The following is a 101,787-nucleotide window of genomic DNA, read 5'->3' as shown; positions in this document are numbered from 1 at the left end:
TCTAAAAATAAAAATCCATGAGTTTAGATAAAGCCAAACAGTGGGACATTTAGTTAAAATGTGGAAACATGGGAAAAGGCAGACAGATGAGCCCTCCCCCGCACTGCAGAAACCTTGACGGTTGGAGAGCAGAGAGGAGAAGTTTTAGAAGGGAGCCAGGACGAACAAGGATAACGGAGTGTGTAGATAACAGTCACTGAGTGGAGACAAAAGGGAGAATTGGACATGTGGAAAATTTAAAGGGGCGCTCCTACATGATAATGTCAGAACAGAAGGATAATATACTAATCTTACCTAAGTCATTATTTAGAGTAGGTAAGGTTGTTACCTGGGCATAGCCAGGTATCAAAAGGGGGATAGGTAAATTGTGGTCTAGGATAGGATGGGGCCTATTGGATAAGAAACTAATATTTTAAAAATGTAGTTAACAAATGGGCATAGAAGTTAAAGATAGAATCAGATAAAACATGAGAAACTGTTTGTTAACCAAGCCTGTATGTCCAGCATTTTATGCACTATCGAACAATAAACAGTGTTCGAGAGGAGAACTGGAATTAACAGAATTCCGGGGGCCATCTCTCGAATGAAGAAAATCCTCCCTGTCCTGTCACCCCTGTTTTTGTTCATAGAAGTGAAGATGTGTCTGGCTCTTGCTAAGTGATGTGTTCTCGGGGAAAGGGTGGGGCTTCACATGGAAGCTGTTTGTCTGAGCTGTCTTATCGTGGGTGACATCCCAAATAACACAGCTCTGGACGAATCAGTACCCGAAGCCTCAGCTGGTTTGACCACCCTGGATCACGGGTTGACAGAAAACACTGGGGTGGATACTTCTCTGATTAATTGGGTTTGATAATATGTTTAGAAAATGGGGAAAATATTATGATCACTGTATTGTGGGCTACATTCACCTGTGTGACTGTTTTAGTTTTATGGGGCTGTTGTCTAACTCCCTGTCTGAGGCCTTATTTCCAGGACTCTGGAGAAATCGATGGAAATAGATGGTGATGTACCAGCGGATTCCAGGGTCTGACCCGTGGAATGCTGAATGTATGTCTACAGAACAAGTGGACGAAAATGATAAATGAAATTATATTAAATTGGGAGGGTGTCCGTATGGGGATTACAGGATAACCGACTTGGGACAGTTCTGGGATTGGAAGAGAGGGTATCCTTATAGCATAGGGGATCCCACAAAGGTGGATAGGTTTTCCATGATATGGGAAAACCTGGGAGCACTGTTGAACTTTGTAAAGGTGATGAAATCTTGCTAACCATCAAAACTATTAAGCTCTCTGATGCAGGCACTTACACCCTCGGACTACAAAGGACCGGGACAGACACGATGGGTGTGTTTTCTATTAAGGTGCTGCCAAAACCAGAGGTCCCAGATGAACCAGGGCCAGACACACTCCTCTACCACCCCTGGACCGAACCTGCCACCACTGTATTAAAAAATCCCATTCAGGTAATAATTGTTAGACTATTCAGCTATTGATCAATTAGGCACTGAGACTGGTGTTATTGGTAGGGACAATTTGTGGCTTTCTTATGAGGTACAGTTAAGACCCTGAAAAGAAAGGACTACATGAGTTACATGAAACATTGGTCATGATGGACCTGTTCTGGCTACACACCCATTTGCTATAGGAGAAGGAGAGGGGTGGTTGTGTATTCTGAGAGGTTTATACCTGGTTGAGGCCAATTCAACTCTCTGTTCCTCTTTGAGCCTTGTGTTTCCTACAGTACCTCCTCATCGGGCCCCTTGGGGTGTTGAGGCATATGGGGGCAATTACAGTTGCATCACGGGTACAGGTAATGGCATTGATTATGGGAGATTGCCTGAAGCTGATTGCAGTAGTAACATAACCATTAATTCCACTTGGCCAGTTACAGGCCTAAACCAAACTAGTGGTCTGGCTGATGTGTGGTGGATCTGTGGACCCAAAAGAGTGCTGAGACCCATTCTTAGAGGAGACTGGCAAGGTACGTGTGCTCTGACCAGTTTGATAATTCCACTGACCATTGTTGATGTTACTGCTGAACAGTTGTTGGGTTCTGTATCCAGGGGACCTGAAAACATTCCATCCCATGGGAGACATAGAAGTAGTGCTCCATGGACAGAGGATGTAGTTGACATACACACTAACCTGTTGGGAGTGCCGGTGGGGGTTCCTCATGAGCTTCAGGCCTTGGGCAGGAATGATGGATTATAGGTCCAGCCATAGTGGATGCAAGACAGACTGCATGGATTCATTACATCTACTATGATCAACAGCGTTTTGTTAATTACCCCCGTGATGCACTCACTGGTATGTCTGAACAGTTTGAGGCCACATCTAGGGTTGCCAGACAGAATAGACTTGCTTTGGATATGCTTCTTGCCAGTCAGGGGGGCGTATGCAAGATGTTCGGTGAACAATGTTGCACGTATATTCCTAATAACACCAGTCCAGATGGTAGTATATCTAAGGCCCTTAGTGGGCTTGATGCACTATCTGCTGAGATGAGGACCATGGCGGGGGTGGAGGAGTCTGGCCTGTTCTCTTGAGTGGGAGCCTGGTTTTGGTAAGTAAACTAGAATGGTGGTTACTGGATTTCTGACCCTAATTTTTGTTATTGACGTGTTGTGCTGCTTGCATCATACCGTGTTTTAAGAAGTCTGTTACAGATGTGGTGAAGGCTTCAGGCATGATGATGCCTTTGCTTGATGCTCCAGTTGGAGATGCTGATACTGAAGCATGCTTTCAGGGGAGGATGAGACTGACTGAGGATGACCCATGGTATGCTGTGGGCGAGGTAGTAGAATAAATCTTACACCACCACAGTTCCTTGTTATACATCTTTATGATGGGTTTTCTTTCCAGTATGTTTGTTCTCCCTGTTGTGAAGGTTTTGAGTCCCTGGGTGGCATGAAGCCCAACTGGTGCAGGATAGGAGTAGCTGAGAGGACCAGATGGTTTATAATAATGCTTTGCTTTGCTTTACTCTGTTTTCCATGACCAAAGTTTTATATCTTACATGTCAATAAACAATAAAGTGTTATCCTGTTTTTGCTAAGTGACACCCTTGTGGGTGTCAAAAGGGGGACTTAAATTTCACAAAAAAAAATGTTAATGTTCTGTTTTTGAATGAGCTGTTCTCTTTTGACATGAAGGTATTTTAAACTCTGTGACTGTTATATGATTCATTGCTGAGTTTTTGTTCACACCCTGGGGGTGTGACTTGAAACATTGTTAAAAGTGTCAGGGCCAGGGGACTTTCTCATGCTGGAAAAATACAGAAGGGAGGGCACATTCAGAGCGTGGGGTTGCGAGAACAAGCGTTTTTTGTTGTTGTTAGATAACAGGAGCCAGGTGCGTGATAACGGTATGGAGCATGAGAGCCTGGCTGCAACTTCTCTTATGACATTCCAGAATCGCATTGCAGTAGATATGCTACTGGCGGAGAAAGGTGGAGCTTGTACTATGTTTGGTGAACAGTGTTGCACTTTCATCCCTAATAACGCAGCCTCCGATGGTAGCTTGACCATGGCCCTAGAAGGTTTGAGGACGCTTAATGGTAAAATGAAATCTCATTCTGGGATGGATACCTCGATGTGGGACTCCTGGATGAGTGCGTTTGGTAAATATAAAACCCTGGTGTCCTCCATTTTGGTATCCATTTCGGTGTTCGCTGCCATTTTAGTTCTCTGTGGATGCTGTTGCATTCCATGCATCCGTTCCCTTGCCACTAGGGTTATCTCTAAAGCCATTGACCCTTCCTCCCCTTCCCAGATGTTTCCTCTGCTGGATAAAGACCTACTTGAATTCGAGGATGAGGAGGAGAGTGCCTATTAGATTTACATTATATCTGCTGTTGCCTTATGGGGATGTATGTATGTGTTATGCAAGTGGATCATTCCGCCTGACTTGCCTAGTTTAAGTCACATCTCTTTGGAGATGTGAAGAGAGGGAATCACAACTTTTTCCTGCGGGAAAAAAGTTGGCTTATGTAGACAAGCATTTACTTTTATTTTGAGCTGTTGTTCTCCGCTCTGTAAAATGAGGGTTGTAAGTTCCTAGGTGGCTGGTAGCCAACTTAGTACATAGTGGGATTGAATGGAGAACATGATGTAATACATATCTATTTCTGTTTAAAACTGTGCCTTATTTCATAGTCCCCTTGGGAGAAGTTTCTCTTTGTGTCTGGATCCAGTTAGGTTGTGTCACGTCTCTGGTGAGACGTGAAGAGAGGGTTTTGTAGAGAAATGCTAATTCTTATGTAGGTGACCAAACTATTGTTAAGGGGGGGCTACAACTCAGAGTTGAGCCTGTGGGGTCCCCTACAGGATAGCTCCCGCATTACACTAATGGCCAAAACCAGCGCACACACATGATCTCCGTTGTCTCTGAACGTTGAATGCCCGAAGAGGATTCTACGATGACGGACAGACAACTGAGCCAATGGCGGAAGACTACAGACTACACCCCAGCTGAACCAATCCAAAGATCCGATCTTCCAGAATCAACCTACTTTCTTTTCTATATAATAGTGGTGTACTGATTGTAACGGCCTCTTCTTCGTCTGCGCTTCCGTACGAACCAGCGGGAGAGCCGTAATTACGCTGTTCTAGATATCTTCACTCTGAATAAACTGTAGCTTGTCATACAATTTACCACCTTGTCTGAATCGATCCTTGACCGACTCGTCCGTCTACATATCCAATTACTAACACGGCCTACCCCCGGACGACGCTGGCGCACTATGGGACTCCCAATCACGGCCGGTTGTGATACAGCCTGGAATCGAACCAGGGTGTCTGTAACGCCTCAAGCACTGAGACCGCTGCGCCACTCAGGAGCCCATTGCTAAGCTTAGTACAATAATACAATTTGATATTAGGCCATCCAAAATGAAACAAACATAACATTTCATTTTGAGCAAGCATGGCACATACCTTTTATTTAAATAATTTTGTCCTAACATTTCACAAGATAAAATAGATATAATAGTACATTTGACTTTGATGATCACATTTTGATTAATAGAAACTGATGAAAAAGAAAATGTCTACTTCCAGCATCAAGGAGCAGCTGGTGAACCTATACAATTGTTATAATTTAAAAAAGACAGACCCACAAACACATAGCTTAATGTTCTGTCATATATTAACATTTCAATGGTTCAATTACATAAGCAGAAATCAAATTCTAATGTTGTTTTCCCCTTCAACTCTCCATCAGAAGTACCTGGAACTAACCTGATGATCATCAAAACAATGAAAGATAATGTACAGTGTGTAATGTTATTAATACAAGGCTACAATAGATCTAGATTGATTCACAATGAGTCTTAAAAATGTTCTATGGATCATGGACAGACCGCTGTGTGTGTGTGTACGTAGACTGGTTCTGAGCCTCTGCACCATACAGTCACGAGACCAGAGAGGGTCAGGGCTAGGTCTGATGCAGTCGAAAATTAAGGTTGTTCTAAATGGCACCGTATTTCCCCCCAGGATTAGAGGGATAGGAGACCCATAGGCCTCTGGTCTAAAGTAGTACACTAATATATATATATATATATATATATATGGAATAGGGTGCCATTTGGCCAGTTGACTGGCAGTAACTAGGTAGGTTGACCCGTAAGAAAAAATTAAAACAAGATCATTTGGTTCTCATTTAACCCATATGATATTGACAGATGGGAGAAAAAAACATGAACCCCCCCCCCAAAAAATGGTGTCTGTGTTTATTAATAGTGAGAGACGCCAAGCTCCAATTGCCAGAGACTGAGGCAGCTCAGGGGACTGTCCCAAATGGCACCCTATTCCCTACATAGTGCACACTCCTGTCAACCAGAGCCCTATTCCCTACATAGTGCACACTCCTGTCAACCAGAGCCCTATTCCCTACATAGTGCACACTCCTGTTGACCAGAGCCCTATTCCCTACATAGTGCACACTCCTGTCGACCAGAGCCCTATTCCCTACATAGTGCACTCCTGTCAACCAGAGCCCTATTCCCTACATAGTGCACACTCCTGTCAACCAGAGCCCTATTCCCTACATAGTGCACATTCCTGTTGACCAGAGCCCTATGGGAATCCTATGGCACCCAGTCAAAATGAATTCTCCGTTATAAGGAAGAGAGTGCCTTTTAGGAAGCAGCCTTGTTTTAGAAAAACAAGTCGTAGCTCAGTGAGGAGGAAGGGACATCGATTCTCGTTAGCGTTAACAAACCCCATGCATATCTGCATATTCATAATGACAAAGAAAACAGCAACATGTTTTCTCACCATGGAATTGATAAGTTAGTTTAAATAAGAGGCTAAATTTGGCCTGTTCTGCCCTGGCTAACAATACATCACAATAACAAAGATACCATTACATGGAACGGCATCTAACAAACAGGTTGAAAGGTGGTATAAACGCAGAGCCTTGGTAATAACCACAGGTCTACTTCAACAAGGAGTGGTCTAAACCATAAGGTTCCATCTCAGAGAGAAGCCGTAGTCGTGACAACAACATAAAGCAACCCAAGGCACGCAGGTACTCCCTTTAGTTTACAGAGCGGTGCAAGGCAGAACAGACAAGAGACTAAAAAATACAAAACTATGAATGTTTTCTTTTCTAACAAATCCTTGGTCAGCAAAAGAGCATAGTACTGTATGGAGGAGGGGTCAGAGAGGGAGGGGTCAGAGAGAGAGGGGATAGTACTGTATGGAGGAGGGGTCAGAGAGAGAGGGGATAGTACTGTATGGAGGAGGGGTCAGAGAGGGAGGGGATAGTACTGTATGGAGGAGGGGTCAGAGAGGGAGGGGATAGTACTGTATGGAGGAGGGGTCAGAGAGAGAGAGGGGATAGTACTGTATGGAGGAGGGGTCAGAGAGAGAGGGGATAGTACTGTATGGAGGAGGGGTCAGAGAGGGAGGGGATAGTACTGTATGGAGGAGGGGTCAGAGAGGGAGGGGATAGTACTGTATGGAGGAGGGGTCAGAGAGAGAGAGGGGATAGTACTGTATGGAGGAGGGGTCAGAGAGGGAGGGGATAGTACTGTATGGAGGAGGGGTCAGAGAGGGAAGGGGTCAGAGAGAGAGGGGATAGTACTGTATGGAGGAGGGGTCAGAGAGAGAGGGGATAGTACTGTATGGAGGAGGGGTCAGAGAGGGAGGGGATAGTACTGTATGGAGGAGGGGTCAGAGAGGGAGGGGATAGTACTGTATGGAGGAGGGGTCAGAGAGAGAGAGGGGATAGTACTGTATGGAGGAGGGGTCAGAGAGGGAGGGGATAGTACTGTATGGAGGAGGGGTCAGAGAGGGAGGGGATAGTACTGTATGGAGGAGGGGTCAGAGAGAGAGGGGATAGTACTGTATGGAGGAGGGGTCAGAGAGAGAGGGGATAGTACTGTATGGAGGAGGGGTCAGAGAGAGAGGGGTCAGAGAGGGAGGTGATAGTACTGTATGGAGGAGGGGTCAGAGAGAGAGGGGATAGTACTGTATGGAGGAGGGGTCAGAGAGGGAGGGGTCAGAGAGGGAGGGGATAGTACTGTATGGAGGAGGGGTCAGAGAGAGAGGGGATAGTACTGTATGGAGGAGGGGTCAGAGAGAGAGGGGTCAGAGAGGGAGGGGATAGTACTGTATGGAGGAGGGGTCAGAGAGAGAGGGGATAGTACTGTATGGAGGAGGGGTCAGAGAGGGAGGGGATAGTACTGTATGGAGGAGGGGTCAGAGAGAGAGAGGGGATAGTACTGTATGGAGGAGGGGTCAGAGAGAGGGAGGGGATAGTACTGTATGGAGGAGGGGTCAGAGAGAGAGAGGATAGTACTGTATGGAGGAGGGGTCAGAGAGAGAGAGGGGATAGTACTGTATGGAGGAGGGGTCAGAGAGAGAGAGGGGATAGTACTGTATGGAGGAGGGGTCAGAGAGGGAGGGGATAGTACTGTATGGAGGAGGGGTCAGAGAGGGAGGGGATAGTACTGTATGGAGGAGGGGTCAGAGAGAGAGGGGATAGTACTGTATGGAGGAGGGGTCAGAGAGGGAGGGGATAGTACTGTATGGAGGAGGGGTCAGAGAGGGAGGGGATAGTACTGTATGGAGGAGGGGTCAGAGAGGGAGGGGATAGTACTGTATGGAGGAGGGGTCAGAGAGAGGGAGGGGATAGTACTGTATGGAGGAGGGGTCAGAGAGAGAGGGGATAGTACTGTATGGAGGAGGGGTCAGAGAGAGAGGGGATAGTACTGTATGGAGGAGGGGTCAGAGAGAGAGGGGATAGTACTGTATGGAGGAGGGGTCAGAGGGAGGGGATAGTACTGTATGGAGGAGGGGTCAGAGAGAGAGGGGATAGTACTGTATGGAGGAGGGGTCAGAGAGGGAGGGGATAGTACTGTATGGAGGAGGGGTCAGAGAGGGAGGGGATAGTACTGTATGGAGGAGGGGTCAGAGAGAGGGAGGGGATAGTACTGTATGGAGGAGGGGTCAGAGAGGGAGGGGATAGTACTGTATGGAGGAGGGGTCAGAGAGAGAGAGGGGATAGTACTGTATGGAGGAGGGGTCAGAGAGGGAGGGGATAGTACTGTATGGAGGAGGGGTCAGAGAGGGAGGGGATAGTACTGTATGGAGGAGGGGTCAGAGAGGGAGGGGATAGTACTGTATGGAGGAGGGGTCAGAGAGGGAGGGGTCAGAGAGAGAGGGGATAGTACTGTATGGAGGAGGGGTCAGAGGGGGAGGGGATAGTACTGTATGGAGGAGGAGGGGTCAGAGAGAGGGAGGGGATAGTACTGTATGGAGGAGGGGTCAGAGAGGGAGGGGATAGTACTGTATGGAGGAGGGGTCAGAGGGGGGGGGATAGTACTGTATGGAGGAGGAGGGGTCAGAGAGAGGGAGGGGATAGTACTGTATGGAGGAGGGGTCAGAGAGGGAGGGGATAGTACTGTATGGAGGAGGGGTCAGAGAGGGAGGGGATAGTACTGTATGGAGGAGGAGGGGTCAGAGAGAGGGAGGGGATAGTACTGTATGGAGGAGGGGTCAGAGAGGGAGGGGATAGTACTGTATGGAGGAGGGGTCAGAGAGGGAGGGGATAGTACTGTATGGAGGAGGGGTCAGAGAGGGAGGGGATAGTACTGTATGGAGGAGGGGTCAGAGAGGGAGGGGATAGTACTGTATGGAGGAGGAGGGGTCAGAGAGAGGGAGGGGATAGTACTGTATGGAGGAGGGGTCAGAGAGGGAGGGGTCAGAGAGAGAGGGGATAGTACTGTATGGAGGAGGGGTCAGAGAGGGAGGGGATAGTACTGTATGGTGGAGGAGGAGACAGAGAAGGAGGGGATAGTACTGTATGGTGGAGGAGGAGACAGAGAAGGAGGGGATAGTACTGTATGGTGGAGGAGGAGACAGAGAGATAGCATAGTACTGTATGGTGGAGGAGGAGACAGAGAGATAGCATAGTACTGTATGGTGGAGGAGGAGACAGAGAGATAGCATAGTACTGTATGGTGGAGGAGGAGACAGAGAGATAGCATAGTACTGTATGGTGGAGGAGGAGACAGAGATAGCATAGTACTGTATGGTGGAGGAGGAGACAGAGAGATAGCATAGTACTGTATGGTGGAGGAGGAGACAGAGATAGCATAGTACTGTATGGTGGAGGAGGAGACAGAGAGATAGCATAGTACTGTATGGTGGAGGAGGAGACAGAGATAGCATAGTACTGTATGGTGGAGGAGGAGACAGAGATAGCATAGTACTGTATGGTGGAGGAGGAGACAGAGATAGCATAGTACTGTATGGTGGAGGAGGAGACAGAGATAGCATAGTACTGTATGGTGGAGGAGGAGACAGAGATAGCATAGTACTGTATGGTGGAGGAGGAGACAGAGAGATAGCATAGTGCTGTATGGTGGAGGAGACAGAGAAGGAGGGGATAGTACTGTATGGTGGAGGAGGAGACAGAGAGATAGCATAGTACTGTATGGCGGAGGAGGAGACAGAGAGGGAGGGGATAGTACTGTATGGTGGAGGAGGAGACAGAGAGGGAGACACAGCTTAGGTCATGTTCCAGCGGGCATGGTGGTGGTAGTAAAATATCCAGCCAATCAGAGAGACAGTCCTGTCAGGAAGTGCAACCAATCAGTGTCTCAGTGCAGGAAGCGGATGCTCATCTTCTGTTCAACATCTACCTTCTCCAGAACCTGAGGAGGAAAGGAACAGCATCAGTCGCTATCCTCAACAACATGGTATTAGTTGGTTCTAGATCCTGTCTACTGCTGGCAGCAGCCTTTCACCAAGTCAAACTCTGGGTATATGCAAATGTAACGGTGATTCTAATGTATTACCATCGACATTACCAGACGTTACATTGGCCTGTCAACGTTACATTGGCCTGTCAACATTACATTGGCCTGTCAACATTACATTGGCCTGTCAACATTACATTGGCCTGTCAACATTACATTGGCCTGTCAACATTACATTGGCCTGTCAACATTACATTGGCCTGTCAACATTACATTGGCCTGTCAACATTACATTGGCCTGTCAACATTACATTGGCCTGTCAACATTACATTACCAGACGTAACGTCTGGCCTGTCAACATTACATTACAGTTGACAGTGAATGTTAAAGCAGAAACCAAGCCATGAGGTTGAAGTAATTGTCCGTAGAGCTCTGAGACAGGATTGTGTCGAGGCACAGATCTGGGGAAGGGTACCAAAACATTTCTGCAGCATTGAAGGTCTCCAAGAACACAGTGGCCTCCATTATTCTTAAATGGAAGAAGTTTGGAACCACCAAGACTCTTCCTAGAGCTGGCCACCTGGTCAAACTGAGCAATCAGGGGAGAAGGGCCTTTGTCAGGGAGGTGACCAAGAACCCAATGGTCACTCTGTGACAGAGCTCCAGAGTTCCTCTGTGGAGATGGGAGGACCTTCCAGAAGGACAACCATCTCTGCAGCTCTCCACCAATCAAGCCTTTATGGTAGATTGGCCAGACGTGCCTTTTACTGAGAAGTGGCCTCCATAACAGCCTGCTTGGAGTTTGCCAAAAACCACTCTCAGAAACAAGATTCTCTGGTCTGATGAAACCAAGATTGAACTCTTTGGCCTGAATGCCAAGCGTCACATCTGGAGAAAACCTGGCACCATCCCTACGGTGAAGCATGGTGGTGGCAGTGTCAAGCTGTTGGGATGTTTTTCAGCTGCAGGGACTGGGAGATTAGTCAGGATCGAGGGGAAGATGAACAGAGCAAAGTACAGAGAGATCCTTGATGAATACCAAGGATCCAGAGCACTCAGGACCTCAGACTGGGAAGAAGGTTCATCTTTCAACAGGACAACGACCCTAAGCACACAGCCAAAATGCAGTAGTGGCTTCGGGTCAATTCTCTGAATGTCCTTAAGTGGCCCAGCCAGAGCCCAGACTTGAAACCCAATCAAACATTTCCTGAGAGACCTGAAAATAGCTGTGCAGCGACACTCCCCATCCAACCTGACAGAGCTTGAGAGGATCTGCAGAGAAGAACGTGGAGACACTCCCCAAATACAGGTGTGTCAAGCAGGGAGCATCATACCCAAGAAGACTCAAGGCTGTAATCGCTGCCAAAGGTGCTTCAACAAAGTTCTGGGTAAATGGTCTGAATGTTTATGGAAATGTCATATTTCCATTTTTACCCCCCCAAAAACAACAACTTGTTTTTGCTTTGTAATTATGGGGTATTGTGTGTAGATTGATGAGGGGAAAAAACAATTTTAATCAATTTTAGGAATAAGGCTGTGGAAAAAGTCAAGGGTACTGAATACACACACTGAACAAATATCAATGGACTTGGCTCACACACTGCTACAAAGACAGTCCTGTAGAACTGACAACAGAATGTAGGTTAGTATTAGGTAATGATCCCCGGCCCAAACATAAATATGTTGTAAGTTTCCAACCTTGATGAACTCATTAAAGGAAATCGAGTTGTCTCCGTTCTGGTCGGCCTCCTGGATGGTCCTATCAGCGATGCTGCCCAGCTGCTCGTCAGAAATGTTCACACCAACCATCATCCTGAGAACCTGGAATAAACATGTTCACACCAACCATCATCCTGAGAACCTGGAATAAACATGTTCACACCAACCATCATCCTGAGAACCTGGAATAAACATGTTCACACCAACCATCATCCTAAGAACCTGGAATAAATCCCGTTCACACCAACCATCATCCTAAGAACCTGGAATAAATCCCGTTCACACCAACCATCATCCTAAGAACCTGGAATAAATCCCGTTCACACCAACCATCATCCTAAGAACCTGGAATAAATCCCGTTCACACCAACCATCATCCTAAGAACCTGGAATAAATCCCATTCACACCATCATCCTAAGAACCTGGAATAAATCCCGTTCACACCAACCATCATCCTAAGAACCTGGAATAAATCCCGTTCACACCAACCATCATCCTAAGAACCTGGAATAAACGTGTTCACACCAACTTTCCCTAGGGTATAAAGTTGACAGTTTTCTCCAAGTCTTAACAGCAGAGTTGTATAGTACAAGAGGACATCCTAAATGTACTATACATAAAATGACAAATAATGAGTATAAGTGAGAGAAAAAAAAAATATATATATCCACTTCAATGTGCTGGTAACATGAAGGGTGCAGAAACTGATTCAGGCTGGAAGTTCCTGTGTCGATAAGCTCTACAAAAGGCCCGTTCATGGCGTCACGAACAATGTTAGGCAGCAATGTTGTTTGCAAAACAAGAGATCGGTTTTCAGTGAGTCATTGAACCCGGAGGTTACAGTGATTGTAGGTCATAATCCCAGACCAGTCACACAGAGAAGAGCAGGGGTGTATTTATTTAGTTCAAAAGTTTATTGGACAAATTCAGGTAGGTCACGTCTTGGTTTCTTCTGTTTGGTTCAGAGTAAAAACACCCCAGGTGTCATAGGGCACTGCACAGCCAATGACATGGAATAAACAGGAGCTAGAATGGGGACAATGTAGTATGACGAAAACAACATTTAGTTAGTTAGATGGGGGGGGGGGGGGGACAGGAGGAGAGGGAGGGGGGGGAAAGAAGAGACAGGAGGAGAGGGAGGGGGGGAAAGAAGAGACAGGAGGAGAGTGAGGGGGGGAGGAGAGTGAGGGGGGGAGAGGAGAGTGAGGGGGGGAGGAGAGACAGGAGGAGAGTGAGGGGGGGAGGAGAGACAGGAGGAGAGTGAGGGGGGGAGGAGAGACAGGAGGAGAGTGAGGGGGGGAGGAGAGACAGGAGGAGAGTGAGGGGGGGAGTGAGGGGGGAGGAGAGACAGGAGGGGAGTGAGGGGGGAGGAGAGTGAGGGGGGAGGAGAGACAGGAGGAGAGTGAGGGGGGGGAGGAGAGACAGGAGGAGAGTGAGGGGGGGAGGAGAGACAGGAGGAGAGTGAGGGGGGAGGAGAGACAGGAGGGGAGTGAGGGGGGGAGGAGAGACAGGAGGAGAGTGAGGGGGGGAGGAGAGGGGGGGGGAGAAGAAGAGGAGAGACAGAAGGAGAGGGAGGGGGAGAAGAAGAGGAGAGACAGGAGGAGAGGGAGGGGAGGGAGGAAGAGGAGAGACAGGAGGAGAGGGAGGGGAGGGAGGAAGAGGAGAGACAGGAGGAGAGGGAGGGGAGGGAGGAAGAGGAGAGACAGGAGGAGAGGGAGGGGAGGGAGGAAGAGGAGAGACAGGAGGAGAGGGAGGGGAGGGAGGAAGAGGAGAGACAGGAGGAGAGGGAGGGGGAGAAGAGACAGGAGGGGAGGAGAGACAGGAGGAGAGTGAGGGGGGGAGGAGAGACAGGAGGAGAGTGAGGGGGGAGGAGAGACAGGAGGAGAGTGAGGGGGGGAGGAGAGACAGGAGGAGAGTGAGGGGGGGAGGAGAGACAGGAGGAGAGTGAGGGGGGGAGGAGAGACAGGAGGGGAGTGAGGGGGGGAGGAGAGACAGGAGGAGAGTGAGGGGGGGGAGGAGAGACAGGAGGAGAGGGGGGGGGAGAAGAAGAGGAGAGACAGAAGGAGAGGGAGGGGGAGAAGAAGAGGAGAGACAGGAGGAGAGGGAGGGGAGGGAGGAAGAGGAGAGACAGGAGGAGAGGGAGGGGAGGGAGGAAGAGGAGAGGGAGGGGAGGGAGGAAGAGGAGAGACAGGAGGAGAGGGAGGGGGAGAAGAAGAGGAGAGACAGGAGGAGAGGGAGGGGGAGAAGAAGAGGAGAGACAGGAGGAGAGGGAGCTAGAATGGGAACAATGTAGTATGACGAAAACAACATTTAGTTAGGGTTGGAAATGTACACCATTGTTTACTGTCCAGGGCAAATTCCCTCTCCTTCTCAATGCCAAAAACACTTTGAAATTCCCGTAAGTATATGCTGAGCAGCAGGGCTCGTGACAAATAAATATTTTCCTCCTTGTCCATCTTGGTATTAACTTAAATAGGCTCAAATTACGTCATGACACGAGGAACAAACCAAAGGACAATTCTCTCTCTGCCTAAGATCTTGTTATTCAGCTCTAGGGTCATTTCCTTCATCAGGGGGAAGAGATACCTGGTCCCCCTTGATGCAAACTCTTAACATCAAACTACTCCACAACATTCAAGCCCTGATTGTTGAATGAGAATATGGTGTTGAGGTCTGGTATCAAGAGATTACGCCCCCCCCCCCCCAAAAAAAAAAACAAAGATTTCTAGTGGGGGAACCACAAGAGTGTGTAATTTCAACCCTGACTCTATTCTCACCTGTAGCAGCTCATCACGGGAGATCTTATCATCTCTGTCTAGGTCGTACAGCTGGAAAGCAACTGGAAGGGGGGGGGGGGGGAGAGACAGGAGAAAAGGGGTTGAGGTCAAATAATCGTTTTCAAAATACATTTATATCCATCAGATTGGGAAAGAAGAAGAGTCAGTTGGTATATAGTATTCTACAGTACAGTTAACCAACAGCCTGTTGGTATATAGTATTCTACAGTACAGTTAACCAACAGCCTGTTGGTATATAGTATTCTACAGTACAGTTAACCAACAGCCTGTTGGTATATAGTATTCTACAGTACAGTTAACCAACAGCCTGTTGGTATATAGTATTCTACAGTACAGTTAACCAACAGCCTGTTGGTATATAGTATTCTACAGTACAGTTAACCAACAGCCTGTTGGTATATAGTATTCTACAGTACAGTTAACCAACAGCCTGTTGGTATATAGTATTCTACAGTACAGTTAACCAACAGCCTGTTGGTATATAGTATTCTACAGTACAGTTAACCAACAGCCTGTTGGTATATAGTATTCTACAGTACAGTTAACCAACAGCCTGTTGGTATATAGTATTCTACAGTACAGTTAACCAACAGCCTGTTGGTATATAGTATTCTACAGTACAGTTAACCAACAGCCTGTTGGTATATAGTATTCTACAGTACAGTTAACCAACAGCCTGTTGGTATATAGTATTCTACAGTACAGTTAACCAACAGCCTGTTGGTATATAGTATTCTACAGTACAGTTAACCAACAGCCTGTTGGTATATAGTATTCTACAGTACAGTTAACCTCCCAAGTCATGACCAATCATGTGAATGACTTGTTTATATGTCTCAGTTGTTGAATCTTGTGTTCATATAAATATTTACAAATTACAAGTTTGCTGAAAATAAACGCAGCTGACAGTGAGAGGACGTTTCTTTTTTTGCTGAGTTTAGTCCTCTATAGGACATTGTCAACTGATCTGGCCTGGGTCGCAGTTCTGTTTGTGCTGTCTTGCCAATAAATGATGAGTGACAAGGAGTCAAGACAGCAGAAACAGATCTGGGACTCGGGCTAGGACCCCACCCACTGATTAGACTTACAGAGCAGCTTATTGGTCCTGCTGTTGAGAGGTTCAGAGGCAGTGGGGTCCTTGTTCTTCTCGTTGTCTTCTATAGGACGGAAGTGAGCCAGGGTTCTCATGAAGCCCCTGAAGTTCACCTGGTCCTCCCTGAGAAAACACAGCCGGGACAACAACAATTACATCACCCCGACCAGAAGAGCCTTCATAGAGACATAGGATATTTCTCTTTTTAAGCTGTATAATTTGCTGAATAGACACACAGCAAAAAAACAGGTCATTCACATGATTGGTCATGACTTGGGAGGTCAGAACACCTTAGACCAACGCGACCTTCTAATATCAGGCTATTCATTGTGGTACACATGACTAGGGCTGTGGCGGTCATTCCCCCCCCCCCACCCAGCTGGTAACTGTCATGCAAATAACTGCCGGGCTCAGTTATTTGGTTAGAGTGTAGAGGCGGCAGGGTAGCCTAGCGGTTAGAGTGTAGAGGCGGCAGGGTAGCCTAGCGGTTAGAGTGTAGAGGCGGCAGGGTAGCCTAGCGGTTAGAGTGTAGAGGCGGCAGGGTAGCCTAGCGGTTAGAGTGTAGAGGCGGCAGGGTAGCCTAGCGGTTAGAGTGTAGAGGCGGCAGGGTAGCCTAGCGGTTAGAGTGTAGAGGCGGCAGGGTAGCCTAGCGGTTAGAGTGTAGAGGCGGCAGGGTAGCCTAGCGGTTAGAGTGTAGGGGCGGCTGGGTAGCCTAATGGTTAGAGCGTTGGACTAGTAACCGGGAGGTTAAAAGTTCAAACCCCCGAGCTGGTACTCAGGGCAGACGCTAGTTCATTTAGCAGACGCTAGTTCATTTAGCAGATAGCAGACGCTAGTTCATTTAGCAGACGCTAGTTCATTTAGCAGACGCTAGTTCATTTAGCAGACGCTAGTTCATTTAGCAGATAGCAGACGCTAGTTCATTTAGCAGACGCTAGTTCATTTAGCAGACGCTAGTTCATTTAGCAGACGCTAGTTCATTTAGCAGACGCTAGTTCATTTAGCAGACGCTAGTTCATTTAGCAGACGCTAGTTCATTTAGCAGACGCTAGTTCATTTAGCAGACGCTAGTTCATTTAGCAGACGCTAGTTCATTTAGCAGACGCTAGTTCATTTAGCAGACGCTAGTTCATTTAGCAGACGCTAGTTCATTTAGCAGACGCTAGTTCATTTAGCAGACGCTAGTTCATTTAGCAGACGCTAGTTCATTTAGCAGACGCTAGTTCATTTAGCAGACGCTAGTTCATTTAGCAGACGCTAGTTCATTTAGCAGACGCTAGGTTCATAGCAGACGCTAGTTCATTTAGCAGACGCTAGTTCATTTAGCAGACGCTAGTTCATTTAGCAGACGCTAGTTCATTTAGCAGACGCTAGTTCATTTAGCAGACGCTAGTTCATTTAGCAGACACGATCTGCTTGGACTTACCGTGGCATTATTTTATTATATGAACAATACAAAATGAACATGGCTGAATAAAAATAGATTTCCGAGGGGAGTGTGCAAACGCATCAATTCCATGTTGAGTAATTAACAAAGTCAGAATTTGAAACTGGTCCTCCTATAGGGTTAAATTACAGTTGATTATGCAACACTAGTTATGATAGAAACCTTAGGATATACACTGACCAGGTGAATCCAGGTGAACGCTACGATCCCTTATTGATGTCACGTGTTAAATCCACTTCAATTCAGTGTAGAATGAAGGGAAGGAGACAGGTTCAATAATATTGTTTAAGCCTTGAGACAATTGAGACATGGATTGTGTATGTGTGCCATATAGAGTTTAAATGGACAAGACAAAAGATGCCTAAGTGCCTTTGAACAGGGAATAGAGCCCCGAGTACCAGGCCATTAGGACCTGATGGAGGGGCAATAGAGCCCTGAGTACCAGGCCATTAGGACCTGATGGAGGGACAATAGAGCCCTGAGTACCAGGCCATTAGGACCTGATGGAGGGACAATAGAACCCGGAGTACCAGGCCATTAGGACCTGATGGCGGGACAAGAGCCCTGAGTACCAGGCCATTAGAACCTGATGGAGGGACAATAGAGCCCTGAGAACCAGTCCATAGGACCTGATGGAGGGACAATAGAGCCCTGAGTACCAGGCCATTAGGACCTGATGGAGGGACAATAGAGCCCTGAGTACCAGGCCAATAGCGACTGGTCATTAGCAAGCTTGGTAGGCTACTAATGACCATCAGCAGCATCAGAGCGCCGTTTTAGAGAAGCCTAGTTACTGTGACTCAAATGGTCACATGGAATTTAACTGCGGTCATGACATTGTTATAAGCTAAAATTAAGTCGTCTACACACTGTTTGTTTTGGGATTGTAATGATATAGGTCTATCCAAGTCATGTTGTCGAATAAAAACACAAAACTTTAATGTGAATTTCAAAGACCAGCACAACCGGTCATACACACGTAACTTAAGAAAATTCATTACAATATAAATACAATGTTAAGGTAGACTCAAACAAAGGAATGTTTACTGTATGTTTATCGTACATTACTAAATGGGTTTGTTCGTGTGGCGAGTGACTCGAGTCAAAGCTATGTGCATCTTTAAAGAAATCAGGGAAGGACACATACTACTCACCCCTCGGGAAAGAAGGCATTGATGATTCTGTCTCCCAGAGGGTTGATGGCCAACTCTGGGATCCGTTGGAAATCCTCCCGACTACACAAACAGGAGAGGAGAGGAAGAATTTACTCAATGACAACAAAGGGAACTATGGACTATTTTCCAAGGCTGCGTTTACACATGCAGCCCATTTCTGATCTTTTCACATCTGATCTTTTTCAGTGCTGATCGGATTGGTCGAAAGATCAATTAGTGAAACATGTCAGAATTGGGCTGCCTGTTTAAACGCAGCCTATGAGTTTGACTCCACTTCCAATCACACACCATGGATCAGAGACCAGCAGATGAGTGGAGAGATACTGACATCGCTCTGGGTAATGTCTTGTTGAAATGATATCACACATCACTCTGGGTAATGTCTTGTTGAAATGATATCACACATCACTCTGGGTAATGTCTAGTTGAAATGATAACACACAGCACTCTGGGTAATGTCTAGTTGAAATGATATCACACAGCACTCTGGGTAATGTCTTGTTGAAATGATATCACACATCACTCTGGGTAATGTCTTGTTGAAATGATATCACACAGCACTCTGGGTAATGTCTAGTTGAAATGATATCACACAGCACTCTGGGTAATGTCTAGTTGAAATGATATCACATTTCACTTAGGTCAATTGGAGGTGTACCTGTGGATGTATTTCAAGGCCTACATTCAAACCCAGTGCCTCTTTGTTTGACATCATGTGGAAATTAAAAGAAATCAGCCAAGACCTCAGAATTTTTTTGTTATAGACCTCCACAAGTCTGGTTCATCCTTGGGAGCATTTTCCAAACGCCTGAAGGTACCACATTCATCTACAAACAATAGCACGCAAGTATAAACACCATGGGACCACACAGCCGTCATACCGCTCAGGAAGTAGCGGTCTCCTAGAGATGAACGTACCTTGGTGTGAAAAGTGCAAAGGATCTTGTGAAGATGCTGGAGGAAACAGGTACAAAAGTATCTATATCCACAGTAAAATGAGTCCTATTTCAACATAACCTGAAAGGCCGCTCAGCAAGGAAGAAGCCACTGCTCCAAAACCGCCATAAAAAAAGCCAGACGACGGTTTGCAACTGCACATGGGGAGAAAGATCGTACTTTTTGGAGAAATGTCCTCTGGTCTGATGAAACAAAAATAGAACTGTTTAGCCATAATGACCATCATTATGTTAGGAGGGAAAAGGGGAAGGCTTGCAAGCCGAAGAACACCATCCCAACCGTGAAGCACGGGGGTGGCAGCATCATGTTGTGGGGGTGCTTTGCTGCAGGAGGGACTGGCACACTAAACAAAATAGATGGCTTCATGAGGCAGGAAAAGTATGTGGATATATTGAAGCAACATCTCAAGACATCAGTCAGGAAGTTAAATGGGTCTTCCAAATGGACAATGACCCCAAGCATACATCCAAAGTTGTGGCAAAATGGCTTAAGGACAACAAAGTAAAGGTATATTGGAGTGGCCATCACAAAACCCTGACCTCAATCCTATTGAAAATTTGTGGGCAGAACTGCATGCTAGCCCCACTGTATACCCCAATACAGACTGCATGCTAGCTCCACTGTATACCCCAATACAGACTGGATGCTAGCCCCACTGTATACCCCAATACCGACTGCATGCTACCTCCACTGTATACCACAATACAGACTGCATGCTAGCGCCACTGTATACCCCAATACAGACTGCATGCTAGCGCCACTGTATACCCCAATACAGACTGGATGCTAGCCCCACTGTATACCCCAATACAGACTGCATGCTAGCACCACTGTATACCCCAGTACAGACTGCATGCTAGCTCCACTGTATACCCCAATACAGACTGCATGCTAGCTCCACTGTATACCCCAATACAGACTGGATGCTAGCTCCACTGTATACCCCAATACCGACTGCATGCTAGCTCCACTGTATACCCCAATACAGACTGGATGCTAGCTCCACTGTATACCCCAATACAGACTACATGCTAGCTCCACTGTACACCCCAATACAGACTGGATGCTAGCCCCACTGTATACCCCAATACCGACTGCATGCTAGCTCCACTGTAAACCCCAATACAGACTGGATGCTAGCCCCACTGTACACCCCAATACCGACTGCATGCTAGCCCCACTGTATACCCCAATACCGACTGCATGCTAGCTCCACTGTATACCCCAATACCGACTGCATGCTAGCTCCACTGTATACCCCAATACAGACTGGATGCTAGCCCCACTGTATACCCCAATACAGACTGCATGCTAGCTCCACTGTATACCCCAATACAGACTGCATGCTAGCTCCACTGTATACCTGACGTGGCTGTAGTGTTGTGGCAACTGATGAATGATTAAGACAAGTCACCTTGAATTCACCAGACCAGCTTTAAAAATCCGGCCCAGCGCCACTGTTTATCCCAATACAGACTGCATGCTAGCTCCACTGTATATCCCAATACAGACTGCATGCTAGCTCCACTGTATATCCCAATACAGACTGGACGCTTCATTGAGAGGACACAGAAAACCCACACTTGTTGTGTGTAAACAGACAAAGTGGTGCAGTTACATTTCAGTATTATACCTGGATAATGACCCCCCACTCGGCTTAATAGTCAGTAGTAACATTTCATAGACAGACTGGATAAATGGGGTCAATGTGTGGCTGGAATCCCGGAGGTTTCTTTCTGCATAGTGGGTGAAAACTATGGAGCCTAGGCCACTCAGAGAGAGAACAGAGCTAGAGTTGAACTGTGATGGGATTTAAAAATGACCAAATGTTTTCCCTCTGAAGGTCAGCGAGCAATTGAGATCTCAGAGGTCAATCACACCATCTTCCACATCTGTTTGCAATGTCGTGTTAATTTGCTGTCACTCACACATAGATGTGGAAATAAAGAACTACATAGTGAGGTCCGTGGCACGCAAGTGCTGCAGTTCATATCGAAGTTCGAGGTCAAAACAATCTGGTTCTTCTAGACACAGCTTATACCCAGTGACACACACACCAGTATGGGCAGTAGGGTACTGCAGGCAACGCCCGAGCCAAGAGTGATGCATCTTGGGAAGCCTCTTGAACCAAAGGAGTAGTGTGTTCACAGACCAGAGTTAAAAAATGTATATTTTACCTTTATTTAACTAGGCAAGTCAGTTAAGAACAAATATTTATTTTCAATGACGGCCTAGGAACAGTGGGTTAAATGCATGTTCAGGGGCAGAATGACAGATTTGTACCTTGTCAGCTCGGGGATTTGGTTACTAGTCCAACTCTCTAACCACTAGGCTACCCTGCCGCCCCAGGTCGAGGCGATAAACTTCAAAATCACATCAGCTCAGAACATTCTGTACTTACACGGCCACTTTGAAGTAAGGGAAATGGTCACGTGCCTCTAAGCGATATTCACTGGCATGGAGGCATACTGTGTTCCTACACAACATTGCCAAGTTGGCTCTGATGGTCACAGAGAAGTAATATGGGGACGAAGGGCAATCATGAACACAGTCAAGTAAATGTCTTACAGCGGTCTCACATCCTCAATACTCTCTTCGTTTGTGGTCGACTACATTCCATAACCAATAGAACGTAAAGAACAGTAGCTATCGGCATAAATCAACTATTTTCCATTGGACAAACACCATTAGCTCTAATTTAAATGAATTGTAAATCATTTACAATGCCTCCTAGGGCTGGGAATTCCCAGGAACCTCACCGTAGGATATTATCACCATACCTAGGTGCTGTTTCGAAGTGAACTACACATGTAGAGTGATTCTCCATGTAGAATGATTCTCCATGTAGAGTGATTCTCCTTGAATAGGGTGATTCTCCTTGAATAGGGTGATTCTCCATGAATAGGGTGATTCTCCATGAATAGTGTGATTCTCCATGAATAGTGTGATTCTCCATGTAGAGTGATTCTCCATGTAGAGTGATTCTCCATGTAGAGTGATTCTCCTTGAATAGGGTGATTCTCCATGAATAGGGTGATTCTCCATGAATAGTGTGATTCTTCATGAATAGTGTGATTCTCCTTGAATAGGGTGATTCTCCATGAATAGTGTGATTCTCCATGAATAGTGTGATTCTCCATGTAGAGTGATTCTCCATGAATAGGGTGATTCTCCATGAATAGGGTGATTCTCCATGAATAGGGTGATTCTCCATGAATAGGGTGATTCTCCATGAATAGGGTGATTCTCCATGAATAGGGTGATTCTCCATGAATAGGGTGATTCTCCATGAATAGGGGGATTCTCCATGAATAGGGTGATTCTCCATGTAGAGTGTGATTCTTCATGTAGAGTGATTCGATTCTCCATGAATAGTGTGATTCTTCATGTAGAGTGATTCGATTCTCCATGAATAGTGTGATTCTATATGTGTAGAGTGATTCTCCATGTAGTATGATTCTCCATGAATAGTGTGATTCTCCATGAATAGTGTGATTCTCCATGAATAGTGTGATTCTCCATGAATAGTGTGATTCTCCATGAATAGTGTGATTCTATATGAGTAGAGTGATTCTTCATGTAGAGTGATTCATTTCTCCATGAACAGTGTGATTCTACATGAATAGTGATTCTATATGAATTTTCGATTCGATAGTGTTATTTGATGTTCCAAACATATTCCTCACTATATCTGCTGTAGAGACAAGAGTGTAAGAAAACTAAAATAACGGAATAAGTGCTGAAAAAAGGCCCCCCTATTTAAAATGACTGAGAACAAGCTATAGGATTACAAATAGCTGAGTTTTGGCTAACACTACCTACAGTTGCAAAATATATATATATATATTTTTTTTAAATGATACGAGTCAAATATCGATGTCATATCGTCCAAAAATAATAATGCAACTATGGATTCCCCCCCCCCCCCACAGAGAGTCAAAGGACATCACAGATTCACCTTGTCCTGCTTTCTGTGTAGGCCTATCGAGTCGTGGCTATGACTTCAGTGTTTGGCTGGAAGTCTGAGGGTGTGTTCGTAAATTCAATCTGCAGTGCAAGAGAGCGTTCAGAGTGCGCTCTGGGCCTTGGTCAATTCGGAGCTTTTCGCTCCCCCGAGCGTTCAGAGTGCACACTGGACGCTCTGGTCCAGAATTAGGGTTGATCCGATCGTTCTGACCTCACAACGGCAGTCAAGCACCCAAGCTAACGTTGGCTAGCTTGTCAGCTACTTCCAGACACAAATGACAGAACATCTCACTCTGACCATTTTACTCTCCCTAGCAGAGCTGGTTAGGCAGTTTTCATGTTATCCAGAGCGTTGGTGACTGTAACTCTGCTGCTGGCAACAATTTAATTATGTTTTTTGGCCAACGTTTACTGACACCGGCCATATTCAACGGGTGTTGAGTGTTCGTACATTCATCAGTTATTCTGCCCTCTGGCACACTCAGACGAGAGTGCTCTGAAAATCAGAGTAGACAGACAAAGTGAATTTACGAAAGCATCCCGAGTGTTTCATCAAGCTTGTTGTTGTGTGTGTGTGTCCCAGTTGCATTGCGTGGATGGGGCTGCTGTCTGTACCTGAGTGTGCCGTTCTCTCCTTTGTCCAAGCTGGTGAAGCGACTGTAGAGCCGGGTGATCTGGCTGTGGGAAACTGCAAAGAAACACACCATGTTAGTGACAGGGATTGTTGGGATCATGCTTTTAAAGGCCTCAGGTCTTAATGTACGAACAACACTTCTACACAGGACTACGATGATGTAAAGGAGATTGATAGCTTGTCAGTAGTTTGTTTCATTGTTGTGACCCACTGGACTAACACACGTGTAATGATTTAGTAGAGCTTTCTCTGGTTACAATAATGGCTCTGCTCAAGTCACAGATCAGCAGAGAAACCCAAAACTCACCGTCACCAGGCATAACATAGCACAACACCAGTATACATAACACTACATGATCAAAAGTATGTGGACACCGGCTCATCGAACATCTCATTCCAAAATCATGGGCATTAATATGGAGTTGGGCTCCCCCGTTGCTGCTATAACAGCCTCCACTCTTCTGGGAAGGCTTTCCACTAGATGTTGGAACATTGCTGCGGGGGACTTGCTTCCATTCAACCACGGGCATTAGTGAGGACGGGCACTGAAACAGGAAAGGGCATTCCTCAGACTGTTGCCAAAATATTGGCTGCACAGAACCGTCTACAGTGTCATTGTACGCTGTAGCGTTACGATTTCCCTTCACTGGAACTAAGTGGCCAAGTCTGAACCATGAAAAATAGCCCCAGACCATTATTCCTCATCCACCAAACTTTATAGTTAGTAGTATGAATTGGGGCAAACCCAGATTAGTCCATCGGTGAAGCATGATTCATCACTCCAAAGAACGCTTTTCCACTGCTCCAGAGTCCAATGGCAGCGAGTTTTACACCACTCCAGGTGACGCTTGGCATTGCGCATGGTGATCTGAGGCTTGTGTGCGGCTGCTCGGCCATGGAAACCCATTTCATGAAGCTCCCGACAAACAGTTATTGTGCTGAAGTTGCTTCCAGAGGCAGTTTGGAACTTCTTATTGAGCGTTGCAACCGAGGACTGACATTTTTTTGTATGACCTACATGCTTTAGCACTCGGCAGTCCAGTTCTGTGAGATTGTGTTACCTACCACTTCGGTGTTGCTCCTTGACGTTTCCACTTCACAATAACAGCACTTACAGCTGACCGGGGGGCAGCTCTAGCAGGGCAGAAATTTGACAAACTGACATGATGAGAAGGTGTCACCCTATGACGGGAGCTCTTCAGTAAGGCCATTCTACTGCCAATGTTTGTCTATGGAGATTGTATGGCTGCGTGCTCGATTTAATACACCTGTCAGCAACGGGTGTGGCTGAAATAGCCGAATCCACTATTTTGAAAGGGTGCCAACATACTTTTGTATATATAGCTTAGCTAGTTATGTGAAATAACAACGTGCTATGATATTGTGCTATGATATTACAAGATAGTGAGAGCTTGTCATTAACGGCTAGTTGGCCCCACACCCGCTTTGGTAAAAGTGGAGAACTCAACTCACAGCCTGTCTCCTTTTTGATTTCTTCAATCTCCTCTTCTCTCAGTAATGTCGATGCTCTGGATCCCATTGTAAAGTCCTTCCTTCACAACAAAAGCGAAAAAAAAATAATAATAATAAAATTTAAAAAATGCCTAGTTACGCTAACAAGTTGTTTGACGCAGGTTTCGAAGAGATTTGTTAGCTAACGTTTGCTGATTCGTGCTAAATAGCGGAAGAGAGAGACAGAGAAAAAAAACTGGATATACACGAAGCAAGCTAGCAAATTTCGCAACGTTTCGATAGTCTACGTTGAATCCAATTGTCTACCGTTAATAATTTCCTTGTAATCGTTAATTTTATTATTATTCCGAGTTAGCCTGTGAAACAGCTGACCGGAGAGCTGTCAGTTTGCTCTGTTCAGCACTGTGGCGAGGTCAGTGGGGAGGAGTCACGCCTGATGCGCCAAATTCATGACGTAGCCACGCAGAGTGAGTCGAATGGAAATGAAATGATTCATTTTCCTACATAATTATAATAACATTTTTTTTCCACTGATTACAATTGCACTAGAATTGTTTATTTAAAAAATATATGTTTCGTTTGTTTGTTCCAGTATTTTCTCATTAATACCTGCGTTCTGTTTTGCTGTAATGTAAGAACGTAAATTGTTGATCTGTATTTTGAATAAAAAAATCTAATAGAAAGAGACGATGAGCATTTCAACGCTGCGATTGGGTTGGTCTTCATTTAAGGTTAGAGTTACGCATAAGATTAGCAGTGTGGTTAAACTCATGGTTTAGGGTTCAAATCTGAATTTAAGAAGATAAATTGTAGGAATAGGCGGGGTTTAGGCAATAATTATGACTTTGTGGCTGTGGGAACTAGTGACAACCCGTGATTTTACTACACACTCCAGTAGAGTAGGTGGCGGCACTTGTTAGCGGACAGACACAATATTATAGAAGAGCCTTTCGCAGAGCACCTCGACACGACACCGTTGTACTGGTCATTCGTAACGGGTTGCCGTTACGTTACCTAATTGGCATGTTACGATGGCATCCAGATGACCAATATCAAAATAACCTTTATTTAACTAAACAAGTCAGTTAATAACAAATTCTTATTTACAATGATGGCCTAGTGGGTTAACTGCCTTGTTCACATTTTACCTTGTCAGCTAGGGGATTCGATCTCGCAACCTTTCAGGTCCAATTCCAACGCTCTAACCACTAGGCTACCTGTGGTTGCCAGCATAAACTAGATTTTTGGGAAGGGCTCATCAGCACCACTTCTTCTATGGTAATGTACATTCCGTTACCTGCTGGGCAGGATCGAAACAGGATTCCTAAAAAAAAAAAAACATAACGAAGATATATCAATGGAGGCTGCTGAGGGGAGGACGGACGGCTCATAATAATGATAAATAAACACACCATGAATACTTCATGAAGACACTGTAGTTATTGTGCCGGCTATGCATTGAACGGTGTGACTTGGGCCAGCAGCAAATCACCCAGCATCCCACTGCTGCCTTGGCTCTGAAGCTAATGTCACCGATGTGAAATGGCTAGTTAGTTAGCGGTGGTGCGCGCTAACCGCGGTTCAATCGGTGACGTCACTTGCTCGTGAGACCTCGAAGTAGTTGTTCCCTGCGTGATATGAAGAATCATCAACTCAAATTGCTCCTTTTGTAATGACCACCCAGAAACAGTTGTGCATCTTTTTTGGCATTGTATGCATGTAAGAAAAGTGTGGCAAGACATCAGTAGGTTTATAATTGAACACATTTATGAAGATTTTACACTATTGTGGAGAGATGTACTGTTTGGATTCTTTACATACAATAGAAATAAGCGGAATCATTTTTATGTAATTCATTTCATTATTCTTTTGGCCAAATTTCATATACACAAATGTAAATTTACAAACAGAAAACCACATTTTCGTACCCTACAAAAAGAAATTGAACTGTATTTTAAGACGGTTAAATGCTCTACTAACAAAAAAGCTGTTAGAATTGTAAGTATATGCATGTCCCTTAAGGTCCTTGTGTAATTGTAATGTGATATTGTACCCCCTAGCCCCGCCCCAGCCCCGCCCCTAGTCCCGCCCCCAGCCCCGCCCCTAGCTCGATTGTCTATTGTTTGTAATCTATGTATGCTTGTGTTCCCTCCTGTGCTTTATGTATTGATTTGTTATTAATAAAATAATAAAAGTTGTTCCCTGCTCAAATCATTTTGATGCACTGAGAGGTAGGCACGCAGAAAAGTTAGATTATTTTAATTAAGCACAAAGTCATACACACAGTGTTCTGTTCATGAATAATGATGTATAGTTAGAGGTTACTCATAAGTGGATGATATCAACATTCTGAATTCAACATGTGGTTAATAGCTAGCTAAGTTATTAGCAGGCTACTGTATGTGTGAACGATGGCTAGCTCCTCGAATGATCCCAGTCCCTCCTATTGTGCATCTGTTGTAGAAAGAGGCGACGATTCGCAGAACATAATGTTGCTCTACAAATGATTTATTTCCTTTTGGATGCGATGCAGGATGCAGAGAGTGGAGTTCTGCTTGACTAAAACTACCCGATCGCCAAAGTCCACGTCTATAGTCTCAATCAACCAACACAATGCAGAGCTACAGCGGTGCAGTATAGCACCGGTTACACTGGGTTGCTTCTGAAGCTAAGCAGGGTTGGTCCTGGTCAGTCCCTGGATGGGAGACCAGATGCTGCTGGAAGTGGTGTTGGAGGGTCAGTAGGAGGCACTCTTTCCTCTGGTCTAAAAAGAAGATCCCAATTCCCCAGGTCAGTGATTGGAGACACTGCCCTGTGTAGGGTGCAGTCTTTCGGAAGGGATGTTAAACGGGTGTCCTGACTCTGAGGTCATTAAAGATCCCATGGCACTTATTGTCAGTAGGGGTGTTAACCCCGGTGTCCTGACTCTCTGAGGTCATTAAAGATCCCATGGCACTTATTGTCAGTAGGGGTGTTAACCCCGGTGTCCTGACTCTCTGAGGTAATTAAAGATCCCATGGCACTTATTGTCAGTAGGGGTGTTAACCCCGGTGTCCTGACTCTCTTGAGGTCATTAAAGATCCCATGGCACTTATTGTCAGTAGGGGTGTTAACCCCGGTGTCCTGGCTAAATTCCTAAGCTGTCCCTCATACGGTCACCTAATCATCCCCAGTTTACAATTGGCTCATTCCTCTTCTAAGTAACTATTCCCCAGGTTGTTGCTGAAAATGACTACTTACCTGGTTTAAAAAAAACATTACTATTAAGAATGTCATGGCAACCATTAAACAATACTGAATTATGAGCAAACCAGTCTCCACTTCAAAATGGGTGTGTGTAATTGGTTGTACAGCCTGTACATTGAAGGCAATACAAAGACATGTCTGAACAGAGGTTTTATTTACACAATTGCTGCAGTCCGCTCCTCAATTCCTTCCACCGCCTCCTAGACGACCATTCAGAAACTTCACCTTTTAAAAAGAGCATTGTGTCCGTTGTACCTATCCTCAGCAAAACCAGCTACAGCAGCTGTATCGTTTAACTCAAACAATCCTAATATGATAACAATTATCTGACTCGGCAATATCTTAATTAAACCTTGACTAGATATAAAAGGCACCGACGGCGAGAGCAATGACTAGTCCACAGCTGTTTTAGACTGTCCAGGTTATATTTCAAAATCCGTGTGACAACATCAACATAACCCAATCTCCTGTTTTTAAAGGATCAGGCTATCCTTGCAGATCTATCTTGCAGATCATGTGTGATGCTGTAGGATTCAACCTCCAGGTCAGTCTCAGGGGTGAAGTCCCTTCTAGGATCTGCTTCCCCTTCTACAAGTCATAAACTTAACCATTGGTGGGGGGGGGGAAGCAGAACTGACATTAAGATCAGAAACTAGGTGAACTTCACCCTACTGCAGCAGAGCTACCAGCAGAGCAGAGCAATCAGCAGAGCTACCAGCAGAGCAGAGCTGACAACCAGCAGAGCAGAGCAACCAGCAGAGCAGAGCAGACAACCAGCAGAGCAGAGCAGACAACCAGCAGAGCAGAGCAACCAGCAGAGCAGAGCAACCAGCAGAGCAGAGCTGACAACCAGCAGAGCTACCAGCAGAGCAGAGCAGACAACCAGCAGAGCAGAGCAGACAACCAGCAGAGCAGAGCAGACAACCAGCAGAGCAGAGCAGACAAGCAGCAGAGCAGAGCAACCAGCAGAGCAGAGCAACCAGCAGAGCTACCAGCAGAGCAGAGCTGACAACCAAGTGGGCAAAGTGGCTCCTGATCTCCTCTCATTAGTGTTCATAGAAATCAGAGCAGTAAAAAAAAAATGTGAAAAACATTCTTCTCATCAAAAACAAAACAAACTCTCACAGGGAAATAGTGAAATTCATTATAAAAACACATCTTTAAAAAAAGGTCTCATTAAAACCGGAGGGGAAAAAACAAGTTTGAAATTAGAAATTAGAAGAGAGTAGTGATTAAAAAATAAAAAAGAGTCAAACTTCAGTGAAAAGACGAGACTTGTCTTCTCAGACCCTACTATCCGCAGACACCGCAACCTGTCTCTTCAACTAGACACACTTTCTCTATTGTCATCAGGATACTGAGGAGGGAGACAAAAAAAAGAACATTATTAGACCATGGAAGCAGCTCACTGGAAATGAAATAAACCTTGAACAAAATCATTTTTATTTTGTTTTTGTTGTTGGTCATATCGTGCATTAGTGAAACTTGTCTTCATTGAAAAGCTTGAATTGACATGGATAGTGTAACGCAAGGTTGGGGTCACTTCCAATTATCTTCAATGCGGAAAATGTGGAATTTTCTGAATAGAAATTGAATTGATCTAAACCTTTGTGGGGAAGTATAAAAAGAGGGAGGTATGAGATGGATACAGTACCAATCTGTTCGATATCCTGACCCACACAGGTTGAACAACGTGTACAGGTCCCGCAGATAATACTCATGCTGCAACACAAGAACACACGCCACAACTACCACATACTGTACTCTGATCTAACTTAAAATAACAACAATGACAACTGGCACAGAGCTGTGGAGACCTGGGGGCTGGCTCAAAGCTGGGGAGGCCTGGATCAGAGCTGGGGAGACCTGGGTCAAAGCTGGGAAGACCTGGGTCAGTGCTGGGGAGACCTGGGTCAGAGCTGGGGAGGCCTGGGTCAGAGCTGGGGAGGCCTGGGGGCTGGGTCAAAGCTGGGGAGGCCTGGGTCAGAGCTGGGGAGAGCTGGGGAGACCTGGATCAGAGCTGGGGAGGCCTGGGTCAGAGCTGGGGAGGCCTGGGTCAGAGCTGGGAAGACCTGGGGGCTGGGTCAGAGCTGGGGAGACCTTGGGGCTGGGTCAGAGCTGGGAAGACCTTGGGGCCGGGTCAGAGCTGGGAAGGCCTGGATCAGAGCTGGGGAGGCCTGGGTCAGCGCTGGGAAGTCCTTGGGGCTGGGTCAGAGCTGGGGAGACCTTGGGGCTGGGTCAGAGCTGGGGAGACCTTGGGGCTGGGTCAGAGCTGGGGAGGGCTGGGTCAGAGCTGGGGAGACCTTGGGGCTGGGTCAGAGCTGGGGAGGGCTGGGGGCTGGATCAGAGCTGGGGAGGGCTGGGTCAGCGCTGGGAAGTCCTTGGGGCTGGGTCAGCGCTGGGGAGACCTGGGGGCTGGGTCAGAGCTGGGGAGACCTGGGTCAGAGCTGGGGAGGCCTGGGGGCTGGGTCAGAGCTGGGGAGGGCTGGGTCAGAGCTGGGGAGACCTGGGGGCTGGGTCAGAGCTGGGGAGTCCTGGGGGCTGGGTCAGAGCTGGGAAGGCCTGGGGGCTGGGTCAGAGCTGGGGAGACCTTGGGGCTGGGTCAGAGCTGGGAAGGCCTGGGTCAGAGCTGGGGAGGGCTGGGTCAGAGCTGGGGGGCCTGGGTCAGAGCTGGGGAGTCCTGGGGGCTGGGTCAGAGCTGTGAAGGCCTGGGGGCTGGGTCAGAGCTGGGGAGACCTTGGGGCTGGGTCAGAGCTGGGAAGGCCTGGGTCAGAGCTGGGGAGGGCTGGGTCAGAGCTGGGGAGGGCTGGGTCAGAGCTGGGGAGACCTGGGGGCTGGGTCAGAGCTGGGAAGACCTTGGGGATGGGTCTGAGCTGGGGAGACCTTGGGGCTGGGTCAGAGCTGGGGAGGCCTGGGTCAGAGCTGGGGAGACCTGGGGGCTGGGGAGACCTGGGGGCTGGGTCAGAGCTGGGAAGGCCTGGGGGCTGGGTCAGAGCTGGGGAGACCTTGGGGCTGGGTCAGAGCTGCGAAGGCCTGGGTCAGAGCTGGGGAGGGCTGGGTCAGAGCTGGGGGGCCTGGGTCAGAGCTGGGGAGTCCTGGGGGCTGGGTCAGAGCTGGGGAGACCCTGGGGCTGGGTCAGAGCTGGGGAGACCTTGGGGCTGGGTCAGAGCTGGGAAGGCCTGGGTCAGAGCTGGGGAGGGCTGGGTCAGAGCTGGGGAGGGCTGGGTCAGAGCTGGGGAGACCTGGGGGCTGGGTCAGAGCTGGGAAGACCTTGGGGATGGGTCAGAGCTGGGGAGACCTTGGGGCTGGGTCAGAGCTGGGGAGGCCTGGGTCAGAGCTGGGGAGACCTGGGGGCTGGGTCAGAGCTGGGAAGACCTTGGGGCTGGGTCAGAGCTGGGGAGACCTTGGGGCTGGGTCAGAGCTGGGGAGGGCTGGGTCAGAGCTGGGTCAGAGCTGGGGAGGGCTGGGTCAGAGCTGGGGAGACCTTGGGGCTGGGTCAGAGCTGGGGAGGGCTGGGTCAGAGCTGGGGAGACCTGGGGGCTGGGTCAGAGCTGGGGAGACCTTGGGGCTGGGTCAGAGCTGGGGAGGCCTGGGTCAGCGCTGGGAAGTCCTTGGGGCTGGGTCAGAGCTGGGGAGACCTGGGGGCTGGGTCAGAGCTGGGGAGACCTGGGTCAGAGCTGGGGAGGCCTGGGTCAGAGCTGGGTCAGAGCTGGGGAGACCTGGGGGCTGGGTCAGAGCTGGGGAGACCTTGGGGCTGGGTCAGAGCAGGGGAGACCTTGGGGCTGGGCCAGAGCTGGGGAGACCTTGGGGCTGGGCCAGAGCTGGGGAGGCCTGGGTCAGAGCTGGGGAGGCCTGGGTCAGAGCTGGGGAGGCCTGGGTCAGAGCTGGGGAGGCCTGGGTCAGAGCTGGGGAGGCCTGGGTCAGAGCTGGGAAGACCTTGGGGCTGGGTCAGAGCGGCTGGGTCAGAGCTGGGGAGACCTGGGGGCTGGGTCAGAGCTGGGAAGACCTGGGGGCTGGGTCAGAGCTGGGGAGACCTTGGGGCTGGGTCAGAGCTGGGGAGGGCTGGGTCAGAGCTGGGGAGACCTTGGGGCTGGGTCAGAGCTGGGGAGGGCTGGGTCAGAGCTGGGGAGGGCTGGGTCAGAGCTGGGGAGACCTGGGGGCTGGGTCAGAGCTGGGAAGACCTTGGGGCTGGGTCAGAGCTGGGGAGGCCTGGGTCAGAGCTGGGGAGACCTGGGGGCTGGGGAGACCTGGGGGCTGGGTCAGAGCTGGGAAGACCTTGGGGCTGGGTCAGAGCTGGGGAGACCTTGGGGCTGGGTCAGAGCTGGGGAGACCTTGGGGCTGGGTCAGAGCTGGGGAGGGCTGGGTCAGAGCTGGGGAGACCTTGGGGCTGGGTCAGAGCTGGGGAGGGCTGGGGGCTGGATCAGAGCTGGGGAGGGCTGGGTCAGCGCTGGGAAGTCCTTGGGGCTGGGTCAGCGCTGGGGAGACCTGGGGGCTGGGTCAGAGCTGGGGAGACCTGGGTCAGAGCTGGGGAGGCCTGGGGGCTGGGTCAGAGCTGGGGAGGGCTGGGTCAGAGCTGGGGAGACCTGGGGGCTGGGTCAGAGCTGGGGAGTCCTGGGGGCTGGGTCAGAGCTGGGAAGGCCTGGGGGCTGGGTCAGAGCTGGGAAGGCCTGGGGGCTGGGTCAGAGCTGGGGAGACCTTGGGGCTGGGTCAGAGCTGGGAAGGCCTGGGTCAGAGCTGGGGAGGGCTGGGTCAGAGCTGGGGGGCCTGGGTCAGAGCTGGGGAGTCCTGGGGGCTGGGTCAGAGCTGTGAAGGCCTGGGGGCTGGGTCAGAGCTGGGGAGACCTTGGGGCTGGGTCAGAGCTGGGAAGGCCTGGGTCAGAGCTGGGGAGGGCTGGGTCAGAGCTGGGGAGGGCTGGGTCAGAGCTGGGGAGACCTGGGGGCTGGGTCAGAGCTGGGAAGACCTTGGGGATGGGTCAGAGCTGGGGAGACCTTGGGGCTGGGTCAGAGCTGGGGAGGCCTGGGTCAGAGCTGGGGAGACCTGGGGGCTGGGGAGACCTGGGGGCTGGGTCAGAGCTGGGAAGGCCTGGGGGCTGGGTCAGAGCTGGGGAGACCTTGGGGCTGGGTCAGAGCTGCGAAGGCCTGGGTCAGAGCTGGGGAGGGCTGGGTCAGAGCTGGGGGGCCTGGGTCAGAGCTGGGGAGTCCTGGGGGCTGGGTCAGAGCTGTGAAGGCCTGGGGGCTGGGTCAGAGCTGGGGAGACCCTGGGGCTGGGTCAGAGCTGGGGAGACCTTGGGGCTGGGTCAGAGCTGGGAAGGCCTGGGTCAGAGCTGGGGAGGGCTGGGTCAGAGCTGGGGAGGGCTGGGTCAGAGCTGGGGAGACCTGGGGGCTGGGTCAGAGCTGGGAAGACCTTGGGGATGGGTCAGAGCTGGGGAGACCTTGGGGCTGGGTCAGAGCTGGGGAGGCCTGGGTCAGAGCTGGGGAGACCTGGGGGCTGGGGAGACCTGGGGGCTGGGTCAGAGCTGGGAAGACCTTGGGGCTGGGTCAGAGCTGGGGAGACCTTGGGGCTGGGTCAGAGCTGGGGAGGGCTGGGTCAGAGCTGGGTCAGAGCTGGGGAGGGCTGGGTCAGAGCTGGGGAGACCTTGGGGCTGGGTCAGAGCTGGGGAGGGCTGGGTCAGAGCTGGGGAGACCTGGGGGCTGGGTCAGAGCTGGGGAGACCTTGGGGCTGGGTCAGAGCTGGGGAGGCCTGGGTCAGCGCTGGGAAGTCCTTGGGGCTGGGTCAGAGCTGGGGAGACCTGGGGGCTGGGTCAGAGCTGGGGAGACCTGGGTCAGAGCTGGGGAGGCCTGGGTCAGAGCTGGGTCAGAGCTGGGGAGACCTGGGGGCTGGGTCAGAGCTGGGGAGACCTTGGGGCTGGGTCAGAGCAGGGGAGACCTTGGGGCTGGGCCAGAGCTGGGGAGACCTTGGGGCTGGGCCAGAGCTGGGGAGGCCTGGGTCAGAGCTGGGGAGGCCTGGGTCAGAGCTGGGGAGGCCTGGGTCAGAGCTGGGGAGGCCTGGGTCAGAGCTGGGGAGGCCTGGGTCAGAGCTGGGGAGGCCTGGGTCAGAGCTGGGAAGACCTTGGGGCTGGGTCAGAGCGGCTGGGTCAGAGCTGGGGAGACCTGGGGGCTGGGTCAGAGCTGGGAAGACCTGGGGGCTGGGTCAGAGCTGGGGAGACCTTGGGGCTGGGTCAGAGCTGGGGAGGGCTGGGTCAGAGCTGGGGAGACCTTGGGGCTGGGTCAGAGCTGGGGAGGGCTGGGTCAGAGCTGGGGAGGGCTGGGTCAGAGCTGGGGAGACCTGGGGGCTGGGTCAGAGCTGGGAAGACCTTGGGGGCTGGGTCAGAGCTGGGAAGACCTTGGGGCTGGGTCAGAGCTGGGGAGGCCTGGGGGCTGGATCAGAGCTGGGGAGGCCTGGGTCAGCGCTGGGAAGTCCTTGGGGCTGGGTCAGAGCTGGGGAGACCTGGGGGCTGGGTCAGAGCTGGGGAGACCTGGGGAGGCCTGGGTCAGAGCTGGGTCAGAGCTGGGGAGACCTGGGGGCTGGGTCAGAGCTGGGGAGACCTGGGAGCTGGATCAGAGCTAGGGAGACCTTGGGGCTGGGTCAGAGCAGGGGAGACCTTGGGGCTGGGCCAGAGCTGGGGATGCCTGGGTCAGAGCTGGGGAGGCCTGGGTCAGAGCTGGGGAGGCCTGGGTCAGAGCTGGGGAGGCCTGGGTCAGAGCTGGGGAGGCCTGGGTGAGAGCTGGGGAGGCCTGGGTCAGAGCTGGGGAGACCTGGGGGCTGGGTCAAAGCTGGGGAGGCCTGGGTCAGAGCTGGGGAGACCTGGGGGCTGGGTTAGAGCTGGGGAGACCTTGGGGCTGGGTCAGAGCTGGGGAGACCTGGGGGCTGGGGAGACCTGGGGGCTGGGTCAGAGCTGGGGAGACCTGGGTCTGAGCTGGGGAGGCCTGGGTCAGAGCTGGGGAGGACTGGGTCAGAGCTGGGGAGACCTTGGGGCTGGGTCAGAGCTGGGGAGACCTTGGGGCTGGGTCAGAGCTGGGGAGACCTTGGGCTGGGTCAGAGCTGGGGAGACCTGGGGGCTGGGTCAGACCTTGGGGCTGGATCAGAGCTGGGGGCTGGGTCAGAGCTGGGGTGACCTGGGGGCTGGGTCAGAGCTGGGGAGGCCTGGGTCAGAGCTGGGGAAGCCTGGGTCAGAGCTGGGTCAGAGCTGGGTCAGAGCTGGGGAGGCCTGGGTCAGAGCTGGGTCAGAGCTGGGGTACCCTGGGCCGGGCTATACGTACCTCAGGGAAAAACCAGCTAAAGCAATGTTTCTTGTAGTGACTGACAGCATCCTTGTAGCACTGTTGCTGCAATCGATCCATCTTCACACTCAGAATCTTCGGATTCTCGCGGTTATCGCCCGTCACACACTGCACCACCTTTTGCATCTTCTGTTTCAGCTGCTCAATCCCCTAGTGGACACACAGGACACAGACAATCAGAACAGTTCTCCAAGGTCCCCACTTCTATTAAATAACAAAAGCATCTTATGATAAAGCCTGGGTCATGTTCATTAGGCACGAAACGGAAAACGATCCAAAATAGAGCGAAATGGGGAGGTACCATGCGACTTCATTGAGAAACACTTTGGTTTCCATTACAGTGTGCCCAAATGCATACAACCCAGGTTCGTCAGGAAATAATAACGAAAAAGTGTAAAGTAAACACTATTTCCTGTCCATTACGCCTCTCAGAGATGGAACGCAACACCCTGCTACAACTCAACTCCCCGTGGAGTGAAACAGGTATGGGACTGTAGGTGTGAGTAAGGATGACAAAGGCAGAGAGAGTGGTACCGTTTACAAGGAATTTATTCCGTCACGCGGTAATATGGGGAAAAGGGGCTGGACGGAACCAAAGCAAAGGAAGTAAATGTCCAAGCCCCCCCTCCTATCTTACCTGCTTACCCACTACTTACCTAACCTAACCTCACCTATCTAACCTGCCTACCCACTACTTACCTAACCTACCTTACCTGCCTACCCACTACTTCCCTAACCTACCCTCACCTATCTAACCTGCCTACCCACAACTTATCTAACCTACCCTCACCTATCTAACCTGCCTACCCACAACTTATCTAACCTACCCTCACCTATCTAACCTGCCTACCCACTACTTACCTAACCTACCTACCCACTACTTACCTAACCTACCCTCACCTATCTAACCTGCCTACCCACTACTTACCTAACCTACCTTACCTGCCTACCCACTACTTACCTAACCTACCCTCACCTATCTAACCTGCCTACCCACTACTTACCTAACTAGCACCACCTGGTGCACTAACCAAAATACAGGGGGTGGTCCTCCCAGGTCTTACCTAGTGTCCCTAGACAGTAAATACTACAGGTTATTTATGCCCGCAGGCCTCTTGCCTAAGCACTCCCAAGGTGCCTTCCCCTTTCCCCCTTGGAACAAAAACAGAATAACACAACAATTTCAATTATCAAAACAGTCCTTTGGACATAAACAAACCTCCACACGACCAGCTACAAAAACACTTCACAAAAAAAACTCTGAGAAACAACCAAGGAGTCTGGAATTAAAGACAGATGTTTCTGACAAGAGGGTAGAGGTCAGCTCCAATCATCAATGGGGCCGACCAATCAGCTGATTGGGGGAATTTCACACACACAAAACCACAACACAGAAACTGGGGAACGTAACAATTACCTTGAGGTGTGAGCGGAGCTTGTTGAGATACAAAGCCACAGCCGATGAGTATGTCCTATTGAGGATGGCCATAGGGACGTCAGGGCTGGGGATTAGACCTGGCTCCAATACAGGCTGCAGGGTCATGGGGGGGGCAGGCCGGGCGTTGGCATTACCTTGAAAAGCCTTTACCTTCATATTGGCCAGAGTCTAGGGAAAGATTACACAAACATAGATATAGTTGGTTCAACACCGAGACCCCCAGTTGGTTCAACACCGAGACCCCCAGTTGGTTCAACACCGAGACCCCCAAGTGGTTCAACACCGAGACCCCCAGTTGGTTCAACACCGAGACCCCCAGATGGTTCAACACCGAGACCCCCAGTTGGTTCAACACCGAGACACCCAGTTGGTTCAACACCGAGACCCCCAGTTGGTTCAACACCGAGACACCCAGATGGTTCAACACCGAGACCCCCAGTTGGTTCAACACCGAGACCCCCAGTTGGTTCAACACCGAGACACCCAGATGGTTCAATACCGAGACCCCCAGTTGGTTCAACACCGAGACCCCCAGATGGTTCAATACCGAGACCCCCAGTTGGTTCAACACCGAGACCCCCAAGTGGTTCAACACCGAGACCCCCAGTTGGTTCAACACCGAGACCCCCAGATGGTTCAACACCAAGACCCCCAGTTGGTTCAACACCGAGACACCCAGTTGGTTCAACACCGAGACACCCAGATGGTTCAACACCGAGACACCCAGATGGTTCAACACAGAGACCCCCAGTTGGTTCAACACAGAGACCCCCAGTTGGTTCAACACCGAGCCACCCAGATGGTTCAACAGCGATACACCCAGTTGGTTCAACACCGAGACCCCCAGTTGGTTCAACACCGAGACACCCAGTTGGTTCAACACCGAGACCCCCAGTTGGTTCAACACCGAGACCCCCAGTTGGTTCAACACCGAGACCCCCAGTTGGTTCAACACCGAGCCACCCAGATGGTTCAACAGCGAGACACCCAGTTGGTTCAACACCGAGACCCCCAGTTGGTTCAACACCGAGACCCCCAGTTGGTTCAACACCGAGACACCCAGTTGGTTCAACACCGAGCCACCCAGATGGTTCAACAGCGAGACACCCAGTTGGTTTAACACCGAGACACCCAGTTGGTTCAACACCGAGACCCCCAGTTGGTTCAACACCGAGACCCCCAGTTGGTTCAACACCGAGACCCCCCGTTGGTTCAACACCGAGACCAGTGGCTACCAGACATTCAGGGTCTGTTTTGAGCCCCACATTTTTAGCACAAAAAAAGGGGAGGGGGGGGGGGGGGGGCTTGTCTGTTTTGCATGTTATGTTGGCATTAATACGAGTCACATATCAGTTTGCAAACAATGTAAAAAGATCACAGAGTTAATAAAGCCACTACAAACATGGTCTCTGTTTTGCTTTCTTGAGTAAGGCAGTTCCAAAATGCAGGTGTTTCAGCCTAGCTCAGTGCTTTCTGTGGTAGTGGGGCGAGCCAGCAGAAAATACGTAGCGTTGCGCCGTGATTGGCTCAGTGTTCTGTCACTCATGGAGACACATCACTGCAAAATCTACAGGGAGAGCTCGAAAATTCAAGCCCCTTTGGGTGCTGCCATAGAGTTACATTAGAAGTGCCCATCCGATAAGGCTCAGTGTCATTGGCCACAGATGACTTGACGTCAAATCACGTTATATCTACTGTAGCTTTGATTGGACTGATCAGGTCAACATCTAACTTTCAAAATCTTAGCTAACAGTCATCATCATGAATCATGGGGTGGCAGGGTAGCCTAGTGGTTAGAGTGTAGAGGTGGCAGGGTAGCCTAGTGGTTAGAGTGTAGAGGCGGCAGGGTAGCCTAGTGGTTAGAGTGTAGAGGCGGCAGGGTAGCCTAGTGGTTAGAGTGTAGAGGTGGCAGGGTAGCCTAGTGGTTAGAGTGTAGAGGCGGCAGGGTAGCCTAGTGGTTAGAGCGTTGGACTAGTAACCGGAAGGTTGCAAGTTCAAACCCCCGAGCTGACAAGGTAAAAATCTGTCGTTCTGCCCCTGAACAGGCAGTTAACCCACTGTTCCTAGACCAGTTAACCCACTGTTCCTAGGGCCGTCATTGAAAATAAGAATTTGTTCTTAACTAACTTGTCTCGTTAAATAAAGGAGAAATAAAAAGTCGACAATCTACTGGCTAATCCTTGTCATATGAGAAAGTATATGTAACAGTATAACTTTAGACTGTCCCCTCGCCCATACCCGGGCGCGAACCAGGGACCCTCTGCACACATCAACAACAGTCACCCCTCGAAGCATCATTACCCATCGCTCCACAAAAGCCGCGGCCCTTGCAGAGCAAAGGGGGAACAACTACTTCAAGGTCTCAGAGCGAGTGACGTCACCGATTGTAATGCTATTTAGCACGCACCACTAACTAAACTAGCGGTTTCACATTTACGTATAGATAAAACGTATCGGTGCTCATCGGCAATTTGACAAACATTACACAACAAGTCGGGAAATCGCAAATTCGACAACGAGTGGTTTGGGAATGAATCAGTGGCTAACTGCAAGCTTTACATCAGTGGTGGGCCGTCAGGGCCAGCAAGGCCTTCTCTGCTGGCCTAAACATCATCAGAATATAATTTAACCACGGCACGCCACTGCTTTACATACACCTTAGCCAAATACATTTAAATTCAGTTTCACAATTCCTGACATTTATTCCTAGTAAAAATTAATTGCCTGTCTTAGGTCAGTTAGGATCACCACTTTATTTTAAGAATGTGAAATATCAGAATAATAGTAGAGAGAGTGATTTATTTCAGCTTTTATTTCTTTCATCACATTCCCAGTGGGTCAGAAGTTTACATACACTCAATTAGTATTTGGTAGCATTGCCTTTAAATTGTTGAACTTGGGTCAAACGTTTGGGGTAGCCTTCCACAAGCTTCCCACAATAAGTTGGGTGAATTTTGGCTCATTCCTCCTGACAGAGCTGGTGTAACTGAGTCAGGTTTGTAGGCCTCCTTGCTCGCACACGCTTTCAGTTCTGCCCACAAATTTTCAATAGTATTGAGGCCACTCCAATACCTTGCCTTTGTTGTCCTTAAGCCATTTTGCCACAACTTTGGAAGTATGCTTGGGGTCATTGTCCATTTGGAAGACCCATTTGCGACCAAGCTTTAACTTCCTGACTGATGTTTTGAGATGTTGCTTCAATATATCCACATCATTTTCCTTCCTCATGGTGCCATCTATTTTGTGAAGTGCACCAGTCCCTCCTGCAGCAAAGCACCCACACAACATGATGCTGCCACCCCTGTGCTTCACGGTTGGGATGGTGTTCTTCGGCTTGCAAGCCTCCCCATTTTTCCTCCAAACATAACGATGGTCATTATGGCCAAACAGTTCTATTTTTGTTTCATCAGACCAGAGGACATTTCTCCAAAAAGTACAATCTTTGTCCCCATGTGCAGTTGCAAACCGTAGTCTGGCTTTTTAATGGCAGTTTTGGAGCAGTGGCTTCTTCCTTGCTGAGCGGCCTTTCAGGTTATGTCGATATAGGACTCGTTTTACTGTGGATATAGATACTTGTACCTGTTTCCTCCAGCACCTTCACAAAGTCCTTTGCTGTTGTTCTGGGATTGATTTGCACTTTTCAGACCAAATTACATTAATCTCTAGGAGACCGAACACGTCTCCTTCCTGAGCGGTATGACGGCTGCGTGGTCCCATGGTGTTTATACTTGCATACTATTGTGTTAATAGAATTATATGATTAGAATATTACCCTCTGAGACCATAACTCTGAAACCATATGATAGTATGAAATTGATTAGCATCATTAGACTATTTTAATGCCGTGTGTGATTTAGTCAGTAGAATTATATCTGAGAGTTCGTAGTCAGAATGAATGTTTTGGTGACAATATATCTAGTGTCTTGATAACGGACTGTCTGAGCAAGATTCGGGGCCGACGTTGGCTGGGGCACTGAGAACTTCCCAGAGTCTCGGCAGAGAGCTTCCCAGGGTCTCGGCTGGGTAGCAGGACAGTGTGGGCGTATGATAACTAATGTTTTGTGTGTAAGTACAGTGCCTTGCGAAAGTATTCGGCCCCCTTGAACTTTGCGACCTTTTTCCACATTTCAGGCTTCAAACAAAGATATATAACTGTATTCTTTTTTGTTGTGAAGAATCAACAACAAGTGGGACACAATCATGAAGTGGAACAACATTTATTGGATATTTCAAACTTTTTTAACAAATCAAAAACTGAAAAATTGGGCATGCAAAATTATTCAGCCCCTTTACTTTCAGTGCAGCAAACTCTCTCCAGAAGTTCAGTGAGGATCTCTGAATGATCCAATGTTGACCTAAATGACTAATGATGATAAATACAATCCACCTGTGTGTAATCAAGTCTCCGTATAAATGCACCTGCACTGTGATAGTCTCAGAGGTCCGTTAAAAGCGCAGAGAGCATCATGAAGAACAAGGAACACACCAGGCAGGTCCGAGATACTGTTGTGAAGAAGTTTAAAGCCGGATTTGGATACAAAAAGATTTCCCAAGCTTTAAACATCCCAAGGAGCACTGTGCAAGCGATAATATTGAAATGGAAGGAGTATCAGACCACTGCAAATCTACCAAGACCTGGCCGTCCCTCTAAACTTTCAGCTCATACAAGCAGAAGACTGATCAGAGATGCAGCCAAGAGGCCCATGATCACTCTGGATGAACTGCAGAGATCTATAGCTGAGGTGGGAGACTCTGTCCATAGGACAACAATCAGTCGTATATTGCACAAATCTGGCCTTTATGGAAGAGTGGCAAGAAGAAAGCCATTTCTTAAAGATATCCATAAAAAGTGTCGTTTAAAGTTTGCCACAAGCCACCTGGGAGACACACCAAACATGTGGAAGAAGGTGCTCTGGTCAGATGAAACCAAAATTGAACTTTTTGGCAACAATGCAAAACGTTATGTTTGGCGTAAAAGCAACACAGCTCATCACCCTGAACACAACATCCCCACTGTCAAACATGGTGGTGGCAGCATCATGGTTTGGGCCTGCTTTTCTTCAGCAGGGACAGGGAAGATGGTTCAAATTGATGGGAAGATGGATGGAGCCAAATACAGGACCATTCTGGAAGAACACCTGATGGAGTCTGCAAAAGACCTGAGACTGGGATGGAGATTTGTCTTCCAACAAGACAATGATCCAAAACATAAAGCAAAATCTACAATGGAATGGTTCAAAAATAAACATATCTAGGTGTTAGAATGGCCAAGTCAAAGTCCAGACCTGAATCCAATCAAGAATCTGTGGAAAGAACTGAAAACTGCTGTTCACAAATGCTCTCCATCCAACCTCACTGAGCTCGAGCTGTTTTGCAAGGAGGAATGGGAAAAAATGTCAGTCTCTCGATGTGCAAAACTGATAGAGACATACCCCAAGCGACTTACAGCTTTAATCGCAGCAAAAGGTGGCGCTACAAAGTATTAACTTAAGGGGGCTGAATAATTTTGCACGCCCAATTTTTCAGTTTTTGATTTGTTAAAAAAGTTTGAAATATCCAATAAATGTCGTTCCACTTCATGATTGTGTCCCACTTGTTGTTGATTCTTCACAAAAAAATACAGTTTTATATCTTTATGTTTGAAGCCTGAAATGTGGCAAAAGGTCACAAAGTTCAAGGGGGCCAAATACTTTCGCAAGGCACTGTATGTGTGTCACTATAAAATTAGGTCTTTGTACTGTGCACGCCAGAACGTTCCCGTGAATAAACATGTGACTATTGTGGATTGGGCCTCTGTCAGTTTTCATTCGACCAGGATCTTACAAATTCTGGTGTGCAGACAGAGTAATATAATTACATTGGGTTATGTACCTAGAGAACATAATTCTCTGATCATATTGTAGGAACGTGTCTCCTTCCTGAGCAGTATGACGGCTGTGTGGTCCCATGGTGTTTATACTTGCATACTATTGTTTGTACAGATGAACGTGGTACCTTCAGGCGTTTGGAACTTGCTCCCAAGGATGAACCAGACTTGTGGAGGTCTACAAATTTTTTTTCCGGGGGTCTTGGCTGATTTCTTTTGATTTTCCCATGATGTCAAGCAAAGAGGCACTGAGTTTGAAGGTTGGCCTTGAAATACATCCACACTGGTTATACATCCACAGGTACACACTAAGTCAACTTGGTGTATGTAAACTTCTGATACAGTGAATAAGTTAAATAATCTGTCTGTAAACGATTGTTGGAAAAATTACTTGTGTCACGCACAAAGTAGATGTCCTAACCGACTTGCCAAAACTATAGTTTGTTAACAATTTGTGGAGTGGTTGAAAAACAAGTTAATGACTTCAACCTAAGTGTATGTAAACTTCCGACTTTAACTGTGTATATATATATATATATTTTATCAATTCCTTTCTTAAATTTATGTGTATTTTGAGTATATGTTGTGAAACTGTTAGATGTTACTTGTTAGATATTACTGCACTGTCAGAGCTAGAAACACAAGCATTTAGTTAGATATTACTGGTTAGATATTACTGCACTGTCAGAGCTAGAAACACAAGCATTTAGTTAGATATTACTTGTTAGATATTACTGCACTGTCAGAGCTAGAAACACAAGCATTTAGTTAGATATTACTTGTTAGATATTACTGCACTGTCAGAGCTAGAAACACAAGCATTTAGTTAGATATTACTTGTTAGATATTACTGCACTGTCAGAGCTAGAAACACAAGCATTTAGTTAGATATTACTGGTTAGATATTACTGCACTGTCAGAGCTAGAAACACAAGCATTTAGTTAGATATTACTGGTTAGATATTACTGCACTGTCAGAGCTAGAAACACAAGCGATTAGTTAGATATTACTGGTTAGATATTACTGCCCTGTCAGAGCTAGAAGCACAAGCATTTAGTTAGATATTACTGGTTAGATATTACTGCCCTGTCAGAGCTAGAAGCACAAGCATTTAGTTAGATATTACTGCACTGTCGGAGCTAGAAACACAAGCATTTAGTTAGATATTACTGCACTGTGGAGCTAGAAACACAAGCATTTAGTTAGATATTACTGCACTGTCGGAGCTAGAAACACAAGCGATTAGTTAGATATTACTGGTTAGATATTACTGGTTAGATATTACTGGTTAGATATTACTGGTTAGATATTACTGCCCTGTCAGAGCTAGAAACACAAGCATTTAGTTAGATATTACTGGTTAGATATTACTGCACTGTCAGAGCTAGAAACACAAGCATTTAGTTAGATATTACTGGTTAGATATTACTGCACTGTCAGAGCTAGAAACACAAGCGATTAGTTAGATATTACTGGTTAGATATTACTGCCCTGTCAGAGCTAGAAGCACAAGCATTTAGTTAGATATTACTGGTTAGATATTACTGCCCTGTCAGAGCTAGAAGCACAAGCATTTAGTTAGATATTACTGCACTGTTGGAGCTAGAAACACAAGCATTTAGTTAGATATTACTGCACTGTTGGAGCTAGAAACACAAGCATTTAGTTAGATATTACTGCACTGTCGGAGCTAGAAACACAAGCGATTAGTTAGATATTACTGGTTAGATATTACTGGTTAGATATTACTGGTTAGATATTACTGGTTAGATATTACTGCCCTGTCAGAGCTAGAAACACAAGCATTTAGTTAGATATTACTGCACTGTCGGAGCTAGAAACACAAGCATTTCGCTACACCCACAATAACATCTGACCAATACATTTTATTTGAAAACGAGTTAAACAAATATTTTTGATTCTTCAAATAGCCACCCTTTACCTTTGACAGCTTTGCACACTCTTGGTATTCTCACAACCAGCGTCAGCTGGAATGCTTTTTCAACAGTCTTGAAGGAGTTCCCACATATGCTGAGCACTTGTTGGCTGCTTTTCCTTCACTCTGCGGTCCAACTCATCCCAAACCATCTCAATTGGGTTGAGGTCGGATGATTGTGGAGAACAGGTCATCTGATGCAGCACTCCATCACGCTCATTCTCTGTAAAATAGCCCTCACCCAGCCTGGAGGTGTGTTTTGGGTCATTGTCCTGTTGCAAAAGCCATGATAGTCTCACTAAGCTCAAACCAGATGGCGTATTGCTGCAGAAGGCTGTGCTAGCCATGCTGATTTTAGTGTGCTTTGAATTCTAAATATAACAGACAGTGTCACCATCACACCACCTCCTCCATGCTTCACGGTGGGAACCACACGTGGAGCTCATCCGTTCACCCACACAGCGTCCCACAAAGACAAAGCGGTTGGGACCAAAAATCGCAAATTTTGACTACAGATCAAAAGGACAAATTTACACCGGTCTAATGTCCATTGTTCGTGTTTCTTGGCTGAAGCAAGTCTCTTCTTCTTATTGGTGTCCTTTAGTAGTGGTTTCTTTGCAGTAGTTCGACCACGAAGGCCTGATTCACACAGTCTCCTCTGAGCAGCTGATGTATCAGTTACTTGAACTCTGAAGCATTTATGTGGGCTGCAATCTGAGGCTGGTAACTCTAATGAACTCATCCTCTGCAGCAGAGTTAACTCTGGGTCTTCCTTTCCTGTGGCGGTCCTCATGAGAGCCAGTTTCATCATAGCGCTAGATGCTTTTTGTGACTGCACCTGAAGAAACTTTCAAAGTTAAAATGTTCCGCATTGACTGACCTTCATGTCTTAAAGTAATGATGGACTGTCGTTTCTCTTTGCTAATTTGAGCTGTTCTTGCCATAATATGGACTTGGTCTTTTACCAAATAGAGGTATCTTCTGTATACCACCCCTACCTGGTCACAACTGTATCAAAAAGCATTAAGAAAAAATATTATCCTATTTAACTTTTCTTTTAGATTTAAAGCTAGACAATAGATTTGAAGTTAACAGAATATATTGTGATTCCTTATCGCTAGCCATTTCAATGGGAATTAGGTACTTTTTCTCCTCTCTAAATCCCTCACCTTGTTTCCAAATTGCATGACGTGTCTGGTCTGGCTCTGGACGACCTTGAACTGTCTCATTAGGGTCTCCTTGCTCAGGTCCTCCTGGACAACAAAATCAGGGAGAGGAAGACATTAAATCACATCAGAGTCTTCCATCCAGTTAAATCAAATCAAATGTATTTATATAGCCCTTCTTACATCAGCTGATATCTCAAAGCGCTGTACAGAAACCCAGCCTAAAACCCCAAACAGCAAGCAATGCAGGTGTAGAAGCACGGTGGCTAGGAAAAACTCCCTAGAATGGCCAAAACCTAGGAAGAAACCTAGAGAGGAACCAGGCTCTGAGGGGTGGCCAGTCCTCTTCTGGCTGTGCCGGGTGGAGATGATAACAGAACATATTTTTCAAATGTTCATAAATGACCAGCATGGTCAAATAATAGTAATCACAGTGAACAGTGAACAGTTAACAGTGAACAGTTAACAGTGAACAGTTAACAGTGAACAGTGAACAGTTAACAGTTAACAGTGAACAGTTAACACTGTACCAGACTTACCACATCAGAGTTTTCCATCCAATTAACACTGTACCAGTCCCCCAGGTAGGTCTTCCTCTTCTCGTCATAGTAACAGGCATAGGAGTTGGTTGCTGTGGTGGCATACACTGAAGGAGAGACAGACCGATTTATTAAGACACTGGAAGAGGGAGAGCTTCCAGGACACTGGTTATACACCATCACAAAATATGGTAGAGGCCATGGCTGCGAATACAGAGTTCTCCCTCCGGAAACCTCTCTCAAAGCTAAGGAGCCGGATCACGTTCTGATCAGGAGTAATTTAACGTGGCTACTGCTCACACCCCCCCCCCCCCCCTGGCTTTAGGTTTCTCTCTACTCACCCTCTTACGCACCATGATGATGATGAAGTCTCTCTCTGCCTCATAATTCTGAACAGCTGAAATAAAAACCCTGCAATGATTTGAACGAACAATCCCCCAAAATATTTACTGAAGGCCATACTACCTTCTCTGTCTGTCTGATATTACAGTTGCACAAGCAGGACTGGAGTACAAACAATACACGGTTTGTGCAATGATTTAGGCTAAATCTTTAAAGTTGCTGCCATATCAGAGCCACTAGCCACATATCAGAGCCACTAGTCAGAGTTCCAGAAAAAGAGCCCAACTTTTTAGACAGTTCGAGCTCAACTACTGCTTTAGACTGTCTCCTATTGGTGATGAAATTCTACATAGTTATTCTGCTGCTTTAGACTGTCTCCTATTGGTGATGATAATCTACATAGTTATTCTGCTTTAGACTGTCTCCTATTGGTGACGATAATCTACATAGTTATTCTGCTGCTTTAGACTTTCTCCTATTGGTGATGATAATCTACATAGTTATTCTGCTTTAGACTGTCTCCTATTGGTGACGATAATCTACATAGTTATTCTGCTTTAGACTGTCTCCTATTGGTGATGATAATCTACATAGTTATTCTGCTTTAGACTGTCTCCTATTGGTGATGATAATCTACATAGTTATTCTGCTTTAGACTGTCTCCTATTGGTGATGATAATCTACATAGTTATTCTGTTGCTTTAGACTGTCTCCTATTGGTGATGATAATCTACATAGTTATTCTGCTTTAGACTGTCTCCTATTGGTCATGATAATCTACATAGTTATTCTGCTATATCATAGCAAGAGTTGCTGAAAAAATAACTAGCCAATGTTTGCAATAATGATACAGTCACTATTTTGACTGCCTGTATGTCTTGCTTCTGTTCGGTATGCTTGCCTAAATATACTGTTGTTACAACAGACTACAAAGTTTGTAAAAACACGTTGATCAGGTATTTTGTGTACAACATGATCTCTGCATGTAGCCTAAACAAACAAAAACACTTTAAATCACGCTTGAGGTATGGAATGCATAGTTTGAATAGCCACGACAAGTATGTTATAAGTTATAAATTAAACATCCATAGCGTTCTTGAGTGTTTTCACGCAACGTCGAGCTCGTCATGATTTATTGCTGTACTGTAGACAAAGGAAGACTTTGGCCTGTTGGTAACAATACAACGTTAAAAGAAATATCACCTTTATTTAACCAGGTAGGCTAGTTGAGAACACCTTTATTTAACCAGGTAGGCTAGTTGAGAACAAGTTCTCATTTACAACTGCGACTACGTCTGTCTCCTCCTCACAGCTAGGAGAGCGTAAAAATAGCACCGATACGTCTGTCTGCTCCTCACAGCTAGGAGAGCGTAAAAATAGCACCTTTATAGTTTAAGTCTATTTTGAGTCATAAAAGTTCATTGAAATAACTTAGAAACTGGTGTGTTTGGGGGGTGGAGTCAAAGAGCCGTTAAAGAGCGGTCAACCTCGTCCCCCGTCACGAGGGACGGTCAACCTCGTCCCAGTCACGAGGGACGGTCAACCTCGTCCCAGTCACGAGGGACGGTCAACCTCGTCCCAGTCACGAGGGACGGTCAACCATGTCCAAGTCAACCTCGTCCCAGTCAACAGGACGGTCAACCTCCTCCCAGTCAACAGGACGGTCAACCTCGTCCCCCGTCACGAGGGACGGTCAACCTCGTCCCAGTCACGAGGGACGGTCAACCTCGTCCCAGTCACGAGGGACGGTCAACCTCGTCCCCCGTCACGAGGGACGGTCAACCTCGTCCCAGTCACGAGGGACGGTCAACCTCGTCCCAGTCACGAGGGACGGTCAACCTCGTCCCCCGTCACGGTCAACCTCGTCCCCCGTCACGAGGGACGGTCAACCTCGTCCCAGTCACGAGGGACGGTCAACCTCGTCCCAGTCACGAGGGACGGTCAACCTCGTCCCAGTCACGAGGGACGGTCAACCTCGTCCCCCGTCACGAGGGACGGTCAACCTTGTCCCCCGTCACGAGGGACGGTCAACCTTGTCCAAGTCAACCTCGTCCCAGTCAACAGGACGGTCAACCTCGTCCCAGTCACGAGGGACGGTCAACCTCGTCCCCCGTCACGAGGGACGGTCAACCTCGTCCCCCGTCACGAGGGACGGTCAACCTCGTCCCCCGTCACGAGGGACGGTCAACCTTGTCCAAGTCAACCTCGTCCCAGTCAACAGGACGGTCAACCTCCTCCCAGTCAACAGGACGGTCAACCTCGTCCCCCGTCACGAGGGACGGTCAACGTCGTCCCAGTCACGAGGGACGGTCAACCTCGACCCAGTCAACAGGACGGTCAACCTCGTCCCAGTCACGAGGGACGGTCAATCTCGTCCCCCGTCACGAGGGACGCTCAACCTCGTTCCAGTCAACCTCGTCCCAGTCAACAGGATGGTCAACCTCGTCCCCCGTCACGAGGGACGGTCAACCTCGTCCCCCGTCACGAGGGACGGTCAACCTCGTCCCCCGTCACGAGGGACGGTCAACCTCGTCCCCCGTCACGAGGGACGGTCAACCTCGTCCCCCGTCACGAGGGACGGTCAACCTCGTCCCCCGTCACGAGGGACGGTCAACCTCGTCCCCCGTCACGAGGGACGGTCAACCTCGTCCCCCGTCACGAGGGACGGTCAACCTCGTCCCAGTCACGAGGGACGGTCAACCTCGTCCCAGTCACGAGGGACGGTCAACCTCGTCCCAGTCACGAGGGACGGTCAACCTCGTCCCAGTCACGAGGGACGGTCAACCTCGTCCCAGTCACGAGGGACGGTCAACCTCGTCCCAGTCACGAGGGACGGTCAACCTCGTCCCAGTCACGAGGGACGGTCAACCTCGTCCCAGTCACGAGGGACGGTCAAGTGCATCTTTAAAGATTAAAACAATTTGTGATAGTGTTTTGGGTTCGTTCCTGGAAAGTGATAGAGTCACAGGGGAGGTTCAAGCCCAGCGTAACTCACCATTGATGTCATCAGGCAGCTTGGTCATCATTGATCCTGAATCACAGGCATCAATATAGAACACCATCTGTGTAGGAAGATTAAGAACAAGATGAGTCAGTCGACACTATCTTCTCCTGTACTTTCAATGGAAGTAACGCTATGACAATGTTCGCCAAAATATGTAAATCAACTGGAGAACCGGGAAATATCAATAAACAAGAATCCGATTTTAAAATCAAAAATCAGAAGAAAAAAAATGTTTTAAAAACAGGTAAAATTACACCTAAACATGCTGACTAGACCGGGTACACGAGTGCGTATGTTGATTTTGTCTACCCACACCAGATGCGATCAGGACACGCAAGTTGAAATATCAAAACGAACTCTGAACCAACTATATTAATTTGGGGACAGGTCGAAACGCATGAAAGAGTCAACTCAATTCAGCTAGCTAACTTGCTGTTGCTGGCAAATTTTTCCTGGGATATAAACTTTGGGTTGTTATTTTACCTGAAATGAACAAGGTCCTCTACTTGACAATTCATCCACAGATAAAAAGGTAAACAGAGTTTGTTTCAAGTAATCTCTCCTCCGTCAGGCTTCTTCTTCTTCGTTGGACTTTATATGGCGGTTGGCAATCAACTTTAAGGTGCGTTACCACCACCAACTGGACTGGAGTGTGAACCTCAGTTCATCTTTCAATCACCCACGTGAGTACATGCTCCTAACAACCAATGAGATGGAAGAGGCGGGACTTGCAGTGCGTCAAGCATCACAAATAGAATCAAGTTCTATATTAGCTCTTGGCTACGCAGACACTCGTTGACGTGCGCAAGCAGGTTGGATGAAATGATTGGATAACATGCATGTGTACATTTATTGTATAACGCGAGCAGTGTGGCTAGATATATATGATGTACTGATTTATCTGTTGTTTTATGGGTAATGTAAGTAGTGTCTTAATGTGTTTGGGCCCCAGGAAGAGTAGCTGCTGCCTTGGCAGGAACTAATAGGGATCCATAATAAACCCCAGGAAGAGTAGCTGCTGCCTTGGCAGGAACTAATAGGGATCCATAATAAACCCCAGGAAGAGTAGCTGCTGCCTTGGCAGGAACTAATGGGGATCCATAATAAACCCCAGGAAGAGTAGCTGCTGCCTTAGCAGGAACTAATGGGGATCCATAATAAACCCCAGGAAGAGTAGCTGCTGCCTTGGCAGGAACTAATGGGGATCCATAATAAACCCCAGGAAGAGGAGCTGCTGCCTTGACAGGAACTAATGGGGATCCATAATAAACCCCAGGAAGAGTAGCTGCTGCCTTGGCAGGAACTAATGGGGATCCATAATAAACCCCAGGAAGAGTAGCTGCTGCCTTGGCAGGAACTAATGGGGATCCATAATAAACCCCAGGAAGAGTAGCTGCTGCCTTGGCAGGAACTAATGGGGATCCATAATAAACCCCAGGAAGAGTAGCTGCTGCCTTGGCAGGAACTAATGGAGATCCATAATAAACCCCAGGAAGAGTAGCTGCTGCCTTGGCAGGAACTAATGGAGATCCATAATAAACCCCAGGAAGAGTAGCTGCTGCCTTGGCAGGAACTAATGGGGATCCATAATAAACCCCAGGAAGAGTAGCTGCTGCCTTGGCAGGAACTAATGGAGATCCATAATAAACCCCAGGAAGAGTAGCTGCTGCCTTGGCAGGAACTAATGGAGATCCATAATAAACCCCAGGAAGAGTAGCTGCTGCCTTGGCAGGAACTAATGGAGATCCATAATAAACCCCAGGAAGAGGAGCTGCTGCCTTGGCAGGAACTAATGGGGATCCATAATAAACCCCAGGAAGAGTAGCTGCTGCCTTGGCAGGAACTAATGGAGATCCATAATAAACCCCAGGAAGAGGAGCTGCTGCCTTGGCAGTAACTTTGTGTACTATCAATCAAAATACCTTATGTCTAAGATAAACATTAAATGTCATTTTGGCATATTGTTCCACGAGATTTCATCAACTGCAGCCTGTCACGTGATGATATGTCCTCCACGGCCACAAACAATAACAAGTTAAACTTCCGCACCTTTTTGTATGTCTTGTTCTTATGCATGTAGATAATAACGTCCAGGAGATCGTCAGCATAGAGCTGTAGAAAGAAGAAACACATAACATCAAAGCTACATTTGTGTGTTTTTTTTTACCCCCCCCCAGTACAATAACATTTATTTTAGCTTAAACCCCCCCCCCCCCCCAAAAAAAAAGAGGCACCAGAAACGCATGAGGTCCAAGCCACAAAAGTCAGTGACAAGATCCATTCTGTTTTTTTGCCTTTACCTCCCTTATCTCACCTAATTTCCTCACATTGTATATAGACGTATTTTTCTACTGTATTATTGACTGTAGGTTTTGTTTACTCCATGTGTAACACTGTCTGTGTCGAACTGCTTTGCTTTATCTTGGCCAGGTCACAATTGTAAATGAGAACTTGTTCTCAACTAGCCAACCTGGTGAAATAATGGTGATATATATATATTTTTTTAAATTATTCAGTCACTCACTCTTTCCCACAAAAAAAACTTACTGCTGAGTGAGAGAACATGACTTTCATTCATCTAGTCTTAAATATGAGATCTTTATGTTAAACTTTTCTGAATGATTGTTTAAAAAATAACTATATATGTCAGCGGTCTATTTCCCAGGGCAGAAATAGATCATTCATCCACATGCAAAGGGACAAGTGTCCCAAACAACACCCTATAAAGCACACTATTTTTTTGACCAGGGCCCTGTGAATAGGGAGGCATTTGTGACAGACCCGATAGCGTTGAGACAAACAGGAAGTGTCACCTCATCATTGGGGAAGGCCAGCAGACCAGGCGCTCCTCGAGCAGAGATGTACACAAACACGTGGTCGTTGGGACCGCTGTCAACAGGAAGAGAAAAATAAAGCCTTCTTTGAACAAAATGTGAACTGAAAGATGACAAAAAAATATATAATTTTTTTTAGAGAACACGAGTAAAGTACAGAAACATTCCCTGAAAAAAAAAATAACAAAAAATAATAAAAAAATTATGAAGATTCTGTCCAGAAAATGTATAACAATACCTTGTTCTAACAAATTATTTTCATATCATTTTAGAATTCTACCTTAATGTTCTGGAATAATTTCTCCCTTGTGTAGACCTTTCTATAATATATTCCAACCCATCCTCCATGCACTCACTCAAATTCCTTTTCTCCATCATTTCTCAATCCTCCCTCTCTTTACTTGCCTCTTCAGTACCTTTCCAGAACCCTGCTTTGTACTGGCAGAGTCACCCTTCAGCACCGCCAGGAAGTTGTCAGGGGTCACAGCCTGCAGGACACAAAACACATTATTAATTAGACAAACACAACACGACATTGTGAACATCACACTATACTGCATGTAAACAGAAGATATATATCTTATCTGTTCCATTTGTATAAACCATTGATTGACACACACACACAGGCATTTGAAACGTTCCATTTTCCTTCCACTCACGTTTCTAGTGTAGTCTTTGGGGACTCCCTTGTAGACGTTTGTTCCATTGGGTCGGTTGATCACCACACCTGGGGTGAGGTTTCTGAAAAACAAAGAGGGTAAATAACCTGAATCAGATACATTCCAGGAGGGAAACACAAGATCTGACAGATCTGTTTTATGACCGTTAAAAAAAACATACAGGACACCACAGGGTTGAATTAAAATACTACGTACTATACACTGACTGTATGAGTTTCTGTGGCTAGGTGCAGACCTAACATAATTGCAAAGTGTGCGTTCTCCGTAAAGCATTTTTGAAATCTGACACAGCGGTTGCATTAAGGAGAAGTTTATCTGTATTTCCATGAAAACATTCGTATAGTTTATCAATGTTTATGATTAGTATTTCTGTCATTTGATGTGGCTCTCTGCACTTTCACCGGATGTTTGTTTGAGACAATGCATTTCTGACTGTAATGCGTCAATGTAAATTTGGATTTTTGGATAGAAATATGAACTTTACCGTACAAAACATACATGTATTGTGTAACATGAAGTCCTATGAGTGTCATCTGATGAAGATCATCAAAGGCTAGTGATTAATTTCATCTATATTTCTGCTTTTTGTGAATCCTCTCTTTGGCTGGAAAAATGTTATTCTGTGAATAGGCACTCACCTAACATAATCGTTTGGTTTGTTTTCGTCCTAAAGCCTTTTTGAAATCGGTCACTGTGGCTGGATTTACAACAAGTGTATCTTTAAAATGGTGTAAAATACATGTATTTTGGAATTTTAATTATGCGTTTTGAATTTGGCGCCCTGCAGTTTCACTGGCTGTTGTCGCGGTGGGATGCTAGCGTCCCACGTACCCTAGAGAGGTTAAGGTCACAATCTATAAGTCAGAAATAGCATTCAAATGAATCACTCACCTTTGATCTTCATCTGGTGACACTCCCAGGTCTCCATGTTAGACAATAAATGTTTGTTTTGTTCGATAATGTCCCTCTTTTTTTTTAAAACCTCCTTTTTGTCCGCGGGTTTTGCCCAGTAATCCACAAAAAACAGAAATATAGATAAAATACACAAGGCGCGGGCATTAATACCAGGATGAAAGGTTTTAAAAAAGTACAATAAAAAGTTAGTAGAAACATGCCAAACGATGTTTAAAATCAATCCTCCGGTTGTTTTTGCCATAAATAATCAATTATATTTCAAATGGACAAAAGCTTCATCAATAGGAAAGGAGAAACAAGAAAGGCGCGTTCACGATCAGGGCGCATGGCTGATGAATGGAAATTTCCACTGGCCAGATTGAAAGTGCTGTATCTCCCTCATTTTTCAGAGTAAAAGCCTGAAACAATGTGTGACAAGAGATGAAAAGAATCTGCCCACTCCATCAAGCAATGGGGACAACAACACAGGACATTCATGGGACCTCATGGAACCATGGACAGCACCTGCAGAAACTGGACAACGGGTGGAAGCAGAGGAGATACCTATCATAGACTTCTCCCAGCTGATGCTTGACATACCCCCTACGCCACCTCCAGTGGTAGAAACAACAACAATGATCCTCGTTAACATATGAGACAGACTTCATATGGAGAATCATCACAGGTAAATTTACTATTGCACTATACTCTTTTTGTTAGACTATAACAATATTAGAAAATTGGCTTAGAAGATTGGATTATTTTGCCTAAAGTACTTATTGGATCACTATCTGAATATGCTTGGTTGAATTTGGTGACCCCGAGACTGAGTCTACGAAAAACAGAGGTCTAAACACCTCTTGAATACAGACGAAGTGGCGGTCACTCAGTGAGACATCAGGTACAGATGTGATTGGCCCTCTATTTCTGAAACTATCTGCCACCATTGTCGCAACCCCTATTACCAGCCTGTTCAACCTCTCTTTCATATCGTCTGAGATCCCCAAGGATTGGAAAGCTGCCGCAGTCATCCCCCTCTTCAAAGGGGGAGACACCCTGGACCCAAACTGTTACAGACCTATATCCATCCTGCCGTGCCTATCTAAGGTCTTCGAAAGCCAAGTCAACAAAACAGGTCACTGACCATCTCGAATCCCACCATACCTTCTCCGCTGTGCAATCTGGTTTCCGAGCCGGTCATGGGTGCACCTCAGCCACACTCAAGGTACTAAACGATATCATAACCGCCATCGATAAAAGACAGTACTGTGCAGCCGTCTTCATCGACCTTGCCAAGGCTTTCGACTCTGTCAATCACCATATTCTTATCGGCAGACTCAGGAGCCTCGGTTTTTCGGATGACTGCCTTCCCTGGTTCACCAATTACTTTGCAGACAGAGTTCAGTGTGTCAAATCGGAGGGCATGCTGTCCGGTCCTCTGGCAGTCTCTATGGGGGTGCCACAGGGTTCAATTCTCGGGCCGACTCTTTTCTCTGTGTATATCAATGATGTTGCTCTTGCTACGGGCGATTCCCTGATCCACCTCTACGCAGACGACACCATTCTATATACTTTCGGCCCGTCTTTGGACACTGTGCTATCTAACCTCCAAACAAGCTTCAATGCCATACAGCACTCCTTCCGTGGCCTCCAACTGCTCTTAAAAGCTAGTAAAACCAAATGCATGCTTTTCAACCGGTCGCTGCCTGCACCCGCATGCCCGACTAGCATCACCACCCTGGATGGTTCCGACCTAGAATATGTGGACGTCTATAAGTACCTAGGTGTCTGGCTAGACTGCAAACTCTCCTTCCAGACTCATATCAAACATCTCCAATCGAAAATCAAATCAAGAGTCGGCTTTCTATTCCGCAACAAAGCCTCCTTCACTCACGCCGCCAAGCTTACCCTAGTAAAACTGACTATCCTACCGATCCTCGACTTCGGCGATGTCATCTGCAAAATGGCTTCCAACACTCTACTCAGCAAACTGGATGCAGTCTATCACAGTGCCATCCGTTTTGTCACTAAAGCACCTTATACCACCCACCACTGCGACTTGTATGCTCTAGTCGGCTGGCCCTCGCTACATATTCGTCGCCAGACCCACTGGCTCCAGGTCATCTACAAGTCCATGCTAGGTAAAGCTCCGCCTTATCTCAGCTCACTGGTCACGATGGCAACACCCATCCGTAGCACACGCTCCAGCAGGTGTATCTCACTGATCATCCCTAAAGCCAACACCTCATTTGGCTGCCTTTCGTTCCAGTACTCTGCTGCCTGTGACTGGAACGAATTGCAAAAATCGCTGAAGTTGGAGACTTTTATCTCCCTCACCAACTTCAAACATCAGCTATCTGAGCAGCTAACCGATCGCTGCAGCTGCACATAGTCTATTGGTAAATAGCCCACCCTTTTCACCTACCTCATCCCCATACTGTTTTTATTTATTTACTTTACTGCTCTTATGCACACCAATATCTCTACCTGTACATGACCATCTGATCATTTATCACTCCAGTGTTAATCTGAAAAATTGTAATTATTTGCCTACCTCCTCATGCCTTTTGCACACATTGTATATAGACTCCCCCTTTGTTTTCTACTGTGTTATTGACTTGTTAATTGTTTACTCCATGTGTAACTCTTTGTTGTCTGCTCACACTGCTATGCTTTATCTTGGCCAGGTCGCAGTTGCAAATGAGAACTTGTTCTCAACTAGCCTACCTGGTTAAATAAAATTTGTCAATACAAGGAAACAGCAAAATACCAGTTACAATATATTGAGTCCATACACAGAGTTGGAAGTGTATTAAGATATTAGAATTCGGAATCTAGCGTCGTAGCTGTGAGAATACCGATTACAGGGAAGTGACCAAGGGGCTGAGCATTTAAGGTAATTGAACTATTTTTGCTATTTAGTCAATATCGTTAGAAGTGTTAACGCATTTAAAGTTTTGCAATATTATCTGGCATAGCTTAAAGCATTAAGGATTGATTGAGCATTATTGTTGTATTGAGAAACTGTAGAACCATTGAATTGTAATGATGTGTATAAGACAAAAAAACAGAGTGACTTAATTAATAAAAGCTTGAAACTTTGACAACTAGGCCAGATTAACGATCTGGAGAGCAAACGCCTTTGACACTCTCACTGAACAGAAAGTGACCCTGGTTATAGGTTAAAGTGATTGCACTAAAGAATATTTCATTGTGTGGACAATAATATATTTTTCAGAGAGTCAAAACATATACCAATACTAGTTTCCGAGTGACTACTAGCTGACGAGCAAAATAACTACTAAGAGTTGTTATTAGGTATTGATATATACACAGGTAAAGATAACTTGAGGGTAAGGAAATATAGGAGGAATCCATAACGCTTAAGAATATTTAGATAGGAGTATATCTATCCAAGGCCTCATACTAGACCGGACAATAAGGGAGTGACAACGTGAAAGAAGGAACAAACCCAACTCACGCAAAGGGCCATTACGAACAAATAGAAGGGTTGGTAGGGCCGCACGGCAAGGCCCTTGTTACACCGCAGTAACTAAAATCCTAAAGTACTCTGCCTAGCCAGAGGACGGGGTAGAGGCTTTTGCTGCAGGTATTGGGCAAAAGTCAGCACCGTGACTAATGCCTAAAGACTGGCCACATGTAGAAGAAGCCATAGAGATGGTGAACTGGGTCCTAAGTCTTTGTATGGTGGATAGGCTTTCAATGGATAAACAGCCTTTCAAAATAATAGCACTTCCTGGTTGGATTTTCCTCGTGTTTTCACCTGCCATAACAGTTCTGTTATACTCACAGACATTATTGTAACAGTTTTGGAAACTTTAGAGTGTTTTCTATCCAAATCTACTAATTATATGCATATCCTATATTCTGGGACTGAGTAGCAGATAGTTTAATTTGGGCATGCTTTTCATCCAAAATTCCGAATGCTGCCCCCTACCCTAGTGAAGTTAAGCAAAGCACTTAACCACAAAACTAGCGTCGGGGTAGTGTACTGTGGCTGATCCGCGCGTGTGGGCTCTGATGGGGTTCACCTTGGGGTCATGATAGGGGCTGAACCAAATGATTGATGTATTATAATAATTGATTATGCTTATGTTGTATTAATAGAAGGGGAAGGGTTATAAGACCCTAGGGTCCTGGACCACAGATTAGCAATATATATATTCATTATAAGGTTTAATACCTTTTCACAGTCCATTTCTAGTCTTTGTCCCTTATAAAGAAACGGTCTGAGAGATGTGTGAGTTATTTGCAGTCAAAACAGGGTGTCTGTGAGAAAGCGCCTCAAGGCTAAAAGAGATTCATAGACACAGAACCCTGCAGGGGTGTGAAAGAGATAAGAAACTAGTCAGACATAACACGATGATGCAACTTGGGGACATTTACTGCTGAGAACTATTTTCTCTCCTGCAAGTTTGTATAACTGCATAAGGTCTCATGAGTAGAAGGTGTTAAGGTAGGCAGTGACATCACTAGGGGTTGACTACAAGCGTATTAAAGCAACTTGGACCCTTTCCTATTATGGCAGAACTTACTCGGAAACTCGGAAACATGCGCGCTATGTTCCCATTGTCAACTACTAGTCTGCAATTGCATTAATAAAAGTTTGATTGATTTTACATAAAGATATTGTCTAATTGCTGATTTCACCAATAAGCCAATGATTGACAAGGAACATACCCCAACAACTCTATGGCAATACACAATAGTACTGTAAAACATGGGTAATTACAAATGCCAGTGGTGATTAGGTTATTAGGTGACAGCTTGGAAAAATCTATAGTCTCCTTATCAAAAACATACAATATCACTTCCTCTATCCTCCAATAACAGGAACCACACTGTCATTTAGTCCAAGAGTTGTTCAATCGAAACCCACCGATACTGAAAACCAGCTTTAACCGAAGCAGCATTTAAATCATTCAGAGTACTTGACAGAGTTAACCAAAGGTTGACCAACATTATGACTTACCAACGACTGATGTTGCTACTAAAACTATTAAACAATTAGAGACATAATGACACAATCATATTTTTCTTAGATCTTAAGCCTCTAACACGGCTTGTGAGTCTCGTGTCTCCCATCTAGGGCCCATAACTCACAGGCCTGGCAAGTCTCGTTTCTCCCATCTATGGCCCATAACTCACAGGCCTTGCAAGTCTCGTGTCTCCCATCTAGGGCCCATAAATCACAGGCCTGGCAAGTCTCGTGTCTCCCATCTAGGGCCCATAACTCACAGGCCTGGCAAGTCTCGTTTCTCCCATCTAGGGCCCATAACTCACAGGCCTTGCAAGTCTCGTGTCTCCCATCTAGGGCCCATAACGCACAGACCTTGCAAGTCTCGTTTCTCCCATCTAGGGCCCATAACTCACAGGCCTGGCGAGAGGAGAGGAGCTAAATGACATCCTTGTGACTTCCACAGCAGCGTCTCACGAGTTCCAAACGGTTTACCCGTGGGCCTGGCCGTCTGCACAACACAGCACGGCGAGGACAGGGTTAGGCCTGTGCATCCACAGATAGGATGATGTACATGCTCTGCCTTAGTCTCAAGAACGTAACTATTGCAGAACAAACTCCTACTAACCATCTAGTGCTGGTGACAGAGGACTGTATGGCTATGGTGATTATAAACTATTAACATGTGTAAATATTTTAATGAACATAACAAGCTTCAACAACCGAGACATAAACTGAACAAGTTCCACAGACATGTGACTAACATAAATTGAATAATGAGTCCCTGAACAAAGGTGGTGGGGGGTCAAAATCAAAAGTAACAGTCAGTATCTGGTGTGGCCACCAGCTGCATTAAGTACTGCATAGCATCTCCTCCTCATGGACTGCACCAGATTTGCCAGTTCTTGCTGTGAGATGTTACCCCACTCTTCCACCAAGGCACCTGCAAGTTCCTGGACATTTCTGGGGGGAATGGCCCTAGCCCTCACCCTCTGATCCAACAGGTCCCAGATGTGCTCAATGGGATTGAGATCTGGGCTCTTCGTGGCCATGGCAGAACACTGACATTCCTGTCTTGCAGGAAATCATGCACAGAACGAGAAGTATGGCTGGTGGCATTGTCATGCTGGAGGGTCATGTCATAATGAGCCTGCAGGAAGGGTACCACATGAGGGAGAAGGATGTCTTCCCTGTAACGCACAGCGTTGAGATTGCCTGCAATGACAACAAGCTCAGTCCGATGATGCTGTGACACACCGCCCCAGACCATGACGGACCCTCCACCTCCAAATCGATCCCGCTCCAGAGTACAGGCCTCGGTGAAACGCTCATTCCTTTGACAATAAACATGAATCCGACCATCACCCCTGGAGACAAAACCGCAACTTGTCAGTGAAGAGCACTTTTTGCCAGTCCTGTCTGGTCCAGCGATGGTGGGTTTGTACCCATAGGCAACGTTGTTACCGGTGATGTCTGGTGAGGACCTGCCTTACAACAGGCCTACAAGCCCTCAGTCCAGCCTCTCTCAGCCTATTGAGGACAGTCTGAGCACTGATGGAGGGATTGTGCGTTCCTGGTGTAACTCGGGCAGTTATTGTTGCCATCTTGTACCTGTCCCGCAGGTGTGATGTTCGGATGTACCGATCCTGTGCAGGTGTTGTTAAACGTGTTCTGCTACTGCGAGGACGATCAGCTGTCCGTCCTGTCTCCCTGTAGCCCTGTCTTAGGCGTCTCACAGTACAGACATTGCAATTTATTGCCCTGGCCGCATCTGTAGTCATCATGCCTCCTTGCAACATGCCTAAGGCACGTTCACGCAGATGAGCAGAGACACTGGGCATCTTTCTTTTGGTGTTTTTCACAGTCAGTAGAAAGGCCTCTTTAGTGTCCTAAGTTTTCTTAACTGTGACCTTAATTGCCTACCGTCTGTAAGCTGTTAGTGTCTTAACGACCGTTCCACAGGTGCATGTTCATTAATTGTTTATGGTTCATTGAACAAAGCATGGGAAACAGTGTTTAAACCCTTTACAATGAAGATCTGTGAAGTTATTTGGATTTTAACCAATTGTCTTTGAAATACAGAGTTTATATGTAGGGCTGGGCGATATGGTAAAGATAACATATCACAATATTTTTCACATTTGACTGTATTTTATGTTGTCTTATAATAACATTTCTAAATGTGCTTTATGAGTAGTGAGACCCTGGGCAACACACACACTATAAGTGATGTCAATGGGTCTTTCTATATTCTGATTGTTTTATACTGTTCAATTCAAATTCAACCAAAAATAATTTTCTGCATTTCCTGCACTAGAGAATTTCCACACTGCCATGTAGGGCTGCACGATATTGGTAAAAACTCTAGGCCTTATCTTTAACCAAATGTTGCATTTGTGATTTGATTTGAGATCAAACCAACTTGGGTGAACTGTTGTAATCAGGAAAATATCATATTAATTCTATATTTAGAATATAAATAATAGTGAGCAATTTGAATACGGTTAACTAGGAATTAGCAGCTAAGACAATTTGGCTAAAACTTGCAGACTGAACACAAGTGTCTTGTGGCCAAACAGATACGCTCCTTGAGTGACAGGGGGTGGGCCTAGATCTGTGGTAAGCGTCATGGCAACTGTGCAGGGGGTGGGCCTAGATCTGTGGTAAGCGTCATGGCAACTGTGCAGGGAGTGGGCCTAGATCTGTGGTAAGCGTCATGGCAACTGTGCAGGGGGTGGGCCTAGATCTGTGGTAAGCGTCATGGCAACTGTGCAGGGGGTGGGCCTAGATCTGTGGTAAGCGTCATGGCAACTGTGCAGGGGGTGGGCCTAGATCTGTGGTAAGCGTCATGGCAACTGTGCAGGGGGTGGGCCTAGATCTGTGGTAAGCGTCATGGCAACTGTGCAGGGGGTGGGCCTAGATCTGTGGTAAGCATCATGGCAACTGTGCAGGGGGTGGGCCTAGATCTGTGGTAAGCGTCATGGCAACTGTGCAGGGGGTGGGCCTAGATCTGTGGTAAGCGTCATGGCAACTGTGCAGGGGGTGGGCCTAGATCTGTGGTAAGCGTCATGGCAAGTGTGTGTAAACATTTTTTTTTAAATGGACGTTACACACGGCATATCACATTTAACAAACCAAACATTAAAATACCATTATAGAAGGTAAAAGCCCAAACCAGTCAATGCATCAGTACCGGTATATAGTAAAATACCGTATACCGCCTAGCCCTAAATTAATGTGATGACAGTCATCCTTTATATCGTTATATATAGGCTTAGATAGTTGATTAAATTATTGTTGATGTCGCCCAACCTTAGGACACAGTTCAGATGGAGAACAGAAATGTCAAGGAAGTGAATACTCACTGCTCATTGGTCGCCAGATCATCATACATCATCACAACAATCTGCTCGTCAGGGATGCCATTCTTGTGGACGATCTGGTACGCATGGCAAGCATCGGCCTAGGAAGAAAAATAAGGTACTGTAAGTCAACAAATGAACTCCATCACATTCTGATAAATGAAAATCAATAAGTGCATCGAGGACTTCGTCCCCACAGTGACTGTACGTACATACCCCAACCAAAAGCCATGGATTACAGGCAACATTCGCACTGAGCTAAAGGGTAGAGCTGCTGCTTTCAAGGTGCGGGACTCTAACCCGGAAGCTTATAAGAAATCCTGCTCTGCCCTCCAACGAACCATCAAACAAGCAAAGCGTCAATACAGGACTAAGACTGAATCTTACTACACCAGCTCTGATGCTCGTCGGATGTGGCAGGGCTTGAAAACCATTACAGACTACAAATGGAAGCACAGCCAAGAGCTGCCCAGTGACACGAGCCTACCAGACAAGCTAAATCCCTCCTATGCTCGTGCCGAGACAAGCAACACTGAGGCATGCATGAGAGCATCAGCTGTTCCCGGACGACTGTGTGATAACGCCCTCCGTAGCCGACATGAGTAAGACCTTTAAACAGGTCAACATTCACAAGGCCGCATATAGAATAACTATCTTCAAAGTAATGACTCGGGACGTCAGGTTTGAAATGAAAGCTTCTTTTAGTAATAATACTTGTTCACGTTACATTTAACAACTTTAGATTCTACAAAACAATAAAAGAAAGTTGCTAGCGAGAGTTAAAATAATCACTTGTATATCACTGGTTCTCTCTACTTCCTGTCGCATGGCATTCTGGAACTTGCAGTCAAAAGAGTAATCCAATGCTAACTAATACAAACAAAAATATGTATGTAGTTCTCTCAATCTCCAACACATGAATTCTAATACAATTACATATGTAAATAACTGTAAAGAAAATATCTGTAGATACAGCTCAATGAATTAACTGTAAACATCAACTCTGTAACCCATTAAAGTTACAACACCGCAGGGCCAGACGGATTACCAGGACGTGTGCTCCGGGCATGTGCTGACCAACTGGCAGGTGTCTTTACTGACATTTTCAACATGTCCCTAATTGAGTCTGTAATACCAACATGTTTCAAGCAGACCACCATAGTCCCTGTGCCCAAGAACAGTAAGGCAACCTGCCTAAATGACTACAGACCCGTAGAACTCACATCCATTGCCGTGGAGTGCTTTGAAAGGCTGGTAATGGCTCACATCAGCACCATTATCCCAGACACCCTAGACCCACTCCAATTTGCATACCGCCCAAACAGATCCACAGATTATGGAATCTCTACTGCACTCCACACTCCCCTTCCCCACCTGGACAAAAGGAACACCTATGTCAGAATGCTGTTCATTGACTACAGCTCAGCGTTCAACACCATAGCTCATCAATAAGCTAAAGACCCTGGGACTAAACACCTCCCTCTGCAACTGGATCCTGGACTTCCTGAAGGGCCGCCCCCAGGTGTTGAGGGTAGGTAGCAACATATCCGCCACGCTGATCCTCAACACTGGAGCCCCTCAGGGGTGTGTGCTCAGTCCCCTCCTGTACTCCCTGTTCACTCATGACTGCATGGCCAGGCCAGGATACCTGGTCGTCTGGTGCCAGGACAACAACCTGCCCTCAACATGATCAAGACAAAGGAGATGATTGTGGACTACAGGAAAAGGAGGACCGAGCACGCCCCCATTCTCATCGATGGGGCTGTAGTGGAGCAGGTTGAGAACTTCAAGTTCCTTGGTGTCCACAACAAACTAGAATGGTCCAAACACACCAAGACAGCCGTGAAGAGGGCACGACAAAACCTATTCCCCCTCAGGAGACTGAAAAGGTTTAGCATGGGTCCTCAGAACCTCAAAAGGTTCTACAGCTGCAACGTCGAGAGCAATGGTTGCATCACTGCCTGGTACGGCAACTGCTCGGCCTCCGACCGCAAGGCACTACAGAGGGTAGTGCGCACGACCTAGTACATCACTGGGGCTAAGCTGCCTGCCATCTAGGACCTCTATACCAGGTGATGTCAGACGAAGGCCCTAAAAATTGTCAAAGACCCCAGCCACCCCAGTCATAGACTGTTCTCTCTGCTACCTCATGGCAAGAGGTACCGGAGTGCCAAGTCTAGGTCAAAAGGCTTCTCAACAGTTTTACCCCCAAGCCATAAGACTCCTGAACAGGTAATCAAATGGCTACCCGGACTATTTGCATTGTGTGCCTCCCCAACCCCCCCAACTCCTCTTTTTACTCTGCTGCTACTCTCTGTTTATCATCTACGCATAGTCAATTTAACTATACCTACATGTACATATTACCTCAATTAGCCAGACTAACCGGTGTCCCCGCACATTAACTCTATACCCACTCCTGTGTTGTCTGTTCACACTGCTATGCTTTATCTTGGCCAGGTCGCAGTTGCAAATGAGAACTTGTTCTCAACTAGCCTACCTGGTTAAATAAAGGTGTTCTCAACTAGCCTACCTGGTTAAATAAAGGTGTTCTCAACTAGCCTACCTGGTTAAATAAAGGTGTTCTCAACTAGCCTACCTGGTTAAATAAAGGTGTTCTCAACTAGCCTACCTGGTTAAATAAAGGTGAAAAAAAAAATATATATATATATATATATATATATATACATACAAATATACCACCTGTATATAGCCTCGCTACTGTTATTTTCATTTCTTTACCTAATAACAATTTTTTTACTTAAAAATTGCAATGTTGGTTAAGGGGCTTGTACAGTAAGCATTTTCACTGTAAGGTCTACAGTGGTTGTATTTCAGTGCACGTGACAAATCAAATTTGATTTGAAATCAACTGAGGAGAGGTGGTGGTGGGGGGGTGGGGGGGCGTTATTGAGTATATTATGTACCTTTTTCTTTCAAGCAACGCTAGAGACAATCCTGTAGTTACATAACAGAGGTCAATGGCAGGTCTGTATTCATAGTCTCAAATAGTAAATATTCAGTCTACTGATGGTGGAAATGTGGTAACAGATTGTACATGTTCTAACTTGAACTTAACACTTGCCTGGTGTCTGTAGTTGTGCCAGCCTTTGGAGCCAGCGACAATCACCACCCAGTTCTTCCCGTTTCCAGAATTCTGTGTGGGGAAAGCATTAGCCACCAGTCCTATACTGAGGCCCAGAAGAGTCAACGTCAACATGATCCTCTCCCAGTGTCCGTCTGTGTTCCTGGAAAAGGATAAATTACATAAAAAAAAAAAGGTGTTATCACTGTGATCACATTCACTGCATATGGACAGGATGTCACGTTGGTTAGCGTGTTCCACTTTCCCCTGATTTCAGGCACCTACACGTTGCTCAAAGTCCTCACCTCTGCTTCAAAAAACACTTAAGTGTCTTCCTACCGGTCGCAGCCACTCAAAAAAATTGCAACTGACCAGCGCAAAACGTGGACACAAGGCCGAGGAGTATGTTTCACATCTCCATGTTACTAACTAAATGTTTAGTTTTAGTCTCCACTGTCCTTACACAGTCAACGATGATACTCACACACATTATTTTGTAAAATACTAGTTAGCTACAGAGCAGTGGATGTTGGAGTGTTCCCCTGGCTATCTGTAAATGATGTCTGAGTGTTGGAATGTTGCCCCTGGCTATCTGTAAATGATGTCTGAGTGTTGGGAGTGTTCCCCTGGCTATCTGTAAATGATGTCTGAGTGTTGGAGTGTTCCCCTGGCTATCTGTAAATGATGTCTGAGTGTTGGAATGTTCCCCTGGCTATCTGTAAATGATGTCTGAGTGTTGGAGTGTACCCCTGGCTATCTGTAAATGATGTCTGAGTGTTGGGAGTGTTCCCCTGGCTATCTGTAAATGATGTCTGAGTGTTGGAGTGTTCCCCTGGCTATCTGTAAATGATGTCTGAGTGTTGGGAGTGTTCCCCTGGCTATCTGTAAATGATGTCTGAGTGTTGGAGTGTTCCCCTGGCTATCTGTAAATGATGTCTGAGTGTTGGAGTGTTCCCCTGGCTATCTGTAAATGATGTCTGAGTGTTGGAGTGTTCCCCTGGCTATCTGTAAATGATGTCTGAGTGTTGGAGTGTTCCCCTGGCTATCTGTAAATGAAGAATGGTGCTGTCTGGTTTGCTAAATATAAGGATTTTGCAATTATTTATACTTGTCCTACTTAAGAATATTTTAGCAATTACATTTACTTTTGAAACTAAAGTATATTTAAAACCAAATACTATTACTCAAGTAGGATTTTACTGGGTGACTCATTTTCTACTAAAAAGGTATCTTTACTTTTACTCAAGACATGCCACCAGGGGTCTTTTCATAGTCCCCAAATCCAGAACAAATTCAAGAAAACGTACAGTATTATATAGAGCCCTTATTACATGGAACTGCCTAGTCAAAGGTTAAATCAAGTAAAAAGCAAGCGTTGTGGTGATTTCAGTAAACAAATAGCGCAAATCAACATCCGGTATAAAGTAACGCTACAAGTTGCAATATTTGAACTGTTGCGGCAAGTCCCGTCTACCGGCTGACGCCCCTAAGCTACCGGCTGACGCCCCTAAGCTACCCTGGGGCGGCAGGGTAGCCTAGTGGTTAGAGCGTTGGACTAGTAACCGGAAGGTTGCAAGGGATGTACTGCTTGGATTCTTTACCTATGATAGAAATAAGCTGAAACTATTTTATGTAATTAATTTCATTATTCTTTTGGCCAAATTTCATATTCACAAATGTAAATTTACAAACAAAACACACCACATTTTCTTGGCTTACAAAAATACATTTAACTGTATTTTAAGACAAATAATCTACTAACAAAAAAACTGTTAGATTTATGAGTGTCTGTATGTCCCTTAAAGTCCTTGTGTAATGTGATATTATACACCCCAATTGTCCTTTGTATGTTATTTATATATACACTTGTGTTCCCACATGTACTTCCTGTATTGATTTGATGTTAATAATAAAATGTTCAAATAAAACACTGACATCCGGTTTTGCCGTCTACCTAGTACCATCTAAAAGCATCATACGTGCTGTTGATCCTATGGCTGCCAACAAACATTTCTAGCTAAATTAGCTGTTACCTACTTCATCATTTTCAAAGCACAGGTCTAGCTACAAGTAGCACATTATATCACTGTAAATTCTCTAAAGTTAGCTATATTTTGAGGTGCCATAGAAAATTAAAAAACGTTTGATTACCTTTTTTTTATTTTTTTTTACCTTTTTGTTGTCATCAGGAAGACTCCAAAAACGTGTGTAGCTGGGACATGCTAGGAGACAGGACTTTTATACACATGTTGGAGATGGGGAAAACATGAGGGTTTTGGCCGAAAGCCAATCAGACTGCGCCAAGAGGGGGGGGGGGGGGGGGGGGGGCGATGACCGTAAACACGATTCAAAGAAATGTGTTTTTCTCTTTCTTTGATGAAATGTGTTTTTCTCTTTCTTTGATGAAATCAGCGTCTTTGAAAGTACTGTCTTTACTGTTTAAACAAACAATAGGACATTTTGTGTTAAATCTAGCTTTCCTATATTAGGTTATACTGTACTAACAATTTGGACAAAGGTTGATTTTGATTTCATTTTACGAGGAAGACACTTATTATACGATGTGTTATATGTATGCATAGAGAAAACAGTAATGCTAACATGTATGTTTGAATAACTACAAAGGGGTGGTTATTTTAGTCACTGATGTGTGTTATACTGTAAGTCACCTAAATAACACTGATGTGTGTTATACTGTAAGTCACCTAAATAACACTGATGTGTGTTATACTGTAAGTCACCTAAATAACACTGATGTGTGTTATACTGTAAGTCACCTAAATAACACTGATGTGTGTTATACTGTAAGTCACCTAAATAACACTGATGTGTGTTATACTGTAAGTCACCTAAATAACACTGATGTGTGTTATACTGTAAGTCACCTAAATAACACTGATGTGTGTTATACTGTAAGTCACCTAAATAACACTGATGTGTGTTATACTGTAAGTCACCTAAATAACACTGATGTGTGTTATACTGTAAGTCACCTAAATAACACTGATGTGTGTTATACTGTAAGTCACCTAAATAACACTGATGTGTGTTATACTGTAAGTCACCTAAATAACACTGATGTGCACAATATATACAAATATGATGCACTTCACTTGTCTCTCCATACACTCCCATATTGGCACCGTCTTGTGACCCATTTCTATGAAAAACATTTATTTTATTGGACTGCTCAGCAGAAATTGTACAGCGACATCCTGAACACCATAGATACCTCGTGACTAGTTTTAGTAGAGCATCCAACCCACTCAGTTCAGCACCCCTGTGTACTATGGAACTAGGGTGATATGTTCCTGGATTTATACTGTTCTCGATGGCTCTCCATCATTAGGGGCGGCAGGGTAGCCTAGTGGTTAGAATGTAGAGGAGGTAGGGTAGCCTAGTGGTTAGAGTGTAGAGGAGGTAGGGTAGCCTAGTGGTTAGAGTGTAGAGGCGGCAGGGTAGCCTAGTGGTTAGAGTGTAGAGGAGGTAGGGTAGCCTAGTGTTTAGAGTGTAGAGGAGGTAGGGTAGCCTAGCGGTTAGAGTGTAGAGGAGGTAGGGTAGCCTAGTGGTTAGAGTGTAGAGGAGGTAGGGTAGCCTAGTGGTTAGAGTGTAGAGGAGGTAGGGTAGCCTAGTGGTTAGAGTGTAGAGGCGGCAGGGTAGCCTAGTGGTTAGAGTGTAGAGGAGGATAGGGTAGCCTAGTGGTTAGAATGTAGAGGAGGTAGGGTAGCCTAGTGGTTAGAGTGTAGAGGAGGTAGGGTAGCCTAGTGGTTAGAGTGTAGAGGCGGCAGGGTAGCCTAGTGGTTAGAGTGTAGAGGAGGATAGGGTAGCCTAGTGGTTAGAGTGTAGAGGAGGTAGGGTAGCCTAGTGGTTAGAGTGTAGAGGAGGTAGGGTAGCCTAGTGGTTAGAGTATAGAGGAGGCAGGGTAGCCTAGTGTTTAGAGTGTAGAGGAGGTAGGGTAGCCTAGCGGTTAGAGTGTAGAGGAGGTAGGGTAGCCTAGCGGTTAGAGTGTAGAGGAGGTAGGGTAGCCTAGCGGTTAGAGTGTAGAGGAGGTAGGGTAGCCTAGTGGTTAGAGTGTAGAGGAGGTAGGGTAGCCTAGTGGTTAGAGTGTGGAGGAGGTAGGGTAGCCTAGCGGTTAGAGTGTAGAGGAAATAGGGTAGCCTAGCGGTTAGAGTGTAGAGGAGGTAGGGTAGCCTAGCGGTTAGAGTGTAGAGGAGGTAGGGTAGCCTAGCGGTTAGAGTGTAGAGGAGGTAGGGTAGCCTAGCGGTTAGAGTGTAGAGGAGGTAGGGTAGCCTAGCGGTTAGAGTGTAGAGGAGGTAGGGTAGCCTAGCGGTTAGAGTGTAGAGGAGGTAGGGTAGCCTAGTGGTTAGAGTGTAGAGGAGGTAGGGTAGCCTAGTGGTTAGAGTGTAGAGGAGGTAGGGTAGCCTAGCGGTTAGAGTGTGGAGGAGGTAGGGTAGCCTAGCGGTTAGAGTGTAGAGGAGGTAGGGTAGCCTAGCGGTTAGAGTGTAGAGGAGGCAGGGTAGCCTAGCGGTTAGAGTGTAGAGGAGATAGGGTAGCCTAGCGGTTAGAGTGTAGAGGAGGTAGGGTAGCCTAGCGGTTAGAGTGTAGAGGAGGTAGGGTAGCCTAGTGGTTAGAGTGTAGAGGAGGTAGGGTAGCCTAGCGGTTAGAGTGTAGAGGAGGTAGGGTAGCCTAGCGGTTAGAGTGTAGAGGAGGTAGGGTAGCCTAGCGGTTAGAGTGTAGAGGAGGTAGGGTAGCCTAGCGGTTAGAGTGTAGAGGAGGTAGGGTAGCCTAGCGGTTAGAGTGTAGAGGAGGTAGGGTAGCCTAGCGGTTAGAGTGTAGAGGAGGTAGGGTAGCCTAGTGGTTAGAGTGTAGAGGAGGTAGGGTAGCCTAGTGGTTAGAGTGTTGGACTAGTAACCGCAAGGTTGCAAGTTCGAATCCCCGAGCTGACAAGGTACAAATCTGTCGTTCTGAACAAGGCAGTTAACCCACTGTTCCTAGACCAGTTAACCCGCTGTTCCCAGGCCGTCATTGAAAATAAGAATTTGTTCTTTAACTGACTTGCCTGGTTAAACAAAGGAAATGTAAAAACTACTGCAGTGTCCCTGGTCTGGACAAACTACTGCAGATGTCCCTGGTCTGGACAAACTACTGCAGTGTCCCTGGTCTAGACAAACTACTGCAGTGTCCCTGGTCTAGACAAACTACTGCAGTGTCCCTGGTCTGGACAAACTACTGCAGATGTCCCTGGTCTGGACAAACTACTGCAGATGTCCCTGGTCTAGACAAACTACTGCAGTGTCATGAGGAAACCCTTTCCAATACACTTTAAAATCACTATTATTTGTATTTTCTTCCCCCTCCCCCTCGATAGTAAATTGATATAAATTATTATAAATTATATAAATTAATACATTATAAATTATATAAATTAATAAATTATAAATTATTATAAATTGATAAATTGATAGTAAATCGATAGTAAATTGTTCCTTTGTATATCTCTTTGTATATATCTTATATATTTATATATTATATATATTTAATATATATTTGTATATATCTTTTTATATCTGATTCCAAGAACACAGGATGAGATGTTACTATCCTTTGTGCAAGCACTTCCAAGAGTTCATGAACAGTGAGGGTGGTGAAATTTGGGGAGCGCATCGTCAGTAGTGTACCTTTTGGTTCCTAGGGTGTTTCGGCCTTTCACACTATACACCCTCCCCCAAAGGCGGCCAGCGACAGGGTGATCAATCCTACGCTTGCGTCCCATTCCCAATTAGTCATAGGAGTTGCCTTGTTGTTGATAGCCAACATCCCATGGGATGAATAATATATAACTGAATAATAGTTTGTATGTTTATGACTGAAATGTTTTAAAAAACATATTTGTAAAAAAATGCATACGCCATTTTTTAAAGTTGCACATAAATTGATACCAATAGGTTTCCATCCAATTGACGACAACTGATATAAAATCAGCATAATTTTTTTTTTTAAATTCTCAAAAGTTTTGCGTTTCTTTTTCCTTAATAACAAATCAATACAGGAAGTACATGTTTGAACACAAGAGTATATAAATAACATACAAAGGACAATTGGGGGGTAAAATATCACATTACACACAGACCTTAAGGGACATACAGACACTTATAATTCTAACAGTATTTAATTGTCTTAAAATACAGTTCAATTTATTTTTGTAAGGTAAGAAAATGTGGCGTTTCATTTGTAAATTTACATTTGTGAATATGGAATTTGGCCAAAAGAATAATTAAATTAATTACATAAAATTGTTTCAGCTTATTTCTATCATAGGTAAAGAATCCAAGCAGTACATCCCTCCACAGTAGTGTAAAATCTTCATTAATGTGCTCAATTATAAATCTACTTATGTCTTGCCACAGTTTTCTTACATGCATACAATGCCAAAAAAGATGCAACACTGTTTCTGAGTGGTCATTACAAAAAGGAGCAATTTGAGTTGATGTTTTCCTTAAACTTCTTCATATAGTGGTTGGCAGGACAATAACAAGTAGATATATGCGTGTCAACATCCAAACGTTTTTCCAACAGATATTATGAATACATCTGTTCCAATAAGGCATGACAACATCCTGCTGAAACAAGGTCCATATCGCTCTGCTGTTCAATGGACCAAAAGAGAAACAAATCTTTCCTACTGATGAGTCAACAGGGTCAATAGAAGGTAGGCTCTGAGGGTCAGGTCTTGACACGTTCCTGAAAAATACAGCAATGTGTATTTGTATGAATGGCATCTAAAAACAATTGCAACATCTTTAGGTGTTACAGGGACCTTGTAAAGTGATACGAATTCCTTATAACTGAGTAAAAGACCCTCTGCATTTACCAGTTGGCTCACCAATAGGATATTATTTCAGAACCAATATTCTAAAAACAAAGAAGTATTTTTAATACAATATGTCCCGATTATTCCATATATAATATCTGTGTGGAGAAAATTATGTTTATAAATGAAGGACCATGACAAGAAAACCTGCCGATGAAAAGCTACCGATGAAAAGCAGAACGTTTCCTGGATGGCAGGCAGCTTAGCCCCAGTGATGTGGGCCCTACGCACTACCCTCTGTAGTGCCTTGCGGTCAGAGGCCGAGCAGTTGCCGTACCAGGCAGTGATGCAACCAGTCAGGATGCTCTCGACGTTGCAGCTGTAGAACCTTTTGAGGATCTGAGGACCCATGCCAAATATTTTCAGTTTCCTAAGGGGGAATAGGTTTTGTCGTGCCCTCTTCACGGCTGTCTTGATGTGTTTGGACCATTCTAGTTTGTTGTTGATGTGAACACCAAGGAACTTGAAGCTCTCAACCTGCTCCACTACAGCCCCATCAATGAGAATGGGGGCGTGCTCGGTCCTCCTTTTCCTGTAGTCCACAATCATCTCATTTGTCTTGATCACATTGAGGGAGAGGTTGTTGTCCTGGCACCAGACGACCAGGTATCTGACCTCCTCCATATAGGCTGTCTCATCGTTGTTGTTGATCAGGCCTACCACTGTTGTCGTCAGCAAACTTAATGATGGCGTTTGAGTCGTGCCTGGCCATGCAGTCATGAGTGAACAGGGAGTACAGGAGGGGACTGAGCACACACCCCTGAGGGGCTCCAGTGTTGAGGATCAGCGTGGCGGATATGTTGCTACCTACCCTCAACACCTGGGGGCGGCCCTTCAGGAAGTCCAGGATCCAGTTGCAGAGGGAGGTGTTTAGTCCCAGGGTCCTTAACTTAGTGATGAGCTTTGAGGGCACTATGGTGTTGAACTCTGAGCTGTAGTCAATGAATAGCATTCTGACATAGGTGTTCCTTTTGTCCAGGTGGGGAAGGACAGTGCAGTAGAGATTGCATCATCTGTGGATCTGTTAGGGCGGTATGCAAATTGGAGTGGGTCTAGGGTTTCTGGGATGATGGTGTTGATGTGAGCCATGACCAGCCTTTCAAAGCACTCCACGGCAATGGATGTGAGAGCTACAGGTCTGTAGTCATTTAGGCAGGTTGCCTTACTGTTCTTGTGCACCGGGACTATGGTGGTCTGCTTGAAACATGTTGGTATTACAGACTCAATCAGGGACATGTTGAAAATGTCAGTAAAGACACCTGCCAGTTGGTCAGCACATGCCCGGAGCACACGTCCTGGTAATCCGTCTGGCCCTGCGGTGTTGTAACTTTAATGGGTTACAGAGTTGATGTTTACAGTTAATTCATTGAGCTGTATCTACAGATATTTTCTTTACAGTTATTTACATATGTAATTGTATTAGAATTCATGTGTTGGAGATTGAGAGAACTACATACATATTTTTGTTTGTATTAGTTAGCATTGGATTACTCTTTTGACTGCAAGTTCCAGAATGCCATGCGACAGGAAGTAGAGAGAACCAGTGATATACAAGTGATTATTTTAACTCTCGCTAGTAACTTTCTTTTATTGTTTTGTAGAATCTAAAGTTGTTAAATGTAACGTGAACAAGTATTATTACTAAAATAAGCTTTCATTTCAAACCTGACGTCCTTAGTCATTACTTTGTAGATCGTTATACTATATTTTGGTGGCGAAACCCGGGAAAAGTATGAGCTGCAACGAAGATCGTAGGGATGAAGTGGCTGAAATGGCTGAGGAGGAACGTCGGCATGAAGCAGAAAGAATGAGACGAAAGCGGGGTACCATTCGAGGCGCCACAACGCGGATTTTGAATCAGATTGACGTGGAAATAACCCAGTCAAATCCGGATAGCGAACACTTGAGTACATTGTTGGAATTGATTTCAGTTTAGGAGGACAGCTTGTTTGAACTTGATCGTGGAATTGAACAGTTAACGCCATTGGACCGATTGGAGGCAGAGATTGCGGAGGATTACAAAGAGCCCGTTATCATGCTGAAGAGCCGTGCACAACGAGTGAAAGAAAAAACAGGACGTCAATCCACTACCAGCACGGGTGAGTGACGCTAAGTTGATTATTGAGAAATGGAGATGTCAGTATGTGGCAGGAGTTTTGGAGCCAGTATGAGACTGCTATTCACAACGATTCATTGTGTAATAAAGAGAAGTTTACCTATCTGAAAACACATCTCACTGGACCAGCTGCAAAGGCAGTAGCAGGACTGATGTTAACAGACCGTAACTATGATGATGCAATCGCTCTACTCAAGAGCATATTTGGAAGGAAAGATCTTGTGATTAGTGCTCATATGTCAAAGCTGCTGAATCTCACACCTGTGAAGAAATCCTCTGATCTAAATGCATTGAGGCAGCTATATGATTCATGTGAAATTCAGATTAGGAGCCTGGAATCACTGGGTGTAGTGTCAGAAACCTATGGAAGCCTATACTATTCCCAATCTTACTGCAGATGATTCCAGAGGACATAGCTCTTGACTATAGTCGTCAGAGGGGAGTAGATGATGAATGGAAAGTGTCTGAGATCGTCAGTTTCCTACAGAAAGAGGGTCAGAGCAGGGAGAGAGCGCTACAAATGACAAGATCATACAACCAACAGAAAGAGGGTCAGAGCAGGGAGAGAGCGCTACAAATGACAAGATCATACAACCAACAGAAAGAGGTTCAGAGCAGGGAGAGAGCGCATACAACCAACAGAAAGAGAGCAAACCATGGAACCAGTCATGCTTCTCCAATGAAATGAAACCAAAAAGACCCAGCATGCCCTCTGCTGCAGCACTGCATACAGCCAGCCAGAAGGAACAACAAACGTGTCTATTCTGTGACAGTGCAGACCACAAATCACAAAACTGCCCTGACTACAATATTGCTACACGCAACGAGACACTAAAGAACATGGGAAGATGCTTTGTATGTTTAGGACAGAGACACATAGCACAATTCTGTAAAGTCAAAGATGCAACATGTGCAACATGTGGAAGCAGACATCACATTGCGGTGTGTACCAGTAAGAGGAGTGAGGTGCAACCCCCTACTGTTTCTGTAGATGCTGTTGTTTCCTCAGTTATTCTCCATTCAGTGAAGATGAAACCAGATGGACAGAACACTGTGTTGCTACAAACGGCAAAGACATGGGTAGAAGGCCCATCGGGCAGGAAGATAGCTCGTTGCTTACTAGATGGAGGCAGTCAGAGAAGCTTCATACATGAAAACCTTGTGAAGGGCTTGAAGCTACCAGTAATCAGACAAGAGGCACTCACTCTTCACACGTTTCAAATCAAATGTATTTATATAGCCCTTCGCACATCAGCTGATGTCTCAAAGTGCTGTACAGAAACCCAGCCTAAAACCCCAAACAGCAAGCAATGCAGGTGTAGAAGCACGTTTGCCTCCTCTTCTCCAGCAACATCCCAACGCAACACAGTGAAAGTCATCTTGGAGAACATCTGGGACAAACAGCAGAGACTAGAGATAGAGGCGATTGAAACCCCACAAGTGTGCACAGCTGTGATGAAGGTTTCTGGTGAACGGATTCAGTATGAGCTCAGTAAAAGGGGACTGCAGCTCGCAGACTTTCCAGGAGATGACAATGATCCTGAACTCTCTGTCCTGATAGGAGCAGACTACTACTGGCAGATAGTATCATGCAGAGTGTAGCGACTGACGGAGACGCTAGTTGCTTTAGAGAGCACCTTTGGATGGTCGGTGCAGAGACCCGTGTCCATGTCAAGTGTCGCCGAGGCAACCTGCATGTTCATCCCACTTGATGAAGACACACTAGTATCCAAACAACTGCATGCATTCTGGGAGCTTGAGTCTCTGGGTATTCTAAGCGAGAAAACACAGAACCCAGAGGAAACCGAGGCTCTACAAAGGTTCGAGGAAACACAGAACCCAGAGGAAACCGAGGCTCTACAAAGGTGGAAACAACCACCTTCAAAAGATGGACGATACCACGTGGAGTTGCCATGGAAACGAGAAATGCCAGAACTCCAAGACAACTACAGAATCACCAAGAAACGGTTTTGAAGGTCTGAAGAAAAAGACGTGACGTTGTACAGCAGATCCAATGAAGTGGTAGAGGACTACTTACAACAGGATATGGCAGAGGACGTGCCCAAGGACAACTCATCAAGCGCAGACAGCGTAAAATGCTACTTACCTCACCATGCAGTACTCCGAGAAGATAAGGTGACAACAAAACAGAGTGGTGTTTGATGCCTCGTCCCATGAAGATGGCTGTCCATCCCTCAATGACTGTCTACTCACAGGACCGAACCTGAATCCGGATCTGCTCAGCGTTCTGATAAGGTTCAGACTACATGAGATCGCATTCATGGCAGACATCAAGAAAGCTTTCCTGCAGATATCCCTAGCAGAGAGAGACAGAGACGCTGTGAGATTTCTATGGCTCACTGGCCCACCAAGGGGAGAAAATGAAGACTAGCTACGTGTGCTGAGGATGAAAAGAGTGGTATTTGGAGCTTCGCCAAGTCCATTCTTGCTGGCAGCTACAACCAGGAAGCACCTGAAACAATATGAAACAGAACAACCAGAAGTTAGAGTGACTCTCTCAGTATCTCTATATGTAGATGACTTCATTGCAAGTTCACTCAATGTTGAAGAGGCTTACCTTGTGACAACAACTGCAAAGCGAATGCTGTTGATTGCAGGCATGGACCTCTGCAAGTGAATGACCAACTCTCCGGAATTGAAAACAAAATGGGAGGAGAGTACGACAACTGACCACCTGTTGATGCTAGAAACACAAGGATTAGTGCTGAAGGTTTTAGGTTTAGTATGGAGGCTGGAAACGGATGACTTTGTGTTTGACCTCAGGCCACTACTGAGCATTCTAAGGCAAAAGGAAAACACAAAGAGAAGTGTTCTGCAGTCGTCTGCACGTATCTTCGACCCTCTTGGTTTCTTAACTCCCTTCACCATCAGGATCAAGTGCATGTTCCAGGAAATGTGGGAGAGGGGACTCAGCTGGAACGAAGAATTACCACCTGATCTGACACGAGAATGGCAACAGTGGTGTTCAGACCTACCCCAGTTACACCAGCTTGGCTGTGCTTCCATTTGTAGTCTGTAATGGTTTTCAAGCCCTGCCACATCCGACGAGCATCAGAGCTGGTGTAGTATGATTCAATCTTAGTCCTGTATTGACGCTTTACCTGTTTGATGGTTCTTCGGAGGCAGAGCAGGATTTCTTATAAGCTTCCGGGTTAGAGTCCCGCACCTTGAAAGCAGCAGCTCTACCCTTTAGCTCAGTTGGAATGTTGCCTGTAATCCATGGCTTTTGGTTGGGGTATGTACGTACAGTCACTGTGGGGACGATGTCCTCGATGCACTTATTGATTTTCATTTATCAGAATGTGATGGAGTTCATTTGTTGACTTACAGTACCTTATTTTTCTTCCTAGGCCGATGCTTGCCATGCGTACCAGATCGTCCACAAGAATGGCATCCCTGACGAGCAGATTGTTGTGATGATGTATGATGATCTGGCAACCAATGAGAAGTGAGTATTCACTTCCTTGACATTTCTGTTTTCCATCTGAACGGTGTCCTAGGGTTGGACGACATCAACAATAATTTAATCAACTATCTAAGCCTATATACAGTGGAGCAAAAAAAGTATTTAGTCAGCCACCAATTGTGCAAGTTCTCCCACTTAAAAAGATGAGGCCTGTAATTTTCATCATAGGTACACTTCAACTATGACAGACAAAATGAGAAAAAAAATCCAGAAAATCACATTGTAGGATTTTTTATTTATTTATTTGCAAAATATGGTGGGAAAAAAGTATTTGGTCACCTACAAACAAGCAAGATTTCTGGCTCTCACAGACCTGTAACTTCTTCTTTAAGAGGCTCCTCTGTCCTCCACTTGTTATCTGTATTAATGGCACCTGTTTGAACTTGTTATCAGTATAAAAGACACCTGTCCACAACCTCAAACAGTCACACTCCAAACAATTGGTGGCTGACTAAATACTTTTTTGCCCCACTGTATATACAGTTACTACCTATCCTGATTTATAATGCTGTTTACTTTCCTCATGAGAATGGAGACAGACTATACTATATAGATATACTGACAAGATGAATGTGCTTTGAACATGAAGTCATACCAGCTCCGGTAAAGAGATCATAGATTCTGGTGACTCTGGGTTGAGTCACTGATGTGATCATCCTGTCTGGGTTGGCCCTATTACAGGGGCTGAGTCACTGGCTTACTGGGGCTCTCTCATGCCGTACCTGGAAGGGGTGCGTCACCTGAGTGGGTTGAGTCACTGATGTGGTCATCCTGTCTGGGTTGGCGCCCCCCCTTGGGTTGTGCCGTGGCGGAGATCTTTGTGGGCTATACTCGGGCTATACTCAGGATGGTAAGTAGGTGGTTGAAGATATCCCTCTAGTGGTGTGGAGGCTGTGCTTTGGCAAAGTGGGTGGGGTTATATATTTGATTTGATTTGATGACTTCTACATAATTTTTACTAAACAACACAATTAACAGGGGGCGGCAGCGTAGCCTAGTGGTTAGAGTGGAGGGGCGGCAGCGTAGCCTAGTGGTTAGAGTGGAGGGGCGGCAGCGTAGTCTAGTGGTTAGAGTGGTGGGGCGGCAGCGTAGCCTAGTGGTTAGAGTGGAGGGGCGGCAGCGTAGTCTAGTGGTTAGAGTGGAGGGGCGGCAGCGTAGCCTAGTGGTTAGAGTGGAGGGGCGGCAGCGTAGTCTAGTGGTTAGAGTGGAGGGACGGCAGCGTAGCCTAGTGGTTAGAAAAACAACAATAACACAGCAGACAACAACAACAACTGCGTCACAACAAACACCCCGCAGTTGTTTAAGAAACCTTGCCTTGTTAGACCCTGTGGTGTGAACACATAATCAAATTGTATTTGTCACATGTGCCGAATACAACAGTGAAATGCTTACTTACAAGCCTTTAACCAACAACGCAGTTTTAAGAAAAATACCCACAAAAAATACAACTTAAGAAAAAAAGTGAGAGAAGAAAAACAAATAATTAAAGAGCAGCAATAGCGGGGTTATATACAGGGTATTACGGTACAGAGTCAATGTGGAGGCTATATACAGGGTATTACGGTACAGAGTCAATGTGGAGGCTATATACAGGGTATTACGGTACAGAGTCAATGTGGAGGCTATATACAGGGTATTACGGTATAGAGTCAATGTGGAGGCTATATACAGGGTATTACGGTATAGAGTCAATGTGGAGGCTATATACAGGGTATTACGGTACAGAGTCAATGTGGAGGCTATATACAGGGTATTACGGTATAGAGTCAATGTGGAGGCTATATACAGGGTATTACGGTATAGAGTCAATGTGGAGGCTATATACAGGGTATTACGGTATAGAGGCAATGTGGAGGCTATATACAGGGTATTACGGTATAGAGTCAATGTGGAGGCTATATACAGGGTATTACGGTATAGAGTCAATGTGGAGGCTATATACAGGGTATTACGGTATAGAGTCAATGTGGAGGCTATATACAGGGTATTACGGTACAGAGTCAGTGTGGAGGCTATATACAGGGTATTACGGTACAGAGTCAATGTGGAGGTTATATACAGGGTATTACGGTATAGAGTCAATGTGGAGGCTATATACAGGGTATTACGGTACAGAGTCAGTGTGGAGGCTATATACAGGGTATTACGGTATAGAGTCAATGTGGAGGCTATATACAGGGTATTACGGTACAGAGTCAATGTGGAGGCTATATACAGGGTATTACGGTACAGAGTCAGTGTGGAGGCTATATACAGGGTATTACGGTACAGAGTCAATGTGGAGGCTATATACAGGGTATTACGGTACAGAGTCAATGTGGAGGCTATATACAGGGGGTACCGGTACAGAGTCAATGTGGAGGCTATATACAGGGGGTACCGGTACAGAGTCAATGTGGAGGCTATATATACAGGGTATTACGGTACAGAGTCAGTGTGGAGGCTATATACAGGGTATTACGGTACAGAGTCAGTGTGGAGGCTATATACAGGGTATTACGGTACAGAGTCAGTGTGGAGGCTATATACAGGGTATTACGGTACAGAGTCAATGTGGAGGCTATATACAGGGGGTACCGGTACAGAGTCAATGTGGAGGCTATATACAGGGGGGTACCGGTACAGAGTCAATGTGGAGGCTATATACAGGGGGGTACCGGTACAGAGACAATGTGGAGGCTATATACAGGGGGTACCGGTACCAAGTCAATGTGGAGGCTATATACAGGGGGTACTGGTACAGAGACAATGTGGAGGCTATATACAAGGGGTACCAGTACAGAGTCAATGTGTCAAGGTAATTGAGATAATTATGTACATGTAGGTAGAGTTATTAAAGTGACTATGCATAGATAATAACAGAGAGTAGCAGCAGCATAGAAGGGGGGGGGGGCAATGCAAATAGTCTGGGTAGCCATTTGATTAGATGTTCAGGATTCTTATGGCTTGGGAGTAGAAGCAGTAGAAGCCTCTTGGACCTAGACTTGGCCCTCCGGTGATGTACTTGGCCGTACACACTACCCTCTGTAGTGCCTTGCGTTCTGAGACAGTTGCCATACCAGGCAGTGATGCAACCCGTCAGGATGCTCTCGATGGTGCAGCTGTGAAATCTTTTGAGGATCTGAGGACCCATGCCAAATCTTTACAATCTCCTGAGGGGGAATAGGTTTTGTCGTGCCCTCTTCACGACTGACTTGGTGTGTTTGGACCATGTTAGTTTGTTGTTGATGTGGACACCAAGGAACTTGGTCTCAACCTGCTCCACTACAGCCCCGTCGATGAGAATGGGGACGTGCCTCAGTCCTCCTTTTCCTGTAGTCCACAATCATCTCCTTTGTCTTGATTACGCTGAGGGAGACGTGGCGATGATATCGGTTTCCTGTCTATCTGGTTCTGTTTCCATCTGTTTAATGCATCCTACATGTTTATAACCGTTCCTCTTCAGTTCTATAAAACCAGATGGGGACATACCGGTTGTCATGGGAGACCACAACATGTTTATAACCGTTCCTCTTCCTGCGTTCTCTGTTTTGATAAGACATGTGGGAGCTTGTCAGCCGCTCTGCACGAAGCAAACACAGATCCATGACTTTCTGTTATGTAATCTCTATATCCATATCACTGTGTGCACCTACAGTATATTGGGATCACTGTACAATTAAAAGATTACCAAAGTGTGTCGTTACTGTGGTGTAGCAGAGGTGCTTTGTGATACAGTTGAAGTGGGAAGTTTACATACACTTAGGTTGGAGTCATTAAAACTAGTTTACATACACTTAGGTTGGAGTCATTAAAACTAGTTTACATACACTTAGGTTGGAGTCATTACAACTAGTTTACATACACTTAGGTTGGAGTCATTACAACTAGTTTACATACACTTAGGTTGGAGTCATTAAAACTTGTTTTTCAACCACTCCACATATAGCTTTTTAAAAAGCTATCGGTTTTGGCAAGTCGGTTAGGACATCTACTTTGTGCATGACACAAGTCATTTTTCCAACAATAGTTTACAGACAGATTATTTCACTTATAATTCACTGTATCACAATTCCAGTGGGTCAGAAGTTTACATACACTAAATTGACTGTGCCTCTAAACAACTTGGAAAATTCCAGAAAATGATGTCATGGCTTTAGAAGCTTCTGATAGGCTAATTGACATCATTTGAGCCAATTGGAGGTGTACCTGTGGATGTTTTTCAAGGCCTACCTTCAAACTCAGTGCCTCTTTGCTTGACATCATGGGAAAATCAAAAGAAATCAGCCAATACCTATAATTGTAGACCTCCACAAGTCTAGTTCATCCTTGGGAGCAATTTCCAAACACCTTAAGGTACCACGTTCATCAGTGCAAACAATAGTACGCAAGTATAAACACCATGGGATCAAGCAGCCATCATACCGCTCAGGAAGGAGAAGCGTTCTGTCTCCTAGAGATGAACATACTTTGGTGCGAAAAGTGCAAATCAATCCCAGAACCGCAGCAAAGGACCTTGTGAAGATGCTGGAGGAAACAGGTACAAAAGTATCTATATCCACAATAAAACTAATCCTATATCGACATAACCTGAAAGGCCGCTCAGCAAGGAAGAAGCCACTGCTCCAAAACCCCATAAAAAAAAAGCCAGACTACGGTTTACAACTGCACATGGGGCGGTCAAAGATCGTACTTTTTGGAGAACTGTCATCTGGTCTGATGAAACAAAAATAGAACTGTTTGGCCATAATGACCATTGTTATGTTTGGTGGAAAAAGGGGGAGGCTTGCAAGCCGAAGAACACCATCCCAACCATGAAGCACGGGGGTGGCAGCATCATGTTGTGGGGGTGCTTTGCTGCAGGAGGGTCTGGTGCACTTCACAAAATCGATGGCATCATGAGGCGGAAAATGATGTGGATATATTGAAGCAACATCTCAAGACATCAGTCAGGAAGTTAAAGCTTGGTCGCAAATGTGAATTCCAAATGGACAATGACCCCAAGCATCCTTCCAAAGTTGTGGCAAAATGGCTTAAGGACAATACAGTCAAGGTATTTGAGTGGCCATCACAAAGCCCTGACTTCAATCCTATAAAAAATTTGTGGGCAGAACTGAAAAAGCGTGTGCGAGCAAGGAGGCCTACAAACCTGACTCAGTTACACCAGCTCTGTCAGGAGGAATGGGCCAAAATTCACCCTACTTATTGTGGGAAGCTTGTGGAAGGCTACCCGAAACATTTGACCCAAGTTAAAAAATGTAAAGGCAATGCTACCAAATACTAATTGAGTGTTTGTAAACTTCTGACCCACTGGGAATGTGATGAAATAAATCACTACTATTATTCTGACATTTCACATTTGTAAAATAAAGTCGATCCTAACTGACCTAAGACTATATATCAATGATGTCGCTCTTGCTGGTGATTCTTTGATCCACCTCGACGCAGACGACACCATCCTGTATACATCTGTCCCTTCTTCGGACACTGTGTTAACAAACCTCCAACAAAACCTCAATGCAATACAACACTCCTTCTGTGGTCTTCAACTGCTTTTAAACGCTAGTAAAACTAAATGCTCTTCAACCGATCGCTGCCCGCACCCGCCTGCCCTACTAGCATCACTACTCTGGACGGTTTGGACTTAGAATATGTGGACAACTACAAACACCTAGATGTCTGGTTAGACTGTAAACTCCCTTTCCAGACTCATATTAAGCATCTCCAATCCAAAATTAAATCTAGAATCGGCTTCCTATTTCGCAACAAAGCATCCTTTACTCATGCTGCCAAACATACCATCTTAAAACGGAGTATTCTGCCAATCTTTGACTTTGGTGATGTCATTTACAAAATAGTCTCCAACGGTCAGCGAATTGGATGCAGTCTATCACAGTGCCATCCGTTTTGTCACCAAAGCCCGATATACTACCCACCACTGCGACCTGTACGCTCTCGTTGGCTGGTCCTCGCTACATATTCGTCGCCAAACCCACTGGCTCCAGGTCATCTATAAGTCTTCGCTAGGTAAAGCTCCGCCTTATCTCAGCTCACTGGTCACCATAGCAACACCCACCCATAGCACGCGCTCCAGCAGGTATATCTCACTGGTCACCATAGCAACACCCACCCGTAGCAAGCGCTCCAGCAGATATATCTCACTGGTCACCATAGCAACACCCACCCGTATCACGCGCTCCAGCAGGTATATCTCACTGGTCACCATAGCAACACCCACCCGTAGCACGCGCTCCAGCAGGTATATTCCGCTGGTCATCCCCAAAGCCAACACCTCCTTTGGCCGCCTGTCCTTCCAGTTCTCGGATGCCAATGACTGGAACTAATCGCAAAAATCACTGAAGTTGGAGACTTATATCTCCCTCACTAACTTTAAGCATCAGCTGTCAGATCACTGTACCTGTACACAGCCCATCTGTAAATAGCCCATCCAACTAACTACCTCATCCCCATACGTTCTTTTCATGCTCTTTTGCACCCCAGTATCTCTACTTGCATATCCTCATCTGCACATCTATCACTCCGGTGTTAATTGCTGAATTGTAATTACTTCGCCACTATTGGCCTATTTATTGCCTTACCTCCTTACTTCATTTGCAGAAACTGCAGAAACTGTATATAGATGTTTCTATTGTGTTATTGACTGTACGTTTGTTCATCCCATATGTAACTCTGTTGTTGTTTGTTTTGTTGCACTGCGTTGCTTTATTCTTGGCCAGGTCGCAGTTGTAAATGACAACTTGTTCTCAACTGGCCTACCTGGTTAAATAAAGGTGTTCTCAACTGGCCTACCTGGATAAATAAAGGTGTTCAACTGGCCTACCTGGATAAATAAAGGTGTTCTCAACTGGCCTACCTGGATAACTAAAAGGGGAAATAAAAAATAAAAAATTTAAGACAGAATTTTTACTAGGATTTAATGTCAGTAATTGTGAAAAACTGAGTTTAAATGTATTTGGCTAATGTTTATGCACACTTCAGACTTCAACTGTAGGTACATACATCAATTACGTATAACATTTGACTTTAAATTAAACAGAGTCATCGATTAAAACATTTATTTTAAAAATGAACATGTGGTCCTTAAACTGAACTACCACTCTCCAGATGGGATGAACCCGGGTGCCCGAAAAACCTGATTGGTTGGATTCGACTTTCATCTCTCCAGCCAATGGAGGGGATCTAGAAAGAACATCTCCCTAGTTTGTAGCCTCCATATCTGTCAAATGTGTTCAAATATGAACAGACACATTTTGACACACAACTTTCAAAACCTACGACTTTAAAAAGTTGTAGGATTTATCCTGATAAACTAGAGGTAGTGGTTAATGAAACATAGGTTGTAATTCTAGCAAAGAATAAAGATTGTTTACTGTAAAACGAAGTTGTTCATTACCAAACAATAACAAAAGGCTAAACTACATTTAGGTTAAACACTTTTGACTCCGCCCACATTGAGCCCCGCCCCCGAACTGCACATTGCAGTCAGGAGCTGCTCCATTAAACAGCACGATCATTACACAGGTGCACCTCGTGCTAGGAAAAATAAAAAAGGCCACCCTACAATGTGCAGTTGTGTCACACAACACAATGCCACAGATGTCTCAAGTTTAAGGGAGTGTGTAATTAGCATGCTGACTGCAGGAATATCTACCAGACCCATTGCCAGAGAATTTAAATGTTAATTTCTCTACCATAAGACAATTTATGTCCAACTGGCCTCGTAACCATAGATCACGTGTAACCACGGGAACCCAGGTCCTTCACATCCGGCTTCTTCACCTGCAGGATCGTTTGAGACCAGCTACCCAGACAGCTGATAAAACTGTGGGTTTTGCACAAACGAAGCATTTCTGCACAAACCGTCTCAGTGAAACTCGTCTGTGTGTTCGTCGTCCTCACCAGGGTCTAGACCTGACTGCAGTTCGGCGTTGTAACCGACTTCAGTGGACAAATGCTCACCTTCAATCACCACTGTCACGCCGGAGAAGTGTGCTCCTCACGGATGAATCCCGGTTTCAACTGTACCTGGCAGACAGCGTGTATAGTGGACAAATGCTCACCTTCAATTACCACGGTCACGCTGGAGAACTGTGCTCCTCACGGATGAATCCCGGTTTCAACTGTACCTGGCAGACAGCGTGTATGGCATCTTGTGGGCGAGCGGTTTGCTGATGTCAACGTTGTGAACAGAGTGCCCCATGGTGGCGGTGGGGTTATGGTATGGGCAGGCATAAACTACGGACAACGAACATAATTGCATTTTATTGATGGCGATTTGAATGCACTGAGATCCAGAGGCTCATTGTCATACCATTCATCCGCCGCCATGATAATGCAAAGCCCCATGTCGCAAAGATCTGAACACAATTCCGAGCTGTAAATGTCCCAGTTCTTCCCATGGCCTGCATTACTCAACAGACATGTCACACAACTTCGCACAGCCATTGAAGAGGAGTTGGTTAACAGGCCACAATCAACAGCCTGATCCACTCTACGCGAAGCGTCGCGCTGCACGAGACAAATGGTTTTCTGACCAACAGATGCATATCTGTATTCCCAGTCATATGTAATCCATAGAATAGGGCCTCATTACATTTATTTTAATTGACGCATTTCCTTATATGAACTGTAGCTCAGTAAAATCTATTCAATTGTTGCACGTTGCGTTTATATTTGCGCATGTAAGATTTTCCACCGATATTTCTCGCATAATTAATTTTACCAGCACAGAAAGACCATGTCAAACGAACTAATGATCTGTCGGCATTCATAAAAATGATACCTAAACTTCCATTTTCCATCACAGCTGTCGTGATTTTTATTTAATTTTATGACTTAACTCGCAATAAACCTGTATGGAAACGTGGTTTGTGACTGTATTTTTAGAACTCTTTGCATATAAAAAGATATACCAGCTGTAAATCAAACGCTTTTTATTTCTCCATATAGAAAAAGAATTAAGTTAAATCGGGAAACAGTCCATCAGAAATTCACCATCTTGTTTTTCCAACCGATGGTCCGTGATACATTTATATAACATTTGTCCCATAAATGAAAAAAAAAGTAAGAAAATGTAAATACTATGTTCACAGTAATAAATATTAAAAACAAAAATATTTTGTACATTGATATATATATAAACGAAAATGGCTGAATAATAAACAATGACGAACCATTATTTTAAATTCCCAAGGCATCGGTAACCATGGCCACTAAGATTCTGTAATAAATTCAATAAGGTGATATCTCACACTGTAGTGCGTCACTGTAAATAAAATTAAAATAAATCATAGTGCAAGTTATTTCCTGCAACTTCCAAAACAAAACCAATAAGAATGACAATGAGGACAAAGTAAATCATGTCTGGGGGTACAGCACCTACATGTCTTCCCTCGTGGTCTACTACTCGTTTCTGCATCTCTGTAGTCTTGGCAACGACACGTCCTGCCACGTGTGAAACCACGGCCACTTTCAGGACCAGGCTTGTTTGGAAAATTATTTTGAAACCAACAAGAAAAACATAACTTTTTTTTTTTTTTTTATAAACATAACTTCCTCACACTCAATTCTGTCATAATCATAAATCAAACCGTCATGAATTTGTGCACATATGTTGGTATATATATATATCACGTTGTGTGTGTGTTTGTGCACAGTCTGTGTACACAAGTCAGGCAAAGTAATAAGGAAATGCATAGAAAAAGAAGAATTACCATTGGTAGCCACTTAACAGGGTGTCATGTAATATGTTGTGACACAGAGCAAGGCAAAAACAGTGCCTTGCAAAACTACTCATTTTATTGTTTCACAAAGTGGAATTAAAATGGATTTAATTGTACTTTTCTGTCAACGTGGATTTTTTGATGATTTATTTTTTACATTTAAGACATTTAAGACTGCATAATTATTCAGCTCCCTGAGTCAATACATGTTATAAACCCCTTTAGGCAGCAGTTACATCTGTGAGTCTTCTCAGGTAAGTCTCTAAGAGCATTGCAAACCTTGATTGTACAATAATTACCCATTATTCTTTTCTAAATTCTTCAAGCTCTGTCAAGGTGTTGGGGATCATGGCTAGAAAGCCCTTTTCAAGTCTTGCCATAGATTTTCAAGCAGATTTAAATCAAAACTGTAAGTTGCCCACTCAGGAACATACCCAGCCTCCTTGATAAGCAAGTCCAGTGTAGATTTGGCCTTGTGTTTTAGGTTAATGTCCTTCTGAATAGGTGAAATCATCTCTCAGTGTCTGGTGGAAAGCAGACTGAAAGGATTTTGACCGTGCTTTGCTCCACCTAGTTTATTTTTATCCTGAAAACCTCCTCAGTATTTGCAGATGTCAAGCATACCCATAACATGATGCAGCCACCAGCATGCTTGAATATAAGGAGGCAGTTAGGTACTTTGTGTTGTATTTTCCCCAAACAGAAGGCTTTGCATTTAGGCCAAAAAAAGTATATTTCTGTACAGTGTTTTCTCCTTCTCACCATCACTCTGCTGCATACCAGATGTAGGTTTTGGAGTATGTTTTTATCCTGTATATTTTGCATTCTTGTCACTGTTATTTAAGTCATTATTGTGGAGTCCACTACAATGTTGATCCAACCTCTTGTTTTCATCCCATCACAGCCATTTGAACTTGACCATTTAAAAAATAAATAAATCCAATCACCACGGGAACATCCAATCACCACGGGAACATCCAATCACCACGGGAACATCCAATCACCACGGGAACATCCAATCACCACGGGAACATCCAATCACCACGGGAACATCCAATCACCACGGGAACATCCAATCACCACGGTTACATCCTTGTCCTGTACCTCGGTTCAGAAGGAAGACTGTATCTTTGATGTGTCTGGGTGGTTTTAATAAATCATCCACGGCATCATTATTAACGTGACCATGCTTAATAAAGAGATTAAAATTCAACGTTTGATATTGGTTACCCATCTACCAATCACTGCCATTTATTTTTTTATCTTTTAAACGAGGCTTTTGAAAAGCTCCCTGGTCATTGTAGTTGAATCTGTGAAGAGGGACATTACAAATATTGTATGGGGGGGGAGAGAGGAATGGTTAGTCATTCAGAAATAATGTAATAATGTAATAATGCCTATTTTATCACACAGAGTCCATGTCACTTATTACGTATGTTAAGTCCCATTTTACTCCTGAACTAATTTAATCCTTAAACAAAAAGGGTCTGAATACTATTTTAGCTATCGAATTAGTTTTAAATCTTTAAAAAATGTTTGCATTCCACTTTGACAGACTACACATGAGTTGACTAATTAAAAATACATTTGAATCCCACTTTTTGCAACACAATAAAAAAAATGGGAAGAAATCCCAAAAAGGGGGAGTATGAATACTTTTGCAAGTTACTGTAGATGTGTGTTCATGTGTGGACTGTCATCTGTCTCCTCCACCGCCACTCGACCCTGGGATTCCCTTTCCCCTCAAACATATAGTTCATCCTAAACAGCACCCTATACTGCAAAAAGTAGTGCCTTGTGAAAAGTAGTGCACTATATATATATATAGTATATATATATATATATATATATATATATATATATATATATATATATATATATATAGATTGGGAAATATGGTGCAGTTTTTAATGTAGATCTGAGCCTTTTCTTCCTGCGGCCTCTCTCTCCTTTTGAAAAAAGGTCAAAGGTCAAATCGAGGAGGCGAGGGACAGGGGAAAGTGGACGAAAATGCGCTTGAATTAAATGAAACTGTCCCCTTTTCCTGTTTCCTGTTCCATCAGGCGAATGACGTTTACAGGGGTGGATTCCAAAATAAATGTGTTACGTGATAAATACGAATGAAGTTAGTTATGCGATACGTTTTCTAGATAAAGGATAAATAGCATATTGTTTAAAAAAACAAAACGTGTCCATGCTTTTCTCCTCTGACACTACAACAGCTGATTCAGAAGGGTGTGTGGCAGATATCCAAGCTCTTCCGTTTGTAGGATACACTTGTGCTTCCTCGTCAAAAGGAGGCTTAGACAAGGAGGAGAGGACCGTCTTCCGTTCGCCTACTACCGAACTGACACACTCCTCGACCACTCATCGGTTTCCGGGTCACGGAGGAGAGACGACAGAGGACAGAGACGACAGAGAGGACAGAGAGGAGAGTGGATGGAAGAGAGGACAGAGACAGGAGTGGATGGAAGAGAGGACAGAGACGACAGAGAGGAGAGTGGATGGAAGAGAGAGGACAGAGAGGAGAGTGGACGGAAGAGAGAGGACAGAGAGAGTTGGGGGGGATCCCTTCCTTTCCTCACTGTCAGCAGGCTGGTCTGCTCTTCGGCCTGCTGGGTTACTCCCAGGAGGACTAGGGTTCAAAACAAGCATTTCTCATTCGACCAAGTCCAAGTCTATGACAGTTTTATAATCCACCTGAGCCAGTGGTTCAGTCAGACCTCGGCCCCCAGCTCTATGACCCCAGTCTCTACGATGGGAACCAGTTTATCATCCACCTGAACCAGCAGGATGGTCTTGTCTATATGGGAACGGCTGGTGAGGTCACGGCTACAAGGCACCCACCGGTGAATCACCTGGAGAGAAGGGTCGGTGACAGAGGGGGGGGAGAGAGCGAGAGAGACAGCGAGGGAGAGAGAGAGAGAGAGCGAGGGAGAGAGCGAGAGCGAGGGAGAGAGCGAGAGAGCAAGAGAGCGAGGGAGAGAGAGAGCGAGGGAGAGAGAGAGAGCGAGGGAGAGAGAGAGAGCGAGGGAGAGAGCGAGAGCGAGGGAGAGAGCGAGAGCGAGAGAGCATGAGAGCGAGGGAGAGAGCGAGAGCGAGAGCGAGAGAGCAAGAGAGCGAGGGAGAGAGCGAGGGAGAGAGCGAGAGAGCAAGAGAGCGAGGGAGAGAGAGAGAGCGAGGGAGAGAGAGAGAGAGCGAGGGAGAGAGCGAGAGAGCGAGGGAGAGAGCGAGAGAGCGAGGGAGAGAGCGAGGGAGAGAGAGAGAGCGAGGGAGAGAGAGAGAGCGAGGGAGAGAGAGAGAGCGAGGGAGAGAGAGAGAGCGAGGGAGAGAGAGAGCGAGCGAGAGCGAGCGAGGGAGAGAGAGAGAGCGAGCGAGGGAGAGAGAGAGAGCGAGCGAGGGAGAGAGAGAGAGCGAGCGAGGGAGAGAGAGAGAGCGAGGGAGAGAGAGAGCGAGCGAGAGCGAGCGAGGGAGAGAGAGAGAGCGAGCGAGGGAGAGAGAGAGAGCGAGCGAGGGAGAGAGAGAGAGCGAGCGAGGGAGAGAGAGAGAGCGAGCGAGGGAGAGAGAGAGAGCGAGCGAGGGAGAGAGAGAGAGCGAGGGAGAGAGAGAGAGCGAGCGAGGGAGAGAGCGAGAGCGAGCGAGGGAGAGAGAGAGAGCGAGGGAGAGAGAGAGAGCGAGGGAGAGAGAGAGAGCGAGGGAGGGAGGGAACTTTAATATAATATTGAAAACAACATGAATATATTGAGGTTTTATTTTTTTACATTCTAGAAGTGATAAATGTAAAACTGAGATGTGTACTACTGATAAACGTGACCTCGCGGAGGAAGTAGAGAACCTACATGTCCCTCCATGCCCTCCAGGGGGCTCCAGTCCCTCCAGCAGCTGCGTCCTGCCCTCAGCCTCACCGTCTCATCAGGCCATTGCAGTTCCTTCCGCTTCGACAGGTTAATGATCTCCAGCACCTGGCTCACATCCACGATCTGTTGGGAGAAATATGTGCAGTCAAGATCAGCAACATCAAATAACTTACAAAAATGTTTTAGGGGGAGGGGGGAGGTTATCAACTCCAGTCCTCGAGACCCCCAACCCCCACCTCACATAGGTGCACATGTTAACTGTGGCCCTGGACAAGCACACCTCATTCAACTTATCAAGGGCTTGAGGATTAGTTGACAAGTTGCATCTGGTGTGCTTGTCCCGGGGCCACAGTTAAAATGTGTCCTGTTTAGGGGTCCTGCAGGAATGGATCTGAGAAACGCCATCTAAAGTAAAGTATCCATTTCAAAATGACTTAGAAATATTTCTTTACCCTGAAAGCAGTCAATGGAAAAGAAACCATAACTCATTTTGTAATTTAGGTGAACTGTCCCTTTAACACCTCTGAGAAACAGCCACTGTTGATTCCAACATTTCTAATCGAAGCGTTTTGCGTTTTTCTCCTGACCGACCTGCACTCTGTAGGAGATGTCGTCTCGTCGCACGGCGGACAGAGCCGGGACGTGTTGGTCCAGCGGGTCCACCATGGCGCCACTACCCAGCCCGTCGTTACCCAGCAGGCCTACCAGGGTGTGTCTCTTACAGGGCGGGATACTGTGGGAGGAGAGTGAGGCAGAGGGGCCGGCGGGGTCCGAGGACGACCCGGAGCCCAGGCGGAGCTGTAGGGAGGTGGGGAGGGTACGGTGGGACAGTTGGCTGGTAGAGTAGCGCCGGCAGGGCTCCAGGCCAGTGGCTGAGGTACGGAGAGACGAGTGGCGACTGCTGTTATAGCGGTAGGATGACGACTGGCTGGTTACGGAGGCTCGGGCCGGAGAGTGGTGCACAAGGCCAGACTGGACCGACTGGGAGCTCTGACTGGTCCCTGAATGGAGAGGAGAGATACAGGTTAGTTGGTGTCTGTATGGAGGACAGATACAGGTTAGTTGGTGTCTGTATGGAGGACAGATACAGGTTAGTTGGTGCCTGTGTGGAGAGCAGAGATACAGGTTAGTTGGTGTCTGTATGGAGAGCAGAGATACAGGATAGTTGGTGCCTGTGTGGAGAGGAGAGATACAGGATAGTTGGTGCCTGTGTGGAGAGGAGAGATACAGGTTAGTTGGTGCCTGTGTGGAGAGGAGAGATACAGGTTAGTTGGTGCCTGTGTGGAGAGGAGAGATACAGGTTAGTTGGTGCCTGTGTGGAGAGGAGGGATACAGGTTAGTTGGTGCCTGTGTGGAGAGGAGAGATACAGGTTAGTTGGTGCCTGTGTGGAGAGGAGAGATACAGGTTAGTTGGTGCCTGTGTGGAGAGATTTAGTTTGGTTGGTGCCTGTGTGGAGAGATACAGGTTAGTTGGTGCCTGTGTGGAGAGGAGAGATACAGGTTAGTTGGTGCCTGTGTGGAGAGGAGAGATACAGGTTAGTTGGTGCCTGTGTGGAGAGATTTAGTTTGGTTGGTGCCTGTGTGGAGAGATACAGGTTAGTTGGTGCCTGTGTGGAGAGGAGAGAAGGTAACCAGGTCAGAACACAGTTTTTTGTGATATCTGGGAAACATTTTTAGAGATTTGATCATTTTCAGTCAATTCAGGAAATTGCTTTTAATTTCCCCGAATTGAGAAGGACTCACCCCAGCCCTGGTGTACGTGGTGGTGGTGCTCACTCATATTGTGTGGCTGGTAGGCCAGGGGAGCGGCCGGTCTTGACAGCCCCCCCTGGGACACCGAGCTCTGCTGGGAGTCACCGCTCAGCCCTGTCCCATTACCACTGGTGCAGGACAACCCCCCTGCATCAGAATCCTCAATGTTCCCACCACTGTTACAGCCAGCTCCACAGCCCTTACGCAATCTACAGAGAGGGGGGGTGTGGAAGACAGAAAAGAGAGACGAGAGAGCGAGAGGGGAGGGACGAGAGAGCGAGAGGGGCGGGACGAGAGAGCGAGAGGGGCGGGACGAGAGAGCGAGAGGGGGCGGGACGAGAGAGCGAGAGGGGCGGGACGAGAGAGCGAGAGGGGGCGGGACGAGAGAGCGAGAGGGGCGGGACGAGAGAGCGAGAGGGGCGGGACGAGAGCGAGAGGGGCGGGACGAGAGAGCGAGAGGGGAGGGACGAGAGAGCGAGAGGTGAGGGACACAGAGCGAGAGGTGAGGGACACAGAGCCAGAGCGAGAGGGGAGGGACACAGAGCGAGAGGTGAGGGACACAGAGCGAGAGGTGAGGGACACAGAGCGAGAGGTGAGGGACACAGAGCGAGAGGTGAGGGACACAGAGCGAGAGGTGAGGGACACAGAGCGAGAGGTGAGGGACACAGAGCGAGAGGTGAGGGACCACAGAGCGAGAGGTGAGGGACACAGAGCGAGAGGTGAGGGACACAGAGCGAGAGGTGAGGGACACAGAGCGAGAGGTGAGGGACACAGAGCGAGAGGTGAGGGACACAGAGCGAGAGGTGAGGGACACAGAGCGAGAGGTGAGGGACACAGAGCGAGAGGTGAGGGACACAGAGCGAGAGGTGAGGGACACAGAGCGAGAGGTGAGGGACACAGAGCGAGAGGTGAGGGACACAGAGCGAGAGGGTGAGGGACACAGAGCGAGAGGTGAGGGACACAGAGCGAGAGGTGAGGGACACAGAGCGAGAGGTGAGGGACACAGAGCGAGAGGTGAGGGACACAGAGGAGAGGTGAGGGACACAGAGCGAGAGGTGAGGGACACAGAGCGAGAGGTGAGGGACACAGAGCGAGAGGTGAGGGACACAGAGCGAGAGGTGAGGGACACAGAGCGAGAGGTGAGGGACACAGAGCGAGAGGTGAGGGACACAGAGCGAGAGGTGAGGGACACAGAGCGAGAGGTGAGGGACACAGAGCGAGAGGTGAGGGACACAGAGCGAGAGGTGAGGGACACAGAGCGACAGCGGTGAGGGACACAGAGCGAGAGGTGAGGGACACAGAGCGAGAGGTGAGGGACACAGAGCGAGAGGTGAGGGACACAGAGCGAGAGGTGAGGGACACAGAGCGAGAGGTGAGGGACACAGAGCGAGAGGTGAGGGACACAGAGCGAGAGGTGAGGGACACAGAGCGAGAGGTGAGGGACACAGAGCGAGAGGTGAGGGACAGAGCGAGAGAGATCATGGGATTACAAAAGAAACATTCAGAGAGAACATAGTGACAGTCTGCTGGCACAAATAATGACAGAAATACATCTGACAATAACATCATGTGTCACAGTGTTTTACAGTAACCAGGCCAAGACCCCAAAAAGCAAGCAGTGTTTTACAGTAACCAGGCCAAGACCCCAAAAAGCAAGCAGTGTTTTACAGTAACCAGGCCAAGACCCCAAAAAGCAAAAAATGTTTTACAGTAACCAGGCCAAGACCCCCAAAAAGCACGCAGTGTTTTACAGTAACCAGGCCAAGACCCCCAAAAAGCAAGCAGTGTTTTACAGTAACCAGGCCAAGACCCCCAAAAAGCAAGCAGTGTTTTACAGTAACCAGGCCAAGACCCCAAAAAGCAAAAACAGTGTTTTACAGTAACCAGGCCAAGACCCCAAAAAGCAAGCAGTGTTTTACAGTAACCAGGCCAAGACCCCAAAAAGCAAGCAGTGTTTTACAGTAACCAGGCCAAGACCCCAAAAAGCAAAAAATGTTTTACAGTAACCAGGCCAAGACCCCCAAAAAGCACGCAGTGTTTTACAGTAACCAGGCCAAGACCCCCAAAAAGCAAGCAGTGTTTTATAGTAACCAGGCCAAGACCCCCAAAAAGCAAGCAGTGTTTTACAGTAACCAGGCCAAGACCCCAAAAAGCAAAAACAGTGTTTTACAGTAACCAGGCCAAGACCCCAAAAAGCAAGCAGTGTTTTACAGTAACCAGGCCAAGACCCCAAAAAGCAAGCAGTGTTTTACAGTAACCAGGCCAAGACCCCAAAAAGCAAGCAGTGTTTTACAGTAACCAGGCCAAGACCCCAAAAAGCAAGCAGTGTTTTACAGTAACCAGGCCAAGACCCCAAAAAGCAAGCAGTGTTTTACAGTAACCAGGCCAAGACCCCAAAAAGCAAGCAGTGTTTTACAGTAACCAGGCCAAGACCCCAAAAAGCAAGCAGTGTTTTACAGTAACCAGGCCAAGACCCCAAAAAGCAAGCAGTGTTTTACAGTAACCAGGCCAAGACCCCAAAAAGCAAGCAGTGTTTTACAGTAACCAGACCAAGACCCCAAAAAGCAAAAACAGTGTTTTACAGTAACCAGGCCAAGACCCCAAAAAAGCAAGCAGAACCACAGTGGAACGTTATCTCCCTAGAATACATTTTAAAGAGAGAGTCCCAATACTATCTCCATTCTCCTGAAGTGTACACTCGTTCACTACTTCCCCACAAATCTAAAATCTTTGGATTGGTCGAGGCATGGGCTAACGGGAGTTTCCACAAATACTTGTTATACCAGTCATTGCGTTTTAAATCAATGAAGAGAAGTGAACAAGTACACACTTTAGGAGGGAAGAAAGATAATTGGTCCTCCCAGGATGTGACCTACCTGTGCCAGGTACTGACGATTAAGTTCCTTATATTGCCAATGCTGATTGGTCCTCCCAGGATGTGACCTAGCTGTGTGTGTGAGTTGCAATAGGACGTAGTCAGGGGCGACACGTAGATGGGGTATCCAATGGGCTGGTCACACGAGGAGTTGATCATGTTACGTAAAGCCTGTTTGGCGTTCTGGATGCTTCCTCGTTCTGGGTTCCTGTTCCGTAAGAACACCAGCTCCTGCTGTTGTCCCGCCCACAACCCACGGACACATTCCTTGTTCACCTGCAAGAGGACGATCAAACAATCAATTTAGATACTTCATACAGTTTTTAAAAAAGTTAACAAGTTAATGAATGTATAAATGACATGGGGAGTTGAGCGAAATCTACAGTTCACAACATCTGGTTTCCTTTCCCTCCTATCCCCCCCGCATGTTTCTTTTAGGCACTTCCTGGTCTCCCTTTTCTCTCACGGTCTCCTCTCCTCCCTAAGATCTGTCCTGGTCTCCCTTTTCTCTCCCTGTCCCCTCTCCAAGGTCTGTCCTGGTCTCCCTTTTCTCTCCCTGTCCCCTCTCCAAGGTCTGTCCTGGTCTCCCTTTTCTCTCCCTGTCCCCTCTCCAAGGTCTGTCCTGGTCTCCCTTTTCTCTCCCTGTCCTCCTCTCCAAGGTCTGTCCTGGTCTGCCTTCTCTTACGGTCTCCTCTCCTCCCTAACCTCGGTCTTGCCTCCTTTCTCCTCTGTCACCACCTTGATGACCCTAAAGCTGAGGTATCGTCTGTTGAGCACGATGAGCTACTAACCTTGACCCTAAAGCTGAGGTATCGTCTGTTGAGCACGATGAGCTACTAACCTTGACCCTAAAGCTGAGGTATCGTCTGTTGAGCACGATGAGCTACTAACCTTGATGACCCTAAAGCTGAGGTATCGTCTGTTGAGCACGATAATCTTGTACTCGTTGGTTCCCTCGTCCAGGACGTGGCGCAGGGCTAGCAGTGAGGGCGAGTTGGAGAGTACGGCGCTGCGCCATGCCGGGTCACCCTCGTGGGCGATCACCAGGTTCTGCTGGTGAGACGAGATGGCCTGGAAAAGAACCACCGGCTCGTCATACTCATCTGGAGACGTGAAGTGGTCCTGAGAGAGAACAAGACAGGAGGAGAGAGAGTCCAATGAGGTCGTTTCTGGTTTCTCAGCGAGTACAGATGGAGTCTCTCTCACCTGGTGTAGTTTGAGTGACATGCGTATCCCAGGCAACTCTCACCTGGTGGAGTGACATGCGTATCCCAGGCAACTCTCACCTGGTGTAGTGACATGCGTATCCCAGGCAACTCTCACCTGGTGTAGTGACATGCGTATCCCAGGCAACTCTCACCTGGTGTAGTGACATGCGTATCCCAGGCAACTCTCACCTGGTGTAGTGACATGCGTATCCCAGGCAACTCTCACCTGGTGGAGTGACATGCGTATCCCAGGCAACTCTCACCTGGTGTAGTGACATGCGTATCCCAGGCAACTCTCACCTGGTGTAGTGACATGCGTATCCCAGGCAACTCTCACCTGGTGGAGTGACATGCGTATCCCAGGCAACTCTCACCTGGTGGAGTGACATGCGTATCCCAGGCAACTCTCACCTGGTGGAGTGACATGCGTATCCCAGGCAACTCTCACCTGGTGGAGTGACATGCGTATCCCAGGCAACTCTCACCTGGTGTAGTGACATGCGTATCCCAGGCAACTCTCACCTGGTGGAGTGACATGCGTATCCCAGGCAACTCTCACCTGGTGGAGTGACATGCGTATCCCAGGCAACTCTCACCTGGTGTAGTGACATGCGTATCCCAGGCAACTCTCACCTGGTGGAGTGACATGCGTATCCCAGGCAACTCTCACCTGGTGGAGTGACATGCGTATCCCAGGCAACTCTCACCTGGTGGAGTGACATGCGTATCCCAGGCAACTCTCACCTGGTGGAGTGACATGGCGTATCCCAGGCAACTCTCACCTGGTGGAGTGACATGCGTATCCCAGGCAACTCTCACCTGGTGGAGTGACATGCGTATCCCAGGCAACTCTCACCTGGTGTAGTGACATGCGTATCCCAGGCAACTCTCACCTGGTGTAGTTTGAGTGACATGCGTATCCCAGGCAACTCTCACCTGGTGTAGTTTGAGTGACATGCGTATCCCAGGCAACTCTCACCTGGTGTAGTTTGAGTGACATGCGTATCCCAGGGCAACTCTCACCTGGTGTAGTTTGAGTGACATGCGTATCCCAGGCAACTCTCACCTGGTGTAGTTTGAGTGACATGCGTATCCCAGGCAACTCTCACCTGGTGTAGTTGAGTGACATGCGTATCCCAGGCACCCACCACCTTCCTCAGGAGCTTCCATGTCGGCAAAGATCCACTCATCTCTCACCGAGGAGATCCGGAAGTCTCCCCTTGAACAGCGCGTGGAGACCATACAGAAAAGACTCCAGGTTACTGGGGAGAGAGGAGAGACACGGGAGAGAGAGAGGGAGACACGGGAGAGAGAGAGGGAGACACGGGAGAGAGGAGAGACACGGGAGAGAGAGGAGGAGACACGGGAGAGAGAGAGGGAGACACGGGAGAGAGAGAGGGAGACAACCGGGAGAGAGAGAGGGAGGAGAGAGGGAGACACGGGAGAGAGAGAGGGAGGAGAGAGGGAGACACGGGAGAGAGAGAGAGGAGACACGGGAGAGAGAGAGAGACACGGGAGAGAGAGAGGGAGACACGGGAGAGAGAGAGGGAGGAGAGAGAGGGAGACACGGGAGAGAGAGAGGGAGGAGAGAGAGAGAGGAGAGAGAGGGAGACACGGGAGAGAGAGAGAGGGAGACGAGAGAGGGAGACACGGGAGAGAGAGAGGGAGACACGGGAGAGAGAGAGGGAGGAGAGAGGGAGACACGGGAGAGAGAGAGAGAGAGGGAGGAGAGAGGAGAGACACGGGAGAGAGAGAGGGAGACACGGGAGAGAGAGAGAGGGAGGAGAGAGGGAGACACGGGAGAGAGAGAGAGGAGAGAGAGGGAGACACGGGAGAGAGAGAGAGGAGAGAGGGAGACACGGGAGAGAGAGAGGGAGGAGAGAGAGGGAGGAGAGAGAGGGAGACACGGGAGAGAGAGAGGGAGGAGAGAGAGGGAGACACGGGAGAGAGAGAGGGAGGAGAGAGGGAGACACGGGAGAGAGAGAGGGAGGAGAGAGGGAGACACGGGAGAGAGGAGAGACACGGGAGAGAGGAGAGACACGGGAGAGAGGAGAGACACGGGAGAGAGGAGAGACACGGGAGAGAGGAGAGACACGGGAGAGAGGAGAGACACGGGAGAGAGAGAGAGGGAGACACGGGAGAGAGAGAGGGAGGAGAGAGGGAGACACGGGAGAGAGAGAGGGAGGAGAGAGGGAGACACGGGAGAGAGAGAGGGAGGAGAGAGAGGGAGACACGGGAGAGAGAGGGAGGAGAGAGAGGGAGACACGGGAGAGAGAGAGAGGGAGACACGGGAGAGAGAGAGGGAGACACGGGAGAGAGAGAGAGATGGGAGAGAGGGAGACACGGGGAGAGAGAGAGAGAGACACGGGAGAGAGAGAGAGAGGGGAGAGAGGGAGACACGGGAGAGAGAGAGAGAGGGGAGAGAGAGAGAGAGACACGGGAGAGAGAGAGGGAGGAGAGAGAGGGAGACACGGGAGAGAGAGAGAGGGAGACACGGGAGAGAGAGAGAGGGAGACACGGGAGAGAGAGAGACACGGGAGAGAGAGAGAGACACGGGAGAGAGAGAGAGACACGGGAGAGAGAGAGAGACACGGGAGAGAGAGAGAGAGGGGAGAGAGGAGACACGGGAGAGAGAGAGAGAGACACGGGAGAGAGAGAGAGAGGGGAGAGAGGGAGACACGGGAGAGAGAGAGAGAGGGGAGAGAGGGAGACACGGGAGAGAGAGAGGGAGGCGAGAGAGGAGAGACACGGGAGAGAGAGAGGGAGACACGGGAGAGAGAGAGGGAGGAGAGAGAGGGAGACACGGGAGAGAGAGAGAGGGAGACACGGGAGAGAGAGAGGGAGGAGAGAGAGGGAGACACGGGAGAGAGAGAGAGGGAGACACGGGAGAGAGAGAGAGGGAGACACGGGAGAGAAGAGTGGGAGAGAGGGAGACACAGGAGAGAGAGAGAGAGACACGGGAGAGAGGGAGACACAGGAGAGAGAGAGAGAGACACGGGAGAGAGAGAGAGAGGGGAGAGAGAGAGACACGGGAGAGAGAGAGAGAGGGGAGAGAGAGAGACACGGGAGAGAGAGAGAGAGGGAGAGAGGGAGACACGGGAGAGAGAGAGAGAGGGGAGAGAGGGAGACACGGGAGAGAGAGGGAGACACGGGAGAGAGAGAAGAGAGGGAGAGAGGGAGACACGGGAGAGAGAGGGAGACACGGGAGACACGGGAGAGAGAGGGAGACACGGGAGACACGGGAGAGAGAGGGAGACACGGGAGAGAGAGGGAGACACGGGAGAGAGAGGGAGACACGGGAGAGAGAGGGGAGAGAGGGGAGAGAGAGAGGGGAGAGAGGGGAGACACGGGGAGAGAAGAGGGAGACACGGGAGAGAGAGGGAGACACGGGAGAGAGAGGGGAGAGAGGGGGAGACACGGGAGAGAGAGGGGAGAGACGGGAGAGAGAGGGGAGAGAGGGGGAGACACGGGAGAGAGAGAGGGAGAAAAGCGGGAGACACGGGAGAGAGAGAGGGAGGAGAGCGGGAGACACGGGAGAGAGAGAGGGAGGAGAGCGGGAGACACGGGAGAGAGAGAGAGGGAGGAGAGAGAGGGAGACACGGGAGAGAGAGAGAGGGAGACACGGGAGAGAGAGAGAGGGAGACACGGGAGAGAGAGAGATGGGAGAGAGGGAGACACAGGAGAGAGAGAGAGAGACACGGGAGAGAGGGAGACACAGGAGAGAGAGAGAGAGAGA

The 101,787-nt window shown here is 46.8% G+C and overlaps 3 protein-coding genes across 6 annotated transcripts in view; all 3 read right to left on the bottom strand.

Annotated features, from left to right (window-relative positions):
• Window positions 1-9,917: 9,917 nt before the first annotated feature.
• On the bottom strand, window positions 9,918-25,895 carry LOC109882192 (calcineurin B homologous protein 1-like). The gene is made up of 7 exons (XM_031829335.1): window positions 25,474-25,895; window positions 23,982-24,054; window positions 18,423-18,503; window positions 15,817-15,944; window positions 14,708-14,769; window positions 11,909-12,031; window positions 9,918-10,164 (listed from the first exon to the last, which is right to left on the bottom strand). The coding sequence occupies exons 1-7, from the start codon at window positions 25,538-25,540 to the stop codon at window positions 10,111-10,113; spliced, it is 588 nt and encodes a 195-aa protein (XP_031685195.1). The 5' UTR covers window positions 25,541-25,895; the 3' UTR covers window positions 9,918-10,110.
• Window positions 25,896-27,715: 1,820 nt separating this feature from the next.
• LOC109882189 (legumain) lies at window positions 27,716-77,623 on the bottom strand. 4 transcript variants are annotated; one of them, XM_031829333.1, is made up of 14 exons: window positions 77,258-77,623; window positions 66,164-66,326; window positions 63,082-63,179; window positions 53,824-53,905; window positions 53,570-53,652; window positions 53,144-53,219; window positions 52,380-52,442; window positions 50,322-50,388; window positions 46,985-47,091; window positions 46,449-46,532; window positions 37,456-37,644; window positions 36,018-36,188; window positions 30,374-30,441; window positions 27,716-30,076 (listed from the first exon to the last, which is right to left on the bottom strand). In XM_031829333.1, the coding sequence occupies exons 1-14, from the start codon at window positions 77,440-77,442 to the stop codon at window positions 30,013-30,015; spliced, it is 1,500 nt and encodes a 499-aa protein (XP_031685193.1). In that variant the 5' UTR covers window positions 77,443-77,623; the 3' UTR covers window positions 27,716-30,012. The 4 variants fall into 4 exon arrangements, with proteins under 4 accessions (XP_031685193.1, XP_031685194.1, XP_031685192.1 ...); XM_031829334.1 differs by lacking the exon at window positions 77,258-77,623 and adding an exon at window positions 68,315-68,434; XM_031829332.1 differs by lacking the exon at window positions 77,258-77,623 and adding an exon at window positions 68,336-68,372.
• Window positions 77,624-87,553: 9,930 nt separating this feature from the next.
• Window positions 87,554-101,787, bottom strand: part of pcnx1 (pecanex 1) — a 71,902-nt gene continuing 57,668 nt past the window's right edge. The window contains 9 exon segments of the mRNA XM_031828097.1: window positions 87,554-91,217; window positions 92,199-92,339; window positions 92,808-93,217; window positions 93,960-94,177; window positions 96,845-97,119; window positions 97,735-97,965; window positions 99,118-99,155; window positions 99,200-99,269; window positions 99,271-99,313. Coding sequence (XP_031683957.1) covers window positions 91,077-91,217; window positions 92,199-92,339; window positions 92,808-93,217; window positions 93,960-94,177; window positions 96,845-97,119; window positions 97,735-97,965; window positions 99,118-99,155; window positions 99,200-99,269; window positions 99,271-99,313 — 1,567 coding nt within the window. The 3' untranslated portion in view covers window positions 87,554-91,076.

The sequence above is a fragment of the Oncorhynchus kisutch genome, linkage group LG7, assembly GCF_002021735.2.
Source record: "Oncorhynchus kisutch isolate 150728-3 linkage group LG7, Okis_V2, whole genome shotgun sequence".
Classification (NCBI taxonomy): Eukaryota; Metazoa; Chordata; class Actinopteri; order Salmoniformes; family Salmonidae; genus Oncorhynchus; species Oncorhynchus kisutch.
The sequence above is the reverse complement of the archived record's forward strand: the minus strand, read 5'-3'. Positions and strand labels throughout refer to the sequence as shown.

Coding starts and splice junctions, on each gene's coding strand:
- LOC109882192 (XM_031829335.1), bottom strand. CDS start 25,540: ATGGGATCCAGAGCATCGACATTACTGAGAGAAGAGGAGATTGAAGAA. Junction 18,504..23,981: donor GGAGAGAACGGCACACTCAG/GTACAGACAGCA, acceptor CTGTTTGTGTAG/TCGGGAGGATTTCCAACGGA. Junction 10,165..11,908: donor CCTTTAATGAGTTCATCAAG/GTTGGAAACTTA, acceptor TTTCCTCCTCAG/GTTCTGGAGAAGGTAGATGT.
- LOC109882189 (XM_031829333.1), bottom strand. CDS start 77,442: ATGTCTGCCATGAATGCGATCTCATGTAGTCTGAACCTTATCAGAACG. Junction 53,906..63,081: donor GATCTGGCGACCAATGAGCA/GTGAGTATTCAC, acceptor TTTGTTTTTCAG/AAACCTCACCCCAGGTGTGG. Junction 53,653..53,823: donor CCAAAGACTACACTAGAAAC/GTGAGTGGAAGG, acceptor TGTGTCCTGCAG/GCTGTGACCCCTGACAACTT.